This window comes from Calidris pugnax, unplaced genomic scaffold (genome assembly GCF_001431845.1).
Source record: "Calidris pugnax isolate Ruff unplaced genomic scaffold, ASM143184v1 scaffold25, whole genome shotgun sequence".
NCBI classification, from domain to species: Eukaryota; Metazoa; Chordata; class Aves; order Charadriiformes; family Scolopacidae; genus Calidris; species Calidris pugnax.
In genome coordinates, this window is record NW_015090805.1 from 3,547,940 (window position 1) to 3,692,118 (window position 144,179).

The following is a 144,179-nucleotide window of genomic DNA, read 5'->3' on the forward strand; positions in this document are numbered from 1 at the left end:
ATCAACATACATATTATTTTCAGGTGATACATCAAACAAACCACCAGTGGCACATGAAACTTTCCTTTACTACTAGGAAGTTAATAGCAGCTTTGCACCCAGTCTCCAACTAAGAAGACTATTCCAGTACTTTTTGGCAATGGGCTGGTACTTTGAAGAAGCATTTTACTAGTTCCAGGGGGGTTGGAACTAGATGATCTTTAAGGTGCCTTCCAACCCAAACCATTCTATGATAAAATACAAAAAATCCCTGACTTAGATCACATTTTTCTTCTCTCTTTCTGTTGTTCCCCTTCCCTATTTATTGGAACAACAGTTGTAACCACTCTCAATTTTGTCATGTCTTTTTGTACGTGACATTAATACTTCTCTATCTATACTGGAAATACTCACATAATGCTATTTGAGAGGAATGTGATCAGTCAGTTTAAACAGATCTGCCTTCAGATCTATTTAACATCGAAGAACATAATCAGTCATTCTTTTCAGGTTAGATATATTCTGTATAATGGGTGGGATTCATCTCTAATTTTAGCTGCCTAGAAAATTGGTGTCTAAGCTAGTCATGCAGACTCTTTTTCAGTCAGTGGAGAGAAATGGGCGTCCCCAAAAGAAAATTCAATCTTTCCTTCTTGAATATGTACCTTGATTTGGGGTGGATTCTGGATCCACCTAACTTGGAATCTCCATGGCCAGCGTTATAGAGACAGATACCACCAAAGCTGTGTTCTCATGCCACTTTTGTCTTCGACTGACATTTCCAGGAATAACACAAGAGGTTTTGCGTGTTTATTTTATGTGAGATTTTATCAATATGTTTATGTCTGGGTGCTCAGATGTCCCTCTTCTGAGATCCAAAGGCAAGAAATTCAGGAGCAATACACCAACCTATTTCTGACCAGTTTTAGCTGCAATTCATTTCTATGGCTACTCTCTATTGTACTTGTGGGAATCAGTAGGGTGTGCAGCGCTCACTTTGATGCAAAGTGGTTATTTTTCTGAGCATTTTGGCTCAAGAAAGATGAGGGGGATAACACTGGAAAGAAGTAATAGCGCGATGGATTAGTTCAGCTCTGCAAGAGATGGTGGTCCATTAGTCTATATCTAAGTAACCCTCAGTTGCCATAGCTAGCTGATCCCAAGACTAGCTAGGAGGGAGCAAGAAAACACATCATCAGTCTTCCTGCGTGAACAAATAGAGTTATTTTGTGAGAGACTGAGCATAATTTATATGAACTCACTATTTTCAGTTGATGTCAACATAGCATGCTCACAGTAAATTTACTTTCCCTCAGTTATCATGAGAGGAGAAATAGAAAATTTTTCTGTCACCCATGTATCTTGCTGGAAAAAGGCAAGGGCTCTAGGGAAAAGTTCCCCAACACAGAGGCTGTTTCAGACGTATTTCTGTATTCCTACAGTGCAGCCCCTCTCAAATCATACTGCCCTTGTTATAACCAGACATGTGGATGCATTGCTCAGGCTAATGGCTGGAAATCACAGCTAAGAGCAGCTGGATTTTAGGTATCATGTCTCCCTAGACTGCACCTTCCCAGATTGTAACCTCAGAGTCTGGGCACAAGGGAGCAAGTGGTAGAACTCATGCAGCCACAGCCAGTGGGGAAAACTTCAGCGACACTATCATCGTGAGCAGCTTAGGTGGAGAAAATACTCTAGCAGTCTGATGGAGAGTCTGGAGTCTCACTTCAGAAGGCAACTTGAAAATTAGACGTGGCACCAATCTTCTGAAATCCTTTGCCAGCTTAAGCTCCCTGTGCAGTGCCAAGGGAGAGACTTAAGCACCTGGGAAAGGGATACACAGGCATCAGCAGGAAAAGTTAGGCAGAAGGACGTGCCAAGGAAAGACTCATGCCTGGAGGACTTGGACTTAGTCCCTGAAAGCTTTTTCCAAAGGGGATTCTCAGCCATGGCACCAACTCAGTTTTTGTTTTCTCACCAAAAGCTGCAAACAGCACCTGTCCTGTAAGACCTAATAGCCCTGTGATATTGACCCTAGTGCTGAAAAGCAGATTTCAAATTCAGTCTCTTCTTGGTTTCACGAAAGGTTTTGGATTGGCTCGTGGGGAGAGGACAAGATCTGAGCCACTGAAATCAAGTATTCTGTGGGGGAAGTGTTGGGTGTCTCTCCCCTTGCAGTTGTTCTGCTTTGAAAGTGCTATTAAACACTAACTGGGGAAGGGATGTCAATGCCCCCTCCCCTTCAGTTTCTGTGCGAAGTGAAACAACTTCAGGAAGGTAGGAGTTTTGCCCCAGAATTTACAGCTCTTCTGCAAAGGCTAGAAGTCTCTGACTCACCCCCCTGCTCCAGGTTAGGCAGAGCAGTTACTGTGCTGCCAGAAAAGCACTCTAATTGTCCACATCATAAGGAAAACCATTCCCTTTCCCAACCCTGTCCACTTCAGGTGGTTTTCTACGTGCTTGGCAGCAGAAGTGCAGAAGATTTGGGATTTTAGATTCTTTCTGAGAGATGTGAGACTCACAAAAGAAACTTCAGTTATTCCACATGGCTATGCCACTTGGCACATCTCAAACATAAATTTTATAAATTACATGATCCTCCCTCCACGCTCCCTGCAGAGATATACATTTATTTCCTGTAGCACAGAAATCCCTGGGAGATTCCAAGGAAACAAAAACAGTCTTCTGGAGTCTCAGTCTCACAGAGAAGTTGCATGTTCTGCTTGAGCTCAGGGGAAGAAAGTTACAAAACTCCTCAAAACAGTATAGTCATCAATGAGGCATTGGAAAAGTTGTCCCACTCATTTCTTCCAGTACCCACATGAGACTGTCAGGGGAACAAAGCACCAACACATTTGTATCAGCCACCCAATGGGACGAAATGCAGAAAGGAGCATCCCAGGAGCTGGTGAGCTTAGTACAGGCTTGTTTGCTTGTTACATGTACTTGGTAGTGCTTTTGTCCAAAATTATGTCTAGAAAAAAGAAACAAGTGTGATGGAATTCTGCAAAAGGTGCCTGGTCACTGGGAAGCCTCCCAAGCAAGCAGAGCTGTAAGGGAGCCAAACTGCAGGCCCTGAACTACACTCCCATTTGTCATGGTTATCAGAGTAGCAGCCTGTCAGTTTGGAGAGATGAGCTCCTTGGAGTCCCTGGCACAGCTAATAGAGGCTTGAGAACCCTGCAAATAATTTGGCACCATCGCAGACCTCACAGCCACAGCATTCGGTAGTGCCTGACTGCCTTGGTGGGTCCACAGGCCTGACATGAAAGCCTTTCACAATATGCCTTTCCTAATTCATATGACTACGAGGTCATACCTGCTAGTCTGGTCCCTCATATGTCACTGGTCCCTTAGTCATGCTCGGTTACCCTCTATGGGAGTCAGTAACGTTCAGCTCTCTTCTGGGCAGGTATTCGGGCTTTATTTGAAGGTACCAAATCAAAGAAGGGCAAAGTTGCCTTTGATGGTTTATTCCACCAGTTAGTAATTTGTTGTAAAATAATGTGTAGAGTATTTATGTGTCTACCCTAGTTTTCAACTATTTGTTTACATGTGTAATTAACCAGGTTAAAAAGCCCATTACGGTTTGGTACTTTTCTCTCCCCCAGTCCCAAGAAGGTGGATACTTAGACAAGTTGCATCCAGTCTTCTTTTTCATAAACTAAACATGCCGAACCCTTTAGGGCTCCGTATAAGGCAGTTTCTCCTGCTATCTAATAATTTGTGGCTCTTTTTATACCTTTTCAGCCTCTTTTTATAGAGCACTTGACGCCAGAACTCCATGTAGCATTCCAGCGTTATCCCACTAATGCCATGTTCAGAGCTAACGTTACCTTACTTCTGCCCTGCTTATGCGCTGTTAATCCAAGCATCCCATTAACCTGTTTTGGCCACAGCGTAACTGTGGGAGCTCATGCTGATTTCCTTAGCCTTCGATTGCCAAATCCTTTTCTGAGCCCATTCCTGCTGGGATACAGCATCCTATTCTGTAGGCATGACCTTCATTCCTTATTCCTAAAAGTGTATCTGTGCAGTCAGCTCCTTAAATATGCTTCTCTTAAGTGGGTCAAGCTTATCAAGAAGTCAAGATCATTGCATGCAACAGTTCTAACCTCTTTGTTTACCATTCTGCATAAGTCACACACCTTAATCAGCAGAGGAGTTATATTTACTTCTGAATCACCGATGCAAATATTTAATCATTTCAGGCCTAACACTATCTCCAGTGGAATCTTAATCAAAACATGCCCATTAGAAGCTTCCCCAGTGATGACTACCTTGAGGTATGTTAGTTTACCAGTTGCTAAATTATTTCTCTTATTTTATAGTATTGTACAGTATTGGATAGATTGTTGTAGGATACAACCTCACAAAAGTGTAACTACATCATATCATAACTGTAGCATATATTTACATAAATCAGGCTGGTACCTGCTCATAGAAAAGAGCTGATCTGGCTAGGGCAGTCAGAAAAGGACAGTCATCTCAGCACATGGCATTACACATCATGTTTGATATTATAGTTCATTATTAAAGCCATTCTATTATTTTGCCTTAAGCTGGTGTCACAGACTCCAACCTAGTCCATCCAGCCATTGCTGCAGGTTTTTCTGAATTCTGGTGCAACATTTTTAGGAACAATGAAGTTTCCCTGGGACTCCAAGTTTTATTCAACGTCATCAAGGTCCTCTGTAGAGGTATTTTTAGGAATCATGACTGTAAACTATCCAGGCCAATCATTTACAGGTTTAGTGCCAGCAAGTGTTATGTAGCAGCATCTTCTATCATAAGGGCCTAAAAAGTAGTTCTTTGTCTTCCTGGATTTGCTCACTCCATGCAGCTCCTTTCCAAATTTTATTAAATTACTCTGCTATTTTCTGCAGTGCTGTGAGTCATGGCAGGTTCATAGTGGGTCTGTCCCATATACAGAGCACTACTGGGACTCTTCTCTTCTTGCCTTGCTTGTAAACAGTCAGACTGGCATCAGTGGTCCCTCAGCAACCACTGGCTTCCAATCCAGTGAGACAGAAAGTACCTAGCTACTCTAGTTTGGATGCAGTGCTTTTAAATGTTACCAAATTGGTACTTTTAAAAATTGCAACTTTGGCTGACTACCAACAGCTGCAGAGTATGTCATGTCTCCCATGTTAGAATCTTTCTGATTTCCACCAAGGTGCACTCTGTGTAGTGCATGGACAGTAAGCATCCCTCTGTTTCCTTTTTCCATTTTGAACCATTCAGATCTACTTTCCAGGTCACCTGTGCATGCACTGTGGACATCTGGACTTTCCAGATGTAGAGCACCCTTGGTGAGAAGCTCCTTGCAACCATGCATGCGTATGCTCATGGTATAACATATGCTCAGTGGCATAAGGGCAAGACAATACACCTGGGCATCCCAAACTAACATAAGAATTCTTCAAACTTGTCTCAGGTAACTTTTCTGAGTAGAAGAGGTCAGGCCTGATGGACATGACAATGTAACCCCACGGTGGATGGAAATGTCTCAGCATCATTTTATTCAAGATACACTTCCAGTTTTATAGCAGTCTTCTAGGGTTGTTTTTTTTTTTGGAAAGAAAGGTGACGAGGAGAAGAGGGTTTGGGGAAAAAAAAAGCCTTCAGGCAAGTTGTGGATGGAAGTTTTCACCACTCAGATCCCCTCCAGCCTCACTGGCACGGTGGGTTGAAGGCCAAGACCTGCAGCCTCCCCAGCCAGAGACTGAATGAGCTGACAGGAAAACAAGCAGGTTCCTGCAGAGCTGTTTGACTTTGGCAGTTTTCCAGTGTAATGCTTTTGATCTGAAAAAATGGTGACCATTTTTTACCATGTGTACTCTGAGTCTGTGTCAGAGGTAATTCCAAAATTGAATAGCCATTGCACTCTCTTTTAAGCCTCTCAACTCTTTTGAGAGCTGAGTAGTCAACTAAAAAAATAAATAAATCACTAAATGTGATGCTTGTAACCTTAATGAAAGAATGATTAACGAAAGTCATCATGAAATAATTACAAACCGCACTGTACAACGTAGAGAAAGAAAAGGGAGACTGTTCCCAGCTACCCATGGAGAGATCATTTAATAAAAGAGAATGAGGCAGAGACAATCACAATACAAGCTGTAGGACAAAGCAGGAAACTCCATTTCTTCATATGTAAGATATCACTTCTGACATTGCACAAGTGGAATAAAATCAGATTACCCTTTACAGTGACCTGAGAATTTCCTTTGCTAGGTTTTTTTTTGGCAGTGACAGCTTAGACCATATTTTCCTCTAAGTGAACTGTAAATACACGTTGCATACGTTTGCACCATCGTGTTGCAAAAGGGCACTAAGGACAACCCAGCAAATGCAGGGCTGTTACAGAGAAGCAGGAGCCAGTTACTAACATGAGACTGAACGACTCAAGGAAAAGGGAGTTCTCAAGTGTGGTGTAAACTGCAAATTCACTCTCTCTTCTAATGAAATATTTGAGCGCTTTTTGCTAGAATCGAGGAAATTATTCACAGAGGAGTGTGACCACACTCATTTTTAGTAACAGGCTTCGTGCCCATACAAAATCTAAAAGAAGAGGAGGGGGGGGCTTGAGGCAGGCAAATTTGCTGGCCGGGAGAATCAGAACAGGCGTTTCCTGTCAGGCTTGCAGGGTAATAACACATCCCTGCTTCCTCGCTGCTCTGGGGACCACGTGCATTAGGAGCAATGAGTTTGCAAGGCTGGGTGGGCAGTGATCTGTCCTGAAGGAGCAAAGCAGTCACAACTCTCCTCAACTAGTTACCTTAGCTCTATCAGTATACACTGACAAGTTAGCATTTAAGGAATTTTCAGCTTGTCTTCGCTTTAGTCCTTTTTTTCTGTCTTCCTCACTCCTCCTATGTAATCTGCATAAACACATACCTTCGTTAGGTTCTGGGTTGCCCAGTCTGTGCTGATACACATGTTCAAAACCAGGTCGGATGGGGCTTTTTTAATTTTTTGCCCAGGGCAAGGTGGTTGGAACTAGATGATCTCTAAGGTCCTTTCCAGCTCTAACCAGGCTATGATTCTATGATCTGGCTGCAGCTCTACATGCAAGCTGCATATCAGCACTGCAATGGAGGCATGGGCAGGTGCAATAGTGCTCTGGTGCCACTGCACATCTTCTCCAATGTGTGCATGTCGGGGTCAAGATGTGTTTTGGCAGGCATGGTGAGAGAGATATGGGATGGAAAGACATGAGGGATGTATACCCTATCCCACAGGTCTTTCTCCAAGGCTAAAGTCATGTTAGTGAGAATTACATCCCAGTTACAGTTCAAGGGAAGAGGGGAGGAAAGACAACAGTCATGAAAGACACTCTGGTAAGTAGACCCTATGGGAAAAGAGAGAAAAATTCTTGTGCCAGCTGTGTGCCTGTAGAGCCACAGGCTCCCAGTTAGGTGCTGCTGCTGCAGAACTCCCCGTGCTTGCAAAAATTGCTGTTCTTTCTCCATGACCCAATATAATGCCCTGCCCAGGTCTATAGTGCCCCAGATCTGCTGACCCACCTCACCAGGTGTTGACATGATTGGATGATGCTGGCACTTTCTTCCAAGGCATGAAAGTTATGAGAGGTTTTCTTCTGAGCATCTACAGCTGTCTTATAGTGTAGGTGTCTAGGAGTTAATGTTGCTCTAGGTTCCTTTCAGAGTCAGTGGAGAGTAACTGGCATTTCTGGGTGGTTTCATCTCATCTGAAGTAGACACCTAAAACAGGGCAGATGAATCATGTCCTGAAAGTGCTCATTTTTCTCTGTTGACAACAAAGACCAGCTCAAGGAAAGACAAATGGCTCCATCCCTCTCACAACGTCACACAGCAAATACAGCTGCATCTCTGGGAAGGGATAAAATCATGGTCCTGCAGGGCGGTCTCTCTCCTCCCAGGCAGCCCTACTAAGTGGCAGCCTCCAGTCCCCACCCCTGGCCAAGGGTGAGCTGCTCTTCCTAAGTCCACTTCTTCTGGAAAGACATAAAGGAAAGCCAAGAGACAAACTGGAGGCAAGCAGATAACCTCCTGTGGCCGTGTATTACCAATCATGCGTTCTTATTTCCTTCTTCCAGGGGTGACTTCAGTGAGTACCAGTCACGGATTTAGGCACCGTTCAGTAGAAGTGAAGGAGAAAGATCACTAATTAGGATTTAAAAACTAATGGCACAATATTCAGGCTGTGATACTCAAGAGCAAGCGAGCTCACTGCTAGCTGGCACTCTGCAGCTGCCCGTTTCCTTTGACAAGGGGAACGATGGGACATGTGACACCATCTCAGTGGCAGTTAAGGAAAATGACAGTTGGAATATCACATTTTTTAATTAGCTGAGAGCTAATATTTAGTTAAGCTTTGATTCATAGTGTGCTTTTACACAGATAATTTGGCCTTGCTCGTAAAATTTTTTTTTTTTTGATATTCATCTACTTAAGTTGCAGATGCGGTGCATCCAGTGTAAAATCTCCATGAGGAACAGCTGGAAAGATGAAGAGTCCATACGCTACATAAGCCTTCTGAATGTGAGAAGAGAAATTAAATTAAGATTTTGAGTGTACTTTATGTCCAGTTAACCTTTTGTATCAGAAGAATAGCATGTTTATGGTTGCAATGAGACAAATAAAATTTGGGAGCTGCTGTCAATGCCGGACCTTGTCAGTGACAAGGAGTTTGTGATTTGCATTGCCACAGCAGCAGTGGCAAAGTCCAGCAAACACATCAGTCCCTTGCCTCAGGCTGCAAGTGACTGCTCCTTGCTCCCTGACCGCTGCGCTGGCTTCATGTGTTCCTGGTATGCCACCCTCCATTACCACTTCACCTTGCACCAGCCCAGAGGACACAAAAGCAAGCAGAAGAGGAATGCGTGGAGGAAACAAGTCCCCCCCTTTTTCTCCGAGTGTTTGCACAGAGTTCAGGGCTGTGCTTTAAGCTGGTATTTAGGTGCTCAAAGAGACAGGTAGGATCACACTGAGATGGCCACAGACACCCTTATCCTTTTTGGACTGTAATTCCCCCAGGAGCTTAACTGCATGTGGAACTAGAGACCTGCATGGCTCTTCGTGCCTGTGACAGCACGGCCACAGAGTCTGCTGCCAGGGCACAGCCAAGGTCACCTGCAGACAGCAGAAGCTCCCGTTGCCTGTCCAGCATCTCTTTGCTCCATGTCACACCTTCAGAGTGATGAAATTTATTCATTTTCCAACTCTTATGCCATCTCACGTGCCAGAAAAGAAGACACTTGTGTGGTCTTAAGACAGAACTCGAGTGCACTTCGGAATTGCAAAGGCCATTGAGAGGGAGGTGGGTTTCCAGGCTTCACTGTCTGGCAGGCTGAGACAAAAATTCAGGAATTATTGAAGATTTTAGTGCAATTAGGGCTTGGAGAAGCTGATACAAATACCGGGAGCGCCATCTTGTGGCTGCTTCTGCACAGTGCAGCGTTTTCTTGGTCTGACACGTGCTTAGTGATGGGGTTTTTTTAACAGAGTTAGGTTGGTGGTTGGACTAGACGTTCTTAAAGGTCCCTTCAAACCTAGACAATTCTATGATTCTACCATTCTATGAACAGAGAGTTTTCCATTCATGTCCAATCAAGGTATCAACAAGATTTTTGGAAGCTCAGATGTAGCGTTACACGCATTCAGTCTCATCATTAAAACATACCCTTTATTGATGAAGTTGGAATTGTAGGAGAAGGAATAATTGCCACTAAAGTAGCTTTGAAGTCTTCCCACACACACCTACCCTTTAGTAATTAACCCATTAGGTGTTTTTGTTTGACTGTACACATCTGTTGTGGGATCACACACTGCACTGGCACACTGCAACAACTCAAGCCAAACTGGAAGAGCACAAGAACTGCAGAAAAGCAAGCTGAACTTGTCTTCGGTGACTTGATGCTCATGTAGGCAATGTCTTCAATCCCTGGAAGCATCCCAAGTTGTTTATCAGCCTGCCTGACCTGCACTAACATTGCTGCCAGCACAGGATCACAGCAAGCTTGGAAAAGAGCATTTACAACACCAGTAACAAAAGCTTATATTTCTCTGAATTAAAACACCTATTATTGCTATAATTTCTAGCACAATTTCACATGTATTTGACTGCCAAAAGATCAGGTGTCCCCCAGGCAGCCAAGAGTAATTGAAGAGAGATGCGACCTGCAAAAGAGCTTCACTTGCTCAGGGCAAACTTTTAACTGGGGCCATGAGACAGACAAGTGGATGTGAGCTGGCCACATCCCAGTTTCTCTCTGCAAGCTTTCTAACCACAACTTGAGCCCTAAATTTCTGGAACGTTTGGAAACTGAGTCCTTAACAGAACCAGTTACCACCGGAAAGAACTGGCCGATAGGCATGTTTATACAGCAAAAATGTTTAAACCCACCCCCTTTTCAGCAGCAGGGCTGCTCTTAAGGTGGAAACTGGGTTTCCAGCAGGGAGATGCACCAGCTTGATCTAGTTAATGGTAGCTAAAGAGGTATATTATTGATTTGGGTCTCCAGAATCCAATGTTCTGGGACAATGAAGCTCTCATAAAGATGAGTAGAAGTAGTGCAGGTCTGCTTGGATCACCACTGGTAGTATTCCTATTGCTAGATCATTTCCACACTGTTACACTTTAAAGCAGATGTCAGCAGGTTTCTTATTGCAGAGTCAATCGTAAGGACTAGCCGCCATCCTTAGTCAAGGCAGGCAGTGTTGTGTGCAGGTAGTGTGCACCTGAGGGACTGGCTTGTCTGATGTCTCGTGCATGTCTTGTGCAGGCTTCCTGGCACCAGCTGCCAAGGTCCTACCCACACCCAAATCCTGCAGTGCATTTTCCCAGGCCATGCAAGCATGCACTCCTTAGTCTATAGGTCAATACATACCTAGGATATCCTGAGGAACTATGGCATTTTCTTGCTGTTTGGGAACAGGTAAGCGAGCGTGTCAACTTGGGTGAGGCACATTGCTATCCTATTGCCTTAGATCATCTGCAGCTTTGACCCCTCTTGTTTCTATTTTATCTAACTTGAGTGCCTTCAGATCCTTCAGTGTCTCACTTCAGTGTCTGTTTCAGCACAAATTAGAGCCCCTGCAGAGGGAACTTCTGGCCTGGTGGCTTGCTTCCCTGTGTTCATCAGCCTGTTCCTCCTGTTCCTCTGGCACCCGGATCACAGGCTGGAGGAGAGGAATGACATTCCTGGTGTTTCCCAGGCCTCTGCAGTTCAGTCCAAGAGCATGTCTCTTTTTGCTTCTCCCTCCTAAAGAAGGTGTAGTTCCCACTCTCACTGATGGGTCTACAATTATAAGAGCTCTAAGGGAAATTCCTGGCATAGCCCACATAATCCCGGTTGGATAGAAGATGGTGACTGCACAAACTGCTCTCACACGGCATGGCTAGATCCAATCCTGAACTGCCTGTGACCATAGCAATGCAATGCACCAGTCCTGGTTTCACAGCACCATCATTTTCATCACAACGTCTAATAACTTACTCATGAAGTTGGAGAAAAGCTTTTGGTTATTGACAGCAACTGGAATAATAAATTGTGGAAAAGGAAGGTTATTTAAAAGTCCTCGGAAGGCTTGAGTCTCACCTCATCAGTTCCAGGGCCATCACAGGACACGACAGAGGCCAGAGGTTGGCTGGGACCTCAGTCTCACCAGGAAGTCAGCTGGCAGATTGCTATCGGTATCGACAAGAACAGAACACGATATTTCCTAAGACCTTGGCCTTGATCACAACATGCATGGAGGGAACAGGAGCTTAAGTGACCAGCGCTTAGAAGCCAGCTGAAAACTTGACCAGCACACCATAGGATGACACCCACAGAGAGATTGCCTGTTATCCAAAACCTGTTGGAGCTGCAATACTGGGTTGATGGGTCTTGTCTTCAGAGCCAACGTAGCAATTCTCTACATAGCAAGTGGAAACATTTCTCTAGATACTTATACTACTGACACTCATGGGAAGAACAGCACATCATGAGCCCCTCCAGAGGCAGGAAGGCTAACGCTTCCAAGAAAGGGAACCTCCAGATCTTGGAACTGTTGCAAAACAGGGTAGAGGTTTAATAGATGGGGTGAACCTTATCTGATACTCTCATTTGAATGCCAGCTCAAAGACTCGGAGGGCACATCTTGCAGAGGTTCACATAAGCAAAACTTATTATCTGGCCACATTCCTCCTGTCTGTACAAAAAATGGGTGATATATTAAGCTACGGTTGGTGTGCCCCAGTCAGTGTGCTACTTTCAGACTAACATGTTTCACGCTGTTCTACAACATATGCTTTCTGACATTTTTAAATTCTCACTTATTGCTTAGTTTATTATCTCTCACCTTTGTGAACTTAAGCAATTTACCTCTAATTTTTGCTGCTTTGTAGAGAATCCCCCTGGGCTGGAAATTCCATCAGTCTCACAGGTGAGCTGTCCCAGAACCTTCCTCCCCTCTGCACCAGCATCTGCAGAATTTTTTCTGAAAACACTTTTCTGTCTGCCTGTGTGATGTACCATATAACTGATGAGAGACTCTGACCACCTATATCAAAGTGAGGTGATAAAACCTATCTATATAAAGGGCTGAGGTGCTTACATCAGGCTTTAGTAAAACACGAGGCAGGAGAGCTCCAGGTTGCTTCTCAGATGGGAAACAACGATAGCACCCAAGGGCCAAGTATGGTGCTACATCCCCCAGAGGATGATGGCCCCAGTAACCCTTGTTGGCTCGGTTCCTCTCACAACCAGGCTGCCCAGCGGGCTCTACAGCAGCCCTGCTGCCGATCTCATGAGAGATCCCCGGCGTGGGAGATGGGTTTGCAAACTTTGGGGCCACTGTGTAACTCCCAAACTAATGTTTAGCAAGTTATTATTTAGTTTATGCATCTAAGGAGACAAGACTTGGGTGACTGAGCTGACAATCAGTCTACCAGCCTATCTGTCTATTCAGCTGTTGACCTGCCAAAAAAAACTTTTGTAAATGTTGGCCAATTGGAACTAAACTTGAAAAGATGCAGATGCCTCCAACAAGGTTTCAAATGGACTGAGGTCACTGGAATATGGTGAAAATCAGAGGCTTTTAGTACTACATGCACTAAGGAAAAGCTCGACCATTACCCAGACTTATATGGCTGAGTATAATTCTTGTATATTTTATATTGATGTTGGGATCAATATTGCTTCTTTAGTATTATTAATGGTAATTATTTAGTATTATTCTATTGAATCTGTTTATATTTCAACTTGTTTCCTTGTTCCCCCTGCCCCTTCGCCCCCAATTCCCTTTCCCAAGTGGGGAGGGGTCATTGGGTGGTAGAATAATTGTCTAAAGGACAACAAATTGTTGTGGGTTCTTCAAACCATAACAGGGATTTGTGTGAACCTGTCTGAATGCTTCTTGGAAGCAAGGAAGCGATCCTCCATGGAAAGGGGAGATCTGGCTAATCCTGCTTTAATTTTCAGAGTTCTCTCAAGTGTCTAGACACTACAGTATGGCAGTAAGGGGATTTTTTTTTGGAGTAGAGGAAAAAAATAAGGCTAGATCCATTAGATCTAGCTTCTCTTATTTAAGCTAGCTAAAGACATCATGCCTCTATCTAATCGTATACACAAGGTTAGCTCTGTTGTTTACCATACTGGCCACTCTCCCCTCCTGCAGGTAGAAGAGGCTCCAAATTACATGACAAAATAAGAAGAGCAGATGCCTTCAGAATGCAAAATTGTAAAAATAGATATTTTATTTGTAAAGCATTTTTTGAGAAACTCATCTAAAATACCACTTTTTCTTTTCTTTCAGAGAGTTTAAATATATTTTACATGAACAAGTCCCAGGATTCCATAGTACAAGCCTGCTGTACATGGTCTTTATTTCAACATTATTTGCAAGGACATCAGAAAGGTTTTACTAACAATGTGTTTGATATTCAAAGTAGACCCACCCCAAAAAAAAGAAGGAAAACAGAATTAACATAAGCAAGAGCGCACATTCGTGTTTTCAACACATAGCTCACTGGAGAAGTTGCATTTGCTGACAGAATATATTATCAAGTGAGGGCTCAGTGAATAGAGGAGCTAGCTATGTTTAAAACCCACATAAAATAAGTTTAACAAATATTAATCACACTGACTTTCCATCAGTGAGGTGAGCTGTAACTCCATAACCCAAACCTGAGCAGAAGGACAGCCAAGCTGATACTACATGGAAGAAAAGGGAGAGCAAGTCATGTTCAAGACCCTTCTTTCATAGGTCCCTGCAAAAAAATATAAATATTCCAGACAGAAAACATAAACCACCAACACAACTTTGTGTGCGAAGATGCCCTAGGTACTCACACAGCTTTCCCTGCTCAACCAGCACAGAGCATTGGCCTCACACAGTGACACTGCTGCCAGGCCAAGGACAAAGGAGCAAGGCTGGATGTGACTTCCCTCATCAGGGTGGTGATACAACCTGAACTAAATCAGCCTTTCTGCAGTAATGCCAGCACATAAGATGTCTTCACCCTTCTGCTTAACCAGGGTCTTTGGCAGGATTCCTCCAGGACCCACACTGTAGTGCAGGAAAGGAGGTATAAAAAGGACAAGAGAGTTGTTTGTGCACCACCGCTCTTCTGAGGTCCTTTGTCTCCTGGTGTCCCACACCATGCTACAGTTCTGGACACCTCCTTACTCTACCCCGTGCCAACTAACCATAACATAATCCACAAAGACAAAGGGCCTGAACGGTTTGCAGGGAGGGAGTGGGGTGTGTGAGCCAGGGCATCAACGTCACAGGATATTCAGTGCCTCAACATGAATGCTGAGCATAGGCATACAGACAAAATACATAGACACAGGGAGAACTGGTTTGAGATTAAATACATAAATCCTACTAAAAATATGTACAGCAATATACTGCCCTTTATCATTTGTTCAACAACGTGTTCCAAGCAGAATAAATACACCACAGGAGAAACAGACTGTGACTTCACCAGGACTGCAGCTAGGAGCCATGAAAGCCATTTCTTTTCATTGCTTTAAAGCAAAGGTCTGGTCAATGCCACAGGATTCTTCAGGCTGCTTTCATCAGACTCTACTTTGTGATTACCAAAGGCAAAATGGCACTATATGACACGCCCTTGCTCAACCAACTGTTTTTGACAAGCATACATAGATGAGTAAAATACTTCAGGCCAAATAAACCTTTTGTCTGTGCTAAAACACTAATTGCCCTGGGCTCATTCTGCAGTCACTGGAGAGAAAGAGGCATCTTCATATGGCGATAAAAATCTCAGGTGAGGTGAACCACTCTTGGCCAAGTGCATAAAGCCCAAAAGGGTGACTCTGGGCTGAGCTGTCCATACAGGTGACCTGCTACCTATAGCAGTCACTCCATTTACTGTGTCAACTAAATATAAAAGAGTACTGCGTAGCTCAGATGCTGTCTCTCTTTATAGTCAAGAGTTAGAAACCATCACAATACCTACAGAGGATAGTTGGAACAGAAGTTTCTCAGTGCCTCACTCTACCACATGTACAATGGGAAAAAATTCCTACTCCACCCCTGAGAGCAATGTTAAAAGGATGATTCATCAGAGGTTGCCAGGAGCTCAGGAATTTTGTGGTGGACATTAGAGTAGAGTTATCTGAAGTTAACCTAAACAATTTACATAGAATTTTAAGACATATATATTAATTTTTCTCCTTACCTAAAATACGTAAATGAAACCAATAGCCTGTATTATAATTGCTTGTAAAAGAAATTTCCCAGGAGTCCTTTGGTTACAACCAAATATTTACCTGATCTTTTCTTCATGTAGATGTAAACCAATGATACCAGAAGAATCAGCACTAATGCAACTCCAAGTAAAACTCCGAGGACAATCACTGCCACTTTCCAGGCGGAACTATTTTCAGTTGATGACTGAGCAGTCAGAGCTAGAAATTTAAAACACACTTTAGAAACGTGAACTAGAAACAGTAAAAAGAAAGCATGGTGCCCTAAGTCACAGCAGCATTTTACTGTTTGGAAGCTTCAAAACCTCTGAATAATATTAACAAATTTTTTGTATGTAGTAAAGGTTTGTTAACTAGAAAATTTTATGGACCCCTCTCTCTCAGAAGGTCCTTGTGGTCTATTGGTGACATCCATAATCAGTAGCTCTGAGGATTTGCTCTGTGGAAAGTATCTGGAAGGCTCTAGGAGGAGAGAACTCTGGCCTGTAGCTCAACAAAGAGTCATTCTAAGGTGTGAAAAAAGGCCATGAAATGGAGCTGTACATAATTTAACCTTCACAGTCCTCCTCATACTTGCACAACCAACTTTGTGAAATTAAACAGGACCCAGTCTGCCAGCTCTACTCACACCTACCCCTGCCTTGCTCCATAAGACGGTCCACTGAAACCAGACTCTCTAAACTGATAGACCAAAACCAGAAAGCTCCCTGATTGACAGATAAAGTCAATAAAAGGCTTGTAGCACATGAAAGCATACCTCATCTCTGTGGTAAAGATGCATGTAGTAATGGTGGAAAGGCACACAGACTAAATGATAGTGCTAGCCAGCACCCACAAAGAGAGGGTATTAATACATATTTTGGATTAATATCCTTCTGCACAATTTCTACTTTTCCTCTCAGCCTCTCCACATTTCTGCAGTACTTTGGGTTGCTAAATGCCCACCGCCTCTGTCCAGGGAAGCAGGGACCAAAGGTTTTTGAGGGTTGTCCAACAGAAGAGGTAAACCCTTCCATCACATCTGTCCATAGAGAAGTACTGCAGATACCACTACAGAATAAGTCACCTCATCCCCTTCTCCAGTGAAAGCCAATCTTTTAGGATCAAGGTGGCAGGTACAAAGGTGAGGCATGCTGCAACAAGAAGATCATCTAGCCCTCCTTCTCTGAAGGGAATCCATCCTTTGAGTTTGGAGCTGGGTATGTGTAATGGCTCCTTAAATAGATCCATAATCTAGGTGATATCTGGACTATGTGTTTTGTGAATGTTTAAATGGGTTATCTGAAATACTTGAATCTCTTACAGGAAAGAAGCTAATTTATCAGCTTCTGTGAAAAGCAGGAGATCTGACGCTTTAATCCCCATGCCATGACAGAGAAGCTGTTTCGACATTACTTACATTTCACAGTTACTTCAGTTTGGTCACCAAACTTGCTCCTCAATACTTGATTTAAATGTGCCTGAAAAATATTCACATCAATAGGCTCTTGGTTTTGCAGTAGAGAAATAAAATAAGCGATCACACTCCCAGGTCTGAATCCAAGCACAATGATATCGAAGTGGTCATCTTCCAGTTTAATGCGCATTTCTCTAACAACCTGTGTAAATTGAAATTGATATTCCATGTGTCAGTCAACTGAGGCAGAGCAGGAATGCACACATCATACACACATCAGCATAAACACATCAGGATATTAATTTTCTGCACTTATTTTTTCAGGGTAATCATTTTGAAATAACAAATAAATAAATAATGACCGTAATTTTTGTCTATACCACTAAAAAACTTACTGAAGGAGGATTCCAGAACAATGCGTGGTCTGTGACTGAAAATATGAAATCAAAGCTTGACTTCCAAAGCAGTAATCTGTTTAGCTAGTTATCAATGAATAATGCATTGAAACCAGTTATCCTCATCCACAGGCTACAAACTCATATGGGACCCCATATGGGGCTGTACAAAATTTGGAATCTACAAAGTGCACCTCACAGTTCTAAAGTTATCTTCAACGTCTTCTAGCTTTTTTAACATGTATAACTAAACTTCAAGTATGGTCACACACACTCTACCAGCACAGCACTTGACCTTGGAGGTTTAGAACAGATAAAATGTTTCTATCATGATATTATCAAAATCATGATTTTACAGAATACCTGTGCAAAGAAAGACAATTACCTGGTTTGTCTCTCAATCATTCTGGCATAAATTAAATGTAATCCCCTTACAACAATTGGAATGATTTTAGCTTTACATAGGTGTCTCCAACCTAGAGCCTTGCCCAGTGCTTTCACGTGGATATATGGCAAGAACAAGCAGTCCTCCCTTCTAAGCAAGACTGGTTGAAACATTTCTGTCAAGACTAATCGTTACAGAAAATTAGGTGTTTGATTCAACCCACTAAGAAAAAGGCATCTTCTTGCTGTGGCTAACATGATATTTTACCAGCAAAGTCTGAAAGAATACTATTTTTCATAGATAATAACAAACCTTGTTCTGAATCACTGCTCAATTGTCTATTTCCATCTTTCTCTATGGAACAACGCCCCCCCTCCCCCAAAAAACAACATGTTGCATTAAGTTCTCTGTCCAGAGACTCCAAAACCACTTTTGCTCACCACAATCATCAGTGGTGGAAACCTGGTCTATGCAGGGGGAAATGTAAAATTTCAAAACTACAACCACAGTGTAGTAGTACTGTAGAATTTAAAATAAATAGCTCAATATTCAATTTGTATTAAAAAAATCCAACACAGAAATTGAATACATTTTCAGTCATGTTTGTACAAACTCTTTTTGGTTTTGCCTTTTTTTAAAGAAAAGTGTGGTAACAGTCATGCTGGAATGTTGCACAAGTCCTGAGTGAAAGCTTATTAAAAGACAGTAATGGGGTTCCTGTTGCATTCAGTTGGGTTGGAGCCTTTTAAATTCACTCCAGTAAACTTTCTATCCATGAAATGGAGATGGTAGCAGTCATAAGACAAGGTTACCTCTGAGTTGGCGTTGCGAGAACAAATTAATTACTGCTTATGAAATCTGTGGAGCTTCCTAGCGAAAAGGTATGATAATCACACTAAAAATAATTTTCTATGTCATTTAAAAGTGTCCTACCCCAATCTTACAATAGTTTTACACTTCCAACAGGCCTATATATATCAGGATTCCTGAGAGGTGTGTAAATTACTAGTCTTTTTCTTAACATCCTGATAAAGACAGCTGAGTGGCAGACTGCTGCTTCCGCATGCCAGCTTTACTAGGCTCACCCACTCTCTCTAAGCTTCCACTTTTTCTCCTCAGTTCCTCCCTGATATGGACCCCTTGATACTTTCTGCACTCCTGCAACTGCTACCGTGCTTGTAAAAAGAGAATTTTGAAGTGCCTTTCACTAAATATCTTACATTTGAGGAAGAGTTAGGAAAAATACCCCTTCTCACTGGACAACTTGCTTTCTGTCCTCCAGTCAAGACAGCTCTGTGCTTCACAGAACCATAGAATCATATGGGGTTGGAAGGGACCTCTGGAGAACATCTCGTCTAACCCCCCTGCCGGAGCAGGTCTACCTACAGCACATTGCACAGGAACTTGTCCAGGCAGATTTTGAATGTCTCCAGAGAAGGAGATTCCACCACCTCTCTGGGCAGCCTGTTCCAGCGCTCTACCACTCTCAGAGTAAAGAAGTTCCTCCTCATGTTTAGGTGGAATTTCTTATACTCAAGTTTGTGCCCATTTCCTCTTGTCCTGTCACTGGGCACCACTGAAAAAAGACCAGCACCGTCTCCTGACACCCTCCCTTTAAGTATTTGTACACATTAATTAGATCTCCACTAAACCTTCTCTTCTCAAGACTAAAAAGACCCAAGTCCCTCAGCCTCTCCTTGTAGGAGAGATGCTCCAGGCCCTTAATCATCTTTGTGGCCCTTTGCTGTACCCTCTCCAGCAGTTCCCTGTCCTTCTTGGACTGGGGAGCCCAGAACTGGACACAGTATTCCAGATGGGGCCTAACCAGGGCAGAGTAGAGGGGTAGGATGACCTCCCTTGACCTGCTGGCCACACTCTTCTTGATGCATCCCAGGATGCCATTTGCGTTCTTGACCACAAGGGCACATTGCTGGCTCATGGGCATCCTGTTGTCCACAAGAACTCGCGGGTCTTTTTCCTCAGAGCTGTCCTCCAGCAGGTCAGCCCCCAACCTGTACTGCTGCAGGGGGTTATTGCTCCCCAGGTGCAGCACCCTACACTTGCCCTTGTTATATTTCATTAGGTTTCTCTCTGCCCAACTCTCCAGCCTGTCCAGGTCTCGCTGTATGGCAGCACAGCCTTCTGGGGTGTCAGCCACCCCTCCTAGTTTTGTGTCATCAGTAAACTTGCTGAGGGTACATTCCATCTCTTCATCCAGGTCATTGATGAATATATTGAAGAGGACTGGACCCAGTACTGACCCCTGGGGAACACCACTTGTTACAGACTTCCAGCTGGATTCTCTGCTCCTGATCACAACCCTCTGGGTTCTGTCTTTCAGCCAGTTTTCAATCCACTTAACTGTCCATTCATCTAACCCATACTTCCTAAGCTTAGCTATGAGGATGCTGTGGGAGATGGTGTCAAAAGCCTTGCTGAAGTCAAGGTAGACAACATGCACCGCCCTCTTCCCATCTATCCAACCAGTCATGACATCATAGATAGCTATCAGGTTAGTCTGACATGACTCCCCCTTGGTGAATCCATGTTGACTACTTCTGATAGCTTTCTTTTCCTCCATATGCTCTGAGATGACAGCCAGGATGAGGTGTTCCAGGGATGGAGGTGAGGCTGACCGGTCTGTAGTTCCCCAGGTGCTCCTTCTTGCCCTTTTTGAAAACTGAAGAGACATCGGCTTTCCTCCAGCCCTTGGGCACCTCACCTGTTCTCCAGGACTTTTCAAAGACATTGGAGAGGGGCCCAGCAATGACTTCTGCCAGGTCTCTCAGCACTTGTGGGTGCATCCCATCAGGATCCATGCACTTGCAGATATCCAGTTTACTTAACTGCTCTCTGACTTGATCTTCCTTCACCAAGGGGAAGTCTTCCTTCATCCAGACTGTCTCTCTTACCTCCAAAGTCTGGGACTCCTGAAGGCTGACCTGAGCAGTAAAGAGTGACTTGTGGATGTCTAGCCTTCTTAACTGATCTCTAACTTGGTCCTCCTCCACCAAGGGAAGATCTTCCTTAGTCCAGACTTTCTCTGATTCATCCAAAGTCCATGGCTCCCAGGGGTTGGCCTGAGCAGTAAAGACTGAGGCAAAGAAGGCATTCAGCAACTAACACTGATTCCTATACTGTTTTATCAATGAGGAATTATCATTTTCTCCTGTCACAATCTTCATTTTACAATGAATCTAGGAGACTGATGTTGCTAATTACAAAAGTTGTCTTAGTTCATTCATGATGACAAAGAAGATTGTAGCAACTTACTTCAGTTTTGATACTTTCAGACATTTTTTTGTAGCCTTCACTATCAGAGTTATAAAGAGCATGATTAAATGTCTGGTTTTTTAACAAAACACTGCAGGCAAATGCTTGGTAATCTGGAAAAAAAAAAAAGGTGAAACAATTAAGCAAATCCCAGGATGTCACTCCACAATTGCTTTTTGGACTTTTTTATCTCATGTATTTAAAAAACTAATTGATAAAAAGAGAAACTAATAAAATAATAAGAAAGTGTATAATCTGTCTCACGCAGTAGCTTCTGAACCTTCACAGTTGAACCTCTTCCTCTTCAAATCTGTCAGCCATCACAATCTTCACAACATGTTAATCATACCTACATTATTCAGGGTGCATCCCACTCCCTAATGCAACAGCCACTCTCTCATTGATTTCAGCAGAAGCAAGATCAGCCTGCTAGATTTTGCAAGGCACTGAGTACGTTTAAATCCTCCTGAGTAGGTGGCTGAGCCCTGAGCCAAAAGAAGTATGCTTTACATAGAAAACTCCAGATGAAAAATAGAGCTGGAAGCTGACACTGAAGTTTGAGGAAGGCAGCTTCCTTACCAAAGAAGCATAAACTTCAGATGCTTTGTGAATTGACATAACAAAGCTGATGGCAAAATACTTATGAAAGACACTATATTGTAAAATAATACCCCATACATACGAATAAACAAATTTTAAGATTCTATAAAACTTACATGAGCATACAGTGTATTTTAAGTCAGAACAGCCAGTGTTTTGTGGTAAGCAAAACTCAGTTCTGTTGAGGCAGGAAACAGGATCTGCAAAATAAATAAAAAATCAAGATGATTGCCTCTGTGCATGTGTGTTTGTTTCTAGAAAATTATGAAATAGGTGAAAGCATTTAATCATGGCCAAGGAATCAACTAAGCAGCAGTTCCTTTTGCCTGGTGAGAAATTAGAACTGCAGATTATAAAAATGAAGCATGTCAAACCAACCCCCACCAAGGCAGGTGGTGGGTAGGGAAGTAGTATTTGAGAACTTTACTGAAATTATATTGAGAACTCTAATTTCTTATGAGAGTTAAAGATACAGGTTGTACTGTTACGTGGTTGTCCAAGTCAGCTAAACTAGACAGAGTTTTCAGAGGTAAAAGTAACCTGCAATTTCATTTGAAAGAAATACGCATTATGGAGTCTGAAAATCTTAGTGTCTTTGTCTGGACTGGCTAACCTGAATTATTTATAATGGGTCAAAACAGTAGTAAAGGGTGGTACTGCAGTTTTTATATAGTTAGTTCATTGGGTATAGCTCTAGTTCTCCTCACAGAATTGAACATGATCTTTAATTCCATATAAAATCCAGATAACTTGGAATTTATTGCTCTTTTTAATTAGCTCACAAACACTATTTTGGTAAGGCAAATGGTTTCAGGTTACAAAAGGAAACAAATTTTTATATTTTTTTTAAATGTGGAAACTAATACATGAAAACTAGTGGACTAAAGTATTGAAAGTTTTGAATGGAAATTATGATGAGAATTCCTTGGCTCTGTGGTCATAAAGCCTAAGAGAGACGGTAAATCCGTAAGAAGGAACCCCGCATTTAACTGCTAGAATAATTGCCCTAGAAGGGCAATTGAGAATAATCAGACAGTTGCCTAGAAAAGTGAAAAAAGGATTGCAAGAAAGACAGTTATATTTTAGAGGCCATGAAATGCTGGAAGAAAGTAATAATTGACAAAAGGCAAATTAGATCTTTCAAAGGATATTAAAAGAAATCATTAAAATTTTCTCAGACACTGAGAAAGTATGATAAAGTGCAATACAGCTTTTTTAAAAGCAAATCATGCTAAAATGACCTAGTAGATTCCTTTAACAAATTGACTTTCAGATCTCTTTCAATGACAGAAAACAGTATTATAGAGTGCCAAATGGTAAATTTATAGTGGGAAAAGATTTGTCTAAAGGAATTGGCTAATGGGGAGATGGCAATGGGTAGCTTGAAAAGAAGAAACCTTGCTTTAGAGGGATATTACATGTGGTGTTCCTTTAGAATCAGTCTGGATGCAGAACTTGTTCAATGTTTCCATTTTAGATCTTGCCAGAAAATGCAGGAGTTTGCTCATAAAATATGTTGCTAGCATGAAGTTAACAAGTGTCATTAACACAGAGGAGAATCGAGATACCTTCCAGAAAGAACTGGATGAAGCTAAGGCTGAAGCAATTAGCACTGGGATGACATTGCCTGGAAGCTGTGCATTTGGGGATCAATAATAAAAATGTCTTCTCTAACCTGGCAGTACAAGCATTGAAGGACTTCAGTGCCTGAGCTGATCACAGCTGTGATGCAGCTACGAAAAAAGCATGTGTTGTCATATGACACATAGTTCAATACATTCCCAGTAGACCTGAGAATACTAATGCTATGATAAGCACACTGGTACAACCTTGACTGGATGGCTGTGTATAATCCCAGTTACACACATTCAAGAAGGGTGACTTCTATCAGAGAAGAGTGATGGGGGCCTCCAAGGCAGAGGAGAATTCTTCTTAGGAAAAGAAACTACAAAAGAATGGCTTGTCTAGTCTAGCAAAGAAAGGGAGAGAGCACTGTCTGTAGAAAAGTTTATAATTATATGAGGGGGAGAGAGCAAAATATGAGAAAAGGAAGAAAGGAGAGTATTTAAACTAGAAGTCAATGTTAGCACAAAAGCCAACTTTTAGGCTGGCTATTTGATAAATGTTTTCAGAACATCAGAGCATTGCAATTCTGAAACCGCTTTTCATTTGGAATAATGGAGGGAAAATGCCTAAGACCTCTCAAGATGCCTTATGAATTGAGTTGATAAGAACCCTCTGTAGTTTTTACCTTATAGCTACATAGCTATACTTAACAGACCACTGGTTGTAAACCTTGTTAAGAGGCAGGCATGGATCCCCAGCTCAGCACTGCTCTAAGGGCTTTTGTGTGGGTAGAGGTAGGCAGAAGATTTTTCAAGAAAAGTAAGTTCCTGTCCACTTGCAACATTTTTTGCAGATGTACCCATGACATGATGACTATAAGTGCACAGACATTTCAACTAAGAAGGTCCTGTTGAGTGCAATGGATGCTAAAATATTGGATCCAGGTTATATGTGCAGTCCCTACATGGCCTGTAAAGAAGACAATGTCACCTGGGAGGCATGATATGAAAAATTTAGTCCAAAGCATTTGGCTGAGGGAAAGGATGTAAGTGCCCAGGAGCTTATATGTTTGCCAAAATATACTTTCCAGGTTTATCTGAAATTTTGAGAAAAAATAAAACATGTGTTCTACTTTTTATGCATTAGTACAGTGACACAATTAAGCAGCATGTCTTCGTGTTTATATGCTAGGATGAAATTAAGAAGTTAACAATGACAATTAAGGACTGCTTGCTTTCACAAAAGCATGTACAACCTAAATGTCAAGTTACCAGTATATTTCCTGTTAAATTTACAACCAAAATATCCTGACTTTCATACAGAAATATCTGGATCAACAATACAGCATGGTCAGAAAATTTATAGAATATGCACTTATTCTTGCAAGCTCCTGTTTAATCCAAGTAGTTCCATCCAAGTAAGGAGAGGAGTCAGATAAATAAAGACAACTTACAGGAAAAATAGTCTATGAAATCAAATTCAAATTATATTGTAAAAAGATATTCTGAGAGTATATTAATTGAAAATAAATGACAACATGATCAAGTAAATACCTGTTCGGACACGAAATGAAGTCCAGCTGTTCTCAGCACAAGATGATACTGCCACAAACACTGTGTATAGATGACCGGGAAGTAAACGTTTAAATACAGCTTTTGTCTCTTTTGTAGTTGTTCTATTTATCTCCTTGTTTCCATCCACAAGGGAGATAGTGTAGAGGCTTCCCCTCCTGTCACTGGTCCAGCTGAATTGTATTTCTTCCCCAGTCACATTCTGAACTTTGATGGACACTGGCACTGCAAAATGAAAAGTGTCATACAGCTAAGGGCGGTTCATTTCACTTTTGCAATCCTATACATTTTATATAAAAGTAAAAAAAAAAATACAAATTAAACCAATATAAATTTTTTTGAGTTTCCTTAGAGTTGATTTCAGCCTTCCACCTCATTCTTCCCCAAGAGCAGAAATAAACTGTTGGGTCTATAGATGTAAATCATACATTAATGTACTTCATTTGATGGCTCCAAAACACAAATGAGTGACATTCTACTTGCTTCTAGTTTTTCTCACCACAGGCAAGGCAACTGCTCCAAAGAGTGGTCTGAGATGGGCTCCTATTTGACTCATACTCATATGATCAGGAGAATAGATCACTAAAATGCCACCAGGAAACCCTAAATTCAGAGCAGTAGATAGGCCTTTAATAAATGTACTTCATAATAATATTAAGAAAAATCACCTATCACAGTGGTTTATCACTGGAGGCAGGCACCCAGTGGAACCTTACTGGGTCCAGGAGGTCTTTACCAAGGTGTAGAAACTGCCTTGACTGATATTTGTGTAATTATGTAGTGGTTCTGTGTGGCGGTGTGCTCTCCCTGTTTTGTTCCCAACCCCCTCCCGGCTCCTTTCCGGCCTTGGCCACCACGGCCATCACAACAGCAGCTGTGATAACTTGCACCCGGTCTCTGGGGGATGGCTGGCAGCATAGTCACAATACTGTCTGGAGTGGGGACCTAGAAATTTTGTTGCCATGAAAATATGACTATAGGTCAATTATCTTACTGTATAAAGAGTGGACAGCCCAAGAGCCCCTTTGAGCTCTCCTGTATGGCAGCGGGCTGCACGCTAGGATCTCCCCTTTTCTGAGGACGCTCGCTTAAGGTTCTACTCCTCGAGGCTGAGAGATTCCTTACCACAACAGATTCTCAGTAAGTGACTAATAGCATGCTAAACTTTGAAATCTTAGCTAAGTAGTGTAAAGGATTGATGGCACATATATGATCCTTTAGACATAAACCGTTGACGAAGTCTGGGACTAGGACTGGATCCAGCTGCACCCAGACTCCTCTCTGAGAAGGAGTTTAGAAAGCAAGGGGGTCCATTCTGAATCTCGTGACTCAACGGGAGGGTCTCCCTGACAGTTTGTCTGACCCTGTTCTCTGTGCAGTAAATAATAGAGTGTACCTTGACATCGAATTTTGTAAAACACTACCGCATTTACTACTGGTTTTGTTAAATCACTGTTTCACCTTAATAAATATTTCACTGCTTCACTCTAACTAGTGAAGTTAATCACTCCGTCTGCGACATTCTCTCAGGCTTCCCTTTCTGAAATTATATCCAGAGAGTTTACTTCACAGCTGATATGACTGATGCACAAGAATATTGTATCTGATTTTAATATGTCATCATGGATAATTTTTATTCTAGTATTCAATATCAAATATTTACTTACTGCAAGGTGCTGGTGAAAATGTGGTAGTAAAACCAGAATTAGCTGTGGATCTTGTAAATATAGCTGTAGCATTTTTTGGAAGGACTGTAGTCATTTGTTCTGTAAAATCTCTCAGGCTTCCCTTTCTGAAATTATATCCAGAGAGTTTACTTCACAGCTGATATGACTGATGCACAAGAATATTGTATCTGATTTTAATATGTCATCATGGATAATTTTTATTCTAGTATTCAATATCAAATATTTACTTACTGCAAGGTGCTGGTGAAAATGTGGTAGGAAGGACTGTAGTCATTTGTTCTGTAAAATAGCAATCTGAGGTCAGTGAATAGAATTTATTTTAAAGTTTCACCAAGTCTGTGCTATTTATTTTCATAAACAGTTTTGAAAAAACAAGCCCAGAAAATATGCTTCAGTTGAATACTATGGTTAACTATTTAGGAAAACATTCTCAACCATAAAAGGCCAATGTAAGTAATTATAATGAACTATTAGCTGAGGGAGGGTCAGGAGAGAGAAAAGACCTTATATGCAAATTTTTAAGGCTTTTTTTCTTTTAAAGAAAAAAAAACAAAACAAAGCAAAACTAAAACCAACTTTTAAAGAAAAAAACAAAACAAAGCAAAACTAAAACCAAAAAGCAGTTACCTGAAGGTAGATTCTGCTTACGCTGACAAACTCTCCCTGGAACCTGGGGACTATTGTCTGTGAATCCTTTGTTGCATTGACAGGAATAAGTGGCTCCTTCAGCTGTGCAGGTAGCATTTTGGGAACAGTCATTTAATCCTGGCTGACAACTGTTCCTTGCTACAGTGAAGTTAAACAAAACAGAAAAGGAACAAGGGTGTAGGTCAGCATTGGAAAAAGAGATATGCAGAATGCTATTTGCAATTGCCTTTCCCCACCTTAATCCCATTTCACTGGATGTTACCATCAGTGAAATATACACTACTGCTTGAATTCACAGTGATGAACAAATTCATACCTTGTATAACAGTCTTTCTAAGATCAGCTTGTAATACAGTACTCATATTAAGGGCGCCTGTAAAAGCATCTGAAATCTCTGTTTTTGTTATATTTTCTCCTATATCCATAACAATGTTGAAGATCACAATCACACTGCCATTCTTGAGGCTATTAATTTCAATATGCATTTTTGTCCCGTTTATTAATTCTTGGATCTTCTGTGGTAGATGTTTTTTGATCTGCAAGGTAAAAGGTAAAAGTTATCTATTTTTCTCCTTCAACATCAAGAGTTGTTAGGGCAATATGATGGCCATAATTCATTTGGAAGCATCTCTCATGGTAAAGGAACAAGGTGTAATTTAAACCGGGGCCTCAGAGGACCACAATATAAATGAGAAGTAAGGCCTAAATAAATACTGTTTTGTTTCTAACCATCACAATCTTTCCTCGCCACATTTAAGATTATTCATACCCATATCCTCATGATTATTTAGATTATGAAGAACACAACAGAATATAAATTTTGGTTAGAATTCCAAAACAAAATACCTCGTTAATGAACTTAGTTTCAAATTCCTTAAATGCTGCACTTGATTTGTTCTGATATTCAGGTATGAAATCTTTATTGGTAATCCTAGTGGTTCCGTTGAAGACTTCAGCAGCTGTGGAGATATTAAAGACAGAGTAACCAACCAAAGCATAAGTATTGTTTAAAAATGATTCCTCGGCTAAGTACCTCTAAGGATAAGAGCAGATCAGGTGAATGATCAGCACCTACAAATTTAGCAAGACCAAATGCTGGCCACAATATATCTCATAAATACTCTGTATCACTACTGACCACTGCATTCATCACCTTTTCTTGATGTGCCTCTGAAGGAAGAGGACAAGCTGCTACATGATGTGGATGGGAAGGACCACTGTAACCTTGGGCTACGTGCCTCACAGCAAAGCAGCTTCAAACATCAGTCCCTGCAAGAGACCTGTCCTTGACCTGCAGTACATTGATGCTGCTCCTTCCAACATGTGACTTCATGTACCAGACACAGTTGCTCCCAAAATCACAGATACTGTCCCATGGGAGGATAAAGCGAAACTCCAGATAATAGAATAGGTATTTCACTTGTGAATTTAGCTACACTGGTATATTCCACTGTAAGCATTTGCCATACTGCAGCTGCTTCTTCTACTGACAAAGAAGCTGGAATTTGCAAAGTGAACAAGCAGTAAAAAGTGCAGAACTCTGAGCTTTCCTAGGGTAAGCATCTACAGGAAGACTATGGCTTTAAACCTACTGGCTGCTATGTGACTGGGAACCCAAAAGTGGGCACAACTTGTGTGTGAAGATGCAGGAGCAGGCTTGGAAGTCAAAAGTATGGAGCTGGGAGAGACTGGCATGTTGAATCACTGTGGTTTTAGTTCAGTAAAGTTTTGAATTTGACAGGAGGACAAGGGAGGCTTTGGATCTCAGCCCCAAGAAAAATTTGAGGCCTGGCTTTAAATGAAAGTCTGGCCTCCCTTTGCCTATTTTTTTCAGTATATAGCTTATTCACGTCTAGGTAGGTGCTCAACGAAAAAGGCTCCATCTTCAGGCCATGCATGTGTTAGTCTGCTAATGGAAAAAAGGAAAGGTTCCTGAGGAAATACCTGTCCGAACTGTCAAGGAGGTACTGATATTCTTAGAGCAAGTTGTAACATCCACGGATATTTGATACTCATTATCAGAAAGTAGATTTTTAAAGGCAGTGCTTGTTTCATTTAGGCTTCCATTCCACATCTCTCTAGAGCCTCCCCACAGACGCACTCTGTAAGGACCATCTCTTGTGCCACCTTCAGGTTTCCAGCGGAACTGTATCATAGTGCTGGTCACCTTTTCCAGCTGTATGGAGACAGTCACAGGAACTAAAAAGCAAAAAGGAAATTCCTGTCAGGCATACAGTTACAGCTTCTGTGTCTTTCAGGTATAAAGTAATAATGCAAAACTGTCTGCCTGTGTAAAATTTGAAGTCTCTGCAATGTTTTTATAAAGGTGTGAAAGACCAAGTTATACCTTTTCATGCATGTGCATATCTCCTATTGAATTCCATGAGAGCACTACAACTCCAAATCGGTGTAGAATTAACCCCTCAGATTTGAATTAAAAGAAGAAGAATACAATTATGCTCTAAAAATTGAAAGCATATCCTCAGTTGGGTTTTTTTTTGGTGCAGAACTGAAAATGGTTGCATTATTCTCCTTTTGTCTTTTCTCTACTTTATTATGCATCAAAAAATCATTAAAACTCACTACTGCATATTCCTTGAAATCAGCAGATAGCCACTTGAGAAAAAATAAAGATACACTAGAAGATAATTATAATTGAAAAACTGAAACAATCAAAGACTGAGTTAGAATAAATAAATTTGAAAGAATTCTCCAAATGAAGGAACAGTGACCACTATTTCATAATATCGAATAAAAAAAAAATCAAATAAACAAAATGAAAAAATTAAAGTTCACAATAAGATAACTACATGTGTGCAACATAACTTCACATCATATAACTACTGCAGAAAATCGCACTGCCATTTCAAATACAACTGCAGATTAGACAGGCAGATTTTGAGAAATGTATTTAGAGGCAGTGAATCACATTCCTGGAAAAATTCCAAATTAGAAGTCATGCAGTAAAGAGTCAAAATTCCAACAGGAAAAAAAAAGAAAAAATGTAAATAAAAGTCAATTCTCCTAAAGATAATAAAAATAAATGTAGTAGCATGTACTAAAATACTCACCGCAACTTGACCCTTCAGCGAGGCCGGTCGTGGCATGGCTAGCCACGGAGTCCGGCGCTGTGGCAGAAGAGGAGCTCTCTGTGGAAGATGAAGTAGTCCTTCCCTCCACCGTGCCCTGACCCTGCGTGAGGGCTGTGGAGGACCAAAGGTTGGCCTGGGTGGCATCTGAGGCCAGGGACGTGCCAGAGGTGGAAGCCAATGGCTTGGGGCTAGGCGTACTGGGAGATGGGCTGTGCTCCGTGGTTGCTACCGTCACAGCACCTGGCCCAACGCTCATACTGTCATGAGTGGAGGATGGAGTGGAGGACACAAGTACCGTGGAGGGGTGGGATGTGGCAGTCAAGTCTTGCTCAGTGGTGCCGCTGGTGCTGCTTGGCTGCAGGCTGGCAGTGGCAGCTGAGGAGCCCACAGGAGACGAGGAGAAGTGGCTGGTCACTGCCAAGCTGGGCCCAGGAGACATGGAGGCAGCACTGCCATTCGCTGTGCCCATAACGGTGGACATGGCATCGGGCTTCCACGTGGGGACGGTGGGGCTGGTCACCTCTCTCTGGGCCGACACCCCGTTTGAGCTCCCTTCCCAAGTTGACACAGTAGCCGCAGTCTCTGTCTGCCCCTCTCCAGTTGCCATTGTTGTTGCAGATGGGGTCACCATAGATGTGGCAGGGAGGGAAAGGGACGTCTTGGCATTGGGCTCTGTCCTCGGGCTGCTCCCCTTCATGGTGGTGGGACTCTCCCCTTCAGCGAGGCCGGTCGTGGCATGGCTAGCCACGGAGTCCGGCGCCGTGGCAGAAGAGGAGCTCTCTGTGGAAGATGAAGTGGTCCTTCCCTCTACCGTGCCCTGACCCTGTGTGAGGGCTGTGGAGGACCAAAGGTTGGCCTGGGTGGCATCTGAGGCCAGGGACGTGCCAGAGGTGGAAGCCAATGGCTTGGGGCTAGGCGTACTGGGAGATGGGCTGTGCTCCGTGGTTGCTACCGTCACAGCACCTGACCCAACGCTCATACTGTCATGAGTGGAGGATGGAGCAGAGGACACAAGTACCGTGGAGGGGTGGGATGTGGCAGTCAAGTCTTGCTCAGTGGTGCCGCTGGTGCTGCTTGGCTGCAGGCTGGCAGTGGCAGCTGAGGAGCCTACAGGAGACGAGGAGAAGTGGCTGGTCACTGCCAAGCTGGGCCCAGGAGACATGGAGACAGCACTGCCATTTGATGTGCCCATACCGGTGGACATGGCATCAGGCTTCCCCGTGGGGACGGTGGGGCTGGTCACCTCGCTCTTGGCCGACACCCTGTTTGAGCTCCCTTCCCAAGTTGACACGGTGGCCGCAGTCTCTGTCTGCCCCTCTCCAGTTGCCATTGTTGTTGCAGATGGGGTCACCATAGATGTGGCAGGGAGGGAAAGGGACGTCTTGGCATTGGGCTCTGTCCTCGGGCTGCTCCCCTTCATGGTGGTGGGACTCTCCCCTTCAGCGAGGCCGGTCGTGGCATGGCTAGCCACGGAGTCCGGCGCCGTGGCAGAAGAGGAGCTCTCTGTGGAAGATGAAGTAGTCCTTCCCTCCACCGTGCCCTGACCCTGTGTGAGGGCTGTGGAGGACCAAAGGTTGGCCTGGGTGGCATCTGAGGCCAGGGACGTGCCAGAGGTGGAAGCCAATGGCTTGGGGCTGGGCGTGCTGGGAGATGGGCTGTGCTCCGTGGTTGCTACCGTCACAGCACCTGACCCAACGCTCATACTGTCATGAGTGGAGGATGGAGCAGAGGACATGAGTACCACGGAGGGGTGGGATGTGGTAGCCAAGGCTTGCTCAGTGATGCTGCTTGTACTGCTTGGCTGCAGGCTGTCAGTGGCAGCTGAGGAGCCCACAGGAGATGAGGAGAAGTGGCTGGTCGCTGCCAAGCTGGGCCCAGGAGACATGGAGACAGCACTGCCATTTGATGTGCCCATACCGGTGGACATGGCATCGGGCTTCCATGTGGGGACGGTGGGGCTGGTCACCTCTCTCTGGGCCGACACCCCGTTTGAGCTCCCTTCCCAAGTTGACACGGTGGCCGCAGTCTCTGTCTGCCCCTCTCCAGTTGCCATTGTTGTTGCAGATGGGGTCACCATAGATGTGGCAGGGAGGGAAAGGGACGTCTTGGCATTGGGCTCTGTCCTCGGGCTACTCCCCTTCATGGTGGTGGGACTCTCCCCTTCAGCGAGGCTGGTCGTGGCATGGCTAGCCACAGAGGCCGGCACCATGGCAGGAGAGGAGCTCTCTGTGGAAGATGAAGTGGTTCTTCCCTCCACAGTGCCCTGACCCTGTGTGAGGGTTGTGGAGGACCAAAGGTTGGCCTGGGTGGCATCTGAGGCCAGGAACGTGCCTGAGGTGGAAGCCATGCCCTGACCCTGCATAAGGGCTGTGGAGGACCAAAGGTTGGCCTGGGTGGCATCTGAGGCCAGGAACGTGCCTGAGGTGGAAGCCACCTCGCTCTGGACCGCCACCCCGTTTGAGCTCCCTTCCGTCCCTTCAGTCGGTGTTGTTTTTGTGAGGTTACCAGTTTGCATTTCAATACTTGCGTTTGTCGTTACTTGCCCTGTAATTATATTAAGTATGTCAATACGGTATCAGATTTTTTTTTCTTTAATTAATATTTCATTTATCTTTCTCATATTCATTTTTTTCCTTTCCATCGTTTTTCACTTTTACATACTTTCTTTGATATTTCTTAACTAACACAGAGATTTCTATGCTGTTTCCCCCTTTCATTTGCATAGGTTGAAGTGGGTCTTTACCTCACTGATTTCCTTGTCATAATCTTTTTCTATGTCATATTTACATTATTATATGCTTTGCTGTTTCTATTCCACTGTCTTTGATTTTTTATGATTTTTTCTTCCTCTATAATTTCTTGCAGACTTAGGGACATGTTTTAGTTCTGGGCTTGGCAGTGTTGGGTTTACTGTTGGACTCAACGATCTTAAAGGTCTTTTCCAACCTAAATGATTCTATGATTCTATGATCTGTCTAAACTGACACGTCTAGAATATTAACAAGGAAAATCAATAATGAACTGAATGCATTTTTTTCTGCATCATTGTCTCCTCAGCTTTTTGTGTATATTTTATTATTTCCTTTTCTTTATTTTGCAAGGCAATTATGTCTTTTATTTACTGGCTGTCAGTCAGGAGAGCAAGCTTTTCTATGCATATCTTTATATCACAAATCATAGTATACATGGGAGAAAAGTCATTGTTTTCCTATGTTTACCTGTATCTCTATGAATAAATCATAGCTACTTTAGTTCATAAGTATGACAATGGTAACATGTCTAACAATCCCAGTATTTCTTTAAAGAGAAAATCAAATCCTTTTTCCAGTGTGATTTAATACTCAGGCTAATTCAGGCTTGTTTCGTTTACGTGCTCAAGTAATTTAACCTTGCTTTTGAGGAGTGGTTTTGCTCCTACTGAAAACACAGACATAGTCTTCTGTCTCATGTTAATATTACTCTTGAGCAACCCTTAGTTATTATCCTGGGTCCTTGGTTTTGGCTGTATAAAACTTGAAGGATTCTCAGAGAGGGTATACTGGAGTAGCTCTATCAAATTTTTAAGAACCACATTAATTAACTTCTTTTGACTCTATTTACCTGTAAAACCAAAGTGGTATTTTCACATCATTTGGTGTATACATAAAAGCCTGTAAAATATGTAGCAATGTATATTTTGCAAAATTCTTCCTACCAACTGATACATTTTCTGCATCCCAGTGCAGCTTGAATTGTAAAACCCTGTGCTTGTATCCTTTGGATTAATAAGAGCAAATACTGATCACTCAAGAAACTAATACTTGTCTGCATTGAATGGCATTAAAGTGGACACTAAGAAATAATGCAGCCCTCCGAATTTCTAAATGTTATTTCAAAAAACTCTTGCAGTACAGTAAGAACACAGCACAATTAATACCACCTAGTCCATGCTTTCTTATGAGTCTTCCTAAAAAGTCTCTCAGGGGAGGAAAACAGGCAAAATAGATCATTCATTGGTCTCATAACCAAGCCCAAGGCTATGAGAGTCATAAAATCTGTTCAGAGACTGCATGTTTCATCTTTTAGATAAAAGTTTTCCAAATACTTTGCTCTTATTCATTTTATCTACTTACAGCTTTATATTACAACTAAAATAACTGCTGAAAAGCTACACGTTCAAGAGAAATTAAAAAAAAAAAAAATTAACCATAAATATTACATGCTATTGCATTTTATATTGATTTTTAGCCATCCAGCCCTTCCTCAGATTATCATTTCAAATTCCTCTCAAGGATATCCTCTAAATATATAGCAATGGTAAAGAATCAAATAGATTTTAACTTACACAGAATAAACGAGAAAATAAATTGCCAAAGGTAATTCCAAGTCCCCATGTTGAGTTTTCAGCTCCTCACAGCACTCTTTCCATTTGTGAAACTGACATTTTGAATGGGAGACTTCATTAATTTAAACAGGGGTGAGGCTGAACTGTTACGTCTCAGCCTCAGCTAATCCCTCACACCAGTGGGCTCACAGCCAATGCAATGAAATTCTCACACCTGACCTGTACTACAATGAATTCCAAAGTTTTCTGTTGAAGTATGCTTGCTTTTCTTTGATGGAACAAAATCTGAATGTGAAAGGCTGGTTAGTCGAAAGGAAGGGCAGACAGAATTCAGTGAGCAATGCGTCTCACCTCAATGTCTTTTTTGTTGAGGGTATTCAATAAAAAGAATATTTTAACAGCCTTGGCCTCGGGCAATGCATGACTAAGATACAGAACTGAGGAGCTTTGAGTCCAAAGGAGTCCCTAATTAGGAGATACAACTTTTTTTTCTCCCCATTTTGCTGTATTTTTAATTATTTAGCAGTAAATATTTAAGTGTTCAGTTCTAACTTGTATTTTTATTTTATTAGAATGGCAAATAGCTAGAAATGCACCAAACAGACATCAGGCTTTGGTTGTCCAATACTGTAAGAAGGCTGAAGTAGTTATAAATCTCTGCTACTTCACCTCTTTGAACTAGGTGGAAAATACTGGATTCCTAGCTGAGTTTTCCACATTTCTTTAGCAGGTAAGGTCTTCCTAACTACAGGCAGTTAATACAGGCAATCACTCCTGGTTGCCTGCTTTGAGTCACAGCTTTAGCCCTATGATACCACACTTACCTTCCTTCTCTTCAGTGACAATTCATTATAGAAACCCCAACCTCTAGTGTGCCTGTGGGCTCATCAATGACTTAAACATTTACAATATGTCATGTTTTTAATACCCTCATCTGCCTGAGGTTTAAGCTGATAAAAGCCTTCATTAAATCATTGTCAGTGAGATAATTTTTTTTCAGCCACGCTGTGAGTAGAGGAATGCTGCTGAACACACACAACTCTTGCCATCCTTTGCAAAGGGAAAGGGCTCCTTCTTACTCTGCAGCGCACCAAGAGCTAATACCTGCCTCTCTGAGGGATGCTACCAGTGCTTGGCATAGCAAGAGTAGGGAATGTACTTAAATCTCCTGCCTTCCCCACCTGGAGTGGAGTGGGGTGGTGTGGAGTGAGCAGAGTAAGGACTGAAGAAGGAGGACCATTATTTATCTGAACGTTTTTCAAGTTTTTTATAGATTTGCTAAGAGCTGGTGTATCTATAACTACATGATTTCTAGATTTTGCTTCAGCAGTTACATTTTCTAAAATTAGTTTCGTTTTAGTTTTACTTTGACAAGGAAGTAAGATGAAGGCAAATAGTCCTTGAAATGAACCCAAGAAGGGGTATTGTTCTCTGGTGTGAGGTAGCAGATTTCAACTTTGTGCCTTGTTTGATGTACAAACTCCTGACGCAGTCAGATGTTTTCTTAGCAATCACTTGTTTACAACTGTAACTGACATGCTTGAAGAATGCCTATGAGCTATTTCCTTTTGCATAAATAATTGGAAATACTATCTTCCTTTTACTCATGAAGCCAATATTTTTAGGTTCCCCTCTCTCTCAACTCCCATTAGTCTAACACCAGTCTGTAACTCACACTCAGTTTGGGCACTTATAGTGCTACCACTCCTCACGAGGGTAGTGTTTGGACCTAATCCCCTCCCATGACCTCTACAAGTCCCTATTCACCTGCGAACAACATATGAGCATTGATGCTCTTGTAAACTAGAGCCTTCTGTCCCTATCAATGAAAGGGCAGGATTTGCCAACTAGGTCCTTCTGTCCCTACCAATGAAGGCACAGGATATGCCACTCCCTACCTCTCTTAACAAGATCATCTTCTATGAAATGAGAGCCATAGAAAATTGGCTGCAAAATCTATTAAGTCAGGTCTTTAACTACTTTAGAAGAAACGCCATTGTTTTTTAGCGTATAGTGACATTTAACTCATTTGAAAGAAGATCTTTTTGAACCAAAAGGACAAAACAAGTTCAGATTTAGTAGTATAAGCTCATTTTTACTAACATACAGCAAATGATATATTAATTAAAAAAATAACAACTTCTCTTTTTTTTTATGGGGAATAGATACAGTAGGTTGGCTGGTGTTTCATTACAGATCTGAGGTTCAGGTAATCCTCTGTGTTAGGCAGACGATTCCACAGCTTCTCTTCTTACACCTGCAACAATTTATGCCCCAAAAGCAAACTAACTTCTAATTCATCTTGCCATATATTTTATTGTAAGAGTTGCTTCCTGACAAATGTAGAACAAGTTTTACCACATGCCTTAAAGATATGAGAGTTCCCAGTATGAAACTGGTGACACTTCTCAAAATTTTTAAATGCCTTTTGACTAATCTCACCAACCCATAAACTCAAGATTTGACTGGCCACCTACTTCTTACATGTATCTTTCAAAGCTTACGAGGAAACTCATGTTACATCTAGAAGTAGGAGGTGAAGATACACAAGGAAATAATAAGATTGATATCCCATATAGTTCACTTTCAAAACTTTGGCATTCCTTTGGGGTGCTCAAAGACTCTGGACTTTACATAGAAAAACACCCCTTAAGATATTAATTTCATCTGCTTAAGAATGTGTTATTAAAAGCCCATGTTTACAAAGGCCTTAACTTCTCAAAAAAAGATGTAGCTAAAAAAATACAGAAGACAGCTGAACTGGTAAAGGCAGTATCTTTTCTTAAGGAATACAATGGGGAGAAAAATAAAGCTCTTGTGGGTATGTAAGAGCCTGAACCAACTTGAATCACAAGCAGCAAATATTGAGAAATGCTAGTTATTTCACAGCTGAAAGATAAACAACCCTTTTCAAGGTACTCTGTTTTCTAATGCTCCCTTCTAATGCCAGACACCACCAAACACTTCCAGACTCTCACTTGCCCATCTATTAGTCAAAGATGGAATTTCTTGGGGAAATACTGGTCAACAGAAGACGTACCAGATGACTGGAGGGTGGCCAATGTGTCGCCCATCTACAAGAAGGGCTGAAAGGAGGATCCGGGAAACTATAGGCCTGTCCGCCTGACCTCAGTACTGGGAAAGATCATGGAGAGGATCATTTTGGGAGAGCTCTCATGGCAAGTGCATGGCAGGTAAGGGATCAGGGCCACCCAGCATGGGTTTATGAAAGGGAGGTCCTGCTTAACCAACTTGATCTCTTTCTATGACCATGTGACCCGCTTTCTCGATGAGAAGAAGGCTGTGGACATTGTCTACCTGGACTTTGGTAAGGCCTTTTACACCGTCCACCACATCGTTCTCCTGGAGAAACTGGTGAATCATGGTATAGACAAGTGTACCCTTCACTGGATAAAAAAACTGGCTGGCTGGCCGTGCCCAGTGAGTTGTGATTAATGGGGCGAAATCCGGTTGGCGACCGGTCACCAGTGGTGTCCCTCAGGGCTCAGTTTTGGGGTCAGTCTTGTTTAATATCTTTATCGATGATCTAGATAAGGGGATTGAGTGCACCCTCAGTAAGTTCACAGATGACACCAAACTAGGTGGGAGTGGTGCTCTGCTTGAGGGTCGGAAGGCTCTAAAGCGGGATTTGGCCAGACTGGATCAATGGGCCAAGGCCAATGGGATGAGGTTTAATAAGGCCAAGTGCCGGGTCCTGCATTTCGGTCACAACAACCTCAGGCAACGCTACACGCTACAGGCTCAGGGAAGAGTGGCTGGAAAGCGGCCCAGCAGAAAAAGACCTAGGAGGGTAGGAGAGCCAGCAGTGTGCCCAGGGGGCCAAGAAGGCCAAGGGCATCCTGGCCTGTATCAGGAATAGTGTGGCCAGCAGGAGTAGGGAAGGCATCATGCCTCTGTACTGGGCACTGGTGAGGCCTCCCCTCGAGTACTGTGTTCAGTTCTGGGCCCCTCACTACAGGAAGGACATTGAAGTGCTGGAGCGTGTCCAGAGGAGAGCCACCAAGCTGATGAGGGGTCGCGAGAACAAGTCATACGAGGAGAGGCTGAGGGAACTGGGCATGTTTAGTTTGAAGAAGAGGAAGCTGAGGGAAGACCTCATTGCCCTCTACAACTACCTGAAAGGAGGTTGTAGAGAGGGGGGTGTTGGCCTCTTCTCCCAAGTGAATAATGACAGAACCAGAGGAAATGGTCTGAAGTTGTGGCAGGGGAGGGTTAGATTAGATATTAGGAAGAATTATTTTACTGAGATGGTGGTCAGGCACTGGAACAGCCTGCCCAGGGAGGTGGTGGAGTCACCATCCCTGGAGGTATTTAAGAAATGTGTAGACGTGGCTCTTCAGGGCATGCTCTCGTGCCCAAGATTATTGGTTTGTGGGTGGGTGTGATGTGGTGGGGTGTTGTGTTTTGTGAGGTTTGGTTGTTGTGGAGTTTTTTTGGGGTTTTGTTTGGTTTTTTTTAAGGTTGAACTCAGTGATCTCAGAGGTCCCTTCCAACCATGGTGATTCTGTGATTCTGTGAAATTACAATTCAGAGGAAGAGGACAATATTACTTTTACTATTTTATTGTCTTGTAGTACCAAACTAGCATACCCAAGAAACCCCAAAAACATATCAGTACTGTCAGTGAGAATGTGTATTGCTCCGTGGGCGTTGCAAGTGAAAGAAAAAGGGGTTTTAGGCAGGAACTGTACTTTCCACATGTATAAGAATGTCTGTCAGGCCATGTAACTGTCATCATTGTTAGAAATAAAAAACTTTTCCAGATTACTTAGAGAAACACAGAAGATCTGTAATGCCTGTAATTGAAACAGCCTTAGTTAGAAGCAAGATGTACCTGCACTGTCACAAAGTATGGCCCCAATATGGATTTCAGACATTCAGACCCTTCTGCCTTCTACATTCACTCAAGAGGTTTTTGCTGGAGAGATAGATTGTTATTATTCTTTTTTTTAATACTAGCTGTGGGTCAGTGACATTTCCAGCTGACATTCTGTACCATTTACAACTACACTTGTATAAGAAGTGCCCTACCACTGAATTTTCTCTTCAATTATTTAATCTGTGAACCTCATTTCAGAGAGTTCAGCCCATCTGGACAATGTAAAGCTGCATTATGCAGTAGAAAAAATTGGGTTTGTTCCAATACCAGCCTATTATATATTAACTCAGGACTGTCTCCTAGGTTTTTATTTTATGTTTGCCTTCTCATTAATCATGAAGGGAAGTGAGGTTCCTGCTTGTCCCAAACTGCTTCCAGAAGAATTGCCTTTTCATGTTATAATTTCGGTGTCAGAGAGAGTGTTGGGTTTTTTCAACAGCTTTCGTACTTGCAATCAAAGCTTGCATTTCTAATTCAATGTGATTCCAAATAGCACAGATATGATACGTATTTTCTACTGGTCACAGAAGTCCAAAAGCATTCAAAACGTATAGGTTTAAATGGGCACTCAAAACTTATTGGCCATGAGGCTTTAAAGTGTTCCAGATTAAAAATAAAGCTAAGGAGTATTAAAAGTTAAACAGATATAAGGAAATTAGATGGTATTAGCACTCGGCATTCAGCGAGTATGAGCTGTCTTGGCCAGAGACCTAAACAGCACACCGTGTTCCACCAGGGTCCCTGCTCCCACATCATCCATACTGAAGACCTGGTTGAAACAAGCTGGATTTCCCCCTTGCCTCTTTAAATTGCGTGAGAAAGCAATCTGAGGGAGGTACAGGAGTACTTCTGTCTCTCACCCCAATAGGAAATCAGTGTACAGGGGGCATTTCTTGGAATATGGGAGCCATGTAGCTTCCCCACAATATATATCGTACATATATATATATATATCTCAGGTACTGAGATAACTCTGAGAAGCTATTTGCTTTTAGCATACCATGTGAGCTATGTGTTGTGAAACCTCTCTTATACAAACTGAGGGCTGAGGACATTTATTTACTCACAGCATGATTGAGATAAAAATTTCCTAACTGGCAGGCCCCCGAACAATCCAGCTGATAAGAAGGAAGGAAATTTTCCCCTTGTGCTAGACAGGACTTCCAGATACTTTAGAAAGTTCCTATTCACTAAGACTCACCTATACTTCACTAAAGACATGCCTGGGCCTGCTGTCCTCCTGCTCACATGTGGAGGAACTATGGAAAACAAAGTCATTTATGAGTTCTCAGGCCATAAACCTGAGATAGGACCCATCAAGGTGGCTCTAGAACCAAAATCAAGAAAGCCCAAGTAATCTTGATGTTTGACTACAGATTATTAGTCCTGAAAAAAAAAGGTAGCACTATAATACTAACAAGACTATGCTGCTTCTGTGACTTCATTAGCAACCTTTCATGACTTTCTTCTGTGCTGTACAGATGCATCAGCCTAGTTATAGCTATATCAGGGAATTTCTAACACAGCATTACATAAAACTGTGTAGAAAAATTATCCCCATAAATCTGGACAGGTAAAGGAAGAGAAAATTACTCCAAACAGGAAAGTCCAGCTCTACACCAAGCAGTATCATTGACACTGCATCTGCTTCAGAAACACATTCAAATAGTCCACTGCCAGAGAACAATTATCCATGGTAACCATAAACTACAGATTAGAATTAAGAAATTAGTTGTGGGTTCTAGGGCAGAATTCAAAAGACAACACTCAGCCAGGGATTATTGCCAACAATAACAGTATAAATTCATTAAGTAGAGCAGGCATCCAAAGCTAGAACAGTGACTCCCAATGAAGATCCTCCTGTCTTGGAGGCTTGCTGCATGGGATCTAATGTCTTTCTTGCAAACTAACAGAAATATGATGGTAGACACAGAGATCAGGCTGCTGTCAATGTGAGTACTGGCACCCACCCCCCTGATGGCTCTGTTTCCCTCTTCAAAAATTTTGAAATATTTTTTTTCTCTCCAAAATAGGACTTCCTAGCATCACTAAGACATTTCACATGTGTAGAAGATATTCTACATTCTGTGGCATAACAGTTGTAATTCTATGTAGCATGTCAAACCTCCTACAGATGCAGAGACATAGCTGTCATGGAGAACCTCAGAACTTCTTGATTAAAATATCAAACTGGGCTGCTGTCAAATTAGCTCATTTTCCAGGTCTGCTACAACCATCATTTGAGACCCTGAACGTATGGTCTCATCCTCTATCTGCAAAATGAAGATTTACTTTCTTTATATGGGCTATTCAAACTGCTATTCTTTGGGCTATTCTTTGAAGAAGGGGTAGCTGCTGGTACTACTGCTTCCATGTATGAAAATGTATACATTCTAAGCTTGTGGCTCATTGAGGGGCAGTTGACTTATGCTGCTAAGATTAGCAAACAGAGAGGAAATTTCTTACATTCAGTATGTTGTTCAATAACATAGCAAAGCTGGAACTGCTGCTGAAAGGGGCTGTATGGTCTCCTTCTGCCTAGTTTTGCATTGGTTGAATAAAGCAACCGCAAGAGAGAGTTGACCAAGTTAGTTGATCTATCAGAAAGCTCTTTTCAACAATTTTTCATCTTTTTTGAAGGATCCATTTCAGTAGGATCTGACAGGTTAACTGGCTCTCCATGAGGCCACAGAATCATGGAATTTGAAAGAACTGCTGAGCACGTAAGTCATACAGCTAGAGAAGAGGTGGGACACCCCTTCTTGGCAGCTGCCAGGTATTAGATTGGCACAGCTGTGATGTCATGTTGTAGCTTCAGTGTCTTCCAAGAAGCAAATCCTGGTGCAAAACCATGAACTGTGCAGAAAACTTTTGAGCTAGCTCTAATTGCTCCATGAACATAGTCCAAAATCAGAACTCTGCTACTCTGTATCTACTCCCGTGATCAATTCTTTTATTTCACCTGCTGCATATTGGAACAAAGAACTCTTTCAATAAGTACCTTTTTACTACTGCTAGTGTTTCATGATGTTTTTAAGAAGGGTATTTAATACTCACTTTCTCTTCTTGCCAGTCTTAGTCCAGAGAAGTCAACCACACAATTTTGAAAATTCTTTGGGCTCAGCATTTCCAAAAGTGCAGGCAGGTATGAGAGTCACAGGAATCTTTGTTGTTTTGAGACTTTGAACTTTTCCTTCATATTGGCTCAGGACTCAATATGCTGTCTCTCTCCAAAGAATTTCTGATACAAAATGTTCTAAAAAATAAATATCTGTCTTATGGAAACTTTTGACAGCAGTAAGGCTGAATGGTCTTGTTTTGAGTCTTGTCTGAGCTTAAACACTTTGGTTTCCCAAATGTATTGCATTGTAAAGTTATCTAAAATGCAAAATTTTAAAAGCAAAATAAAACCTGTTTGACAGTATTTTGGAAAGTTTTTTTCACATAATTGGTTTTTTTTCAACAGTCCTGCTTTCAAGCCAGCAAAAAAAAAAAAAAAAAAAAAAAAAAGATAAAAAACCTTAAAAGTCTTTGGTGGCCATAAAGCCAAAGAGGACGTTGACAGCAGGCCTGGGCTTTAAAGTTTGATTTACTAAAAAAAAAAAAAAAAAAAAAAAAGGTTAAAGACCTTTCAATGGAGTAGTATTTTTTCTGGGGACTCCTCTATGTTGATCATTTTTTTTTACCTGACTTAGTTAATGACCATGCAAGAAAACCTTTCTGCATTTCAGGTTACCCTTTTTCCTACCTACACACCTTTTATTAGAAAGCATCCTTCCAATATCTGAAGGGAGCCTACAGGAGAGCTGACGAGGGACTCTTTGTCAGGAAGTGTAGTCACAACACAAGGGATAATGGTTTTAAATTAGAAGAGGGGAGATTTAGATTAGATACCAGAAAGAAATTCTTTACTGTGAGGGTGGTGAGGCACTGGAACAGGGTGCCCGGGGAAGGTATGAATTCACCATCCCTGGAGGTGTTCAAGGCCAGGCTGGATGGGGCTTTGAGCAACCTGGTCTGGTGGCAGGTGTCCCTGCCCATGGCAGGGGGGTTGGAACTTGATGATCTTTAAGGTCCCTTCCAACTCTAACCATTCTGCGATTCTATGATTATCTGTGCTACAAAACAATACAGAGAATACCACTGCAGCCAGGATCAGGATTCCAGCTTTCCATCACTTTTTTCCTAAAGAGCTGTGATTAACTTCAGGTAGCTGCACAGAAGGCACAAGGTCAGGGTTTTACAGAAGAGTCTGTTTTTCTATAAACAGGACATGAAAAAGAAAAGGAGGTGCCAAAAGGTCATCATCAACACAAATATTGCTAGATAGAAGAGAGTTATGAACTGCTTCGGGACCCCAAGGCCAGAGACGACAGCTGGCTCAAACTTACAGTGCTTAGAGCTCATCCCTCTAAAAAAGGTTTAACTTGGAGAGAACCAGGGAGTGAGCTAACAGTTAAGTACTGTGAAAGATCTGAGGTTTAGAGAGTCAACTCTCTCCCTGCCCCACTTTTATTTAGAAGCTGTGGAGGAGAAGGCACTGGAGTGTTCAAGTAAGGAGGAAAGGCCAGAAGCCCATGTCTACAGTCAAGCAGGTATCACGGGATTACAGTTTGTCAACACAGAGCGGAGTCAGAAAAAGAGTTCAAGTGTAGAGAGCACATGATAACAAGAGTATCTATGATTACTAGGAAATAAAACAATATTAAATGCATTAAAATGCATTAACAATTAACGGAGCAAAACTCAAGCCCTCAAAGCTAGTGCTGTCATTGGCAAAGTCATTTGACTTCAATGCCTCAGGATTGGGAAACACAACCTTAAAGTTTGCATCTCTATAGCACCTGCCATTTGAGATTTTCAGAAAGTTACAACCAAGGTTTGGCTACATTTATAATGCGTCTACCCCAAAGGTTTCTCTAAGCTTCATTTCCCTGATTTTATTTGCAAAGAAAGTGAGTGGTTAGATATCTGGCTCAAAGTACTTACACCAAAGAGTTCCTGAAGACTATGAATACCATTGCTTAGAGGCTAGAAATCTGCACACTTGCCTTAAGGATAGCTTAGGAGGAAGGAGTGTAACAGAGCAATTGGTACTACAAGAGGTGGAGGACTTGCATGTTGAAATTTCAAACACTTGGAAAATTTTCTATTTCCTTGAAAAAAGCTTAAAATCCAAATAAATTTAACTGATTAAACAATGTGAGGATATGTATACTGTTTATTTACTACTACAATAGGAATGCAAGTTGGGGAGAGCTGTCGGTAGAAATTCTTATTATGTGGTAGGTGAACAGGAAGAGAGAAGCTTTAGAAATAATGCTATATTCCTACATTAAGAAAATCCCCTGTTTGTTTTTGAGAAGAAAGCTGCAACACTTCCTTATGATTTATGTGTTACAGTTGCAGTGTGAAACCAGCCATTCCACTGAATGAATTCATGTTTTGGACATTCCACGAAATGACTGACAACACAGAAATTGTGTTACTGTATATACTACAACCTGTTTCTCTCAGGCAGCTTATGTAAGATGAGGTTGACCTTCCTGTTAGTCCAGGTACGAGCCTTGGCTCTACAGGCATCCTGCTGCACTAACAATGGACAGAGGAGTTCTTTACAGGACATTGCCTGATATACAAATTTCACTCGAGACTCCACAATTTCTATCTGATCAGATATAGGCCCCTAGACTCACATTGTCAGATTGCAATGGATGATGCCACCAGTATGTGGGCTCTGCCCCTGTGCAATAAAACTGATCACTGAAATGTCTGACATCAGTTCACTCTCAGCAAAGTCTTCCCAAAGGATAATGGTAAGGTGGGATTAAAATGAGAGCTCCTAGCTTTCAGAGAACACTTAGCCACTCTTGGATTTTTTTTTTTTTTTTTCTCTTCATGAAGCAGCTTTTTTGGCATTTATTTCTCCAGCAAGGAAAGCAGGGAAAATCCAGATATGGATAGCAGATCCCTCTAATGGTCATCTTTCAAGACAAGGTTTCCTTGAGGATCCCCTTCAAGTTCCAAAATTTGCACAGGAGCCAGACAGTTCACTGGTTTGTGCATCAGGAGCCAGGGTATCGCTGCAGGGGGGAAGTTAGAAGAGCACTGTCCTGTGGTCACACAACAGAAACCCACTTGAGAATCTTCATGGCTGTTGGTGTCCATGCTGATACTAACCTATATATTCAGAATGTCAAACTGGATGATCAACTCACTAGCTAGGAAATCACTAAGCTGGATCAATAATCAGCAATCATGGCACATTGCAGAAGAGGTCAGGATACTTCTGTGGCCTGTAGAAGCTTACAACCATGTACAAGTGTAGCACAGATGTTCAGACTTTCAGTTCATCTTACCCAGTAGTGCTCCTTCACAGAGCTGTATCAATGTGACAACATTTGATAGTAAGTTCTTGCAATTGCCTTTCACTACAGACTCTGAAAAGCACCCCTCCTCTCCAGATGGATTAAAAAGGGAGTGCTGAACCTATAGTGTCAACGAATCATAAATGGTCCCTCAAGAAAGGGAGAAAAGGTTACTTATTGATAACTAGAGTATTCCCAGGCACATTGTCCATATAGACATTCATTATTCGTTCTCCAGTGTCTCTCTGATCAACAGATTTCTGCAGGTGAACAGAAACCACAGTGTGCAAAGTAGATTGGGTAGAGGCTGGTATATTCCACTTCGTGTGGAACATAAAGGGAGGTGAGCCCAGAGGCTGCTGAAATAAAAAAGCTTCAGTGCTAAGGTCTTTATGGCATACGTGTATTTACAGTATACAAGAACATAGAAAACATATAAATGCATGCACATACGAAATATAAACCACAAAGAACTCTAACTGTTGATAAGGAACTTCCGTTTCTACAGACACATATTACGGTATGTGAACTAAAAAATAAACACAAATCATTTTTACATCATCAACTGGGCATTTCATATAATACTTATTTCTTCCGTTGTCACTTTTTACACTGCAACCTCTCTGGAGAAGGGACTGTTCATGTCCTACAAAGTGTCAGCACCAAGCACAGTGACTCCACAGCCAATCTGGCCTCCCTGCTCTACTGTAACAAAAATTACTAAAAGTATTTGTTTAGCATTTCTATCAACCTTTTCTTCTGGCTGCTGTTGAAGACACAAAAGGAACTGTGAACTCAGTCTCAAGAAGTGGCAACTGGCTTCCCAAACCAGATGATTCTGAATTAGTCTTGCAAGAAGCTGCTGACAGTTCTCTGTTCAGCTCTGCTAAGTAACAGGGGTGGGGAAAATTACACTGGTGGGTGAGGTGAAAATGAAACAGGGAGACAAGCCAAGGAAGGAGCCTCTCCTTCATTGTACAATCCTGAGCACACACCTCACTCTGCAGTGCTAACAGTCAGATGAAAACTGCCTTCTAACCTCTGTATATCCTGTTGGTGACTCGAACAGCATGTGAAAAAAGTTTATGGGGAAAGATTTATATAAAAGTGTCAAAAAAAAATTACACACCCAGGATATTTAAAGAAATACAATAATACAAGCACTCTGGAAGCATACTTCTTTACAGGTTTCTTGCCTAACTGCAGAATTTGTTGGCTAAGTGAAAGTATTTTTATAAATCTGACTGATTTTCACTGTAGGGGCTGTCCAAATAAGCACCAGTACCTGAAAGCAGTGGATTTACTGATCACAAACTGTGCCTGACCAGCCTGAATGCCTTCTATGATGAAACATCTGGGTCTGTGGACAGGGAGGGAAGAGCAGATATCACTAACCTGGGCCTTAGCAAGGCTTTTGACAATTTCTCCCACAGCAACCTTGTATCTGGGGGATATAGGGACTAGGTGGGTTGAGATAAAAAACTGTTTCCTTATAATTGGAAGTTGTGAGGCTACAATAGGAGTCTTTTGTTCAGTTTTGGAACTGCCCAGTGCAAAAGAGATATTACGAGACAGAAGCTAGTCCAGCAAAGGGTTAGCAAGACAGCTCAAAGACTGTGTGCATGATATTTTGGGGTGTGAAAGTGTCCCTGATCAAGAGGCTCAAAAAAGAGTCCTCTCAACAGTCTGCCAATAAGTTAGTTCTGAGTATAATATGTTCACGGTGCTTTCCCCACAGCTCTGTAGACAGTGCTTTGGTTTGGGTGTTTCAGGCAAGGAAAGGAAGATGGAAACTGTGTCGTCCTGTCCTGCAGGAAGACATTGGCCTGGTCTGTGTTTTGTTCTTGCACTGGCAAATCATGCCATCCTAAGGTGTCCCTTTTTTAACCAGGAGAGGTGTACTTGGTTAGCCTACAACACAAGTGTGGTTAGACAAATATGGAGGTGCCTTAAGCTAGAAAAGCTTCTGCCCTTTCTCACTCAGCTCACTAATTCCAGTCTGAGTGCACCCTGGACAGGGGGCTTCTCCTTTCACTACTCCAACACAAAGAAAGATGACAATACTAGTATACAGAAAAGGGGCATTTTTGTGTTTAGGGAAGGCAGGGAGCCTTAATTATTGTCTTCACTAAGACCATAAAAAGTTCTGGAGAAAAGAGTGATTGCTATTCAGAAAAAACTAGGTGACCTTTGCTGTTTCTCAGACATCATTGCTCTCCAACTGGACATTTTTGTGAAATCCACTCCCCCTTCCTTCCTCCCTATTCCCCAATGTTTACCTGTGACCAACATCCGACTGAAAGTCATGCCTACTCACACAAAGTGCATGAAAAGAGATATCAACAGCACAAAAATTAGGTATGACCCAGCAAAAAAAAATGTTAATTTTTCTGGCTCAGTCAGTGCATGCAGGAATTGAACTTATAAGTATGTACTTACATTTCTTCTTTTTTGTTCAGAAACTGTCTATTTGATTTGGTGTGTTAGAACAGATAGCTTAATCCACACTGGCACTGCCTAGTCCATGCCAATTTATGTTCCTGTTTGCATATAAATTTACTCTTTACAGGACGATTAGCTGTCTGCATCTCTAGATGGGCTTCTGGTTTTGCTTGTTTCCTGTGTACTAGCACAGGGGAGCAACACTTGCCTAAACTATATTTGACTCATGTCACTTAGAATTAATTGTTATTAGTATTGCTGCCAACCCAGAAATAGAAGGGGGCAGGGGGAGGCAGGGGGTTGTTTTCTGACTGGAAAATCAGGTTTTCTTTGTTAGGCCAGTCTTCTCTCTGCTCAGTTATTCATTCAAAGATATCCTCTTGTAGAATCCCAGAAAGGACCCACCCTTACACCATGAAACCAAAGATCTGACTCATTTGAGTTGAACCCCCAAATTCTCTTAACTTCCTACAGCTCTTCCCCCTTTCTCCAAATAAGTAAAGTCTTTGCTTCTCCAACCTTCTCTCTGCAGGTGAGAGAATGAAATCATGGAAGGTTCTGGTGATATTTACCACCCAAACTGCTGTCTCTTGCCTCCACAGGTGGGTTCATTTGGTTGGTGTAGTGAATTTATCTGCTACACTCCAGCCTTGCCAGAAGCTCAGTATTCTAGATTTTCAAAGTATTTTCAAACAAACTGCTGTTGGGTGAAGAGGGAGAGGAGTCTATCCACTCCAAGAGAAAGGGGGGAAGAGAGGAAAGGGGAGAGCTTTGAATTAGGAATGAAAAAACAGTTTTAAACAGTGATACAATCACACAGCAAGATACCTCAAAAAGGTAGAATTCTAAGTGCATTCCAGTTTTAATTAAGAAAGATCCTGCTCATCTTATAGCTGGTCAGAGCTATTAAAAAATGAACAGGTGCAGGACAGAACTAATAACACACCTGATCTTGATGTTGGCTCCTTCATACCCCTCCTTGGCTTGTTTTCCTAACCTGGTGAAATTCCCTGTAACAAGGTGAGTAGTCAGTTTACAGCTTTGCCAGATGGTTATCAACAGAGAAATGGAACTACAAAATGCATCGTTTTGTCATCTCGAAAGGTCAGTGATGAATAAATATTATATTGCATATAAACATAGGATCATACAAAATACGTGCCCATCCACATAGGTGGATGCAGTCATTAGAAGAGCTAAAATATTGCATATATGCATCAGGCCTGAAACCCTCTTTTAGGCCATGGGATGCTTTCCAGAGAGGTCATGAGCAGAGGAGCAGAAAAGAGCCCGAGGCAAAGCTACATGAAGGAAGGCTCACACTATGCCCGCCCTCCAAAATTTGGGCCTCCGCTTCTACCAGGAGTCATACTGTGTACTACAGAGGGCTGCATTTCCTCTTTGACTTCAACCCATAGGACCATAAATTCTCAAATTGTGCCACTGTCTGCAGTAAGAGAAGAGTTATTTGGGTGAATTAAAGCTATAGAACAGGATCTATGTTAAGGAAGCTATTTCCATTTGAAGAAGCGTAGAAATGACTCAGTATCCGGTTCTGTAGAAGTGATGTGGCATTTGATCTGTATGGCATTGTTTAGCATGTGTCATTTACCGCAGGACAAAAAAAGACAAAGCCATAATAGCATTGCGTATTTATCAGATGAAAGTATGCAGCAAACAGCAACAATAAATTGTGGTATCTGTTGCTATTTTAAAGGGACAGATCGAGAAAGGTGTGGAGGAATGAGTGAGAAAATTCTTTCCTGATGTCAGAACCACCAACACGGATCTAAAAGGTAGTTGCAGATGAAGCAGCTAGGGAAAAAGCTCTTTGCATGTTCTGTGCGTTACCTACGTATCACACATGGATTATCAATAATGAGTTTCTTGTGCATGGCTCCCCAAATCCCTTAGACAACTAAAACTACACATTGAGAATGTACATATATCTGTGGTACAAAAGAATATGACATATATTATGCAGTAATAAATTCACTCTGTCAAGACATGACAAGTCATTAAGCTTTAAAGTCTGCCAGAAAATATAATGCCTTAAATTGTTTGTATTGGAAATATTAAACACGTTCACAATAGTAAATAATTTTTTTGTTTACTTGTAAAGAATGTTGTAACCTGTGGTATTCTTAGTACCTATATCTAGCACCTACTCTGCAATACAGGAATATGTATGCAGGAGCTAAGCACTCCCTGGGATCCAAGGTAGTGGACAGCTTGTGAGAATACTCACAGTTTCCCTGTCAGCAATTACCAAGTGAGCTTTAGAGTCTTCTTCCATGTCTTTTAAGATTAATTAGCAAACATCTCATTCAGAGTGCACCCCATTTTTCCAGACCATACAAAGACAGAGCAGATTGTCCCTTTCTAATTAGTATACATAGTATACTAATTAGATAAATACATAGTAGATAGAGCTTTTAGTAGGTGTGCAGCTTTCACTCAAGTACAAGAATTGTTCCATACTCAGCCTCGGTGGCTGTTAAGGGCAATACAAACAGTGACTTGGTTAGAAATGGGAAGATCAGCTTCTCCAACAAAGGTCTGCTTTGCTTAGTATTAAATGTTACAATATTTATATTAATTCATTTATCCACCAGCCATATCCTAAATTCAGGACATAACATGTAAAAATGCATTGATTGATACATTTGGGGCATGATTTCAAACTACTTTGAACAGTTAGTTATATGTCTTCTTCTGCTTAGCACATAAACAGGAATAATACAGAAATCACTAGAATGTTCTCACTACAGAATGAAATACAGTAGTAAGAATGAGACAACACTTTCATTTCAGATACTGAACAGCTTCCACCTTCTGCTGGGAAGGAAAATACGTCAGTGAAAAACCACACAGCAAGGAAGTAATTGACAACAGCGCTTTCTCCAGGAATAACTCATCACAGGCTTACCTTAGCATGTGTAGTACAGTTGTCTCCCACTGGTTTTGTAATTATGAAATCTGGAAAAGAAAAAGAGGCAACCAACTTTGCAGTGTTACACAGTAGGGCAAGAATTAAACATAAAAGATAAGCTTTAGGGCTTGTTTATGCTCCAGGTGATATGAAGAGGAAATGTAAATGCTTTCCGTGCCAGAGTTTCTCAGCTGAAGACTAATGCAAGGTTGCTACTTTAATAGCCTCACCAATCTTTAACTACAACTTTGGATCAATGCAGCCTCAGAGATGTCCCCTTGATAAATTTTTTTAAACATGCTTATTAGGGTATCCTACAAGTGGGATTTGTCACAGTGATTAGAACCATCATCACTATCTCCTCCTCCTTGTCTGGCCACTTTCTATGAAAAACAGCACAATCAGACCAGAGGTGCCCAGCCTCAATTAGAGACTCCAGGGTCTGCATGGTGAGTGGACAGAGGATCCTCTCTGTGCTAACACAGATAACCAAGCTGCAGAGAAGGGCAGGAGCTCATACCAGTTTTTTCATATTACTTGGCTGCAGGCTCTAGGCCATGCTCAGCATATCAACTTCTTGTGTTTTCCTCTGAAGGGACTGCAGAGGTGTTTAAGACTGCCAGAGGTGGTATGGTGCAATTTGTCTTGCCAGTGATGCATATATATATTTTAGGACCTGTGACAGTGCCAAACACTGGTGAAATCTGTCCCTGGAATGAAGAAGTTGATATCAAAGTAAGGAGATGTAAAATACAAATTCCCACACAGAATCCCATACTGAAAACATCATGTTTCCGTGGACACAGCCCTGACAGGGTGGAACAGGAGGCTGAAAAGAGAAACCCCAGAGTCCAGCAGGAACTTCACAGACCTCCACAGCTCTGCCTATGCCCTGCCTGAGGTCTCGGGTCTCTCCCCAGCTCTGCTTCTCAGTGAGGCCAGCAATTCCTGACACAGAACCCTCCCTACACTTCTCCTCCATTGGTCCTGCCTCCTGCAAGGGGGGAAGTCCTCAAAAACGTCTCTCAGGTCCTCAGAGGGGAGACACAAAAGACTGTTTCATGCCTGTCCTGCCCCAGGCCAGCAGCCCCTCACATATCATAATCCTGGCCACCACAGGCAGGTCCCATCCACCTCCCCACCCTAGGAAGCAGTGAGCAGACATCCTCCAAGCAGTATGGCAGAGCCACCTGGCCAAGCCTCGGCCTCCCCAGCACCTCACCCACCTTCTCTGCCTGCCATGGGTGCTCCCCCACCACTGGCACCAGCACATGGCAAAGCGATGGCAGGACTCAGACAAAAAACCAAGCAACTCAACACTGCTGACGGGAGGAAAAACAACATCCATGTGAGAAAGCAGAGGAGGGGTTGCCTTGTCCCTTCAGCCCGAGGAGCCTCTCACTGCCAGCTGAGTGTGGGCAGGGGTCAGGGTCTGAACCCTCAACTGTGGGATCTCCAGGAGGCTGGAGCAGCCCCCGAGTCCAGAGCTGGGGAGGAGCATGGTCCCAGCCCCTGCAGTGGGCCCTATGGCTGGTTGCTGCAGGAACAGCCCAAGGGCAGAGCTCAGCAGGGATGGTGACCCCTGCTGCCATCATGAGGGCCCCTTGGTCAGAGTGAGGTGCCTCCCGCACCCTGAGGAGAATGGGCCACTCCAGGCCCAGGTCTGGACCCCAAGGCCATCATCAACCACCAGCACCCAGGGCAGGGCTGGAAGGTAAGTGTGGGCTGAGTAGGCAGGAGGACAGCTGTGCCATGGCCGAGATTGGCCTTTGGGATGGGCAACAGGTTGGGGTCAGGCCACTGGCAAGGACACCAGTGTGGTGTGAGTCATCTACCAGTGCCAGCCCCCAGCTTTCATTCAGACATGGCAGCGAGGAGGAGCCAGGGTATGACCCCACATCAGGCAAGCTCCTGTCAGCCAGTCTCCTTGTCCTTCTGCTATGTGCCTGCTGATTGGCACCACACTCAGCTTGTCAGGCAAGGTGCTGCTCTGTAAAGCAGATTGGGGGTTTCTCCCTTTGTTTTCAGAGCAAGATGTTGTATCAGCTGCTAGACTCCCGGTTTATGCCTGTTCAAATCCCTCTGTGTATCTTGTGCTCAAAACAGGTGCATGTAACTGTAGAGCTGTGAGGAGCTGCTTCTGACTCCATGAAATTGTCTCCTAGTAAAGCAGAGGCCAAAGGCATTCACCGTGTGTCCCCGGGAGAGTGCACAGAGAAGGGCGAAACAGGTACAAAATATTAACTCACACAGTTAGTAATACCCTGATTGCATTAGTCAATGCTGCATTTGCAGGAAAACACAATAAAACTTCCCATGAAATTTTGCTGAGATATATTATTAATATAAGGTTGGTTTTCAAGGGCACTACAAAGCATATTTTAACTACAGCAGTTATAATCTTAGTTTTTGTGTATAGCTATGTACATGGCAAGTAACTAAACCTGTGTCACTAAATGTGTGGAACTTGGCTAAGTAACTGTCAGAAGTAGGTTAGTAGGGTCCATCTTCCTCCCTGAGGAAACTCTCTAAAAGAAAAGGCAGTTCTGTTTGTATCTTTATGGGGACTAGGGGAGAAAACGACCTTCTAGAAAGTGTGCTTAAAGCACAGATAGATTTTGCTCAGCTGACAGTTGCTGACACACGTTCCTTAACAAAGGAAAAATAAGCCATACAATCACAGAAAAATGTAAGGGCTTGTTCCATCCTTTATCAGATCTCCTGCTTCATCCATCACATGCCAAATGCAGCAGGAACTCCAGTAAGAAGCTGACATGCAGACTTACCTCAAATATCAAGAACTTGCACACAGGGAGATTGCAGTGGTTGTGTTTTTACTCAGCATCTCACTTTCAAAGACCCCAGGCACCAGTTGAAATAAGTTCAACTGTATTTCTTACCCTTAATTTCAAATTTCATTTGCCCCCATGAAATAACTGAGCATAGGCCTGAATGAGGCCTCTGTGGGGTAATGTACATTTCATTTTACTCTCAGTGACAAATGGCTGAGGTAGTCACAGCAGTTGCATGAATACAAATGGCACTGGTGCTTTTCTGGGGAATCAAAAACAGTAAAAACAATGATGCGCTACATCAAGACATGCTACAAATACCAGTTGCTCATATCAGTGGAAAGACACTACCATTTGTAGTTACACCAAAGGAAGACAGTAAGTCAATAGCATAGGTCTTCTCAGGTGTTCCTTTCTCTGATGTGTGTGGCTTCACTCCATGAAAATATCAATATCAGTTTAAGAAACAAATGTTGGGGGAAGCACTAGAAATAACAAACCTGGAAGTTCCAGGGAGACAATGCAGCCACCAAAGGTCTGCATTAGGGAGTACCAGAAAGTGGATAGTATGCTATCATTGGTAGTACTGTCTCATAAGAGAAGTCCAGGCTATAGGACATTCAGATTATAAGACAAGGAGCACAGCCAGGACATCCTGGCATACAGACTTTGGCTTTCACAGAAGTCAGGTGAGAGCTAGATGTCATTTCACCAAACTTTACAAGGTGGTGGTTTCCATAAACCTGTAAGACAACAGAGATGCCTTCCTTTTGTTTAAGAATAAGATGTCACAGCTGTAGCCAAACAAATGAAAGGGAGGAGAACAGGTAGTCAAACAAATGCTGAGAAACTCATTAAAGTGGCAGCAGTATCTAGTATCTCCTGAGAATAAGTCAGCTGACTTTAAAATGTCCTGCATAATGTAGCCTCAGAATACATATCAGCTGAAAATCTTTCTGGGGCACAGAATTACTTTACTGAGAGAGTGGTCAGGCACTGGAACAGCCTGCCCAGGGAGGTGGTGGAGTCACCATTCCTGGAGGTATTTACGAAACGTGTAGACATGGCTCTTCAGGGCATGCTCTAGTGCCCAAGATTGTTAGTTTGTGTCTGTTTGTAGGGTTTTGGTTTTGGTTTTGTTTGTGTTTGTGCTTGTATTGTTTTTTGGTTTTTGGTTGGTTTTTCTTTAAGGTTGGACTTGATGATTTCAAAGGTCCCTTCCAACCATGAAGATTCTGTGATTCTGTGATAGACAAAACACATCCAGAAGCCAATAGCATCTTGTTCAACTGTTACTTCTGTTTTTTGCCTTACTGCCACAGAGAAGAGCTATGGAGTTTGGTTTGGTCCTGTGCTCTGCAAAAGCTGTTCTGTAAAATTAAAGTTGGGTTCAAGAAACATCCCATTTCAAATTCCAATTCAGCCATATTTCCTCATTCTTTGCTGACTAACTCAAGGACAACATTATGTTCTTACTGAGCAGGTAGGATACAGTGCACAATTAAATATACTAGACTAAGCTTAAGAAATCCATTCAAATGTAACACAGTAATTATTCTCTCAAGGTTGGCACTAGAACAAACACAAGAGCCTTCTATTCCATGTACTAGCAATAGCCATACTTGTTCAAAATATTGATGTAAAGCACTTCCCTCATCCTTTCAAATTGCACGATGCCAAAGGCAGCTAATAAATGGGAGCATTATTTCTGGCTGGCATTTCGTATCAAAGCTCTAGGCAGTACAAAAGGCAAAGCCAGACATATCCTGAGTGGATTTGAAAAGTTTAAGTGTTACTGAACATAAGGCATTAAGAACCCACACTCTCAATAGTGTTAATAGCTGCCAGCACATTCCCAAGGAAATAGTGACATTATTTGCTGGAAAGATTTTACCTAAATGAAACTTTTACCCCACTATTTCTGTCAGAAAGGCAGTCTCTTCTTGTAATTCAGTGTTACCTTCACAATCCTAGAGTGAGTGAGGTTTCTGCGGACTATGGGATGGATTTGCCTCAGCCTGAGAGAATACTGCTATCTCATAAATTACTGCACCATGCCTGATCCACTTCCAAATATCAGTGAAAGTAGCTCCATAATGCCACCACACTTGGAGTTCCCCTACATTTCTCAATGCTTTTATCAAGCTTTCCTTTTTTTCCCTTGGATTTTTCCAAAGGCTCCATCCAGTTGAGGAAAATGTCCCATGTAGCAAGTTGCCAAGTATTCACTGCACCATCAATAAACTAAATGGGGTATATTTTCTCTTCTCATTGTAAGGTTCTGATCCTTCTCAGAGTTATCTGTGTCAAAAGCAGACACTAAATAGACAAAGAAAAGCAACTGTCAAGAGACTGTATTCTTTACAGGACTAAACAGAAAGATCGTGGAAGAAAAATGCAACTTTTCTTTCTAAATGGACTACTTGCATAGTAAAGGGGGAAAAGGGGAAAATTACTCTTTAAATAAAGATTTATAACTTCATCTGTCCTACAAATACTTGCAATTTTCCAGAAGCTGTCAAATATTTTTATATGTGAAAAACTTGTGTAGGAAAAAAAACTTCTACAAAGAACTTTCTATGAAAGGACAAACAGAGAAAAAGGGAGAAAAGTGGGATCAAATCAAGGTCTTTGCGCTGTATAATTGCAGTGTTCCTAAACATGCTGAATTTTGTTTAACACATACCCAAACACACACAAAGGTAGGCTCATAAAACTGCTGTATTTTTTCAGTCCTTACGGTCATAATGTCAACAAGTCCAGTTTCTAGCCAGCAACGTGCATTTACCCTAACCATCCCAATACTTTTATAGCCTTCATGATAGGCAAGGCTGGGCATCAGCTGATGTAAAGAGAATAATGTGAGCAGACATTTTGGGATCCACTGCAAGCACTACACCAGTGATTTATTACTGACACCTCAGCATTTGAACCTCATTGTTTTGGTCCTTTACTGCTCCTTTCCTTGCCATCATCAAATGTTCTGGCTTTTCTCGATTCCTCTATTATACTGGTGTTATGATTGTTTTTAGTGTACAAGTCTCTGTATCTGTGTTAAGCCTCTGAAACTCTTCTTTCTCTGGATGTCAGAGGAAAAATCTCTGTTTTGGGAAAGAAGGGCAGGAGAGGCAGAGAGCACTTTCAGGGGAATTTGCTGTATGCGGAAAGGTGTTGCTTTGACAATTCTCCTGTGTTACGCCCTGGCAGACAGCATCACATCCAGACTAAGTACCCAAGAGTGTCTTTAACACCAGTTGGTAGCTGTCCACATAGCCAGAGGGATGTGAGTTGAATAAACAGGCAGAGATTCCCTGAAAACTGTGGCCTGAAGTACTGTCCCCAGTGGGCCTGCTGGGATTAGGAAAGTGCAAGGAGAGAAGAGAAATATGGGGGGGGGGAAAGAAAAAAAAAGAAGAAGAAAAAAAAAGAAAAAAAGAAAAAAAAGAAGAAAAAAAGGTCTTGAAGAAAGGTTGTATCTCTACAGACAGGATACTACTCAGTTATAGGTTTGCCACAAGCCTTGCAGGACAGAACCCCAGGCAGAGTAGATGTTATGGAGCAAATCGCAGAAGCCGTTAGGCGGCTCTGTGCTCTAGGCTTTCTACTAGATTGTAGCCAACATCGTGTTTTTAAATTAATTGCAGTCAAAAATTTTCAGTTCCTTTAACTTGTTTCCTTCCGCAACCTACAAGAAAACTTTCCAAACAGGCATTAAAAAGTCAGCTCCTTTACATTTTAATGAAAAAGGAAATTTTCCAATTATCTCAGCTTTTTCCCAACCCTGCTGGGACCAGAGTTTGGCAGCCTTATAATATGAGAGAAAGGAATAACGATGAATGTTTTGCATCAGGTGTCAGCAGTGTTGTGTTCTCAGTGAACAATAGGGACATTAGGCACGCATATCGCTGGTTTAAAGTGCCTCTTAGGAAACGATGTAAGAGGTCAAAACTAAATCCTAGTATTTTATTTCTACCCATTTTTCAGCCATTGTCTCAAATAATTATCTAGAGCCAATGCTTCATTAGCAGAAAGGTGGGCAGCACCAGACTGGAAAGGGTAGATGGTCAGTGCTGCTCCTCCTGATTTCTGCTTGGTCTCAGAACCATTTTTTTGGTGAAATATTGCTCGATCATTGTTGTGGGGAACTGACTACAGCAGTCTAAAATGAGCCCTCCAAAGCCACCAAACCTTCTCTGAGAAGCAGTGGACAGGACTCCATGTGAAACAGCAGGGAGAGAGGCATCCTCAGCAACTCATACGTTTCCTCTTTCACAGGAAACACCTGTGAAATGCTGAAAAGGAATTAGGGTGTGTTCTTCTAAAAAGGTGACCTGATCAATAGCCCAACTTTTGTGCCCCTATACCAACGCACACAGCATGCATAACAAACAGGAGGAGTTGGAAGCCACTGCACAGATAACAAACTATGATCTAATCATCACCACTGAAACATGGTGGAATGAATTGCAAGACTGGAGCACTGCAATCAATAGCTTAAAAATGGTCAGAAGGGGCTGGCAAGGAAGGAGAGTTGAGGGGGTTGCCCTCTCTTAAAAAAATTCATTGACTGCAGAGAGTTGCCTTTGAAAAACAGTGTTGAACAGGTCGAGAGCTCATTGGTAAAAATTAGCACCCAAGCCAACAAAGGAAACATTGTGGCTGGTGTTTACTACAGGCCATCTGACCAAGAGGAGTCTATTGACAGGATGTTCTTACTTCACACTTGCAGGCTCTGATCCTGCTTGGAGACTTCAGTCACCCTGATATCTGCTGGAGAAGCAGCACAGCAAGCTGTAAGCAATCCAGGACACTCTTGGAGTGTACCAAGGATAATTAGTTCAGGTGGTAGACAGCCCAACCAGAGGAGAAGCACTACTAGACCTGTTGCTTACCAACATGGACAGACTAAACAGAGATGTCAAGATTGGCAGCAGACTGGGTTGCAGTGATCATGCCCTGGTGGAATTCAAAATCTTGAGGCATGTGGTCCAGGTGAAGAGTAGAGTTCAGGATACCAAACTTCAGGAGCTCAAACTTTCAGTTGTTTAAGGAATTAGTGGACAGGACTCCATGGGAAACTACCCTCATCGATAAAGGAACAGAACAGCATTGGCAGCTCGTTAGGGGAAATTTCTTATAGCACAAGAGCTCTCTATCTTCATGTATAAGAAATCAGGGAAGGAAGGCAGGAGACCAGCTGAGTAAAGCCAGCATTCCTGATCAAACTAAAGTGTAAGAAGGAAATGCACAGGCAGTGGAACGAGGGATGTGTATCCTACAAAGAATAAGGGTTGCTGCCTGGATGTGTAGAGATGGGATAAGGAAAGCTAAGGCACAGTTGGAGCTGAATTTGGCAAGGGATCCAAAGACTAATAATAAGGGCTTCTATAGGCATGTTGGTCAGAAAACGAAGATTAAAGAAAAAGTGCTCCCGCTCAGAAGGCAGGAGAACTAGTGACAACAATCATGAAGGAGGTTGAGGTACTCAATGATATTTTGCCTTAATTTTCAATATAAATCTGTCTTCCCACATCTGTCAAGCTCCTGAACCTTTAGGCAGGAGCTGCGAGAATGAACTCCCTCCCGTCGAAAGTGAAGATCAGGTTAAAGGCCACCTGAGGAACCTGAATATACATAAGTCCATAGGACGCAACAAGATGCATCCCAGAGTCCTGAGGGAACTGGCTGATGTAGTTGCCAAGGCACTCTTCATCATATTTGAAAAAAACATGGCAGTCAGGCAAAGTTCTCAGTGACTGGAGAAAGAGAAACATCACACCCATTTTTAAAAAAGGTGAGAAAAAAGGACCCTAGGAACTACTGACCAGTCAGCCTCAGTTCTATGCCCAGTAAGATCATGAAATAGATTCTACAGGAAGATATGTCAAAATGTAGGGAAGACAGAGAGGTGATTAGAGACAACCAACGTGGCTTCACTAAAGGCAAATTGCACCTGACTAATCTAGTGGCCTTCTACAGTGGAGTGGCTGTATCAGTGAACAAGGGAAGAGCTAAGGATGTCATCTACCTGGACTTATGTAAGGCCTTTGATACGGTCCCCCACAATATTCTTGCCACTAAATTGGAGAGACATGGGTTTGATAGATAGACTGTTAGACAGATAAGAAATTGGCTGGATGGTTGTATCCAATGAGTTACATTCAATAGCTCAGTGTCTGAGTGGAAGCCAGTAACAACTGATGTCATGTCTCTCAAGAGTCAGTACTGGGATCAATACAATTTAATTTCTTCATCATTGACATAGATAGTGGGATTGAGGGCACCCTCAGGGAGTTTGTAGATGACACCAAGCTGAGTGGTGCAGCTGATTCACTCGAGGGAAGAAATGCCATCTTGAGAGACCTTGATAGGCTTGAGGAGTGGGCCCGTGTGAACATCATGAAGTCCAACAAGGCCAAGTGGGTCAGGACAATCCCCAATATCAATAAAGATGTGGGTATGAGTGAATAGAAAGCAGCCTTGCAGAAGACTTGGGGATACTGATGGATGAAAATTTGGATATGAGCCAGCAATGTGAGCTTGCAGCCCAGAAAGCCAATTGTATCCTGGTATGTAAAACGAGTGTGGCCAGCAGGTCAAGGGAAGTGATTCTCCCCCTCTACTGTGCTCTCATGAGCCCCCACCTGGAGTACTGCATCCAGCTCTGGAGTCCTCAGCACAGGAAAGACATGGACCTATTGGAGTGGGTCCAGAAGAAGGCCACAAAAATGATCGGTGACCTGGAACATTTTTCCTGTGAAGAAAGGTTGAGAGATGGGGTTTTTCAGCCTGGAGAAAAGAAAGCTCTGGGGAGACCTTATTGTAGCCTTCCAATATATAAAGGGGCTTATAAGAAAGATGGAGGGAGACTTATTACTAAGGCCTGCAGTGACAGGACAAGGCACAATGGTTTTAAATTGAAAGAGGCTTGATTTAGATTGGATATAAAGTAGGTGGCGATGGTGAAATAGCAGAATAGAGAAGTTGTGGATGTCCAGTCATTGGAAGTGTTAAGGCCACTTAATTTGAATAAAGTTTGGATGGGACTGTGAGCAACCTAATCTAGTGAAAGATGTCCCTACCCGTGGCAGAGAGGTTGGATTAAATGATCTTTAAAGATCCCTTCCAACACAAACCATTCTGTGCTTTTATGATACCTCAACTAAACAATTTGTTCTATGCCTCAGCATGAAGAGGGGATAAAAAGGGACGCAGTGCTGAGCAAACAGCAATTGCTAGCCATGGAAACATAGAACAGAAAAAAAAGGACAAATAAAAAAAAGGGGTGACAGCTGTGCAACACTTCTGCACAGGGATGAGAAAGGAAGCATTTGGAGCAAGTGCTGGTGCTCTTCCCTGCTTTTCACACTCGGGTCCAGTCAAGTCCACTAATGCCCCCAGGGTAAGCTTCATGAGGATAAGCTCTGAATATGCTGCTCTTGGAGCAGCTGCCAGAACTGCACAAATTGAATGCCCTGGGAGGCTGCTGTGACACTAGTTTCAGCCGGGATCACCACGTTGCTGCACTACCATTATTGGACTGGGAATGTCGAATACTCTTGGTTGTCTTTTCTGCAAAGCATGCAACTGAAAACACGTTTGCCTTCTGTAATGTTGAAGAAAGTGACCCTTAGCAAGCGTATGTACATGGTTGTTGGTAATTGCAGTCCACTGCTGTTTGGATAAGGTCATGCATTGTGTTCTGAGTGATGTTTGAACATTACACTGATACTTGAACAGTTCTTCAGAGGCTGCCACATCCACACAATGCACATCTTAATATGTGTGACTGAATCATAAAAGGAAAATATAACAGTACAAAAGTCAACAATAGGTTTCAAGAGTGCTTTTATTAAGACACCAAAAACCCACTAAACAGACTCAGACAGTCACAACAACATTTTCCTCTGAGCATGCAAGGTATCAAATACAAGCTACTGCTTTGCATTTCATCCTGAAGACTGATGCTCAGCCTTTGTAAGTGGCTTAGCTCCACTGAAATCAATAGGCAAATCTCTACTGTGTGACTTTCAAGCAGTTCAGGATGGTAAGTACTAAAAACTAGAAAAATAGTTATAGTAAAATAGCTTATCCTTTCACTGTGTGAGAAGGTAAACACATTATATATTTGAGAGTAAACTAAGCAAAAGTGAAGAGAATCCTACATAATAAAAAGGTAACGGTTAATGTTCATCAGATTGCAAAGGTAACTCACCGTTTCACTAATGAATTACTACCAAATGTATCTGTTCTTATATCAGAATCTGGTAACTGATATTTCAGCAAGCAAAAGACAAGTCAAAGATTTTTACTTTTTATAAATTCACTTGAACCAAAAGCAGAATGCAAATGATTGTTCTGAAATATGTTGGTGTACTTAAAGGGTTTGTATATAACCTCTAAGATCAATCAGTATGACCTTTTGCAAAACGCAGAAGTCCTTCACCCAGTAATCCTATTACCTACCAGAAATTGGACTAGAGGGGTAGAAAAGCAGCTTTACAATGCTGTTCTGTACCAAAACATCAGTACCTAATTACTATGGCTACTCAGACTATTTGTGCGTTCAAGCTAATGACCAATTTCCACTGAAGAGTTGTTTATAATGACATCCATTGATCTTAAAGAGGAATTAGCTTGTTCACTATAAATTACTGAATTACATGTAACCCAGACACAGCAGACGCTATCACTGTGTAGGGGAGTGCATGCAGCAATCAGAACCAAGGGCTGGTGGGGACAAGTTACCAACTGCTTTACCCTCTGCCTTCTAACACGATCACTGAAGCAGAGGTTTGGGGCAGCAGAGTGAAGAATGCCTCTCAAGAGTCCTGCAGGAGGTGCTTACTGTGTGGAAAAGATTTTTGTTCCAGTTTATCCATCTGAACAGACTGTTGCTGTATCCAATGAAGCATCTAAGCTAAACCTGCTGCATTAATGCTAGGGTCTTGCAGCCAGGCAAAATTCAGCTCAAATTTATAACTACTCTGTTGAAATTGAAGTGCTCTTACTTAGGTGAGCAGCACACTCTGTGGCTCCACTGCACAATCATTGTGGTCTAATTCAACAAAACACATAGGTACCAATTGACTTATCTGAAAAACATGGGCTGCCAGTAGCAAAAATAGCTTCTTTTTTTGTTTGTTTGTTTGTTTGTTTTTTTCACCAAGTCCATATCGATTAAATAATTTACTATCAAATCTCAAAACGCATGCTGAAGAACACTCTGAGTAGGTTAAGCTGCAGATTCATGGTACTTTTTCTTTATTTGGTGGCAAATCCAATCCTTATTCTCCAGCTTTTGTATACTTAAGGCGTTGCACTACTAGGTCTTCAACATTGCTGCAACTCAAAGTTTCAACCTCACCTTAAGTAAATAGTGAATTACAAACTGAAAAGGAGATCTCTCTAAGGGTTTGCTGATTTACTTCCTGGAATATTTATAGAAACATGCAGCTTGTCAAAAGTAATGGCATAGGTGATGTAAAACGGGCACATAGCAACGTGACACAGTGGGAGAGTCAAATCTTGGAACTTGAATATAGAACCATGAAGAAGTCTTTCTTTTTTCCCTTCTATTTTATTCATGAAAAAGCTGCCAAAATTCACTTCAATCTGGAGCTGCAGTGGCAAATGGTTCTTAGGACACCGTGATACAGAAACTTTTCATACCCGACATTAATTTGGAAGAGTCAGTGTTGCAACCAGTCCTGACCACCATCATGAAGAATAATGAAAGCCAAATGCTGAGTGAAGACAAGCTTCAGTTCCCCATGTGATGAGATGTAATCCAACTAGAAAAAAAAAAACCACAAACTAATAACGATTGAGAAAGTTAATCAACTGTAAAAGAAAGTAAATATATAGGAAAGAAGAGCTGAGCTCCAGCATCTAAAAGGAGCCATTAGCTGGGACTCTAACATGCTGATTATGTATCAGTGTTCTGAGCCTGAGAACATCCTTTATGCTACAACCCCATTGCACAACTCCAGAATTCCCATTACTATCAAATGTTGCAATCACCCATGGCCATTCATGAGAGCAGAATGATGAATGAAGATAAGCCATTCTTCTCTCAGTGCAGAGACTCAGGGTCTTCATATAGAGGTTTTAATTTAATGGACCTAGATATTCCCTTTACGCTGGATTGTGGCTCCCTAGTGGGACCTGTATCATGATGGAACTGTACAGCTGCTGGAGCTGTACCAAGGACCCCCAGGTCCCTTCCATTTGGGCTCCCATCAGGCAGCCCTGCCAGCCTTTGGGAAGCAATCAGAACATCACCCTTGCCTCCAGTGATCTCCTAGGAGCTGCCCACAGAGGACTACAGAGAGTGGTCTCTGCAATGTGAGACTAGGGGAACTATAGGCAATAGTCACTATTCAAGAATTTACAAGCAGGTTTACAGCCTCCCCTGACCTTTCTCTGTGATATATGTTAAGTGTTATCGTACTCAGTGAAGCAAACTACATTATCTGCAAATACCATCACGATGAGTCTAGTAAATTTACTGTGGTCATGGCAGCTGCCTTGTCATGTATGAGGCCTCCATCAGGAAAGAGTTACTGACTAACTCTGGTAACAATGTCAAATCAGCCCGTTCCCAGGTGCAGAATTCATCAGATCTGCAGTAAACATCCTTGAGTTGTGAGGCAATGTTAGGTGTTCTTTTTCAGCAAGCCAGCTTTCTCACCTATCTCTTCTCCTCTTAAAGGGACAAATGGCGGTGGAGCAGCTGGAACACACTCATTTTAGAGAAAAAGTGCTGAATCCTGTGGCATTTGGGAAAAGTGTTAGATTCCCAAGTTGCAGAGGCAGAATGTGTTGCAGCGGTTAACACTCCTCAGAGCTGGCTTTTCAGACTCTCTGCAAGCACTTGTAAGCACTGCTTATGCATTATCAATATTTCAAGCTCTTTATGTCTAACATACCACTATTTTCTTGAAAAACAACCCCTCAAAAAAAAATTAAGCTGAAGTTTTTGCAGAAAAGAATGGCTTCTGAAGCAAGTTAGCTTCTGAAGCAGATCTATAAAGAGAGTGGTAAAGTTTCTCTCCTTTATTGTATTAATCCGTGATCCAAAATCAAAAGTGATATGCTTTTTGTGGAAATGTTTATTGGTGTTCTAAAACGGTGTGTCATTTACTCTGACTGAGACTGAAGCCATGAAGGAAGATGAAGAGAAGGCTGCCTTCCTCCTCGGTAGTCTTCAGCATTTGAAAACAGGCAAGAATAGTAGGGCTTTCGTTCTTACTTCTATGACCTTCACCCACAGCAAACAGGACAGCAGGTTTAAATACCTTTAAACAGAGGATGTTCATCTGCAAGTATTTAACCATTTCAGGAAGAGATAAACAGTTTAAAAAAAGTAACTGATCATGATGCAGTACTTACATCCGGTAACCTGGAAATCACTAATCATAGAACACTTGGTAGCTGAAGTTGTCAGACTTGATTCTGAAGTTGTACCTTCCCATCTTTCGCTGGTACTGGAAAATGAGAAGGCTCACAACTCCCACCACAAAACCAAACACAGCAAAAACAATGAGAATGATGTATCCAACTCCCATCCCAGCCTCCTTCTCCCTCTTCAAATCAGATGCTAAAAAAGACAAGAGGTGAAAGAAAATAACATTGAAATTCCTAAATCTTTTCCTGGGTTAAGAAGCCATCTTTGCCTACAAATTAGCCAGCATGCACACTGAAGAACTGATACAGAAAGGAATCAGCCTTTTGAGGAGGGTGATTCTCCTGGAAAGGTCTGTGAGCCACAGTCCAAGTTGGCTTTTTACATACAGGTGTAGAGTCCCTGCAGACATGAGTGTGATGTGTCCTTGGAATTTGACTCCACAATTTTCTGTTGAAATAAGAATTAAAGGACCAGCACTGGTGACTTTTTGAAGTGTTGCCTTAGTTTCAGAATGATCCTAGAGGTGAAGCATTCTCCTATCTCAATCCTGCCCCCATTAATCTATGCTTATTAAAAATCTCTTGATTTGCTTTTCTCTTGTATGTAACACTTCTTTAAACACAAAGTATTTGGGGAAAGATTCTTATGTGCACTGGGTCTCTAAGTGCCCATTCTAGTCAGCAGACATCTGGCTGGGGCAGTCAGTGGAAGTAGGTAAGTGACTCACACTGAAATGGTCACTGTGGGCTCAACTCTGTAGCCTGACCATAGGCATCTAGTGCCACCTAAGAAGCCCAAGAGTCTGGCAGACATGGCATGGGACCTGCAGGAGACCTGCAGTCTTTTGGAATAGCACGCAGACACTGAGGTGAAGGAAAGAATGGGGTACCATGGGTCATGAGCAATAAATGCCTATGTGTGGGCAAGAGTCAACTCCCTTGTTGCCAGCTATCTCCCTGGGCTCCGCTGACCACTGACAGAATGTGTTCGCCTCATTCACATGTGGACAACTCCATGTATTTTTTACAAATCTGCAAGCAGAATCCCCTCTCCCTTTAACATTATGCCTCTATTCCTGTTTGTACAGGTACTTTTGTAGGGAATACTTTTGTACTCCTGTTTGTACAGGTACTCTTGCCCACTTCCAATTCATTCTTGTAAATGCCTGCTGCACCTACAAACACATTTATTTGTTTGCGTACATTTTCAGGACAGCACTTATTTAACCAAACACTTGTGCAGTACTTGAGGTGCACAGAAGACAAGTACTAATGCGTGCCTGACTGTAATTAGAGACGGGATCTTTGGCCAAAGGGCATTGTTGGCAGCCACAGAGGTATGCAATAGTGATGTCCAAGCTGTATAACCTCCAGGGCATCATTCCAAGGCAGGTCAAAGCAGTGTTGCACAACAGATTTAGTCTTATTTCTGAATTTCAGTGTCAAACAAAGGAATACAAGAGATGCACAGCAGAAATGGCAGCCTGTAGCCAGACACAGACAGAACAGGCCTTCCTGAGGACATGTATCAGTGGCTTTTGCTATAGCATGTGGCCAAGTAGTATAGGCACAGCAGTTAAAGCTTTTTTCATGTTTCACTGCAGCAGCTTACCTGACACAGAATCACAGAATCACAGAATCGTAGTGGTTGGAAGGGACCTCAGAGATCATCGAGTCCAACCACAAAAAAAAAACAAAACAAAAAAACCAAACCAAAACAAAAAAAAACCCACCCACCACCTAAACACACAACAACAACAACAACCAAACCAAAACCATCACCCACCCACACAGCACCCCACCACAAACCAATAATCTTGGGCACTAGAGCATGCCCTGAAGAGCCATGTCTACACGTTTCTTAAATACCTCCAGGGATGGTGACTCCACCACCTCCCTGGGCAGTCCATTCCAATGCCTGACAACCCTTTCAGTAAAGAAATGTTTCCTAATATCCAACCTGAACTTCCCCTGGCGCAACTTGAAGCCGTTACCCCTTGTCCTATCATCTGTAACTTGGGAGAAGAGACCGACCCCCGTCTCTCTACACCCTCCTTTCAGGTACTTGTACAGAGCGATAAGGTCTCCCCTCAGTCTCCTCTTCCCCAGACTGAACAACCCCAGCTCCCTCAGCCTCTCCTCGTAAGACTTGTGCTCCAGACCCCTCACCAGCTTCGTTGCCCTTCTCTGGACCCATAAACATAATTCATGTTGTCTTTTTCCACACAGAGATGTGTGTCGCTGTCTAGGTCTAGCCTCGCACTTAAAACACAATGTGAGTATCCAACTGGGAAATAGGAGACAATATCTTGTAGTGCCACCTTTGCCTAGGAATTGACGTAGCACAACTCAAATAAAGCTCCCCTCATCAGAGTTCCTTTTATGTTATGAGTATTTTTCAATATTACAAATGTGTCAGGATCTCCAGTGAAAATGGAAGTGAGATCTACTTGATATAAGTAAGTGCTGTACGAAGAAAGATGTATTAATTGCTAAGTTTTAAAAAAGAACTAATTCAGAAATGAGCACCGAAGGCCTATTCTAGCAGACTAATACTTGCATAAAATAGAAGAAAAATACAATATGCTAAGTCAGAGCCTGTTTCAAGTTCTGAAAGAACATCATGACCATCACAGCAGAGGAGATAAAATACCCTGAATCCTTTAACAGTCCAGAGTTAACTTATCCTCACAGCCAAAACAGCATTAAGTGACTGGGAAAACAAGCAACTAGCAGGAAGAAAGGGGGTGACTTCTGTCTATTCATAGTAGCCATGTGTTAAAACTTCGATGTTGCTGTGTACAAACACTCTCAATAGGCGTTTGACAGTAATAAGATACGAGGAGGCTGGAGGAGGCCAAATGACTGAAAATGTTGGAGGCCACAGTTGTCCTTGAAACCATTACTCAGGGTAAATACAGAAGAGGCAGATACATAACATATTACAACTTGTTTGTACACAGTGTTGGTGTTCACTCTCCAGTAACCTGACTGTACCACTCCACTGGATTAACCACAGAGCAGAGCAGCAGCGAGGCTCTGCCACCTTCCCTCATGGCAGTAACAAAATCAACAGAAGGGAGTCTAAGGACGCACGACAACGCAATCTCTTATCTCCTCTGATTTTGGACTTCAGAGCTCAATATAATTGCGGTCTAACAACAGTGTAAACACTTGAAAAACTGATTGCAATCCAAAAGATCCAAGCTGCTTTCACACTTTATAATTGTAATAACTTTGATTTTGTGGCTGTTGTACTTGCTGCCCTGTGCAAATAGCTACACGAAGCACTTTATACACCTCTCCCTTTCTACATTCCCTTGGCAATCTGATGGTCACTTCACCAAGGAGGCCACGTGCTTTCCCACACTGCCGCATGGCTTCAGTAAGAACACCTGCTTCTCAGAAAAATATGCAGAGGGGCCTGCAAACCTTGTATCACAGGTCTTCAGGTTCCTTTGTCGGTGAAAAAGAATCTCAAAATGGTGGTTACTCTGTGTCCCCTTTTGGTAAGCCTCTATTCATAACTCACCAGCTGATCTACACAGGGGTCCCCAGGAGGTTCTGTGCATAGCGATGGTTTCACCAGTCTTCAGGGATCGAACTGCGTGGCATCTCTGCAACAATCAATTCAAACTCCAACAAGTCATATGGCTTAGTGATTAAAAATACAAAGCTTTCTGATGAGTATGTGAAAACCCAGTGCTCACTCATAAGGGTTTTCACTTCTTAATGTTATGGTTTGTTAAACTGAAATCAGCAGGAAGTGCAAAAGAAATGGCATTAGGGAAACATCAGTATAAAATCTGCAATTAGTCACACTGGAAAACAATGCTGTGAGAAGGCATTTCACACAGACGATGTCTTTCCTTTCATTAAGGTTCTGTTTGTTTTGGAGAAACCTTATGGGAGAATAAACTTCTCGTTATTTCCACATGCCGGGGTTGTGCAACCATTTTCGTTTGGCTGTTTCTGCTGCCCGTGGCAGGCACAGCAGATACTACAACCAGCACCAGCACAAGCAGTGGCCACTTTTTCCCCCTGCCAAGCTGTGTGTGTCATTTTGAAGCAGCGCACAACGCTTCAGTGACGTGTCAACTACCAATCTGGGAACTACTAGTCTGAAAGCCCAAGCCCTGCCCCGCAAAATGCTGGGGATTAGCTGCTTTAGCTTTGCCTGAGTAGCACTTGCAGAATACACAAGCACACCCATCTTCTGCACACTCCCTCGGGAGGATGGTTCCGTTTGTTTGCTACCTTTTTGTTTGCTACCACCTCTTTCATCAGGTCTCTGATGGGAACCGCGGCCTGCTGAGGTTATTCAAAAGATACTGGGGCTTTCCTTGAATTGCACATCAAAACAAGGAAACCGCAGCACAATACTATAATCAGCAGAAGAAAGCAGGGAAGTGCCAGGGTGTCTTACCAGCTTGTCTACACAAGTAAACAGCTTGGTTACGCTGAAAAACCTCTACAAGCTACTGTCAGCAACAGTGTCTTCTGCCTGGTCAGCCCCCAGAAAAATACATGGGGAGCTGCAACTGTGGCCTACCCTTGAATAGTTCTCCCAGCTAGGTGGATCTGTTAGAGGATATGGTTACATAGCTGCTCCCTGATGTCAAATTTTTGGTTCCATGTGGCTGTGGAGCTGCCACATTCCACCAAACATGTGCATGGTGGTGGCGTATTGCTCCTCTTCCCATTCAAAATCATGTTTCTTACTCATTTCTTACTACACTGCTCCCCGGCCTATTTTTTCTGCTCCAAACTTTAGAGCACCTTACTCTCTTCTGCCAAGAACACAATGAATAAAAAGGCTGGGGAAGAAAAAATAATACAAGATATAAGAATCAATTTGGTGAGAAAAGTGCTGAAGCAAATCTGCCCTGGAGCAAGTCAGTATTCTCCAGAGTAACAGACAGATCAGAGAATCAGATCCCAGACCCTGGGCACTTTCCCAGACATCCTATATTATTTCCAAGTATACTCTGTTCTTGCTCCAGTTTTCCTTGATCTTTGCACCTCCTGCAGCTCCCCTTCCCTTCTTTGTAAAATCCACTGTCATCCTTTGTAGATGTGCCTAGTACTTGTCTTCTCCACAAAACATTTTAATCGCAATCTAAGGTACTGAATTCACTAACTTTTCATAGGGGGTAAATTTTGCATAGGAGAAAGAACAATAAATCTCATACATATATATGAATATATATAAAATATATGAAAGAAGGGGGCCTCACTGATTAACCCTGCTGTGCCTTGTTTACTGCAGATGTCAATCTCAATCAAACCTCAATGTGAGCTGTCAGAATTACCCCCTCCCAGACCCCTGTAACATAGATAAAAGCCAGTCCTTTAGGTAACCATGTCCCTACACTCTAATCCATAGAGCTAAAGCCCGCTCTAACAGCAAACCCAGCAGCTCATAGCAAAGCAACTGATTCCTTGCAGCAGCCACACCAGCCCACGCGGTCCCTGTCCTGCTCATACCTCTTATTCCCCTGCCTTGCACCCACCAACATGTCCCTCCTTAGCTGTGCAGAACACACAGTGGACTTGTGGAGGGCATCACCTCCTCCAAAGGATGGCATAAGCTCGGGGCTGCTGAAGCACTGATTTTTAACACGCATATTCAGCTGTGAAAACTGGAGCCATCTTTCCATCTGTCAGTTGTGTTTCCTGTCTCTACCTTTTTCTTTTTTTTTTTAATCTGGAGGAAGCTTTATACTTGAGAAAGGAAACAAAGATCTTCTGCTAGCCATTTTTAATCTTTTAGGAAGAGATCATTTGCTTTATAATGGGCTTAAACTGAGTTATTTAGAGCTAGAGGAAAGTGTTAAACAATGGAGCAACACCAAACTGCTAATGAAAACATCCTTGATAGAAAAAGAGCCAGGAAGGTTGGCAGAGGGACAGAATTCCTGTGTGTCTGCTAATAACGAGGAAAAAAAAAAGCCATCAGCAAAACCTATTTTTTCTTATTTCTATGGTGACAACTCAGATGAAGCAGTGTGTATCACTTACTTCGAAGTAAAAAGAAACACAGTAATGCTTTGGAACAGAGACAGTTAGAGACTGAAGTTGTTATCAGAACATTGCTTGGTTTATCACTTTAAAAAGCATTAGGGTTTTTTAAAGCCGAATAAACTCTGATAGAGTCACAGCCCTAGAAACTTCATGCCATCGAGCTTCCTTTGCTGGCACCTAAACTTTCATCTGGAGAAGCAAATCTCAAGGGGAAAAAAAAGGACAGAAAAACATCCCAAATCAATTCACTCAGACTTTCCTGCTGACGCTGCCAATACAGGTGCTCACTTTTCTGTGACATGTTCATCTGAACTGACAGGTTTCCAAACAGCCTGTCTCATGGTTGTGACTTCACCTTCTCGCTGCCCCCATGCAGAGGTGAAAGGTTTAGGTCTCAGGTTCCCCAGCTTTGATTTCCCTGTTTCTGTGCAAGCTCTGTGCTTTTAACTGTGAGGATGAGGGACAGGAAGAAAGGTAGACGCTTCCATATGGCTGTAGTTCTTCCCCCACTCCTCTTTGCTCTCAGCAGAGAATGAAGGAAAACTTCAAGAGCTATTTTAAACCATGTTTGGTTTAAAATATGTTCAATTCCCCAGCAGGATTGCATATGGCATGTTGGGGAAAAAAAAGCATATCGAAGCAAAACACTTACTGTCCTGCAGGTGCTTCCTGGTGTCTCCATACAAATACGTATTTTGCAATGTAGGTAAACCACAGAATTGTTGACAAAGGAAAAAATTTTCATCTTAAACTGCGCTTTGCTTGAATTCCCATTCTCTAGCAGTGTGGTGAATGTATTCGGGATGGGACAGCTGTAAAGGAAGAAAAAAAACCCATACATAGCAGCTAGAGCTATAGAAGGTATGTTGTGGTTACAGCACGTAGCTCAGCTTGTAAGGCTCCCTTAGAAAGCCATAGCCAGTCCCACCGTGAAGCAGCTCTCCAGCAGTGCAGGGGTGATAAGGGGCTATTTGCTGCTTTATTCTCACAGGATCCAAATAGAACAGGATTTTTGAGAAGTGGTTGGAAAGTTGGAAAAGGAGAGAGAGAGAAACAGAAAGAACGGGTTAAACTTGGCTTCACCAACTACAAAGTGAAAGAAATCATATTAAAAGGAATAGCTTTTGCTACTGAGCAAAAGGACAATCCCTTATTTTAAGGTGACAGGTGAGCCCACAGAATACGACATCAGGGCGAGATCAGGGATCCAGACAGGAACAAACTCCTCTTTTACCAGAGGCTGAATTAATATTGTTGGTGAGTCACAAAACATAGGAATTAACTAACCTACACCTTCATCAATGAAAGTCAAATAAGTTCTTGGTAATATCTGAGCCACAGATAAAAAGCACACGCTTTTCAATGTTCTTTCACTACTGACTGACAAAACCACCTATTTCCCCACTATTCCTTTGCAACACTATGGTGGAGGCATCAGGTCAAAATACTATTCCTTTGCAACACTATGGTGGAGGCAATCAAACTCAAACAACTACTTTGTTAACCTTTGAAAACATTTTCTTTTCATACCTACCTTCCTTGTTCAAGAACGGTGTAACCGGTCCAGAATGTTACCAGAATGTTACCAGTTACCAGAATGGTAAGAAACAGTGTAACTGGTCCAGAATGTTACCAGTTACCAGAATGGTAAGGGACAGTGTATATGAATGATGAGAACACACAAAAAAGGCATTTAAAATATAACACATTAGTACTTAGCACCACCGGAAGACCTAAGGTATGGCACATGCTATTTGCAAGTGGCATTGCTGTACCTGTTGCTGATAAAAGAGAATGAGAGAGGATCCACTGAATTGTTAGTTGGAGTCGCCCAGCAGTCAGTGAGGACCACCTTGAGCTTGCTGTCTGCTCTCTGGATCCCCACTTCAATTAGTACATCATCACTGGCAGAGACACTGAAATTTTGTGGTATTGGGGAGTTACCAATAAACAACTGCATTTCTGTTCTGAAGTGTCCAGATCCATGCAAATCCTCAAAGATGGTGTAAAGTCTGAAACAACAATTAACGTCCTTTAAAGACCACAAATTTGACTGCATGTTTCTATAAATCAGTGCCTATTTCTCCACCTCTTGCACACCTAAGTCATGAAGAGTTATCTGTAGCCCAGGACATTGGAACACCATTCAAGAGGAAAGAGAAAAAATATATCCTATTTTTCATTGGGAAGGGAGGATGGAAATACAAGTGCAAAAAGCCAAAGGGTAGAATGTCTTGGCAATACGAATAGAGCAGAGATTGGTATTTGAGTGGACCTGAAGGAGAACAAGACTATGAGTTGTCTTAAAGTTAAATATAAGGAGACTAAAAGTTTAGTGAAGAGCAGAGCCAAAAAAATTAAGGAAGGACAAACCTGAACAGTAAGTGAGGGACATGTGAAAACCATAGGGCTCAGAGAGCAGGAGCTGAACACAGACTTTGCAGGGAGATAGAATGGAAAATATAATGTCTGGGGGATTGGAAAGCAGAAAGTGGATTTGATGATGATAGCTTAAGCATGCTGTTAGGCGAGAGAGAGGAGGTGCACTTGTACGAAGGAAAAACATTCACCATCAGAGCAAAGCTTGTGCTGCCACCTTTTCAGTGAGCATGGGTTTGATGTGAACAGTAGGAAGCAGGAAAACAGTGTTATTGCTACATGTGGTTGCCCAGGAAGGCAAAGAGGGGTCAGGAATTCTGTCTCTCAGACCTGCACCAGTAGCTCCCAAATGTTTATTTCCATCTGTGGTTTAGCCAGGCAATGGCCAATCTTGTTGGCTGTGAGATCTATTGACACATTACATGGAGCAGGAGAGAATGCCACAGCAGGGATCACCTGAGCACAGGACTCGCAGGACGGCAGACTACGTGGCAGAGCGAGTACTGTTGCTGGATACAGCTAAGGGCCCCGGGGAATTTCTGGGATGCAGCAGCACTCAGCCACACAACAGCATTTCAAAGCAGAGAGAGCTACGTACCCTTCTGCAGTGTATCCAGAGGAAGTCAAGAGATCGTTTTGAAACACACAGTGAATGGGACTGGCAACTTTTAAGTGGTGGATTACTCCCTGAGCAGAAACGTCATTCCGAAGGATGGTTTTCACTACGGTGTTAGTCATGTTCTGGGACACAGAAAGAAGAAAGCACAACTTGTGAACATCAGTGTATCTAGGGATATAACAGACTACATACTTACCAGTTTAGGAATTCTCCATTCTCCTGGATGCGAAAATCAAACAGATTGAACCTCTAGTATTTTATTTGTTGTAGAGTGAGACAATGAAAATCCATCCGACTTCCTCCTCTTCCTCAGTCTGCTCCACAAGGGAATTTCTGTACTTTGCCATGACCTGAGCATAGTGTAGGGATCCAAAGAGATAGTTATTGCTCTTTGTCCCCATTACTAGTACCAATTTGGGTATTTGTCTGTAGATGATGATGATGAAATTGCTTTTAAGAAAAGAGAAGCTTCTAATAGCTGCAGAGGGAGCTTAGAGAGACATGGGAAGTGACTCTCAGTTTGGAGAAGCCCTTGAGTTTTCCTGTCTGACCGCAAAAATTCCCCTTCTCTTTTTTGCTTGCCCTCCTTCCCAAACAATGAGGTAGCTTTCCACTCGCAGGAAGGGGTTTTCTTTCTCCGAATAAATTTCTTTGTCCAACATTTCAGAAACTAATAGACTATGTCTAGTAGGGATCTGCCATTGCCCCTCCTCACCTCACCCCCAAGACCAAACCAAAATTCTTAGGGGCATTCAAGGGACTTACAGTCTCAACTTCAGTGCCGCAGTCACTCCAGCCTGCCTGCAGCACAATGTGAGTGCTGTTGCTGATGCTCACGTTGCAGCGAGGCTCCCCCAGGTACAGGGAGGTTTCGGGGATAGACTCCTGCTGTAAAAAGCTCTTCTGGACAGCAAGGACGATCTTCTCAATTTCACAGAACACTCTCACCGCATCTTTAATGGAAACCTCCTGGGCAGGTTTAACGAGTGGGACAGGAGATGCTTGAGGAGAAACATCGGGAGTTGACACAGGATCCGTGGGAAGAGGAGAGAGCCCCACGCTGGACAATGTGCTGTTCTCCAATGCTTTGTGCTCCACAGTAGAGAAGTCCAACGAAGCAGGGGAGGAAACATGAGTTGAGGTTTGCAAAGATGTCACAGGTAAAACTGTGTTGTGTACAGGTTTCTTATCCATCGGTGTTGCCTCTTGGCTCATAGGAAATGCTGAAGAAATACCAAAAATAAAGGTACTGTTGTAATTTACAGATTAAAAATTATTTTATAAGGTAAGAGCAAACCCTTAGGAAGAAAATCTCAGTTCCTGGCAGGAAACCAGCTGCTTTTGTTTTTTCAATCTGCTCTACTTGCTGCCAAGCTGTGGCTTTTTTTTGAGAAAGAGCAAGAGATACATAAAGTGCCTGTGAGTAAAGCTTATTTCCTGAGAGTGGCAATAATTAATGTGGTCAAGTAAAACACATATATATAGCTTTTGGAAGATCAATGTTTGCAAGAGATCCCCAGTTGTAAGTTACCAGAAAGTGTTCATATTTTTTTTGCCTAGTACTGTAGGAAATTGCATGCTTCTGAATGTGGGGTAAAAACAGGAGCAGAGCTTATTAAAAACCCTGGCCCCATTTGTGACCTGTTGGTACCCAAAAGATATGACCCTGAGCATTCTGGAAAACCCATTTTGGGGGAAGTGCAGGACAAACCTCATGTAGCAATTTGCATATCCATGTCCTGAGAGACACAGTGGGGAGCTGAACAAACATGTTAGTTGCAATTTTTAATGGTTTCAGGAAGAAAGCAAGTGAGGTAAAAGGGAAAGCACAGGTTGAATGTGTGTATGTCAAACACCCAGCATCCAGCACGGGCTCTGGGGTTACCCGATGGCTCTTTGCTGGTAGAAATCCACCACTGACCTAAAGAGCACCAAGATTATAAACTTCCATTTGTAGTGAAACACAATGGATGTGTCTCATCACATAAAAAATTATCTTAAACAATTTTAATGGGGTGTACATACAAATAGCACCTATTTCCCATATACAAAATCTGTACATATATATATATCTCCTTCTGGAACACCCCGTCTTTTGGATATGCCCCAAATTGAAAAGGTGCTGATTTGAATGTTGAGGAAGAAAAAAAAAAGTCTGAGCTCTTTCATAGCTGAATCTCCCAAAAGCTCATTATGCTAAACATCTTGGTTAAACAAAACTGAGCAAAGGTTGGTATCAATTGACAAATCCTTGTGACTTCAGCCAAAGAGTAGCTTATCACTGTGGTTACAAAAACAAATATAAACGGCTGAAGAAGCCTAAAAGAATTTAGGAGCTTAAAGACCCATAGTACATCAGCTAATGAATGATTTAAGGAAATAGAGAAGCTAGATGAATTGACTCATGCAAAAAAGTAGTTTGAATACCAATACTTCAAGCCCTTTGCCATACAGAGGTCAAACCATGTACCTAGTGCTTTCTGTTATCTTCTCTATTATCTCTGCTGTCACCTCTGATACTGCTAATGAAAATAACTGACAATCTTCACAGTCCTATCTAATTTTAATGGTAAATATGAGGAAACAGAATTCTTAAAAGAATCTCACAAAGGGAACATTAAATATTAATACAGTAAACTCTCATAGCAGGGTATTACAGTCAGAAATACTTAAAGTCCACTGGAAGACTTTTCCCATTAGGATCCAGCTGAAAACAATGAACCAAATTCATCCCTGGCAAAATTTCAAGACCTGTGGCAAGTGTGACCATGATCCAGTCACTAAGCATGCAGTTAGCCATTTGATTAGAAAAATATATTTTTGCCTTCACAGCTTCTTCCAGGCCTTTCTGGATGCACATCAGCAAATCCTTCATTGCAGCTGCACTGGTAAAACCCAAGTGTGTTATGGCATGATGCATCTGGGGAGCAGTCGTCTTCTTCGCTTTTGCACTCATCGTAATCTGTTGGGTATATTTAAGCAAAAGACAAAGGTGGAGAGCATCTAAATGAAAATATGATGGTTCTGAAACCGGAGCACGGTCCTATCACCATGATATCATGGTGGGATTACACCTCTTAGGTGTGATACTCTACTGTATGTGTCAGGCAGCTTCTGGGTCTAGAAGAGGTGGGATACTGGAAGGATGGCCTTGATGGCTAATTGCAAGGCATTGACAAAACCCTCCAGGAGCTGTGCTACCAACAATGCTCAGCAGATACTCACTGAAATGTAAGCAACCTGCTTCAGAGCTCCTGTCCTCCTAAACTGATCAATAGGTCAAGGGGACACTTCTAATCCCAAGGATTTTCTCAGCTGCCTCCCCCATTCCACATTCCTGAGGAGACGGTTAGTAAATGCCCAGCATGTGTGAAGCAGGAGGGTTGTGTGACTGGTCCAATTTGCAGTCTAGTTGCTTTGTTACTTTTTAGGTGGCCAAAATTTTCACTTTTGAAATGAAAAATAAATTTTACATCCCTTTCTCTTCTCCAGATCTAATTGCAACTGTGCGAATAAGGGTGTACCACCGTAAGTAGGACTCAGAAAGCAGCACTAACCACCTGCTGTATGGGGACTTGTTCCTGAACCAAACCATTTGTTTTAGCACAGGCTCGAGGGGGGCAGGCACTCTACAAAGCACTATCACAAGATAGGCATGATCTTAATAATTATCAGGATATGTAACTTTCCAGATTCACAGCTGTGAGGGGAAGAGGCAAAGAGAACGCACAGGGCAGCCCGAATACATGTGTCTGAAGTCATTTTGCGTGAGATTCTAACTGACAGCTTATCATAATATTCTTTGAACAAATGTATTATGTTAAGGATATAGAATTTGGTATTTTTTTCAGAGATGACACATGAACTTGTGAAACAGAACTCAACAGCTGTTAGTCAGGAGACTAGCGTTTCTTGTTACTGACTTACTTAAATTACATATAAGGGAAAAAAAGCTGTACAATCAGCCATTGTGCTGGCCTTGGTAAAGTGTGGACTTTCATCTGAACTCGTGACCCACAGATTGGTGAGGAAAGCACATACTCCCAGTGAAGAAGAATTCACATGTTCATTTATTTGTTTCTTGAGGTTTCTATCTCATGCAAAATTATCAGTGCAAAGCAGAGGGTAACATGTTTCAAACTTATTTTAGACAGAGCTAGTTATGACTGTGTACAGGGACCTGTTTCCACTGGTGGCTTATAAAATCCTCAATTTGTGACCACTGTTTCTAACATCTCCGTATCTTCTTCTCCATAACATTAATGCTAGCTATAGACAAAAAGACCGGTTGGTTTTTTCCTTTTGGATCAGGAGTCTGAGAATGGCTTTTCATCCATCTGTTTTACAGATACTTTCACCTCAAAAAATACAGATTAAAATCAGGCTTTATCATCTTTCTAGTTCTGAAGAACTATTGAGATATATCTGCTCCTTACCATTTATGGAGAGACTGCTCTTGTCAACCGTGAAATAGGAGCTGTGTTCAAAGGCATCACGAAAAGTGGTGATGATGTAGTAGATATCCACATCTTCTGCAATCAGTAAATTGAAACTTACCACCGTGCTCCCATTAGTAATACCCGTTACCAACACTTTAATCAGACCAGCATCTATCTGCTGAAGAACCTCAAGGGGCAGAGATTTATGTACCTGGAATAAAAACAAAATGCATGTGGAGGTGGACAGATAGAAGCAATTACATTTTAGGCTTTGTACTTTGTCCAGAAGAGAGCAGTATGCATTACAATTGTGCTTCATACTCTGGAGGGAAGTAGCAGAAAGAAGACCATTTGCTTTATAACGCTTTGACTCTACAGCAGCTGAAGGATATGATATATATTTAACCATGAATAATAAACAAGCTAAGCGATTAAGACGCCTCGCCTGTCATTTGGCACAGGTCCTTGCCTCTGGTAACAGCAAGGGAGGAGACTGCAGGGAAGCTCCCATGTTCTGCCTCTCAAAATGCCTCCAGGGAGAGGGGGCATTGCAATCTGAGGAGGAGCTGCCAACGGAAGTTGAGATGTGTCCTAACTCTCCACACTGCATATATGTTTCAGAGCAAAGGGCTCCCTCAGCTCAGGTAGGGTACAGCTTAGAGCAGGTCACCCTCAAGCCTTTCTTCACAGGTTATTTCTCACCAGAGCCAAGCAAATAACACCTCTTTTTAAAGGCCTGGACCAGGGTGAAGAAAAGAGAAAGATATTTCATTTAATCAGCACTGCCACGTAGTTCAACCTTCCATCAAGCTAGTCGTCCATTTGATTTCAGAAATATTTCAATAAAGTCATCCCTGAGAACTATCATACTATTTCTGCAAATTCTGACTCTCATCAGGGCACACAGCCTCAGTTCATGGTCCTCCTCGAGAGTCCAAGAGCCAGGCTAGGAAATAGCTCTGCACTATTTTGAACAGGAACAGTCATCCTCAAAGTATTGCAGCACCAAATCACAGCTGAACATAGGTCAGTCTAGAGAAATCAATAGAATAAACATTCACAGTCTGCACATAGTAACTTTGAACTTCACTATCTGTCTGAGAAAGAAAATGCCACCTTTTTCAAGGCACACTGGGACTTAGTCATGATAGCCCCGGAAGCTGCCTCCTTTACCACGTGGGAGAGCAGGATGGTCTGCTCTCTGTGGGATGGGAAAATACAACCCTACGTGAGGCTTTGCATCAGCTGAGCTGTTAAGCTTCTCCACTGTCAGCTAAGATGGAGGCACCAACCCCTCTCAAAGAGATAAATGGACTGGAGCTGTATGTTCAACCTCTTCCCATTCCACCCTCCAAGGCTGGGCACTTCTGGAGGGTGGCCACCTGTGGGAACATCTCCTCCCACAGGAGAGCAGTCCATGGGGCAGGGCATATGCAGGAGCTCTAGGGGGATGTACAACAGTGTTTGTATTTCCAGCACCATTCCCCTTCATCTCCAGGCCCAGCATCAGCCACAGGAGGAGCAGATACAGGTCAGATGGCATCATCTCATGGGACCAACCCCAGACAAGACACAAGGCTAATATTAATTCAGCTTTAAAGGACATGTTGAGAAAACATTATACACAGGAGTACGGCTTATTTCTGAGAAACTGTTCCACCCTCCAAGGCTGGGTACCTCTGGAGGGCCACCACCTGTGGGAACATCTCCTCCCACAGGAGAGCAGTCCATGGGGCAGGGCATATGCAGGAGCTCTAGGGGGATGTACAACAGTGTTTGTATTTCCAGCACCATTCCCCTTCATCTCCAGGCCCAGCATCAGCCACAGGAGGAGCAGATACAGGTCAGATGGCATCATCTCATGGGACCAACCCCAGACAAGACACAAGGCTAATATTAATTCAGCTTTAAAGGACATGTTGAGAAAACATTATACACAGGAGTACGGCTTATTTCTGAGAAAATCACTACAAAGACAAACTGGTAAAAATCCACAAGTTCTCCCCTCAGTCCTTTTCCTCTATCAGCCCAGATAAGGGGCCCAATAAGATTCTGCACTGGATTCCTTGCCTACCTGCATGTCCCAAATGAAAGCAGGGCACACGCATGCACGCACACACACACACACTGAGGTTTACATGCCAGGTCTTGCCCCAACATCTAACCCCAGTGCAGGCAGAACGCATACCTAAAGACCAGATACCAGGATAAGCCTAGGCTATGTGATACCATCCATCAATGTCCTGAAATTTTCCCATTAGAATCATATATTTTCTTCTCTCGCTTTCTCCAGGAGGTGCTCACAGATCCTCAATGTTTCTTAATATCTCTCACGTGTGTCTGGGAAATCTTTTTACATTCTTCCACGCTTAGGAATAGAAAGTGCAGCAACAGAAAGCGTGGGACTCACCACAAAGACAAACTGCTAAACATCCACAAGTTCTCCCCTCAGTCCTTTTCCTCTATTGGCCCAGATAAGGGGCCAAATAAGATTCTGCACTGGATTCCTTGCCTACCTGCATGTCCCAAATGAAAGCAGGGCACACGCATGCACGCACACACACACACACACTGAGGTTTACATGCCAGGTCTTGCCCCAACATCTAACCCTGGTGCAGGCAGAACGCATACCTGAAGACCAGATACCAGGATAAGCCTAGGCTATGTGATACCATCCATCAATGTCCTGAAATTTTCCCATTAGAATCATATATTTTCTTCTCTCGCTTTCTCCAGGAGGTGCTCACAGATCCTCTATGTTTCTTAATATCTCTCACATGTGTCTGGGAAATCTCTTTACATTCTTCCACACTTAGGAATAGAAAGTGCAGCAACAGAAAGCGTGGGACATAACTTTCAAGCCTGCATCAGGAAGGTAGCACAGGCTGCTCCCAGCTATTGATATTAAAATTGCCCTTAAAAGCTGCCACAGACAGTGCAACTGGAGACTGTCCACAGTAAGAGAGCAGCTCCCAACAGCTTGTGAAGGACAAAACCCATGCTGTCCCTGTTAACCCTCCTGAGCCTGGGATACGCACATCTTCCTTGTACATAGCAGCCACTAGTTTCAATGCAGGCCACGGAGAGGTGGAAACAGCCACAGAAATACCTGAATTTTTGTGATTGTTCAGCATACTCGCCCTTTGCCTTCGCCCTCCTGTGGTTGTCAGGCTCCCAGCAGATGCCAGCAGAGAGGCAGGCACAAAAGAGGCAAGCAACTGCACTCTAAGGGCCAGATGAGCAGCACTTGGCCCAGGTGAGAGCTGTCACATCGCTGCCCTGAGCAGGAGAGTGGCACCTCTTGTCTTTCCCAGCACCTGGCTTTGCTGTAGGCCCTCTCTTTAGGGTACATCACTCGCTTCCTTCCCCAGTTCCACTTCCCAGAGAATTAAGGGAGCAGGCAAGGACTACACAGTGGTCACCTCCAATGGCGAGGTGGAGATGACACATCTTCTGCAGGAAATACCTGGAGCAGCTGGAATTTAGCCGTGAATTTAAGGCAGAGCTTAATGTCAGTGGTGTAAAGCAATGCTCAGGGGTGCAGGCAGTGACTCCTAACAGGGGGAGCCCAGGGAAGAGGCAAGGCAGGGGTCAGTGGTGGGAGTCGAGAGGAGAAGCAGTTTCATTTCTGTTGTACCCGTGCACAGAGCTGGTGCATCTTGTGCTGGATTCACCCAGGTGACCACAGCTCTTACACACCTACATTTCAAGCCTGATTTACTTGCCTGCTGTGTGCTATCCGGTCCCAAATTACTTGCCCACTATGCGTTATCCAGCCCTGCAGACAGGCCCAGGTTTTGCAGGTATCCTGCAGCCCCTTCCTGAATTGTCAGAGCTGATGGGCATTGCATGCATTCATGGAAAGGTAACACGCACGGAGCAAACCCCTTGCGTGCACCTGGAAAGGGCTCCCATATGCCTGGAAGCCCCAAACAGCAAACCTTACAGTGCCTCACGGAGCATGAAGTCAGAGTTGGAAGGATGGATAGAGCTTATGTCCCTACAAAAGCATGGGCAGACCATAGACTGTCCTTGTCAGCCCCAAAATCTCCCATTTCACCAAGCCAAGGGTGCTCTCGGGTCCCTCCTCCTCTCTCTTTCTGCTGTTTCACAAGCATGAACTGAAAATTTTTAGGTCAGCAGTAATTTTTCATCATTCACAGCTTTTGTCTGAACTTCTAGACATTAAATATTCACGCCTGTGACATCCTCTTAGCTCATCCCTGACTTCACACATATTCCCTTTCTCATCTGTCTTCTGAAGATTTTATTTTATTGGTGCTTCTTTTTATCTAAGGTTGTTTGCTTGTTTGTTTTGTTTCTGTCCTTATTCCTATTTTTCCTCACCAAGTAGGGACCAGGAGCTTGAGAAGTGCCGGGGGGACATTCACGGTACTTGTATTTAGCCACTAGGTGGCACTACAGAACCCTTTATCCAGGAGGCTACATGATTCCACAGCAGGTACCACACCCCAGGCTATCAAAATAACGGTTGATGGAGTGGGGCTAGAACAAAAAAAATATAGGAAGAGAGAACTTTTTAGAAGGAAATATTCAATATATAATACCCTTGAGTATGAGGTTTTCCTACTAGACAAAAAAAAATTATCTTGAGGAGCAGATACAGGTCAGATGGCATCATCTCATGGGACCAACCCCAGACAAGGCACAAGGCTAATATTAATTCAGCTTTAAAGGACATGTTGAGAAAACATTATACACAGGAGTACGGCTTATTTCTGAGAAACTCACCACAAAGACAAACTGCTAAACATCCACAAGTTCTCCCCTCAGTCCTTTTCCTCTATTGGCCCAGATAAGGGGCCAAATAAGATTCTGCACTGGATTCCTTGCCTACCTGCATGTCCCAAATGAAAGCAGGGCACACGCATGCACGCACACACACACACACACTGAGGTTTACATGCCAGGTCTTGCCCCAACATCTAACCCTGGTGCAGGCAGAACGCATACCTGAAGACCAGATACCAGGATAAGCCTAGGCTATGTGATACCATCCATCAATGTCCTGAAATTTTCCCATTAGAATCATATATTTTCTTCTCTCGCTTTCTCCAGGAGGTGCTCACAGATCCTCTATGTTTCTTAATATCTCTCACATGTGTCTGGGAAATCTCTTTACATTCTTCCACACTTAGGAATAGAAAGTGCAGCAACAGAAAGCGTGGGACATAACTTTCAAGCCTGCATCAGGAAGGTAGCACAGGCTGCTCCCAGCTATTGATATTAAAATTGCCCTTAAAAGCTGCCACAGACAGTGCAACTGGAGACTGTCCACAGTAAGAGAGCAAGCTCCCAACAGCCATGCTGTCTCTGTTAACCCTCCTGAGCCTGGGATACACATACCTTCCTTGTAATTAGCAGCCACTAGTTTCAATGCAGGCCACGGAGAGGTGGAAACAGCCACAGAAATACCTGAATTTTTGTGATTGTTCAGCATACTCGCCCTTTGCCTTCACCCTCCTGTGGTTGTCAGGCTCCCAGCAGATGCCAGCAGAGAGGCAGGCACAAAAGAGGCAAGCAACTGCACTCTAAGGGCCAGATGAGCAGCACTTGGCCCAGGTGAGAGCTGTCACATCGCTGCCCTGAGCAGGAGAGTGGCACCTCTTGTCTTTCCCAGCACCTGGCTTTGCTGTAGGCCCTCTCTTTAGGGTACATCACTCGCTTCCTTCCCCAGTTCCACTTCCCAGAGAATTAAGGGAGCAGGCAAGGACTACACAGTGGTCACCTCCAATGGCGAGGTGGAGATGACACATCTTCTGCAGGAAATACCTGGAGCAGCTGGAATTTAGCCGTGAATTTAAGGCAGAGCTTAATGTCAGTGGTGTAAAGCAATGCTCAGGGGTGCAGGCAGTGACTCCTAACAGGGGGAGCCCAGGGAAGAGGCAAGGCAGGGGTCAGTGGTGGGAGTCGAGAGGAGAAGCAGTTTCATTTCTCTTGTACCCGTGCACAGAGCTGGTGCATCTTGTGCTGGATTCACCCAGGTGACCACAGCTCTTACACACCTACATTTCAAGCCTGATTTACTTGCCTGCTGTGTGCTATCCGGTCCCAAATTACTTGCCCACTATGCGTTATCCAGCCCTGCAGACAGGCCCAGGTTTTGCAGGTATCCTGCAGCCCCTTCCTGAATTGTCAGAGCTGATGGGCATTGCATGCATTCATGGAAAGGTAACACGCACGGAGCAAACCCCTTGCGTGCACCTGGAAAGGGCTCCCATATGCCTGGAAGTCCCAAACAGCAAACCTTACAGTGCCTCACGGAGCATGAAGTCAGAGTTGGAAGGATGGATAGAGCTAACGTCCCTACAAAAGCATGGGCAGACCATAGGCTGTCCTTGTCAGCCCCAAAATCTCCCATTTCACCAAGCCAGGGGGGCTCTCGGGTCCCTCCTCCTCTCTCTTTCTGCTGTTTCACAACCATGTACTGAAAATTTTGAGATCAGCAGTAAGTTTTCATCATTCACAGCTTTTGTCTGAACTTCTAGACATTAAATATTCACACTTGTGACATCCTCTTAGCTCATCCCCGACTTCACACCCATTCCCTTCTCATCTGTCTTCTGCAGGTTTTATTTTATTGGTGCTTCCTTTTATCTAAGGTTGTTTGCTTGTTTGTTTTGCCTGTGACATCCTCTTAGCTCATCCCTGACTTCACACATATTCCCTTTCTCATCTGTCTTCTGAAGATTTTATTTTATTGGTGCTTCTTTTTATCTAAGGTTGTTTGCTTGTTTGTTTTGTTTCTGTCCTTATTCCTATTTTTCCTCACCAAGTAGGGACCAGGAGCTTGAGAAGTGCCAGGGGGACATCCACGGTACTTGTATTTAGCCACTAGGTGGCACTACAGAACCCTTTATCCAGAAGGCTACATGATTGCACAGCAGGTACCACACCCCAGGCTATCAAAATAACGGTTGATGGAGTGGGGCTAGAACAAAAAAAATATAGGAAGAGAGAACTTTTTAGAAGGAAATATTCAATATATAATACCCTTGAGTATGAGGTTTTCCTACTAGACAAAAAAAAATTATCTTGGGATCCACCGTTGTATATACAACTTCTGTAGCACACAAAGGAAACACTAGCGATGCCAGACCACGAGAAATCACTCTGCCAGAAGAAGAGCCACAAGAAAGGGAGAGAACATGAGCAAAACCAACACCAACATCAAGGGAAAGGTATGTCCTGTGCTCAGGCAAGAAAAACAGGAGGCAGATAAAGTCTAAGTTGAGGGCCAGATGGAAGCCGCACTAAACTGATTAACGGGATGGGAGAGGCCAGTAGGTTTTTTAAGCAAAAGGGAAGTGGCAGGCTCAGCCAGCCAGGCTCACCCCATGGGTGTCTGTGGGATGGCTGGGGGGTTTTCTGGGACCACCCATCCACAGGTCCCCAGAAAAACGTCAGCAGCTCATTGGAGCTATTGTGGGTAGTTGCACAGGAGCCTGCGTGGCCAGCAGAGCAGGGAACACGCTGGCAGTCTGGAAACTGGAAATAAATAAAAGGTGCACTAATTTAAGTTGAACCCTGCACAAATCCTGTTTTTTCACTCAAATTGAAAAAAAAAAACCAAACAACTCTCTTCACTGTTTGTGCTTTGGCTGCACCTTCAGAGAGAAGGTACTAGAGCACACATCTGCCCAGCCACCATCACCAGCAGCTTTAACGATGACCTGAATTGCAGATAAATTCAAATTAATAAAAGGGATGAAATTACACTGGAATAATGAAACTGCCTTAATCCCTGTATCAACACTCATTCCACATTCATAGAGCTTTAGCTGCAATCACTTAAAGCGCATTAAGCTACACCAAACAAAGGCTGTGTCAATTCCAAATGAGGGGGTCACTGAGATAAAGTAACATAATTTATTAGTTTCACACTGTTTTGTCAATCAGTTATGTTTAAGACAACCAAATTCAAACCAAAATTTTCCACTCAGGAATTTAATGCACCTCATTAATGGGTTTTTAATTCAAAACTTGTTTTCTGATTCTTTGTCTTGAGGACAAGCCCTACCTGCCATGATATTCTTCTTGGCAGTTGCAAAAGAGTGATTATGCAAAACCCAAGAAGACTAAAATACTCTCTTGCATTTATTAGTTTCACACTTTTTTGTCGATCTGTTATGTTTAAGACAACCAAATTCAAACCAAAATTTTCCACTCAGGAATTTAATGCACCTCATTAATGGGTTTTTAATTCAAAACTTGTTTTCTGATTCTTTGTCTTGAGGACAAGCCCTACCTGCCATGATATTCTTCTTGGCAGTTGCAAAAGAGTGATTATGCAAAACCCAAGAAGACTAAAATACTCTCTTGCCTTTAGTCATGTTGTTTTTCAGCACAGTGCAAGGAGGATGGTGAAACTGGCCTGGACAATGACAGTGCAAGTTGTTACATCAAGTTTTTGTCTCATTCTCATGTACCTATTATTTAAAGGACAGTATTTCCATTTGCTGTGCTGCCAATTTAACCACATGGCACTTAAGTGCTGGGGCATCTCTAAGCTAAATAACATTATATGCATTAGGAGTTATAAATCCTCCAAATTGTAGGTGATGACTCCAAAAAGGTTTAAAAAAAAAAATCTCTGGCAAAATTAATTTAACTGGAACCTGATAATGCTTTTAAAGCTAAAAAAAATCTCTGGCAAAATTCATTTAACTGGAACCTGATAATGCTTTTAAAGCCCATGAAACTTTCCTCACTTACTTTAAAGGATTGATTTCTGGCCCTTATAACCTGAAAAGAAAATGTCCACATCTTCCTGTTTTCCTGAACTTTCTTTTCTTTGGCATCTAGAAACACAATGTTTTTACTAAAACACCCGCAACATATTTTGCCACATACTGTAGCTATGCAACTATAGCCTATATACAGTGGCTCAGAGGTAGATGGAATCAGCACTAACGCATCTCGCCAGCTGATCCACAAAACCACTGTGCTGGAAAAAGGAATTAGTCCCTTATAATCACAAGAGATCATTTTCTGACTGAAACTTTGAGAACCTGGTAAAACCGACACAAAACTTACTTTAGTTCCTTTATGCAATCATTTTAGAAATTTTCCAAATATATTTCTATCCATGATTTCCTGGATTAATGTATCTGACTGAATGAAGAAACCGACACAAAACTTACTTTAGTTCCTTTATGCAATCATTTTAGAAACTTTCCAAATATATTTCTATCCGTGATTTTCTGGATTAATGTATCTGACTGAATGAAGAAAATATATTCATTTTAGTCCATTTTAATACTGTGCTGTTCCAAAACAGCCTCAGGCAGGGAGTGATGCTGAATGAGAGTGAGGTCAGTGGAGACTTGCTCCCTTTTCACTTTGCTAATCACGTCACTCTCATTTTGTGACTGTTTTTCTGATGTGACAGCTTGGGGCCAAAACAGCTCGGGGAAAGCTGCGCTCCGCTAATACAGCCAGAAAGGTGCAAACGGGTAGCGACCAGTGGGAAACTCGTTTGATAGCCAAGAAAATACCATGTGTAGCTAAACGGATCACACTTTTCCTTCCTCGCAGTCGTCTCTAGCCCCACGCCGGCCTGACCTCTGCCCGAACACACGCTGCTGCCAGTGCACCCACCGCGGGCAGCTGTAATTCAGTGACAGGTTGTGACTCTGTACACAGTGGGAGTTTCTGCAGAATTTGAAAATTCATACCATCACCAGTGATGGATTTATCAGCACAGTTATCAAGGCCTCTAAAAAAACCAGACAGTTAAGGGAAGATAAGGCAGGCAATAAGAAGCCCAGCGTAACTAGTGGCTTTCCAAGCACAGGCGTGCTTGAGTAAACACCAGCAGGAACCAAATTCTGATAAATTCACTAAGAAATCAGAGAGTGATACTGTCAAAGGCAATGCCTGAGAATTATGTGAGCATTAAAGGTACAGCCGATATGGCAATGTGCTTCGATATCCTGCACTCTAATTGGAAGTGAGGACAGAGACGACCAGTGGGAAACTTGTTTGATATCCAAGAAAATACCATGTGTAGCTAAACAGATCACACTTTTCCTTCCTCGCAGTCGTCTCTAGCCCCACGCCGGCCTGACCTCTGCCCGAACACACGCTGCTGCCAGTGCACCCACCGCGGGCAGCTGTAATTCAGTGACAGGTTGTGACTCTGTACACAGTGGGAGTTTCTGCAGAATTTGAAAATTCATACCATCACCAGTGATGGATTTATCAGCACAGTTATCAAGGCCTCTAAAAAAACCAGACAGTTAAGGGAAGATAAGGCAGGCAATAAGAAGCCCAGCGTAACTAGTGGCTTTCCAAGCACAGGCGTGCTTGAGTAAACACCAGCAGGAACCAAATTCTGATAAATTCACTAAGAAATCAGAGAGTGATACTGTCAAAGGCAATGCCTGAGAATTATGTGAGCATTAAAGGTACAGCCGATATGGCAATGTGCTTCGATATCCTGCACTCTAATTGGAAGTGAGGACAGAGGTGACTTATCAAGAAACCACTCCCTTTCCACATACAGGACTACAAAAACAAGGGTGATTATAAGAAATGTCAGTCTCAAGGTACTGTGAGAAACGGTAATAACAATCACACAGTTTATTAATATACTGCTGTGCAGGGTAAGGATATCAGAGCACTTTGCAATATCCATTAACTTTTCACCACACCCCTGAAGTGAGGACAGAGGTGACTTACCAAGAAACCACTCCCTTTCCACATACGGGACTACAAAAACAAGGGTGATTATAAGAAATGTCAGTCTCAAGGTACTGTGAGAAACAGTAATAACAATCACACAGTTTATTAATATACTGCTGTGCAGGGTAAGGATATCAGAGCACTTTGCAATATCCATTAACTTTTCACCACACCCCTGGAGGCAATCAATAAACCAGTATAACCGGGTATGAGAAACAGAGGAAATGGAGTCACCAGAGAATCCCCAAATCCCGATCTCACTCTAAAACACAGCTGCACACTCATCCCACAGTCTCAGACAGAACTCAGGGAGTTCTGAGGGGAACTCAGACCTTACAGCTGGGCCAAGGGACGCGCACGTGGCATGCAGCCTTCATGGGAAAAAGGTTGTACAGATGGTTTCATTGAGACTGGTAACAGGTCAGGTCCTTCTGAGCCACTTACTTCATCAACAAAGAGCTGTGCAAAGGTTTGGTACTCCTCACTGCTTGTATTGCTAAAGCCTGGAGAGTATTCCACGTTTGTTATCCGTACCGTGCCACTAAGCTTCCGGACAGCTGCAAAGTAAGAAAAAGACAATTTAAATACATGTCCCATGGGCTGTGTAGTCCATGGACAAGTGTGTGACAGTCACTGGCACGCCTGGCCACGTGAGGTACGCATCAGCTCATAACAGCAGAAGGCCAGCCCTCTGAAACGCAGCCAAAACCACAAACACCTGAACATAGGCGTCCATCACATTAGTCTGCCCTCTCTGACTCTCAAGAAAGGCACCGACCTCCTGTAGGGCTTATATCTGCCAGCTCTGTCTTGGATGCTCTGGGGCATCTGAAATGCTGCTCTGTGGCTACGCGCCGGCACCTGGATTGCTCTCCTAGGCTCAGCTAGCTGTCCCAGCTCACTCTACGTGCAACGGGGCGACACCAGTCCCTCCAGAGGGCAAATCATTGCAGCACCAACGTCCTCCCTCCAGCCTCAGAGGAAGGCCAGACGGCTGCCTGAGATTAGACATCTAATTTTAGACAGCTATGGTAAGGTAAGATGAACCCCAACAGGGTGTACGCTTCCTCCCTGAAGTTGTATCTGCTGAATCACGTTAAGTCAGTTTCAAATGTTTTAGGTTCTTTCTCGGTATCACTGGTCTTGGCATTGTTCCTACAGACACTGAAGGTGATCACAAGGAGAGAAAGGGCTTCTCAAGACATGACTCATACCCCTAGCATCCTTTTAGTGGCTAGCCAGGCAAGCTTACTGCCATCACCCAATACTGTGACCATTGCCAGCCAATTGTCTTCACGCTGCCTGCCAGCTGCTAACAGACCATCACTCCTAGCATACCAAGATCTAACGTTTCAATATCTTATATGAATATAAGATAGTCTTCACCAAAGACTTCAAGAACTCTATCATCTGGCTAAGGATTTGGTTTGAAATTGTTTGTGAATCAAGTGACCGGTCTTTACTTCCTGGCGTACCAACTTGCTTTCCTCCCTGCACACTTCTGTCCTGATTTCAACAGTATAGAAAGCACCAGGTTCCAGCTCTGAGACTGTCAGACTCCTATACCCAGTTTTAGTCTTCCATTTTAGCTGCTTTTCCTGAAGCAAGAAGAACTGAAAACTAAGACTCTGCATAAACTCTGTGGATCGTGTTATATCAAAGCTGGTTCTAGTCACATTGGGGACAATAATCCTTTGAATTGGAACAGGTACTAGAGGAAAAGAAACGGTCATCAAGCAAAGCTTTACAGGGGAGAGGAGAAAGTCGTGCCTGCTTAAAGCAATCCACAGAAGGAGGTTTCCTTTATCCTAGCATACTTCTGATCCCAAGGAAACCCTCACCACCACCGCTCAGATGAAATGATTTGGCTTGCTTTTTGCTATGCCTTGTCTGTCAGATGAACATGTGTATTTAGGTGATAAACCACATTGTTATCTGATGGTGAGAGGGGGAAAATGTTCAGAACAACTTTTGAGTGAAAAATGAATAATCAGTAATTAAAAGAGATGACAGACTTCATTATGAAGACTCAGCTGAAGTTGACCCTCCGGGTCAGAGATGTTGCCACAAGGAGGAGCTATATATTAAACTTCACCAAACATGGATTTTTTTGCCCTCGAAATTTCCTGCCCCGGGCTAGTGAGATACCACTACGGTGGCTCTTCTTCTTGTTACTTTGGCATAATCCCTACACAAGCTACTTTCCCAGCAGAAGCACTTGGGTGAATATCCTCTTGTTCCCTTAGGGCATAATCCCTACACAAGCTGCTTTCCCAGCAGAAGCACTTGGGTGAATATCTAATTCATCAGGAAAAGAAAACAAGTTTTTAGCAACTGAACTTATTCGTGTAGAATTCTTCAATTTGTTTCCCAGCTGGAAGAAAATTACCTGCACATTTTTTTCAGTTAAAATTAGCTTTTTTGGTTTTGTTTTTTTTTTTTTTTAAGGGCATAATCCCTACACAAGCTACTTTCCCAGCAGAAGCACTTGGGTGAATATCTAATTCATCAGGAAAAGAAAACAAGTTTTTAGCAACTGAACTTATTCGTGTAGAATTCTTCAATTTGTTTCCCAGCTGGAAGAAAATTACCTGCACATTTTTTCAGTTAAAATTAGCTTTTTTGTTTGTTTTTTTTTTTTTTAAGAAATGAACATTTTTGCATTTTCATTTAAAAAAAAAATCCACATTGTTTTACTGCTTCCTACAATGAAAGAGGGTAGAAGGAACACAAAGCAAAGCAGTAAATGAAGCTTTTCAGTTCAGGTCAAAATGTTCTTTGGTCCAAAATTATTTGTTTCCTCCATTTGGTCACCAAGGTCCCAAATCAGTTGTTTCTAATTTGCTCTGCCAGGCAGAGCAAAGGATACAACATGAAGAAGAGAGAAGACAAAAGCTGAACAGGGGTATCAACATGACTGCCCAGAGCTTAGCAGGACTGGAAAAGTGGACACTGTGGCACTGGTGATTGGAACTGGTGGTACAATAGAGGCTGGAGAAGCAGCAGAGCTGGCCTTACACAGCTGAAAAAAGAGGTTTTACAGGGAGAAAGGAATGAGGGAGAACCAGAAGTGCAGCTGAATCAGTGGAGACCCCCAGAACAGGAGATCGTATAGGAGGGGAAGAGAAAAGAGCAGAGAGGAGTGTGGTTTGGGATCAGAGAGATGTGGAGGGCATGAGAGCCAGAATAAAGGCAAGCAGAAACACAACTGAAATACTTCAAACCGGGATAGTATCACTTACTAATACACTAAAGAAAAAATACATTTATCAATGGGCAGAGACAGCAGCATTCCTATCCCAAACAAAACTGTAATTTAAAGACCAAATTTAACTTTAACCTCAAAATATGATTCAGCTCTAAACTACAGAAAAATCCCCTAATTAGCTGCAATACATCTGCCCAAACCCAAACAGATTAATCACCCCGCCACCAGCCTAGTTACTGTCAATTGCAGCTCTTGAAAATGTGGTTCCCAGGTTTCCACGCAGCTCCTGCCCCACAGAGAATTTGTGGGGCTCTGCCTCACCCATCCTCACTCAGAGAAATAGGGAGGAAGGTCATTTGCTTTCCCAGGTAACTCTCCTGCTCCTGTAAGTACCCTGGTGCTCCGTGGAGCATGCAGGAGAAGACAAGGTGTGTGGCAAAAGGACAAGCAGCATGTTTCGATGAGCCACGCTCAGTGCACTGTATGATTTCCTTCATCTGCTTTGAGAAGAAGAAATGTAACATCAATAAAACTGACTGCCAAATTACCAGAAAGAGAAATTATTCTGACAGGCTGAATTAGGAAAAAAGTGCTGATTCCTGCAAGAAAACGGTTTTGACATAGAAAAGCTAGTTTCAGACACCTTCATCCCAGGTCACAGATTCCAGCTGTGTGTCTTTCCAAACTCTGAGTTTTTGCTTCTCATGTAGCCAAATTACCATGTGTGTAGGCCCCTGCTGAACATATACTCACTGTGGTCCACGGCTGACCCTGGCATTGGGCTGGGAGGTGGAGAGGTGCCTGGCAAAGCTGGTGACCCCAGGGCTCCAGCATGTTTCTCAGACCAAGAGCTGTTCTCTCTTCCCATCTCTACATGTGCTCTGAGAGTGGCGTTGAAGGTGGGAAGGCCAGCATGCCCTGTGACCAGCAGAGCTGTACCAGGACCACCTTGAGAGTCGGCTTGAGGCACACCAAAAGCTGTGTGACTTCTGGTGGTAGCAGAGGCTGTTTGATTTGGAAACACCAGCAATGGTGGACTGAGTGGCTCTTCCCTGGTGGTGCCCGTGGGTGCATCTGTGGGAGCAGCCCCTCGCTGCGATGCGCTGGGGGAAGCCTCTGCCACAGAGCTTTGCTGCCATGGACTTACGGCCACCTGCTGCCCGGCGTTCGTGGTCAGTTCCTTGCTGGCTGCCACCCCCATGGTCGTGGGGCTGTTGTCCCTGCTGGAGCCCATCTGTGGTGCCAGGCTTTTTTTCCAAGGGGCTGGAGGAGTGCTGGTGGGAGAAGAACTGTGGGGTGCTTGCTTGTCACCCAGGGGCAGGGCAACAGGTTGCTGTACGGCGGTGCTTGTCTTGGAGCCCACAGCAGCCACCATCTCGGTGGTGGCAGGGGAAGCAGGGCCTGCAGAGCTCACTTCTTCAGGAGCTAACTCTGTGCTGTTGGTTACTTCAGGAGCCATCGTTTCAGTGAGAGGGTCCACAATCTCACCTGCAACACAGCAAATGCATGTTGAAATGGGACCTCAGATTGGATGAGGAGGCACCAGGGGCTGATCTGAAAATGGGATTGAGACCATTCAGCCACGTAAAATAGCTTACAGAAAGAGGTCTTGAATGTTTCATTCAGGGCAATGCAGCTGGTGAGGGGCCTGGAGAGTAAGTCTCATGAGGAAAGGCTGAGGGAGCTGGGATTGGTTCAGCCTGGAGAAAAGGAGGCTGAGGGGAGACCTTATTGCTCTCTACAACTACCTGAAAGGAGGGTGTAGAGAGGCGGGGGTTGGTCTCTTCTCCCAAGTAACAGGCAATAGGGCAAGAGGAAATGGCCTCAAGTTGTGCCAGGGGAGGTTCAGGCTGGATATTAGGGAAAAAAAATTACACTGAAAGGGTTATTAAGCATTGGAATGGGCTTCCCAGGGAAGTGATTGAGGCATCATCCCTGGAGGTATTCAAAAGATGGATTCACATAGTGCTTAGTGACATGGTTTAGTGGTGGTTTCTTATCAGAGTTAGGTTGATGGTTGGACTAGATGATCTTAAAGGTCCCTTCCAACCTAGATGATTCTATGATTCTCATACATTGTAGTGTACGTGAATGTTATGGTGTTGAATCTGGTTTGTGCCTATACAAAGAAGCCCATTTGATTCCCGGGAGTCATCTTCTGGTTGGCAGGCCATGGACCATTATAGTGCAAGGAAATTAGCCACAGACATACCAAAAGAGGAAATAGTATGCCCCATGTTGCTCAGCAGTGAGTTATTAGGCTACTCAAGAAGGATCTCAGAGGGATTTCATCTGAAGATATATATAAGGTTCACCTTCACGCTCAGACACAGATCATATATACTTGTTCAGCCACAGACTGCAAAGGTGCATCTATACACATTTTCTGCTATATAAACACAGAGGTAAAAAAACACAACTTACTCCAATCTTTCATGCCAAAGGGAAACTACATGCCAGTCTTTTGCTCACCCTCACAGTTTCTTCCAGGTCGGGATGGATTGGTATCCATGGTTGTCTTGCATCTGCACAAGTACGAGCCCATCAAATTGATACACTCTGCGAACACACAGCAGTCATTCTCGGTGTGAGAAGCACATTCATCCCAGTCTGTAAGACCAAAACAGAACATCGGTCAGTCAGCCTCCCTTCTGGCTTCATTAAGCTAGAAATAATCATAAAGTAGTCCTGTCTTCAGGTTTGGAATTTATGAACGTTGCAGATTTGTACTACAGCTATATCAAAAGCATACGTTATACCAAGTTCTGTGCACAGTGCCTCCAGATACATCAGGTAATGAATAGATCTGTTACCACTAGCTACCAGTAGATAGAATATTAAATAGATACTTAATCCAAATAATCCTCTGCTTCAAATAAAAGGTAAATGCAAGTAACTCCCAGGAGAAGCACTCTTCAGTTCTTCACAGAGGAAGTGCTAAGGGCAAAAACTCTTCATAATAGAGTTCTTCTCAAAGGTAATACTGTAAAACTGTGACTCTCTCTCTGGTAGTTTCAGAAAAGAGATTCTGGTTCATCAGTGCATGAATATACTTAAAGATTCTTCCTTATGTCTAATTTCAGCTGCTCTGAATCAGTTGAGATGCTTCTTTCATGGTGTTATAGACCTATTCTATTGCCGTGTGTCTTCACTCTTGAGGGATTTACATCTGAAGTCTTGTATTACCATTTGCACTCTGTTCCAGTAATATGCAAAGACTGAGTTAATGCTTTGGACAAGAATAACCTCATGTGAACCTCCCTGTGTGCACTCCCTTGTGCACACACCTTCACTGCCTCAGGGCCATAAGTGAGGGAGGGCAAAAAACCATACTGAAGGCTGTGTCTTGGGACAAATAATTCTGAAAGTTGTTTTGAAAAATGCACTATTGTAAGTGCTTGTTCTGCAAACATGCAGAGATTAATCACTGTGACCATTTCTCCGAAACAAAGGAAAGTCCCATTCTAGAAACAGAAAGTGCAGAGCCGGTGTGTGCATGCACATACATGCATCCGTCTTTCTGCTTGCAAACAGCACTTCCCTTTTGCTTCTTCCCAGCTAATATTGCAATTCTTTTTCCTTTCTTCCTCATTAGATAATTGTTGCATCTGTGATTGTTTCCATTAGACAATTTCATGTGCCTATGGCCAGCTTATGCCTATTAACGTTATAGCCTAAGCCACTTAGAAGGAATACATTGCAGTATTGACTAAAGCACCAGCAATGAAAGCACTCTCACTAATGCCTTACTATGCTGTGAGGTAATTGTGACTCCTGATGGCTTCAAACCCCATCTGAGAGATGCTTCCGTGCTAATTGCTGAATAACTTGCGTTCACTGGCTCCATTGCCTCTGAGGATTTCCTTTCTCAGCACTTAGCATGGCTTTTTAAGCAAATTCCTTCACCTCTGGCGATCACATTCAATCACACATTGGGCCAAAACATTTACATTCTCTTCTCAGTGCTCACTGACACTAGTCCATTACTCACGCACACACAAACACACACACGGCACCTTTTTCCTCTCTAACCCTTACATCTCAGCCAAGGTGTGCTCTGTGCTCTCTGTCTGCACTCTTGGCCCCTCTCTGGCCTTTCACACTTGGCGGGTGCCTTCACTCTCTCTCTCATCCTCCCCCTTCCCCACTCCTCCACCTTCAGCCAACAGTCTCACTCCAAGAATTATAAAAAATAACCACCTTTTGTGTTCACTATGATTATACCTGCAAGAGGTACATGCAATGGTTAAAAATCTAGGAAACTCCTTGCCTAATGATGTTGCAGATGCTAAAGGCTTGCATGATTTCATGCAGGGATACCCGTGGAGGAGAAACCCAAAGAAATCACTTTGGATTCAGGGAGTCTTGGAACAGAAAACCATTTGTGGTTAAGAGAGTATTAGTGAGAAGCATCATCTACACTTGCCATATGCTTATGCTTCTCCAGGAATTGACTTCTGGCTGCTACTGAGGACGTGATATTGTGCTAGATGGATCTTGGGCCTGACTCACCACATATTGCTTTCTCTTTCCTTACCATGCCTCACACAACAGACAATTTTAATATCTCTATTAATCATGGCTGTAAACTTAATAATTTATGAGTCTTCAAAGAGAGATGCAACTGCTCCATCCCCTCAGTTGTGCTGTCCCTTCTGACTTCTCATCCTTGCTGCTCCAAAGTTGAATTCCCTGCTCTGCCACTGTCATGAAACCAAGTGCATAGCCTTTGGTGGCCAGGCTCCACAGAGGATCCAGGTGCCATTGCTCCGCTTCTGGAAGAGGAGCTGTGCGGGCTTATTGCCAAAGGGCATGTCTTAGGGCTTTCAGGGGTCAGGAAGCAAAACAGCCCATTATAAAAATCTTTCCTTCATGTGTTACACTCCTTTGCCTTATTTTCCACATTTGACTCAGCCCATTACACAAATCTTTCCTTCATGAGTTGCACTCCTTTGCCTTATTTTCCACATTTGACTTCAGGAAATTCATGTCAAACGAATCCTTGTTTGAGAAGAGGTAAGAAATAGACCCCTTTTCTCTGCCCCTAAGGAGGAGTGGAGGAGTTGGCTGTGCTCCTGGTTAAGAGTGGTGCTACTGGAAGCCACCTGGCTTTCTGCAACTAAATTAACAATCCAGACCTATTGCCTTCTTCCCCCTGGCTCCAGGATCAGCAATGTTTGTACAGTATTTTGGCACACATCACCATCTTGCAATTGAGTATCTGCTACCACCTTGGTATTTGTAGGCTTCAGGTGCAATTTGTCTCTCCTGCTTTTTTTCCTCTCCTGTTCCCCCTAACCTCCGTGTGCTCTGCAACTCCAAAGGGAGTTTTCTCTGTTCACAGTAAATAAACTTTTAAGGACTCAGTACACCAGGGGAGAAGAATAAGCCATTCTGTTGGCTTTGGCAGCTCTCTGAACTCTGGCTGTCTCTGCCAGCTGGGAAACCTGAAGCCCGAACTTAGCCCTTTGAAGATAAAAAAGGTGATTACTGAAGATCAAACAAAGGCCTAGTTTAACATAAATTCCATACATGTTTCTTTAGTCCTGTTCACTGAGAGGACATTTGGGAATTCCTCTGAGTGGATTTCTATAGCGAAATATATATATATATGTGTTCATCTATAATGAAGATGTTAGATTTCTTTCCTTAAACCCTCACCCAAATACAGCACCACAGCCTTGAAGCACAAAATTGTCTAGAGGGTATCTGTATCTAAAGGCTACAAATATTCCACAGTAATCCTATCTGCAGTTCAGTGTGAGAAAGATATGGCAAACTTCCAACTGCTCACAAAGAGGAGAGGGAGGAAAATTAATAGGGAAACCAAGAGCTCTGCTCCTCCTTGAACATAGTGGAGTAGTGCCAGCAGGTACATGGGGACAGCCAATGCTCCATCGTCTGACCTCTTCTGGGCTAATGGATAAAAGCCCATGAGGAGTTATCATGGAATCACGGAATTGTCAGAGTTGGAAGGGACCTCTAGAGATCCTCTGGTCCAACTCCCCTGCCAGAGCAGGATTGCCCAGAGCACATCACTCAGAACAGCATCCAGGTAGGTTCTCATGTGATGAATTTCTCTCCAACAAACCACATACTTTGTCTCTCCATGAAGAAGTATTCCATGAAGAATGCTGGTGATACTGTGCATGATCAAAGTACAAACCCTGTCTTCTTGTTTGAAAAAAAAATAAAAAATAAAAAAATACCTTCTACTGCAGCGTTTTGCTGATCCACCAAAAGCGCAGAGCCATTGTGCAGGTAAGAAAGCACTGGGGCAAATGTGGAGGCATCGACTGGAAACTCAGGGTCCTCCACAGTGATTCTGAGCCTCACTATGATGCTTCCAGCTTGCAAGGATTCAGTCTGCACTTTCAGCTTCCCAGATTTGTATAAAGCAGAAATGTTGGGTGGAAATGAATTTTCAAGCTAAGTAAAGGGGGAAAAGCATTGATAATTAGGAAGCCAACACGAACAGGTCCTTTTAAAACTGAACAATGGTGGTACTGTTTCAAAGACTACGCACAACACAGAAAATGTTGTAAAAAGAAAAGTTTCAAAATATTTCAGAAATCTTACTTTTCAGAGATTACTGAGGCATGGAGAAGTGTGAGTCTCCTTGGTGCCCCTAGGTGCTCTTGAAAATGGTACCCATCTGACCACTGGTCTTACAAACCAAATTTCATTTTGGCTCAAGGGAGCAGAATTCCTTTCTCCCCTGTTTGTCCGCATCACAGCTGCACCCAGTAAGTCTTCATGCATCAGACCCTTGCTGTTAGCTCTGGATGTCACCTAAGTCTTTTGTCCCAAGCCTCCTATATAGATTCACCTCTGCACTACCATACACTGGAACTTGGTCATCTCCACTGTCGCTGGAGCAGACTCTGGCTTGATTTTGACTACCAACTAGCTGTGCCCCAGGCAGTACCCAGGCAGACTTAGCATCAACCAGAGGCCAGACCCAACAGGCAATCACAATGTGACTGCATGCTTTGGATGACCAAACTGCACGGGTACAGGGTAGTTTGTGCCAGTTGGTGTCAGTGCCAGAGAATGGTTAAGGCAATGCTTCATTTATGAGTATGACAATAGCTCCAGCTCCCAGCGATTATTTGAAACTCACCAGACCAAGTCCAGCCTGCAGCCCAGTCCAATGACAAAGAAATCTCAGAATGACCTTATAACAGCCTTCCAGAACCTGAAGGGAGCCTACAGGAGAGATGGGGAGGGACTCTTTGTCAGGGAGTGTAGTGATAAGATGAGGGGTAATGGTTTTAAACTGAAAGATTTAGATCAGATATTAGGAAGAAATTCTTTGAGGGTGGTGAGACACTGGAACAGGTTGCCCAGGGAAGCTGTGGATGCCCCATCCCTGGAAGTATTCATGGCCAGGCTGGATGGGGCTTTGCACAACCTGGTCTCGTGGGAGGTGTCCCTGCCCATGGCAGGGGGTTGGAACTCTGTGATCTTTAAGGTCCCTTCCAACCCAAACCATTCTGTGATTCTGTGATTCTATGAGGCCAAAAAAATGGGGGTGGATTACTTCAAGAAAATGTGTTTGAGGCAGCTCAGCTTCAAGGCAATATCATAATTACACTGTGTTTGATTATCAATCCAGTAAGTAGACACATCAGTTGAACAAAGGATGTTACTTTGGAATATTAAAACTGGCATACTGCTCTCAGCATTTGAGAAGTGCAGGAGTTTGCAGTTTTGCCTTATATCTCTAGAAGTCATCTCCATGCTGAAGCCTTTTTTTTCCTACATACACCTCAAAGGATGCTTTTGAGCATGCAATGCAGTACAATAAATCAACACGGCTTTGCTCCCATTCAGCCAGAGTTTGCTCCAAAATATTCCTACAAACAAGCTGTTTAACTGGTCTAAGTTCAGATCAGGGTGGGAAGGCAAGAAAAAGAGAGGAGAAACGAAGCAAGAGCCCAAGCACCTGAGAAGGCAGGAGCAACAGAGATGGGCAACGCTCCTTTTCCTTCCCAACCTCATGATGCCAGCTAGGTCTGCAGTAGTCTCAGGGGAGGTTCGCTGACAAAAATACTCCTGAACAACATAAGTAAACAATTTGCATCTACGGGAAATAAAACCATGTCAGAAGGTTCAACATGGAATTTCCCATGAGCAAATGCCTCTTCTCTCCTGCCTTCTAAAGTATATCCCCATTACTTTTTTTTCCTTCAGATATATATTCACATATGTTTATGAGCCCCCCTTTGTTTTGGGAAAGTCAAGTTTTGGATGGAGACACCAGTTCCTCTGTATGGGCTCTGTTCTTTACAATAAAACTGTAAGAGATTGCTGTGTCTGAGATGTCCCCCCTGTTTGGGGAGCTGGTAACAGACTTCATGACTCAAATTTTGTTTATGGCTGCTTACACCTGAGCATGGACAGTGGCTACATATGTGCATACGATGAATGGGGCTGAAGAAAAAAGCCTCATCTGGTCACTTTTCCTTAAGGAGAAAAAGCTTTGAGAGCAGTCAGACATTGATAATACATCACTGAAATGAATGCCAGCAATGTAATTTCAATAATCCATTAAGAAGCCTCAAGTCAATTCATTCAGTGTGAGTTTATTGCCAAACTAAAGATCCAAGGAAAGGGGTCCCTGTTGCATGCCTGCATTTTTAATCCCTTTACTCTTCTGTAGGTGAAAATTCTCATTGGCTCCATTGCTAATAAGGCCAAGGGCTTGATCTGTTTGGTCAGTCGGATTTTGTTTTAATTATAAAGAAAGGTCACAGGAAACAATACGATGATTTTCAAGGGATATTTCAGCCAGGCATAAAGACCTCTACTAGATGAATAAATTCTAAATTGAAAAAAAATATATTACCCACAGATATTTTAGCATTACCTCTGTAAGCAGCAGTCTTGAAAATTCTTCATATGCTGAGCTGCTGGTGTTATGGAAATCGTCAGTGAAGTTATAGTTGAGAATCCTCATAGTAATACCAAATATCTTGGCATCTGTAGGGCACAATATTTAAAGAAACACTGACAAAGCAGAAGAGGAAAGGATCCAGTCAGACTAATGTACCCAGACCAAAATCCCAGATTTTGGAGGGGGAAAGAAGGGAGAAGGTTGAGGCAGTTTGGTATTAAACCAAGAAAATAAAGCCAATATTCTGCTACAAGTCTCCCATACATTGAGGAGATGCACTTACATGAGATCCATAAAGATATTTAGGGACCTAATTCCAGCTGCGTGAGAGCTAGGTATACACAAATCCTTGTAGACCTGGCCCTACATAACTCCTGCATTTGAGTTACATCCAGGGCTGAATTGCCTGTGAGCTCAGCTCTGGTCCACCTGTCACAATTATTATTTTTTTCTCAATTTTGGTAGTGTTTATAGTAAATATATTCTTAAACTGAAAATAGTAACAAAAAACAGTGCATGCCACTTCTCTGCCTGGTAAGCCCTGATGGATAATGTACAGAGCACATGAGCTGAAACCAAGAGCCAAGGAATCTATTAACCACTTTAACCTGTATAAACAGTCTGAGGCTGTTACTCAGTGGACTGTTCTTTGGAAAACTTTCCTCAGGGACTCCAACTTCATACCCTGAAGGTCAACCCTTTGTTTCCGTAACCGCTAGACCTCCTACTTTCCCACTACAAAGGCAGTAATTTCCTTCTGACCCAGACTGGAGTCATCTCTTGTTTGATCAAAGGGAAGGCTTTTATAGATAAACATAAACAGTAGCATTCTCACTCTGGCCACTATTAAATAGTTCGCTGCCAGCTTTTTGAAGAAAATGTGGAGAGATCTATTTCTTGGTTTGCATGAAGGCTTAGGAAAAAATTTAAGAATAAAGGAAAAACAAAATTGGGTTTGATCAACACAATAGGGTCTCAGAGAGCTAGCATCACTAGCTAATTGAACAAAATTATGGAGGTATCCTGCAAGCTTTCTTACACAGCCCTTGTTAATCCTTTTAATCCTGGTCACTAACAAATATCCAGCTGAATGTGGCATTCCTCTGGGCACTCTTATTAGCTTAGCTGAGCCCTTGACAAACCAGTTGACTGCATTTCTCACTGGCCACAGCCGCCAACCAGGAAAAATGGGGCCTGATGGGAGCTGGGTGGCAGCACAGGCACACCAAAAAAAAAAAAAAACAACAAACCAAAACCAACCAAAAACTAACAACAAAAAAGGTATTCTATCTTAGCCTGATATCTGTAATAGTCTGAGCCAGTTCCAACACTGCTTTATCAACTAAGGCCAAAGCTCTGCTGCCTGATAGTCGGGGTCGCATAAATGCTGGGGTAGAGGAGAGAAAAAGTGCTGAAGGAGGAGGGAAACACAGTTCAGGGAGGATTAAATGGATCATTGCTGAACTGCAAGTAAGTGGGAGAAGAGAAAGAAGGGGAGGGAAAAATTATATATATTTTTTAAAGTAGCTCTTTACCTGTTTTAACATTTTGATGGAAGATGCTGGTTTTTCCACAGGTTTCATAGCTGATCTCTACTGAATACATCACACCTGCTTCCAGTCCAGACACATCCAGTTTCATTTCGTCTGTTGTTAGGTTTTTTATAATCTCTTTGCCCTTGAACACTTGGACTTGGAAAGTATGGTTCAGGGCAGAAGTGATGTGCCAGGACATTTCAAAACTGTTGCTGGTAACGCTGAAGGTTTGGTGGTTTCTAACTGCAGAGGGATCTATTGCAGTCCCAGGAAGAATCATCACAAAAATAGCAACATTTCACCTTTAAAGCATTGTGTTATTGTAAATCCATTAGAGATAAGCACTTCGACAATCAGTAGGGGAAACTCCCTTTTACATTACATCAGGATAAATTCTGCCCTTCTCCCATTCCATTAGAGGGATTGGGTGCTTACTCTTTCTCTTTTTGTTTCTTTTTACTATACCTATTTGTGTTGAATCTCTCATAGCACTAATAATCAGCCAGTGAGCTACACGTTCAAGCAACAGAAGTGAGTTTGGAGTAGTGGATCTGTGTACTCTACATACATTGACACCTTCTTTTCCTCTTGTCACTTTAATCATCAAAATGCACCTCTTCAGGCAAAGTCTGCCTTGGTTTATCCCTGGAAAAGACCCACAGACCCCAGCTTTTACAGGCTGGGGGCAGAGTGGTAGACAGTGTTTCACCTATTTATGCCATTCTAGTCCAGTGCAATCATTGTCATGTCAATGGAAAAAGACAGGATCCTTCAGAGATTATTCCCCTCCTCAGAGGAGGAGGAGGAAGTGTCTAAATTGGGTAGGATGAATAGCCCTCCAGCAGAGCCTGTCTGTCTCCACTAACTGGAGAGAGCCCGAAAGGTGAGCACAGTCTAGACACCTCTCCTGCAGACAGCTGGGGTCAGGTGAAATGAATATCATGCCCTACACTAACCAAGAGATCATGGCTTGCTGCTGCCCCAACTTCAATTATTTCATGCTAATAGATAACCTGAGAAAAAGGGTTGTTTTCTTAAATTATTTCAATAGGACACAATTGTTTCCACACCTCTGAATCCTATGGCTGCCCGATGCCCCCAAAGACATACTGCCTCTGCTCTAGAGAGACCTCAGTTTAATTCCTCTAGCTTCAGTTTGGATCAGAAATTGTGGATGAAGATCAAGAATATCCAGCGTGTCTCTCTGACCTAAGCAAAGACCCTTTAACATCTTCACGGATTCAAAAGCAACTGGCTTGCATCCTGGTGGCTGTGGCCAGGAGGAACTCCTGTGGTTGGTAGCAGATCCTCCCATGCCTTGCTCCAAGACAAGCCTGGGACATGCAGTGAGCTGTGTCCAGGGTGAGTGAGTGGTGCTGGCCTTGCAGAGCGCTCACTGGCACGCTTCTCATACTGAAGAACCATCCAGCACAAGCCCTGTGATGAGACCTGCACTTGAATGGTTCCCCAGGCACAAACGGCTCAAGAAGCCAGTATGGCCACCTCCACTTCCAGGAGGCCAGCTCCTTTCAGTAGCCATGGGAATTACAGTGAGGCTTCTCCAGTGGTCACAACACTACGGACTCTGATCTGAATTTCACTGAATTTCTAGAGTTGGAAGGGACCATAGAGATCATCTAGTCCAACTCCCCTGCTGAAGCAGGATTGCCTAGAGCTAGAGCATGTTACTCAGGACTGCATCCAGGCGGGTTTTGAAAATCTCCAAAGAAGGGGACTCCACAACCTCCCTGGGCAGCCTGTTCCAGGGTTCCGTCACCCTCACCGTGAAGAAGTTTCTCCTCATATTTGAGTGGAACCTCTTATGTTCCAACTTGTGCCCGTTGCCCCTCGTCCTCTCGGTGGGAACCACTGAAAAGAGTCTGGCTCCCTCCTCCTTCAACCCTCCCTTGAGATACTTGTAGGCGTTGATAAGGTCTCCCCTCAGCCTTCTCTTCTCCAGACTAAAGAGTCCCAGCTCTCTCAGTCTCTCCTCATAATGTCCTGTTTGGGGAGCCTCTCTTTTTCCATTTCCACAGGTGGAGTTTTATTCCAAAACTATTACCATCTTCTGTAACTCAACCAGCCCCAGGACAAAGGGATCAAAGAGTGTCTGAATTAAAAGCAAGACAATATTCATTCAAATCCGAGGTTACTTACAGCACTCAGCATCTGTAGATTGGTTAGTCATGGACAAGAGGCTTGAATTACTTATAGACAGAGAGCTATCGCTAGTGTTAATGAGATCCAATGCTGAACTTGGAGTAGATGCTGCTGTGCCTAGGGGAAAAACAGTATTATCAAAGAGTTAAAGCATTCCTAACAAAGTAAATCCAAAATAATACCATTCATGTTTTCCACAGATGAAAAGCAGCAATAGAAGTAGTATAAATAGAAATGAAAATAAACGTATTATCATATCACAAAAGCATACAGTAATACATTATCTTAATTTTGGAGATTAAAGGATTGTAAAATTGTTTTCTAACTAAAGCATTGAATCTGCAAGCACTTATTTATCTCCTTATCTTTAAGCCTATTAGCAGGCCCATTGGTGTCTGTGGGCTGTAAGTAAATGCCTCTGTATTTTGCTGAACTGGTACAAAGTATTATTTCACCCACGGCCAAGCTCTGTCTGCCTCCAGCAGAGGACCCTGTGTAATCCAGGGTGGGATTATACAACCACCGAGTCCCGGCTGCAGTCACGCAGTCAACATGGGAAGGAGAGTTCATGTACAAATAATGTCATTCATCATCTCCCAGGAGGCTGGGGAGGTGTACGACAGTGAGTGACTTGCTCTGAGAAGCAGTCAGGGTCTGAAGGCAGAGGGTTTGGCAGGTGAGTGAGGACAGGTGAGGGTGAGATAGGAGAAACAGCCAGGTACTGTGAATTCTATAGCCTGTATTTCAATCAGAAGTATCTATAACAACTGGCTTATGTGGCACCTTCTCCCAACAGGAGGAGAAGGGGCACTGTGTGCTCCAGAATTCTCTGCTTTGCAGGTGGCTCCTGCCATGGACCACAGAGTCCTGTAGAAGTGTTCTCCCAAGGCGAGACTGACATTTCTTACCTTCCTTTCTTGGGCTCAGCTGGTGAGGGTTGACATCTGCACGTTCATGCTGAGGGTCACAGCTGTAATAACCCTCCAGGTTTACACAGGTGTTTTTCTCAGGACAAGTGTTGAATACAAGATGGGAACATTCATTGACATCTAAGAAGAAGAACACACCTTGCACAGATACTGGTAGCAGTGTCAAGACTGAATTGCAATGTGTGTAGACCAGGCTCTGGATATGATAAAATCAGTGTAAATCTGCAGTAACTCTGCTGAAACAGTTCTGGGTGTATATGGGTGCAATGAAATCAGAATGCTGCCCTTCCCCAAATCTAGCCCCCATTCAGTTATAACCCTATCACTTTTTAGTCCAACTCTTTGAAACAAGAGGACAGAGAGTGGCAGGTCCTGCTTACAGTTGCGGGGTGTCCTCCAAACCTAAGAAACTTCAGCAGCAAGGGGAAGGAGATCTACCCAGTGATTTCACTGGAAGTTGGACTGAGTTTTCAAAAGTAAACACAGAATAAGAAGTGATGACAACGGTGCTTATGGATGCATTTCAGAAGTGAAAATGTTCAGGTAACTATGCAGCAATAAGTACATTTAAAAAAACCTCGAATATATTCAAATATGTACCTAACATTTAAAAAGTATAGCAATATACTATAGTAACTATCAAAATATAAATACTCCTTGCTTCAGGCAAGCTATTGGAAGTAATACATATCTATAAAAACAGACTATATCTGCTTCCCAAGAATACTTTAAACACTTTTTTAAAGAGCCTGCTTAATACAAGTAATGATTGTGCTACATGTTTTGAACACCTTTCGTTTTTTCGTATGAGGATGGTCTGTGTTATGCTATTAGGAGAAAATAGAAAATTGAGGAAGCAGGAATATTCCCCTCCAAACTATTCATTCCAAAATAATTACTAACTAATTACAACCCTCTCCATCCTATAATGTATAGCTTAAGGCCATATTTGCAAAATTTACAAGATTCATGACGCTGTTTTTGAAAGCAAATTGATAGTCATACAGACGAAATGTCAAGTGAAGATAGACAAAGCCCCCTGAAAAAGCTTCCCCCCCTGTGACAGGATTATAATAATTAACCTTGCACTTGTGTGTCAATCACTTCATACACACGCCTCACTATGTCCTTCAAGGAATTAGACACTTCTGCTAGTGGAGATGGCTGATGCAGTCCAATAAGAACATGGGAGGCCACTGTCCCAGCATATATTTCTGCACGGTGACTCTGGATATGGTACACAGAGGCGTTCAAGGGCTGTAATGCACCAGTAATCTAGAAAACAGGAGAACAAACACTTTGGTACCTCATTTCTTTATCAGCACAGCCGTATGCCAATAAGGCATAACCTATGCAGTGATTATCATCATAATCTGAGTGTAGAAAGCACCTATCCAGAAACCATATCAAAGTGGCAACATTTAGATCTGTATTTATGCAAGGTGATCGTTTCTCATTATCACATTTCACAGCAGATTTACAGGACAGTACTGCCAAGCTAAGGGAGGTGTGGAGCTGCATGTCAGATCTCAAATGCTTAGGTGTCCTGGCAGGAGGATGCAACCCAGGAAGATAAAAAAGGCTCTTTGGCTTGTAATGTTTAAACATCAACATCTCAATAGACAGAATATACTTTAGACACGCTGTTACAATTCATCTGTAATAAAGCTGTCCAACACTTCTTACTTTAAGCAACTAAAAAGACTGCTGGCAAAGGGAATAGAAAGAAAAAGAATAGCAATGGGCTGAGCAAGAAGGCTGGGACTGAGAGCCACAGAGAGACCCCAGGACTGACCGAGTCATCAAACCGTGGGTCAGGGATCAGAGAAGGGACATGGTGGGGGGCTGAGCATTAGGAATCTGTGGAGCAGACAGGGCCTGGAAGACATTCCTCTGTGCAATAGTTCATTGCAAAGCTTCAGTTTATATTTCCTATATTTTGAGTGTTTCTCTTTGCCTTAGCTTGCTTTAGACCAAGATATGAAAGTCTTGGCAAATCATTGCCCTCTATTCCTTACTCTACAGTGACAGGACCAGAGTTTCCTGCTTTTTATGGGTATGAGAAGGGTGAATTTGGGTAGGAGGATCAAGTAAATTCATGCAACATCCCCACACTACTTCTACCTTCTGTTCTGCCTGCCAGTGCTAGTTGATGATGGGAGCCCACTCCTACCTGGAAAATGAGGAGTAGAAATAAAAATGAATGGAAATAGGCAACTGCCATCTTGGGTACCTTTCAAAGGATACATACAAGCCTGGCTTTCTCCATGGCATGGTGATATGTATTAGGGAAATGCTTTGGGTTTACCACCTGGAGAGTCTTTGTCCTAGCTCATCAATCCATTCCTTAAATACCACTTCTAGGACAGCCCAAGCTCACTTGTGTAAGCGCAGCTTTAGTTTGTAGCCTGGTTCTTCCTGAAGGCCCTCCTTTCTGGAGGCCTGCCTCACTCCTCTGGTAGGGCTGTGTTTTTCTTGGTTGCCTTGGACTCTTTCTACCTGCGTGTGCTGGGGACAGGGACCGGCACACTGTGCTGCTACCGCATGGCCATGCACATGTTGTTGCTAATGCCACTGTTAATCCATGCACGAGGCAAAGCCTTGGTCTTACAGCAAAGGCAACACCCTGCTGTCTCCCCCAGCACTGTTCCTGTGGGAAGAATGACAACAAAATGCCCTCGACCCAGCCACAGTCCCCTGCCACAACCCTGGGGTTTCACAGTGAAACTTCTGGTGCTGCTGAGTCCGTCTGCCATGTAGGTCCCAGTGCCATAGATTAGGTTTGTCTTTCACAGAATCACAGAATCTTCTAGGTTGGAAGGGACCTTAAAGATCATCTTGTCCAACCGTCAACCTAACTGACAAAAATAGACACCCGCACAACAAACAAGAAGCAACACCATCACTAAACCATACCTCCCAGCACTACATCAACCTGTCTTTTGAACACCTCCAGGGATGGTGCCTCAACCACCTCCCTGGGCGCCCATTCCAATGTCTGGTTTAACTCAAAACTCCTTATCAGAAAACATCACACTTTGCGGGTCTTGAAATCCAGACCCTGTTGGTCATAGACCCAAAATCAAACTGAGACAGAGCTGGAGAAAACATCACTTAAACAGGAAAAAAACCCTATATTTCTGAATGTCTTTACCCTCGGAAGAGACCTGAAATATTAACTAAAGGAGCTGATAGATCAAATATCTGGTGGAACAAAAGGGGAGCAACTAGCTGGCAAGATTATGTCCAGCACAGAGGACAATGAGATCCCTCCTGGGCTGGAGCAAGTGGTGGCCACTGACTAACAGAACCAGGGACACAACGAGCAGCACACAGCAGTGTTTGTGTTTGTACATACCATGGAGTGCAAAAGGCGTGAATGATTCAGAAGGTAGGAATCCACTCTGATTAATTCATTAAAATCCATTTTCACAAGCACTGTCACGTTGTACCAGAATGTTCTTCCTGAAGCGTACGAAAAAAAACCAGCCAAGTCATCTGAGGTCTGATGCTATAGAAAGCGACAGAGCTATAGAAAGGCTCTGAGAAATTGAAGCAAGCTTTAACTTTGAAATGATGAAGGACCCATGCACAACCATCAGCTACAGCCTCCTTTGCCATATACCGCAGGCAGTGGCGCTGGAGAAGGAGAAGAAGCCAAGGAAGGTCCACTGGACCCACAGCACCCACGCACTGTTCAATGCTCCCGGGTGCAAGTCCTGAAGCTGAATATCCTGGAGCTGATCCAAAGCAGATTCCCGTATTTGTTTTATGCAGAGCTATGGTAACAGTTTTCCTGCCCACTCCCATCCTCAGAAGGAAAAACTAAGCATATTTCTATTAGAAGCAGTCTTGAATTTATCAGTAACATACCCTCTGGCATTGGATCCACACAGCCTGCTCCTTTGGATGAGTTGCAGCATTTTTTAAGCCCTGGACATTCGGTGTCGAACGTGCAAGGATAATCAGATGTTTCCATATTCTCCGTTGGACAAATACCAGGTCTTGAGGAAAATACACTGGATCTATTGAGTGCTAAGTAACAAAAACATTTCTGAGAGCAAAAATATCGAAAATTGTTTCCATAAAATTGTGCTATTTAATTTACAACAAACACCTCCTCCTCATTTCAGAAGTGTGTCTGCTCTAAGGTTTTCATGCGAAGAAAATAGCAGCCTAAATTACCATTACTTCATTTCAAGAGTGTAAATGTTCTCAGATTTTTCTCTCCTTCATGACATTTCCGTGACAGAAATTTTGAATTGATAATTTTCCATTAATTATTATGGATGGATGGATGGATGGATGGAGGAAGGGATAGATAGATAGATGCATAGATAGTTAGCTTCAAAATGTGGAGACATTAAAGCACTACAAAACAGAAAATGGGCCTGATGTCAGCTATGACTAATCCAAATAATATGTAATGATCAAAGGAAATAGGTCACGTCTAAGCTAGAAATCGTGAGTTTTCATTTAACCTCTTGTTGGGACAAAGCTAACCTTTAGTTATAGTAATTGAAGACGTTACGTGAGAGCAGAGACAAGATGCTATTCTCAGGGTCAGTTAAGTGGGTTACACGGAGGGGCAGGAGAGCAGAACTGAGCCTGTGGCCAGCAGCCCGGCAGCAGCCGCTCCGTATCAGCCAGCTAGCCATTGTGGGAGGTTGGTAGCCCACACCAGACAGCCCTGCAGAGAGAGCAGCTAAGGCAGATGGTTACTGCTTCCCAAGCCAAGGGCAGACAGCAGCCCTGGCTCACTGCCAGCACATACTCTTCTCCAGATGAAAAAAAAAAAAGAAAATATTTTTAAGCTCTACGACTTTGCTTTCACCCACACTCTCAAACACAGCTCCAAGTAATGCTCAGCTCTGGTCTTCCCAATCAGCCTAAAAGATTTCTCTTTTCCATTGATTTCATGCCTACAGGTTTTTGGTCCTACAAACTCTTGATCCATTTTTGGGCTATTAAAGTCATCCACTAGCCATGCAGTCCTATTTCCATAAAGAAATAGGCTATTGAGACCAACGGTTTTAAGACTATGGTCTGTGTCTTTTGGGGGGCCCAAAGTAGGTTTGTCAAAGGTCTCTGAAAGGTGATTAAGAAAAGTAGCCATAGCTTAATGATGGGGTCCACACCTCTGCTGAAAAACCTGCCTAAACCCACAAGCTGGAGAACAGAGAAGCCACCAAGTTGAGACCTCTCAGCAGCCTGCAAGTTACTTGCAGGAGTAATTTCAAAAATTTGCATGGAGAATACATGGGACAGCACTTCCCCACAGTCTTTTGTACTGCATTTGGTGCACTGTGTGTGTGTCCTTTGTGTGCACACTGTCAACGACCACGTGCTTTAACAGGGCTGTGAGTGTCTTTCAAGTAGAGTTGGTGTTAGACCTACAAGAGCTCCGGGTAGCAAATTAGGAAACTCTACCCTCGACTGGAAAAGGGCAAGAAAGAAACCCTCTGCCTGCTCTTTCTGGGAGGTTCTCCCATCCTGCCAGCCTCTCTCACCAGGAGCTTGCACAGACACAAGCACCAAGGAATTTCCCTGTGTTGGTATCAGCAGTACTCCTTACTATTCCAACCAGGTGGGCCTTGGTAACCTTGACAGAAACATCTAAATCCTTCCAGTTTTGCAGTTCAAGTGCTGTTCAAACAGTTTTGAGGTTCAAAGCAGCTTTTTCCACTAGAGTCTTTTTTTGGCATGTTTTACTGTGGTGTAAAAGATTTAATGAGTCACATGCAATCTCAGAAAACACTATTGAATCCTGGCTGAATGCCACACTAGCCATTTATCTAAAATCAAAAGGTCATCATTTTCGGATCAGCGGAAACAGAGATGGATTCACATCACATTTCTGCCTAATTGTACCAGATGCACTTTGAAAATTCAATTTATGCTCTCCACTTCAATCATCTTGGGGACAGTCACCTACCAAGCAACGCTGCCAGCACTGGGGAGCAAGCCAGGCAACTCCTCTGTCAGCTGGATGAAGTAGAGGCTTTTCTCCTCCATTATTTGCATAAACCTACAGAAGCAGAAACGCAGCACCCAGTGCTTAGCAACAAAAGCTCAGTTACCAGCCTGCCTGCACTGAGAGCTGTCGGGTGGGCTGTGACTGCAGGATGGGGGGATCTCCCAGGAGATAGATGCTGAGGGATACCATTAGCTCATCCCTAACCCCCTTCCTCTCCCTTCTTCCACCTGGAGTGGCCGGGTTTCACCCAGAGGGTGCAGCAGAACCAGGAACCAAAGCCCTGCATTCGTCTCAGACATCAGAAGGTGGAGACAAATCTATGAGATTATAGAGAGAGCTCGTGGCAAAGCCTGTTAGAAAGGCAGACTGGCAGTTTTCATCACAAGACCCTGTTTTCGGGGTCTTTGAGCACTGCTAGACTTTTCCTGCTCAGATGGAGGTTTTCCATCCTGATTGACTGTCCAGGGGCTAATCAGGATGGAGGGCAGCACTGGGATGTGCTAGTTCAGCCTCTGACAAATATTTAACAGTCTTCCTCATGAAAAGCCATATCAAGCACTAGAACACAGTCAGGAGCCTTGGGCTGAAATTCAGTGAGGATGCAGCTGTCGGACAACAGGGGAGCATGGCCTTCAAAGCCCAAGAACAGTCTCTTCATGCTCAGAATAAACTTAAGGACATTTAGCCACTCCTCCTTCCGATGGGTTCATCCCACTGGCAGCACTGCTACATGGCCATGTTCTGCCCCATTGGCACTCACACCAGCAATGGGTGGTGAGCTGGCAGGGACCTGTGGTGACTCCTCATCTTGGAGGCAACTCTGGGTACCCCTGCTCCCTCTGGGCTTAATGCAGTTGGGAAAGACATGGGGTGAACAACCTGAACAGAGTAGAAAACCTGCAACGACAGACTACTAAAAAGGCTGGGAGGTTTTGCTGTGGAGAGGAGAAGGCTGAGAGGAATGTGATCAAGGTTGACAATATCCCAGAAGCTGAGGGTAAGATGAAAATGGAGCTGGTATTCACCATGAGCCCACAGTAATGAAATGGGTATGCACTTCTTTACCAAAGGGGGAAGTGAACTTCTGCAGTTTTTCAACACAGGAGGGTGCGGAGCTCTACTGCCTTAGTGGGCTCAGAAAGAGAGAAGACAATTCCTGCACAGAAGGCCTGTAAGCAGACACCACGGGGAACAGGAAGGGACATACCCTCTGACACCTGTAATCCTATTTCTGTGGCTGCTGGGGGCACACAAGGGAGCAGACTGTAGGAGCCAGAAACATCTGCTTTTGGGTGAGATGCCCCTCTTCCCACTCCAGGGGGATGCTGCAATGCTGCACGCATGTCCCCAGTGACAGAGCTTTCCCATGGATTTTTGGTGACAACCCAAGCAGGGGGGACAACTGTGTTGCAGCTCCCCACTGCTCTGGTCAGACCCAGCATGCAAATCTCTGCATGGAGGCTCTGAAAGGTCCTAGCCCCACTGAGGAGCTACCTGGGCACCTAAAGGGAATGGGGTTTAACTTTACAGTTGGGGTTTTTTTTGAAAACCTTAGGAAGTTGAGCACACAAAGCATGCTCTGATTGAAGTGTGGCCTTAACATTGCAAATCAAGAGCTCTCAAGTTACGAAACTCCAGGATTAAGGTTTTGTGGGCTTTCTTATTTCAATGCATTTTTGTATACGTGTGCTTTAAAAACCAGCCCTCATGACATGTTGATGCATCCTTTTGGCCTTTGGCTGGGGATCCAGCAGGGTTAGATGGCAGATAAGGAAGGAACCTCCTGCCTGTATCTCTCTGGTTGCATCTTAGACAGTAAGGTGGAAGGTGGGCAGCAAACCAGCTACCAGGAGAAGCAGCCGTGCCGCCGATTCAAGTAGCTGGAAACCAGCCTGGAGAATTGGACCCTTTCTCTACCTCAAAAAAAAATGCTGCAAGATGCTGGGAAAGTTTCATACAGCAAATCCGAAACAACCTGTCAGAGAGACGGGTTTCACAGGTCCAAGAACCTGATCTGCAGCCCTGGGACCTGCTTAGCAATGGGGGGACTGCTCATAGTCACCATCGAGGACAGAAGGCTCTGTGCTCCGATGACGCAAGTTGTTAAAAGCAGCACTAGCCTCTCTGAAAATCAAAATAAATAAATAAAAATTTAAAAAAAAAAAATTCAAACCACACCCTAGGTGTCTGAGAATGGGCATACCAAATGGTTTGATCCCAATCTCTTTGCAGCTCTGTTGCCCACCTGTGAAAGGCAGAGAACCTCCCTCCCTTCCCACAGGCTTCTTGGACACAAATTGCTGTCTGTGAGTCGCCCCAGCATCCACCTCAGGAGGTGATAAATAATTCTCTATTCAGAGAGAACTCGGCAGAGCACTGCACCACGCACCGAAGATGGAGGCCAGGATGACATGCTGCTGGGAAGCTCCTCAGAGGGGCTCCATTATCCCTGAGCACCACAGGGAAACGTGGTCCTCGGGGCAAGGCAGCGCCAGATCAGGTAATTAAAAGAGTTTACTAATATGCATGCATAAGCATAAAGAGAGGAAACAACAACTGGTTTTATTTAATTCTACCTTTAGAATTCATTATAGCACTTCCTAACTTTTAGATGCTTAACTTTGCAATTTTTATTTTAAAAAAGTAGTTTTTGTGTGCAATACTACCCTACCGGATTGACAGGCAACTAGTGAGAACAACTGGCGTGACTTGACTAATGATCTAGATGGTTTTTACCCCACAGTAAAGAAATGAGAAAATGAGGACCTGCTCTATCCCAGGTAGGAGTAAATGTCTCCTTCTAGGAAGAAAAGGTGGGGAGTGGCCAGGAGCAGGTTACTGCGAAAGGTCACGCAGACCTTTCCACTCCTAGTAGGATGGAGAGCACGCCAGCATGGATAACGTCAAGAAGAGAATAACAGTATTTCGGCAGCATGCTCTGCAGTAGTTTCAGCAGTTCCAGTTTCTCTTTTCATTATTTATTTAAGACTGTGTCTAGACAGTGCATTACCATTCACAGAATTTATGACTAACGCCCTGAAAAGCAAAGATACCGGAATAATGTAAATACAGAAATCACCTAGAAGCCATACAAATCCTTTTATGGTTTAAAATATTCCCAAATTAACTTTGACAGGAAAAAGAGGCAAGGCGACCACAGCATTTTATGGGCAAACCTGCCCAGAGTGCCCATCAATACGTGGCAAGAGCAGAGCGGAAATTCTGCAGCTAAGCTTTACAAGAGATTTACAGATTTGCTAATGTTAGCTGAAGTAAACTCATCAACAGCTCTCAAGCCTAAAATATCCCTAGAGATGCTTTTAAAAGGCATAGAATTCTACTGGGAAAAAAATATTTAAAGTGTTACCAGTATGCCTTTTTTTCCACCCACAAAGACGGTCTTGATTTTCAGAGGTTCTGAAACACCTTGAAAATCCTGATCACTCATAGAGTTTCTTGTGCAAATAGAGGCAACCATAACGAGCTAGTGACTCTTCAACATTTAGTTGAGACAGCTATTTCCTACTACTACAGAACTGAAAAGCAATTTTCTCAGGTTGCTTCTCAGCCTTGTCATTTGATACTTAGGTGCACGCATGTATGCACGTGCGTGTATATCAAAAAGACCTTACTAGAGTGACTATTCTACACCAATTAGATCTACGGGAGGTTTTCCCCAGCATGGAACTGCTGCTTGTAAAATGCATATGATCAACAGCAGGTCTGATGCCAGTCTGAGAAGAATTCCTGGACACTCTGTGGCCTCCAGGTCAAATTTTGCCCTGGCTGACACTCCACAACAGCCACAGAGCCAAACAATTGGAGGACATAATAAATGAGGGATGATGTATATCTATTTCTGCTTTCATTCCTCTTCTCTAGCAAATCATTTTAAGAACAAGTAAAAGACAATGGCCACTTCTGTGTTCCCATCTTTCTGTTAAAGGAATTTTCCTGCTAGACACAGTATTCTACTAGGAACTGTTGCGAAAATAACTTGCAAAAATTGTTTGGAGATTCATTTTCCAATGCTCTGAAGCAACTTAAAAGTGGGATGAACACATTGTTCTTTACAGATCCCATGACAAGACATATGGCTCATACCCTCTCATGTCACGTTACATGATCCGATGGAGGAGCAGGTTCGGGGACATTCCCACAGAACTGAGTCACCCAGGTCTTATGACCCAAAGCAAGCGCCTGGGCTGCAATAGGACGTTTCCTTTCTGATCTCTCCTTACAGTGTTGAGGCTTTGTAAATTCCCAGGAGGATAACTTGAAAAGGGGAAATGGAGAAAATGCAATGTCATACTGAAAATAGGGGACAAAATTATGCCCTGCAGAACTTTTGTGGATGCCGGAATAGTTCAGTGCTGGCCTAGCTAATCCAATATGCCTGTTCAACTTAAAACCATGTGGCTTCATTCATTAAAAAATAAAATAAAATAAAAATTTTCCTTTTCCCTAAGGAACCCCTTCCACCTATGACTTGACTTCTTCTAAAAATTAGCAATTTCTTGTCGATGAGTGGTAGCCCTGATATGGGAAGGGGAAAAAGCTTCCATCTTGAGTCAAAGATGTTTAAGTCTTCCCAAGTAGAGTCTTGTTAAAACTCAGAAGTTAGATCAGATCCACCAAAAGGTTCATCAGTTTCCAATACTCCAACGTAGCCCTGGGTAACCAAGGAACCCCTAAGAAAATGGGCCCTAATGTAGTTTTGATTGGAAAGCACTTGGTACCAACTTGTCCTGAGGCCACAGGTTGTTTTAAATTAATACCAAAACTGGGTTTGCATCCTGGGAACTGACGCTGCTTCAAATAAAAGGAGCACAGAGCCACATGTGCATCCTGAATTACTTTTGAGAAGAAAGGTCCTACTGTAAATGCAAGCACGCTCAGAGCACACACAGCACCAGGCATAGCTACGTGAGTTATTGCGCTTGGCCACAGACATTGGCTGAATCAGGACAAGGGGTGAGCCCTTGTAGGGGTAACAAACAGGTGCCTTCTTCATGCTCACCTGGAACTTTAGTGAATTTGTTACTTAGGGGTAGGAAAGAGAAGAATCAGGAGCATTAGCCTTTCATGTCTACTCCTTACCATGTTGGACCAAGTTTACTGTAGATTTTTGCAGACTCATCAATGTCAGTGAACAGGAAAAAATTGCCCAGAACTGAATTAAGCCTTTACATATGTCAGTTTAAGTGAATCCTCTTCCATAAGACATTTATTTCAACTATTAATCTGACTAAAACTTACCTAAAGAACAGTAGAGTCCAACTTGTTCGTATCCTTCACAGCAATCTGTTAGAGTGATGGTTTCAGGGACTTCAACAGTACGATACTGCGTTTTATAGTACGTCCGGGGACACACCATCCACGGTATCCATCCTCCACAGGAAGTGCTTTTCTCATAGGACTTTTGGTAGGCAACCGTTTTAAACACATTTTTGGTCAGGCTATAGTTGCACAGATGGTACCCTAGCAAAGAAAGGCCTTTTTCTAGGGAGAAATAAAGAAAAAAAAAAAAAGAAATAATAAAAATAACACAACCAAACAGGAAAGAAAGGGATCAGCACTAACTTGTCGCCCAGAGCATAAGTTCCCTGCAGTATCCAGTTTTAAAATAGCTTTATGAGAAAGCAGTGACAGAACCAACTCAGATGAATGATTTCCAGGAAGGCTGATGTTAGGAAGAACATCACTTCAGAAAATGGACAGAAGAAAGAATTAGTAGTGACTGCTTGTCATATGCATCACTTCAGTCATAAAAGGATGCAGATTGGCAGAAAATTCAAAGAGCTCTCAGCGCCTTCAGGTGCAAAGGAGATAAAAGGCAATTTAACTCAAGTAAGTATAAAAGAAATTAATATATGTTAATAGAAATTAACAGGAGAACAAAATATGCACTTCCAGGGAGAGTAATCCAAGTACTTTAGATGTCCACTCCAGGCTTACGCTGCCAAATTGTTCATTTTTCTCTGCTGACTATAAAGGGAATGAAGGGCGAGGAGCTCATGGGCAGATGAGTCACAGTAGATGTCTGGAATAAGACATCCTTCAGACATCTCCTTAGGCTAAAACTGGGTACTCATGCATCATTGGGAAGGTATCTGACACAAAAGGTATTCCTTTCCTGGAGCTCCTATGTTGCCTGCATTTGTAGCAGACGGTATTAGACCAGGCCCTTTGAGAGCTGCTGTAGTTCAGTTGACTTCAGTATAAATGAAGTCAGTAATAAGTTCATTAACTGCATAATTTCATGCAGGTCTGGGAATGGGAGTCAGTTTCTGAAGTTCTGAAACCAGTCATGACAAGGAGTGACTTGTTACATGCTTTACTTTAAACTGAAATGAGCAGGAACAGGGCAAAAATAGAAAACCACCACAAACCCAACAACAACAGCAACAAAACCAGATGGAGTTTAAGAATTAGCAGCAAGCAATCATGTCACAGACATCAGGCTGTCTCCTAATGAGATGTCATAGAAGCCAGAGGGGCTGAGTCACCCTGCGTCCCATTTGGGAAATAAATGGGATAGAATTAAAATGCCTATATCATCCTTTAGATGAAGCAAAAGAAACTTCAATAAGGATAAATATGAATTAGCTGCAGGGATTCAAGTATGGCAGGATTGTTATTTCTGAGAGCTCTGAAGGGACCGGGGCCAGTCAACAGCCAGACTGGAGCTAACATAGTATACACAAGAAGGATACAATTAAATTATTTACAGCTTGTCTTATTTATACAGTTTATCTCCTGCATGAAAAGATGAAACGTAAAAAAAGAAAAGAAAAAAAAAAGTGGGTTTTGCTCAAATAAGAACAGCCTGAAAGATATCCCTACCTTAGATATTCAAAAGGCCATGAAGAAAAATGGATTTGCTTGGTGCAGTTCCAAACGGAGGCACAAACACCTCCCTGCAGACAAGGGCACTTTGGAAGAACAGACGAAAGGAGAAGGTAGCTGGGACTGACCATGGACCAGCCTCAGCCTCAGCCTTCCTTCTCAACTCATGTCTGACCAGGCCCAGGGAGAGCATCAGGCCTTGGGAGTCCAGCCCTGCTCTGCCTAACCCATCTGTGCCTTCACCCTAAGGCAGAGTTTGATGCCTACAGAGGGTGCCTGAGAAAGCAAGAGACCTCCCAGCAGGCTCCAGCAAGCCCTGTGCTGCTGCTTAGAGCAGGTCAGCAGGAAAACATCAAGAATAAGAGCATATCTGGAAATCCCACTCCCTGCTTTCTCCTCCTCCCCAGCCTCAAGCAGGGTATGTCTGTGTTCAGTCCCTGAAGACAGAGACAGCAGCTGAAAGGCCTTCACGTCCCTAAAAAGCACCAGGGTTGTCCTCTGTCTTTAAGAAGAGAGTGAAAGGAGGTGGTCATGAGGAACAGGAAGGAAGACACCAGCCTGTCTCAAGCTGAGGGGCTGAAACCCACACCCTGCCTGACCCAGGAGAGGACCCCAATGGCCAGGATGGACATCTGACCAGGGCCAGGAAAGCCCATACCCAGCCGTGGGGGGCAGGTGGCTGCGCAGGAGGGAACTGAAGGTGAAGTAAGCCAGACAAGGGAAGGTGGCCTCCCTCCCCTGGTTAACTTTAGGACATCCTTCTGGGAGAGGGGAAAAGAGAACACATGTGGGTTCTGGAGCAGAAATTGGAGATCGAGGGCTGCTTTTTTATCCAGTGCATTTGATCAATTACAACTTGTGCCTTACAAGAAACAAGTAGCTGTCACTGCATTTTGTAAAGCATTCCCTTGTCACATGTTAACAGTGCTCCAAGAAAGCCAACCCCAGAAAATGCTTCTAGACATGTAGGCATGGGGGAAAAAAAATATCTTGTTTTAGCTTTTTTTTTTTCCTTTTTTCCCCGTTAGTTTGGGACCTGAATGGCTAAATACCCGAAGTGGAATGGAAAGAGTATCTAAAAAATTTTGGATCTAGCCACTATCTGGAGAAAGTGCAAACGTCTGTTGGTGATCAGAGAAAGTGGGAGGAGCAGGACAAATTTTGGAAACGAGAAAAAGAAACTGTTGTATTAAGGAATCATCCTGTTAAAGTATAAAATGATGTTAGACGGGGTAGGGCAGGTAAGGAAGAAGAATTCAGCCTGGCTCCTCATCGCTACGATCCCCCCACTTCTCCAGAGCTCACGTATTAGCATGGCTAGAGCAAAACAGGCATGGGAAGAGAACAACTGAGTCCAGAGAGCACTGAAGATTCGTGATGTCCGTGCAGAGCTGCGGCTGCAGCAAGGACATAGCACTGGAAAGCTAAAAATTCCAGAGCCAGCTGAGCTGGCTTAGGCTCTACAGCAATGTGCAACATAAATGCAGGTATGAAACCAAGAATAAAATGGTATAGAATTAGATACAGTTTATAATTAGAAGCTACAGCTGTCAGAGCAGATATGAAATCATATTTCATACTTAAACATTGATACTAGGTATAGAATGGGGCTGCCAAAGCCAAAAGAGAAGGTCTGAGATATGGCTATGGTGGTACAAAAAGATACCCTCACTTGAAGGGGTTAGCCTAAAGGTGACAGGGAAAGGTGCAGCACTGCCAACCTTGCCATCATCCATCACTCTATCCAGTTTAAAACAAGCTTTGACACTCACAGCGTTCAATTATTTGCTGACAGCAGTTTCCTGCTGAGCAATGTGGCTTAAATCAATTTAGGCTCTTTAGTAAATTGGCTTTCTGTTCTCATTACCCCCATCTATGGGATTATGGCACTATCAAACGGAATTAAAATGCATGGGCTGTTGTTTCCAGCAACACAAAGCTGAAGTCAATTGCAAAGCAGGGCAAGGCAGTCATTCACCTGACATTAGTAGGGCTACGTTACACCTAATATCTCTGGACTTTTGGCTTTTATCTTAGTAACCACCAGCTTTCAGCGCTGTCAGGGAAAGTATACATTTTACTCTGTTAAGCAAGAGCAGAAACAATTAAAGCAATAGAAACAGATTAATAGAAACAAACAGTGAGAGCAAAGGCTGAAAGGGAACCCTGCATTAGGAGCAGGCTGCTTTGAATTTGCAGTCAAACCCAGATCAGATCAGAGAGCACGATTAAAAAATCATCAATAACAAAAAATGCTTGATCACATTCATACCACAGACTTCACTGCAATTCTGGAAACTTCCCTGCCCAAGTGCCAGAAACACCACTGTCAGCTGCCATCTGCAAGACCTTTTTCTTGCTGGAGAACAGCAAGAGCTAAAGACAAGCCCTTCTTGTCTTGACATAACCTTAAAAGTAATCTGTTGGAACGGGTTCACAGAGGGCAGATTCAAACTCAGCTTTAAAATGCAAAGGCTCTAAAACATGATGAAAAGTAGATTAAGGGCTTAATTTTTTCTGGGTATTCCAAATCCTTTTTAAAGTCAACACCATTGACTTAAATGGTACTAGAATGGGTGTCCTGCTGAACCCCAGTCTGTAGCAGCTTCTTTTTTCAAGATGACTTTGACAGAATAACTGTAAAGTCTGTAAGGCTTTAAAAAATATGATTTGTATTTTAACCCAGACTTGCAAAACCACTTAAGTTAAAAAATGCAACAAAAAGCAGCCACAAATCACAATCTTTTCTCATCTAAATAAATCAAAGCAGAATTAAGAGCAAATTAGGATTTAATTCGGCAGTTACAATCTAGCAATTGGGTTAGGATTTTCCAAATTACAGCCCATACCATAGACGGAAGCTAAACATGTCTTCTACAGCCTCATTTTATGCATGCCTAGGAATTTGCCAGGTACATTACTACATAATTTCCTCCAGAAGTTTATTTTAAAGACAATTTTCAGAAAAATTTGCACATTACTGAACACAAAGCAGGAATCCGACTCATTCTTTCTGGGCACAAAGGAAATGACAAGGCTTATGCCTGAGGATGAAGAGCTGGGGACAAAGGTTGTATTTTGGTTTGGTTAGATTTTCTTTGTTTAACTATCAACAGATGATTTTTAAATGGTTGCTGAGACATTGCCAGTCTGGAGAGTGGCCACCTTGGCCGGCTTATTTCGAATAAAAAGATATCCCACACCCAAACTAAGCTGTCCTACACAACAGTCATGGTTCTCTGACCAGGTTTGCATCACTCACCTGTAATTTCATTTCCCCTTCCCTGCCGTGTGGCTGCCCAGAGGATGAGAACAGAAATAAGAGTGACCCTGGCCATTTTATCACCCATCCTGGATAAGCCCTTCATGACGCTTCGTTTCCAAGGCTGTAGAGCTCAATTGTCTTTACATGCAGGCTTTTGGATTAGGGGAAAAGGCGCTCTGGTTTTTTTACCTTTTGCAAGTGGGTGATAACTACTGGCAACAGAAACAAAGAGGCTCCGGTGGGAATTTTGCCGGTTCTCTCTCCTTGGAGCTCTCCCTGGGGAACCTTCCTCTTCTACCTGCTCAGCTCAACTCGGCTCCCCAGCCCCCTGCCTGACTTGGAGAAAAAGGCATTTCAAAATTGCTGGTTTTGTCCACATTTATCCTTCTGAGTGCTCATTCCCTTTCACACCTGACAGCTAGGAGCCAGGTCTACATACCTCGAATGTCAGGTATATGCATCTTGGATTTCATTTCTGTCCACACATCAAGCAATACTATTCTTTAGGTCTTTAATTGTACACTTTGAAAACAAATTAAGAGTAAAAGCAAATGTCTATGTCAAAGGCTTTTCCTGAATTTAAGCTGTTTCACTAGCTGCTCTCCCTGTGCTTCTCCTTTCATTTCCATGTCAGCATCACATAAACCAGAGCAATGCCAGGCAAACAAGAACCTTATTAGACAGGGCATGAATCAGGAGATTTGAGAAACCAAAATCCCTTTCTTTTCATTGTGTAAATCAGGAACAAGTTTTCCCAAAATAGATGTGCCTGCAGCTTTACAATGCAGGACAGTAACTTCACTGCAACATCACTTGGCTCATGGAAAAAAAAAAAAAGGAGTAAACACAATATGATATTTTATGAGGAGCTGACACTGAACTATGGAAAAATCACAGGTACAGTTCTTGGAGCCGAGGCAATATGTTCAGAACAGCATTTAAATACTTATTACAGTATTATAGACAATTTCATGTGGATGAAAGAGCCAGATGCACAAACTCTCTCATTTGGGTATGTTCAGAATATCAGTAATATCACTTCTGTAAAACACTGTTGGGCAATCACCCTGTCAGTGCTCACAAGGAAGGAGAGCTGGGGCCCTGGAGAGCAGGGCCAACAGGGGAGATGCAGGATGGTTCAGATCCTCTGGCAGGGCTCTGTGTAGTGTGGAGACACTTGTGAGCTGTTCTTCTGGTTTGGAAGATAAAATATCAAGCTAATCGGGGAAAAAAACACAACAACAACAAAAACAAAGAAACAAACAAAAAAAGGAAAATTAAGGATTACCCAAACTTCAGTTGAACACTGTTTTTGGAGAAAATGGGTAGAGGAGAGCATTTCAACCACAAAACCAAAAAAAAAAAACCAAAATATTTTTTTGTTTGGAAACATTACTGCTATGCCTAAGGATAATGTGTACCTTAACACCCTTCTGAATGCAACAGGATGTGTGGTCAGGCCGTATCCCCCCAGGTGCACCATCTACATCTCCTGTCAGCACAGTGAGGCAACATGGAGACCCTGGCTGTAGGCTGCACAGAGGATACAATCCGACTCAAAACCACCACTAATAAGAAAAAGATAACTTGAGTATGTGAAGTTCGTTTTTCAAATAGAAATATTTATTTACGGTCTTTTACATTTGTACTTTTTTTAACAAACTATCCAAATTTTCTAGAAAAAAAAAAAGTCTTGATTGAAATTTTTTCAGCTAGCACTAACAAAAAAAATCTATAGACTTTAGGAATGATATGGCACCTTCTGCAAGAAGTGTATGTCCTGGCAAAATTCAAATATAGGTAATTCCAGATTGGCATCCAGGGTCTCCCACGTTCAATCCTAAATTGCTGGATAGGTTTGTCATAAGTCTTAAATAGTTGCTGCTTTCCAGAGTAAAGCTATAAAACAGACGTCATCATCTTCACCACTGAGGACTTCTATGACTGAAGTATGATCCTCCAAATTGCAGTAAAGAACTAACATCCCCATTCTAAAAGCCTCAAGTAAACTTGCTCATTTTTAGGACCATTAAAAAACATGGATACGACTTTGCATATTTACAGCTCAGTCTTGTGGCTGGCAGCCGTAACGGGTTTATGTTCAGGGTGAGGCAACTAACAGTGAGTTGCAACTTGACTGCAGTAGTGAATGAAACCGTTCCGAAATACAGAATACAAAGAACTTCCTTTTCAAGCAAAACTGTACATAAAGTCAGTGGCTCTTTAATTTAAACAAGAAATGGATACAGAAGTCATGTGTTTTTCAGGATTTACCTTGTAATTTGCAAATCCTTTGAGGTTCTGATTCTCATCTGCATTACTTCCTCTGTTACAATCATTTAGGCACACAACAACTTACTTGCAGATACTGGAAGAGACCACTCAGGCAACTAAGCCCGCGTGCTAGGTCCTGTACAACCACTTTCACATCTTCCAGACACATTCCTGCACTGCGTTACCTGCAGCAAGTGTAAGATGAGGCCCTGTGTCCCAGGCAGTGGCACGTGCTCTTCGTATCACTGCAGTTGCTGGAAAGAGTTGCACTTACTCAGCAGTAAGTCAGTAGAGAGTCTCCTGCAGGGAAATTAGAGGGATTCATTGATCATTTTGGAAAACTGTCCACCTGTACATGCACAGCTGATTTCATGTAAATATATTTTTAGTAACCACTGGTGTACTTCAGTGACAATTTTTTTGTCTTTTTTCGCTTATTCCTTTCAACTACGTGTTATATTAGGACCCTAGTAGAAAATTTGCTCACTCTTGCTTTGGTGATGAGGAAGGGCAACGGAGAGAGGAAGAGAGAAGGAGATATTTAGGGGAATAAAAGCCCTGGCTGTGCGGTGCTGGTAGTGAGCTGGGCTCCACTCTGGAAGGAGCTCATCACGGTCCTCCCAGCCCACTCATCTGGAGCTGATCAGTTCGCCTGGCTCTGTTGTTTATATTTCCTGCAGCTGCATTTGTAATGTCAGAACTAATCTAAAGTATGCAATTTATACAAAGAAGGGCGGTGCCAATAAAAGCCATGTCAAAATCCATTCACGGATAACTTCATAAGATCAAGAAGCAGGCTTTTAGAGATGGGGTTTGACTCCTCTCCTAGACCGTACTGTCAGTAATTGGAATATTGTGGCTGACAGCAGGCTTTCTCGTCATACTTTTTAGGCATTTATTTCTTCTGATTTAATTAGTCACATAGAAGATCCTGATCTTCTTTAGGCTAGGAGTTTGACACAGAAAGGTGAAGTCGCTGGAACATTTCCTTTTGCTTTGCATTATTTTCTCTATGAAGTAATCATTATTTCAGATGCCCAGAATGGTCATGACGTTTCAAGACAGACAGGTTTGCATGCAGGAAACAGGACTGTGCATTCGGGCTCCATGGGAATATAACAAAAACTGTTCTGTGCTCCAGAAGCCAGCACGCCTTCCCATAGATGTATAGGACATAAAGCTTGAGAACCATTAAATCATTTAACCTGACCTCTCAAAATCAGCTGTCAGCAAATTTCTCCCAGATATCTCTTCCAGGCTCCAACCATTTCAATCTGATTAGAGCCTGTCAGGCTGAGAAAGCCCAGACTATTGCCATAGCAGACGGTGGGAATGAATGGAGGTGCCACCACTCCTGAGGATCTCACAGTGAAAATAGACTGATCCAGGTCAGGAATGCAAAGGCAAAAACGTGCTGCTAGCTTCCAATGAAGATGAAAAGAAGTTCAGGTGAGACTTGATTTCCATCTGATTGTGCTCCCTGGTGCCTGTGCCTCCCGTTGAGACAAACTCACCATCAGGGCTGACGTAAACACTGCCCTTGCTGTGACATTTCAGATGTCTGGTAAGGGTTGAGCTCAAACCACAGTCTTTCCCTTAGTGGGGCATTGCTAAGGTTTCTTTCCTCTTCACACCTGATCTTTGGGAAGCCTGCAGGAACTTAATTGCCTTTTAGTCTGCAGCTGATTTGTCAAAACTGGCTTAAATTGGTCATCAAGGCCAAAGGGTATTAGAAGAGAGGAACAGGCTAAGACAGAAGTAACCTTTTTGCAGCTAAAGACAAAACAAAATAAATCACTCCTGCCATCAGGATACAAACTTATTCCAGCTGCTGAAAATCAATACATATAATGGACACCTTAATGTCTGCTTCCTACACAGGATGGAACTTCTCATAAACTACTCACCTGTGTGTTAAAACTCTGGTCCATGATTTCATGGACTTGAATTCCCTGCCCCTGTCACAAACCCTTTGCAGCCATGAGCAAGTCACACAGGTTAAATTTGCCACTGCAGTGAAGTCAGGGGGATGGTGGGGTGGAAAGCCCAGTATTTCAGACCTTGTGAAAGCCATGGCTACCATACCATAAACATGCTTTTGCTTATGTTACCTGAGAAAATAAAAAATAGAATAGAAAAAGCACTGTTTTGCCAGCATATGTTAGGCCTATGTTAGGATGGACAACAGTTAAACTGGCAATTTTTTGAAGGGCTCCTTGTGTTCCTAAGCTTCAGATGCATATCCAAAAAGCAGAGTAGTAACACTTGCTTATTTCGCTGATGTGTTTCAGAGAAAAATGCATTAAAAATGAAGAGACATGCACAAATGACAGTAAAAAACCCATTCACTTAAAGCTCTAAGAGTTAATTAGCTCAACTGTGCAGGCAGAACAGTCCCTGACTGTATTCAGTGATTTGTTCTGTCTCATAGACAAACTGTTCCTCAGGAAAATCTTCAGGTTTTGTTTTTTCCCTGAACATGCACAAACTGTCTTAAAGTGACTCATGAGGAAAAAGTTCTTATTGGTAACAGGAGGAAAAAATATGAGTCAGGCGGAGGTCATGCTGAACCTCTGCCTGGCCTTGCTCCTCCGACTGAGCGCCACTTGTGCAATCTCAACACAGAGAAGCTCTTGTTTGCCCCAGTGCTTTGATGGCATAGTCCAATTCCTAAAGCTGAGTTTGGTACCAGATGAGACTGTTGATCATACCTCATATATGATTTAGCAGTGCTGCAGAGAATTAAGCCCCATCTGAGGCACTTCATGGTATGCTTCTTGTTTATAACTCTAAGAAAACAAGTATTTTTGAAAGAAAGCAGTCTGATTGGTGGGTGTTGCCCTTTGCTATGAAGGCTTACTTGGAAGAAAAGTCTCCCACTAAGCATCGCCCCATGGGGTACAAGGGCCAAGTCCACCTGAAGGTCCTGTTCAGCAAAGAGCATGCTGCCTGGCCTGTATCAGCACTTGGTGATGGGACTGGAGCCCCTCTTTGCTCTGTCTCACACCAGGAATACAGCACCAACTCCCATTTCACATCTCCTTGCTGACCCAATGCCACAGGGCTCAAGAACAGCAACATCTTGCAAACACCAGTGACCAGCCCACGGATGGGGCAGGGCTTCCCTGGTTTGTGCCAGTGCCACTGCCTGTAACCCATTTTTGACTGAAGGCACCTGCTGCTTCTCTTAGAAGAAGGATGAGTTCCTGTTTCTTACCCCTCCTAAACCCATCCAGTGTACAGCCAGGATAAGGTTGGGAAGGACAAAGGACTGTGCATGCAACTGCCACTTCCCCTCATGAATCCATCTCTCGCACACACACGCAAAACCTGCCTCTGTTAAACAGATTTGAAGCACAAAATAAACCAACCAAAAATATACAATCTGCTTTTCACTGTTAATCAACAGAAGATTTGGCCCTTACTTCCAGCTAAGAGACAGACAGATACACACAGACCCAAGTGCCCGTTTCTGATGAGAGATTTTTCTAAATTGATGCAGAAGCTAATCTACAGTCCAAACCCCAGAAAACGTTTCGCGATTTGTGTGAGATCTTTTATTGATGCATTAGATTTAAATGCTTATAGGAAGCTTCTACTTTGAAGGACCTAAAGGAAAATTGTTTCCATGGGCTCCTGAACCAGCTCAATTAAAGGCAGAGAAGCTCATGAAGGAAGAGGAGCCCTTCAAAGCAGAAACACTGGACTAAACAAACCTACTATATAGACAAGGCAAGTGATGGCACCCAGCTCCTACTGTGTGAATGATGAGTAAGGAGTTCAGGAAAGGTTTGCAAAAAACCAGCATATTACAACCTGGTTGGAAGATACAAACACTTGAATAGATTTGTTTAGGAGAAGCAATGCAGTAAGTTTTTCTGGGGAGGTGTATTGTTTCTTTTTTTCTCCCCGTTAATACCTGCAATTGGGACCAACCCAGACAAACACTGGATTACTTAAGTACAAAGGAGGCAGGGAGCTTTTTAAGTGGGAAAAAAACCACCAAATGACTAAAACATCAAATGATTAAAACCAATATGGAGTGGAAGTTTGAGGTAAAGGGAAGCTTAGGCTGCAAGAAAAAGAAAAAGAGTTTTAATCTTTCTGCCAAAATGTAATGACCAGACAAATTAGGAACCCAAATCTGTGTCTCTCAGGGAATCTGAACAAACAGTAAATTCACCAGTACTTTCAGAGATCTCACTGTATACAGTGAGGAAATGCTTTGCTTCTTTCTTCTTTTTTTTTTTTTTTTTTTTTAAGGAAAATCCTGGCCTGCTGTCAAGTGTAACTGTTGTTTTGAAATTATTTCTCTTTTGAGATTGATACTAAATCATCAATGTGATTAAAATCAAAGGATCTAAGGGGTTTCCACGCCCTTGCTCATACCCTTCTCCCAAGTGAAGATTACAAACTACCTGTAAGAACCTCTGCACCAGGTGTCCATCAGAACAAAGCCAAGTCTGAACAAATACTCAGATTTGCCCAGAAGGCACTACCGTGCTAAACCACCCTCTGAGTTACTCAGCAGGAGGCTATTAGCATCCTGCTCTGACTCTGCATTTTGACACGTATACATTCGCCATGGTTTCACCCACCAAGTGACTTCTGTCATCTGGAGCATCTCTTGAGTTCAAGCTTCTGCTTAAACAGAGGAGAGCAAAGCTCCAGCCTGCACAGTGTTTTCCAGCATGCCAGCAGGATTTATTTCATCAGTACCTATGAATTAAGTAATGGAAGAGTGGAAGTCTAATATTAGTCCACAGGTCTCTCGCAAGGGGGGCACTTTGCAGAACTGTGCAGCCAGAAGGAAGCCTCCATCCTCAGAGTGTGAGTTTTACATTATACTGGGGAAGAACCATGCTCCGTCTTCAGCAGAATTTCTCAGCACTGATATTTCCACTTCTGACACCATGAAAACTGCTGCTCTTTCTACACCCTTCCCTACATGCAGCCCCTGCCTCTGTTAGACAGCACCATCTGCTTCTCCAGGTACTCAGGAAAATAAAATCATTCCCACCTCCTATCAGCATCAACTGCTGACACAAACACTGGCAGTTTCTCTACAATACTGTTGTGCTGAAAGGGGAAGTAGAAATCTAAATGTTTGATTGGGACTAAAGATTATATTGCATCACTGTCTTGGTAATCCATAAAAGACACAATCAATCACATTCGCAAACCTAATCAGGAAAAAGGAGAAAGACCTGGCAAGGAGGTTCGATGTTTGGAGCCAAAGGGACTTCACACCAGGTTTTGGCAGGTGAAGAGAAATATTTGGTCATGCACTGTAAAATAGGAGGAAAATTATATACTTAATTTTCCTCTCCTTCCAGTTTTCAGACCACAAAAACCCCAACTAAAATTATTTCACTCTATTTTAACTAAAAAAAAAAAAAAAAGCCACATTTTGCCAGATATTGAGAGTTGATATTTAAAGCTCAAGACGAGATGCTTTTCAAAATGTTTATTGGCTTGTGAAAACAGTGGGTTATTTACTGAATCTGTCCTGCACCCTTAATTAGCACAAATGCCAGTAGGGAAACTTCCTGCGTGCTTTCTCCCATGCTGACCTTCTGCATGAGAAAAATTCCCTAGTGAAAATAGATTTTAATTCCCTCCTTGAAACCAAACATCTGGCTTTGGTTAAGGAGGCACATAACCCTGTCCTTCGTGATATTTGGATTGCAAGTGCTCTGGGGCAGGGAGCATTTTCTTTGTTATTTGCTGCTGAAAATGATAGGGCCTTGAGTTTACAGCTATAATGATAATGCTACCACTGAAAGATGATGAGAACATGATTGTTGTCATGATTAACATTCATTTAGCATTCAAATGCCAAGTATAAATATCAGCAGGCATATTCCATCACTCTTCATCTTTGCAATTAATTTCTATCATAGTCTAAAAACTACCGAATACTGTCCTACTCGAGAGACAGAGCTCTGAATCTGAACTGATCAAATGCCTCAAATTCTCATTGAAAGTCGAGATTCAAGAGTGTCTCAGTCTTCCCCAAGAGGTAGCACGGCTGAGATAATTACGTGCATCAGTTACATCAGTGTAGCGAGAGATAAGAGAATATGTGTGCACTTCTTAAAAACTGAGAGGCAAATGAAATAGGATTGCATCTAGCACATTTTCATTTATTTCACTGTTCTTTCCTTCTCAGAGATCTGAAGGGGCAGATGGATCAGGACTCACTGGCAAAGTCAGAATAGACTTTAGGACAGTCTACAAAACTTCCATGCTTTAGCTGCAACAGATTCAAGAAATCAAAAGCTTAGCTAATGACAAGAGACGAATGCTTTGCCTACATGCCCCTGACTGATTCTAAGTGATCACGCAGCTAAGAGGCAAAACATTAAAGGGCAACATTGTCCCCTGCTTGTAAAAGATCTGGTTTTGATAGACCTTGTACTTCCAGAAGCAAGAGGGACAATAATACTTAACACAACTTTAGACACTGGAGAAGTTCACATGATGAGCCTCAAGGGCTTATAAACAGCAGCAGATGGATAGACCCTTAATCATCAGTCTGAGAAAATCACCCTGACGGCAGTGCCGGAATTCGATGCTTCCTCCAGGATCTGGTGAGCGTGTTTCCTTACCAGCAAGATGGAAACCTCATGCTGTGGAAGGACACAGAAAAGTATCTTTATGGTAACAAGTATATATTTATGATAACAAGGCTCCAGTAAGAAAACACTTATCTTATGGTCCATAACTAAACCAGTATTTCCGTGTCAAAAATGGCATGGCTGAGGCTCTGAAGAGCTGCAGTGAGTGACAGAAAGCAGTCAAAAACTCAGCAAATTACCCGGAGTTTCATTTGGCACAAAGGTGATGTATACATGGAAAAATGAGCTCTCTGTAATTCTCTGGTCCTTGGGGCAGAGAAAAGGAGGAATAGACAGGACATTTTTGCCTTTAAAATGCTGCTGAAACACCCTTCGAGGGAGATAAGATCAAACGGAGGCAAAGGCAAATTCCAACAATACTGGTATTCCCTTTCCTTTTGCTGTGCCAAGTACAAAAAATGGGAGGTCTAGTTCTTTTTTTTAAAAGCAAACATCTGAATTTTGAAGAGTCATGTGCCTACATTATGCAACTACCTAGTCCCTAAAAAACGGGCTGATTTTCAATCTAGAGTTGTCTAAAAATAAATTTGGGAGGACTGTTTTCCCAAAAGGGTAAGAGTTATGCACATAACGTCCACTTACGAAAATCTTTTCTGCATTCCTACAAACAGCACTAATGATTATCGAAGCAGAAAGGTCTTTTTATTCTAATTTACTTTTAGGTCTTCTTCTGTCTTTCCCCTTTTACATTACTGTCAGCCTGAATAGTAAATGCAGATGAATGTTTTCCTTTTTTTTTTTTTTCCTTTCACATCTCTGCCATTATATACATTATTTTTGTATACATAAATGTTTATATTCACGCACAAACAGATACCTATAGGTACTTGCATACATATATACATGTATATAATACACAGACATGCAAAGATACAACTATTGCAAGAGGAACTCTAATTGATTCGAGACTGTTAATATTTATATTAAAAATGATGGAACTATATTGGCCTGTTGAAACTTTATCTTACAAAATTCATTTTTCACCCATGATTATTATACTCTTCAAGCATCACAATTTATACAGAAAGCAATCGTGACGAGGAAGGATCAGTTCTGGCACAGGTTCTGGCACAGACAAAGGATTAAAATAAGAAATAGAAACAGTGGCTTGCATGACATTCTCTGGCAACTGTGTGCAATCAGTGAGGAGGGAAATGGTTCCCTGCCCATCAGATGCTTGAGCTGGATGTTGTAAACACCCTCTAGAAGCTTTTATCTATCAGTTTAGTTTAGTTGAACCCTCTACCCTTAACAAGTCTTTACATGTGCACCATAAAGGCAAGTCCCATAGCACCTTATTAACTTGTTTATTCTTTCAAGCTCCCTGCATTCAAGCTAAATCACATTATGCAATTAGCTGCTACGAAAACAAAGGAAACTTATTTTGGTTTTGCGTGTTTAAGGATCAGTTCAAAATCTGTTGTCTTCAAAAAATATTTGTCGAACTGACCTTAGATCATTTTGATGTCTGGATTATTTTCCTGTACTAGGAAAAGAAGCTGCTGCTGAGATTATCTTTAAAACCATTGAGATAGTGAAAAAAAATCTGTGATCTGAACAGTGAATTTTGAAGATTTGGAAAACTTCATCACCTTTCCTATAGGAACAAAAGAATTCATTATTTTTAGGAGGTAGGTGTGACAGGATGGTCTTGACATGCCACAAAGTTAATCCTGTAGCATATATCAGTATTTTTTCCATTGAAAAGTCTTCCCTTTAAATTTCAGTGTTCAAGTGATTCAATTATTAGCAACTTCTCCTGGCAAATAAAAGGCAGCACATCTCAGCTATGCTACATGACATTTATTTGTAAGGGAAAAGGAAAGAGACAGTTACCATGTAAACAAAAGAAAAACAAGAACAAAATCTCACTTGCTCAGTTGAGCTCATCACCAGCTAAGCATAATTTTGATTAGCTCTCCCATCAGCAGCAGGATCCGCTCTAACAGAATTTACCATAAAAGGAAATTGGAGGGTTAACTGTTATCAGAAGCATTGACCAAATGTTAAAATACCAGTGGCAAGAAGAAACTTAAACTATTTGAAACTGCTGATTTTAGCATGTTGGTTTTTTTTTTTTCCTAAATGTGTAACAGGTCCACCGTGGCTGTCACTGCATTGGCTCTGCATGATTTATTTCATGACCGTCTTCATGGAGTCAGTTCATGCAAGCCTATTTCCAGTGTTAATGTATTCCCAAAAAAATGCAGACTGAAGGCATACACTGGGTGTATCCCAGGTCATAGGAAAAACTTATTCCAGCCCAAGAAGCCATAAAGGTTTTTGTCCTCCTCTTATCAATATATTGTAGGAGAACAAACACTCAACCGTCCTTTCTTCTTGCTGAGTGCTGAATTCAGTCACAAAAACATCCCAATCCTACAAGTGATGGTAAATACTGTTGTTCAGGGAGGTATGCAGCAGCTTACTTCCCTAAAACATACTATGAAATTAGGATCTTCACATTCTTCTATCAAGCACAGAACACAGTGGGTGTATGAGGTTCCCTTTAAACCAAATAATGTATACTGCATGGGTAATAAAATGAGATCTACAGATACTTTTGAAAAACTCTTAGTCTTCCTTAAAGAAAAGAAAAAAGATTTTAGCATGGCATGTGAAGACAGGATTGTTGAAAAAGAGTACTTAAAAATAAACTAAAATTTAAATTATGTTATAATAAGCTATTTAGAATAAATTCAAGCTAATTCCCACTGAAAATGAGTGGGATGAATTTGAGAAAATGCAAGGGTGTCTTTCAGTAAACACTGATGGAAATGTAGAAAGAGGAACAGAAACTTGGTCATAAATTTGCCGAGATGAATAGAAGGTGTCATTAACGTTTGCTCTCTCTGTATGAGCCATGGGTTCTTCCTCTTGGGGGAATCACAGTGGAAAACTGTAAACAAATTTTTCAGCACAGCATCATAAAATAAATTCCCAGTTCTGTATTCAGTGCTGGAGATATTGCCAGGCAACAGGAAATGATTGCTATATCTTGAGAGAATGCCTTGAATTTATTATTTTTAGGTCATCCATTAGTGATACAATCCAAAGTTTCGCCTAGGTTTTACTCCAATGAGCCCATACTTAAAGCTAAACAGATGTCCAGAAATTTCAGCAGATTGAAAAACAAAAATTAATCTCTTTAGTTCACTAAAATCTGTAGCTGTCAAGTGACAATAATCAGTATGCATTTTAGTGGGAATTAAGAGTTTGGCTATGCCCACTCAACATCACCCTTCAAGGTGTCCCATTCAGAGCTTCAAGAAGACCTGAGGGCCAGTTCCCTGCTGAAGCTTTCCCACAGGCTCCAGACACTGGACACCTGTAGGAATGTGATGGGCACATGCACCCTCTGTGGCACAACCTCCAGATGGGAACCTGGACTTGATGACAGGAAAGCCACCATAACTCTCAGCAAATTTTTCCAGTGGTTAATAATCCTCCTTGTTAAAATAACTCTGCCTTTTTTGTTCTTGAAGTTACAGCTGCCAGTCCTGGAAATTTGTTAGATTTTTTACTATAACATTAATTGCCTTTTTTGCTTAAAACATGTTCAGAGGAAATGCTCCTTCCTTCCATTGTTTTTATTTAATTAGAAAGGAGATGATTTTGAAAGGTTCAAGTCTTTCAAGCAAGCAGAAAAAGTAAAGCTCTACCAGAAGCTATAAATTCAGTGCAGTGTTAATTAAGGGCTTTGTGGACTATTTACATGCAGAGACATATTACATGATTGTAATAGTCCTTTTTAACTTCAGAATTTTAAAATCCCAAGCAGACAGTTCTGTGTAAGTAGTAATGACAAATGACTTCACTTAAAAATGCTTCCTTTAAAATGTAAAAGTATACATCATCTTTGAAAACAAGTCCACTAACAATTTGGCATCACGGATGACATTTTTAAATATTAAACACTTTGATGCTCACTCATTTTTAGTGGTTGTTTTTTCTGCCATTGGCTAAAAGCACATTTCCAGCCAGATTCTTCAGCTCAGGTGGGAGGCAGTAATCTGTTAAACTATGGTAAACTACAACACTTGCAACTGCCTCTCCATACCCACCAACTGCACCCAGCTGACATATGGGGATGCAATTAGGGTGAGTCCAGTTTTTAATCACTGCACACAGAAGCAACTGCTGGCCCTGTTGGCACACGCATGGGCGGAGGGCTGTTCTTGGTGTCTGAAGGCACACCTTGGTGGGAAATGGTCAAAGCAGGAAGAAAAGCAACCATGTCACCCTCCGTGCACTGAGACCTGCTGCTAAAAAATGAGTAGCAATAACTGCTGACAAAGGATCTGAAGTACTCAGCAAACATACTGGTTCAGGACATCTCATGACAACCTCTGCCTACAAGGGTTTTTGCAGATACGTGGCTGTAACTTAAAACAGCATGAAAAGTCATGAGGACTTTCCTCTGAGCTAACTCATGGGTAAAGAAAACAAGTCACATTTTAGCACCAGAGTGAAACCCTCTAGCTCACTCCCTGAAAAGCTGTAGTGCAGTAGAGACAAGAAAAAAGAAACCACATGGGACTGAGGAAGGTAAGGAGGGGGAATGAGGGAAAGCAGGAGAGGAGGGGAGAGGAGAGGAGGGAAGGGAGAAAGGAGAAGGCAAGAGAGGGGACAAATCTGTATGTTGTTAGAAATAGCATTTGTCAATTCCATATAGACTGTAACAACTCCAAAAGACCCAATTAAGGCAATGGAAATGCAGAAGCAGTAATGCAGAGATGAATCATCTGACCTAAAATAGAGGGAATGATGAAACATATAAGGGAAGAAAATGTGTCATTTTAGCTTTAACAGCAAAATAATTCCAGATATAATCTTCCAAAAAAGTTTGGCCAACAGAAACCACAAGACCGTGTTGGTTACTACAGCATTGTCCAGGTAGAGTGGAGAATTTATCTAGTATGAGCTTTAGTTTAAAATGGACAAGTCTGCCCTTCTGCAGGTCTTGTACACAAAAGATAGGCAACACCCGAAGTAACACACATGCCAGCCAGTCTCCAAGACTGATGCTGCCAATTAAGGAAACAAAATGTACTAAAGATCAATTTATGAGATTTTTAAAATAGGATGTCAAATATGTAATGAATTGCAGAATCCCCTCTCACTTTCTCTCTTCCAGGTCAGCGTTGTACTGATAAATAAAATGAAACTGCAGACTAGCTCTCGTTGCAATGCAGGTCTGCAGCAGTTGAGAAGCGATGGAGAAAAAGTTTCCAACACAGAGAGCCTGCACATATTTCCAGAACTTTTACAGCCCTAATTTAAATGAAAAAATGTCCAGCTGAAGCAGAGGGGAAACCATATCCAGGCAGCTGAGCAGCCTGCCAGAAAGAAGAGGACAGAATTTCTGTTCCACATCACACGTTTCTGCAGATTCCTGGGAACAAATATGCCCCTTCAGTAACTCCAGAGTCCATTGACAAGACTGCAGGGGTCAGATTCCTCAGCCATTGAGGTCAGGATTTAAGACTAGCTCTAAATCACTCAAACCTACCCTCTCCTCTTGCCTGGAAAACGCTAATCTCTCCTGCCAGCATGTCAGGTTCCATTTGGGAATTTGCCCATATACCATCCTGGCAGCATGGCACCTGTCTTTTCCCACTTAACTACCTCCATCATCTACTTACAGAGGGAAATTTGTATTTTCACCAGGTTCTCTTCAACAGAGAACTTCCCTTTTTTATTTAAAGACAACTTTAATATTACTTTGTGCTTAGTTGAAGGAGACCTTAAGAGCAGAAAGAATGGCCATGTACACTGAAACACAATAGTTAGGTCCTTCTATGCCTCTCTGAGAATCTCAGTATTTTCTGTTCTTTAATTAGCTGTCTGATAAGTACCAACATCTTCTAATCCAGTGTCAAAATATACCTGCATAACCTTAAAGCCAATTTCAACCTACAGGCCAATGTCAAGCTCCAGTCCTGAGCCATCAGATGTCATAGCTAGTGAAATGCCTCCTCATATCTGCAGTACAAACAATAATGCTCCAGGCATACAAACATCACAAAGTAAAAAAATAAAAAAACAGTTTAAAGCATGGCTTTTTCTGCATCTCTTCATCCTTTTTGTAATGATTCTGTTCAGCTTCATAATTTGCTGAAAAACATCAGATACTTAGCATCTTGTGGCAATGCATGTCACATGTACTATAATGCTGAGTCTTCACTGCAGTCTGCCCAAAAGGACATTAATTGTGGGCTGAAAGTCCACAGCTGCAACAAAATTGATGCTTAGATATACGAAGCACTGAGAGAAGTGCAATCCACATGCATTTGCACCATACAACCCTAGCTCAGAATGAAGAACTGAGGGACCCTGCCTGAGGTCCTCCTCTCTACCATTTCCCTCTCACCGACCCCAACTCTTTCTAACTTTGATGCCAAGTGAGGATTCTTGGTCAGAGACCGGCTGCTTAGCTAGCTGCATAGGGACCTCCATTAAGTCTTCAAATTTTGCTTAGAATTCTACATGGTCTGGCCACTAAAAAACCTTGTTTTAAAAAAGTGCTGTTTTGTTTTGGTTTTTCCCCAAGAAGTCCCCTGACAACACCAAGGAAGATGCTGTAAGAAGTCATCAGACTGTGAAGAGTCTGGCAACCAAAGCAAGGCAGCTCATGTGTGCAATTTTACCACTGGAGTTGTTTTCAACCAGAAACACTTATCCTGTGGTTCTCCGGTAAGTATTCCAGTTGTACTGGTCATGTGCAGTCTGGAGCTACGATATCTGCCGACGTAACTAAGAGAATGACATTGGAGAGAGTTATGTTTGTATATTTGAAGGAGGGGAAGGCAACTGTGTAGTGGCATGGCCAAATTTTGCCACTCCACATTCAGCATTCAAAATGATGCGTATACATAGCGCTGTGTAAACACACCTACCTACCAAGTGCCTAGAATATAACACATGACAGCCAGGTAGGCCTCAAGCAAGATGCCTGTACTGCAGAGGCAAGCAGCCCCTCTGTTGTCCGTATATAATTGGCTCATATATAATGAACTGCCACAGGGAACTGGGGGGAAAGAGCATCAAATTGACAGAGAAGCAGGTCAGGCAAAAAGGCCTCTTCCAGAGCACTGTTTCTGTACTTCAGAAAATGTAAATGTAAAGCAACATTTACTAAATAAATCCCCATTCTGTTTTGGGTCTGAACTCATCATGCAAAGAATGTAAATAGACAAAATTGACAATAATAAATTCAGCCAGCAGCATAAACATAAAGACATCAATAATTCCGTATCTTGGTTATTTTTGTTATGCCACTTGAACTTTCTACTCAGTACAGAATAAATCAGTATGGAGATGACATCAGTAAGCCTGCACAGGCCATAGAAATGCAAAAGTCGACGCACAGTTGTTACAGGGCAGTATTTCTGTATTCACTGCCTGAAAGTAAGTTTCAGTTCCCCATCTCAATTAATGGGCTTGTCTTAATAGTACACAGAATGACACGAGAATTGGTTTAAAGTTCTTATATATTGCAGCCTCTCCTCAGAATATGCACTTTGTAGTCTTAGGACCAGCATGTTAACATCATATATGAAATGACTTAGTGATACAAGAGCACCCTTGGGTACAGTACATGCACAAACTGAAATAACCATCTAGAAATAACACTTCTGGCAGCATTTGATGAAGCAAAGAAACGTAGACACCATTTTTCAGCAAGCCAATAGGCTTACTTCCTAACTTTTGTGGTTTTTTACTTGATGAGAACTTACCACAAATCACCTCTAACATTTGGATACAATCTTCTGAAAAAGAAAAATAATCTAGTCAACATACTCCACATTTTTTCAGCATCTTAGCAATGCACAAACACAAATGCACTTGCTGCAACTCTGAAAAATGCTGTCCGTCTCTGTGTAGTCTCTAACCCCAGAAGATTGCTGTTTGGGTCCGAACTGTGTGACTGATAATGAGGAATTAAAGCATCAAGCTCACTTTTAAAATATACCATAGCACTAGGAATTCTTTGTTGCTGTCTCTGATTCACTTATATAAACCTTCTAGGGAACTGAGGCTACAGTCACAGTGATTTCTGCCAAGAAACTTAATCCCTAAAGCCACATTTACAGGAAAACAGGAGGATAAATATAATCATTGTACTAATGCAAAATTTTGCACTATCATTCCATTTATTCTTCCTGAAAATAAACTTTGCTAAACATGAACAAAAGCACAAGCCTTCCTTTTTTTTTTTTTTCCTAACAAGCACAAGACACTTAATTTTTCTTTGCTTTTCCTTGCTTGGAGCTAGCTTATGGACAGAATTATACAATATGTTTGCCATATCATCCATCTTTCCATTTGCTTTTTCCTGGATTTCTTTACACACTGTTTGTCTAAAATAAAGAGCCAGGATGCACGCACTTGTAACCAGGAAATCAAAGCCACTTTTTAATATTGTCTTACACACTTCCACTGTAATCAGAATACTCTGGATTTTATTTTTAGAAGGCTCAGACACCAAGCTCCAGCTGAAGTTAATCAGAGCTGTGAAAACTGATAACATGAAATTGCTCTCTATCTGCTGCACCGTGACAGATTTTGTATTTCAGTAGCTCCTGCAGCTTTTTATCGAGCTGTTTTTCAAAGTATCCACAAATAGCTTAGTAGTTGCAAATGAAGATACGTTATTCTTTTAAAAAACAATCATAGTACCATGTCCGTCTGCCCGTTTATAGAACACATGCCTTAATACTTGCATTTTTCTCTGAATCATTGACCAACCCACAGACCTATAACCTTTTTAAGTAGATATGTTTGTTACTACTTAGCCGTTTTCTAGGGTAATATTACTATGTAGCTTGTCCTTGTCTGGGAGCATTTATTTGAGACTGTCCGAGCTGCTAGCCATGTGGATTCTGAGTGGAAAATATTAACTAGATTGTGCTATTTGCAGAAGACACGGAGTGACAGCTAAAAAAGCTCAAAACTTGGCACTCAGAAACATCAATACCGGGAATGAAGACAGTTTTACATTATGCTCTATTATAGTTATTTTCCTGCTAAGAAATTCAAATCTTCAGAAAGAGTCTTGTCTGCACACCTTGCTTCAGAGCAGTTATGGAAACACTGCGATTTTGTAATATTCTCATTGTGTATCTTACTGCCCTGTCGTCTCTCTGAATACTGATAAGTGTCTGTACTTTTGTGACAAGATTAGTGACAGGTTTTTACCAGAAAAAGTAATATTTCTTTTTACCAGCAGGCATTTGTTATTTCATGCACACATATTAGAACAAGAAAAAAAATAATCCAGGAACCCTTTTCCATGCACAGCTGTCAATAATGAGAAACTGGTAGAAAATTCTGTGTCTGTATTTTGGCAAGTCATTAAGTTACCTGTGTTTTGGCAGAATATTTAGAATCAATAAAGCCAGACCTCTAGTGTTTCCAGAGACATTTGCAGCATTCAGCAGTGGCTGAAAGGAACTGGTTCATTCAAGTATTTTCTGTGATCACAAGTAACAGCCCTTCACTTTCCAGAAGTTCTGAGATGATAGAAGCTGGTATCTGAAGGAACAGGAAGGGGTGCGGCAGCAGTATATACTCCTAAAGCTATCAAAGTACAGAAGGGACCTCTCTATACAACACAAGACAGAAAAAATAACTTACCAAGATAAAAGATTTTAGCATCTATACCTAGTCAAGGTTCCATGACTGAAATGAAGTAAAAGTAGACTGCATGGCATGTGTTCTTCTTTCTTCAACCTCTCTCCTTCTCTTCCCCCAAACCAAGCTTTTCCCTGCAAAATTCTCTCTCAGCTGCAAGTATAGGAGTGCCTAAGGGTACCCAAAATACACCTAAAGCTCTCTAAAAGAAAATAACCTGATGTCATTAGTTTTAAATTAATTGCACAAGGTCCAACCCTCCAGTAAAAAAAATTAGGGGGTCTATAAATCAAAAATGGCTGAAACTACACATCTAGAAAAAGACAGCCTACCTCCAGGATACTACTTTATTCCAAATACTATTATACTGAAAATAAAACAAATGTTAGCATTAAAAAAAACCCAAACTATTTGTACATACACAACTTGGACCTATTGTGCAATATTTGCATCACAAAAATTAGTAACTTCTCATATTTACATAAAACCAATGCAAGTTTTTTTAGGTTTTACATGCAAATTTTCTCACAGAGTCCATATATAATTATCCATATTTTAAAAATAGTTTGCTTTACAGTCTATGTTTTGCAGGGGTTCAGTTTTTAACAAAATTCCAGTGATTAAGCTCGCTGGCAAGTATGATCAAAAGTTAATCTGAGCAGCTATTGGATACTCTGAATGGAAAACAAACCTTATACTCAATGAACATGCATCTGGCAATAACAGCTGCAACCACACACATATAGATGAAAAATTTATCTATCTAAGTGCTCCATCAAAGCATTTAAAATTAGAAACATTTGAAAAAAATGTTCATAAATAAGCTATTGTTGAAGAATGAGAAAGTATCCAAATAATTGTGAATGTTATATTTGACAAAATTAACCTACTCAGAGACAACTTAAATCCCAAATAATTCTACAGCATTAAATCCTTGCCTAGATTTCATTAGAATCAAGAAAAATCTGATTTACAGGGAATTAAGGCATCCATACAACTTTAATAACATCAAGTTAACCAGACTCAATGATGAAATACAGTCAAACTGAGTCTTATGTCCCTTCAAACCACAAAACCTTTGAGAATTATGTTCAAATTTTTCTCAAAACATCTGTCTAAGGTAAGAACTACAGAGAGTAACTGCTGTCTGAAGCCAGTATTATACAAGCCGCCATGTGGCCTCTACTCTAATGGCTGCACTTTCACAAGGGAAACTTGACAAATTAAAAATACTGATAATAAATACCTGCACAATGAGACATAATTATACGTGTGTGTGTGTGCATGTCTGTGTTAAAGAACACAATTTTTTCAGCAGGATAATTCCAGCATGGAGGTTCTTCATCTGTGACTCAGGCCCTTTTGGAGAACTATGAACAAGAAAATAATTACACAACACCAGGTTGTTTCTATTTGGCTGAGAAAGAACCAAGTACATGTGAAAAAATGTTACCAGGGCCTTGCCAGATTTACGAGCTCAGGTTAGTTTCACAAATGCTCACCGGCAGCAAGAGCCAGTGTCACTGCATAAACTGGTTTATGTGAACAGATGCAACTGCTTCCCTAGTTGTTTGTCCCCATTACCACAGCAGGCCCTATTGTGCCAGAGTCTGTGTACCAGCACAACAAACCAGATCAGGAAACTCTTCCAGATGAAAACGTGCAGCTCTTTTGGTCTTCATGACGGCTCATCACACAGCCACACTCATGTCAGGACGGACGCAGCAGTGGCACCAGTGAAGGAAAAAAATCCCACCCCTTTCACAGGTAGCTTAGCAACTTTGCAAAATGACCAAAAGAGCCAACAGTGGCAAAAAATGTACCTGGAGAGGTGAGAGAGGAACTGGACCCAGTGAGGTACATCGCCATTTTTTCTTACATGGGGTTTAGCCCATTTGCAACAAATCCTTGGCAAAAAGGTTTAAAGGCAGCACTAAACACATTACAGAGACTCTAATAGCTGCTTAGAGTATTTGTGACTTACGTGGAATATCTAAAAGCACTATTGGAAAACTTGTACGCGGATTAGATGTTAATCTCTACAATTCGAGCTGTCCTTAATGCAAAGATAATGGGCCAGATTAGCTCTCAACAAAAACAAGAGAAATCTTGTAATTCTATTTTAATACTTGGTTTTGACATATAAAAGCCCTATTCAGGTATTTAATTCAAAGTGGATAATTTCAACGAGAAGCAAGCCTAACACAATGATAATGTCCATTATAATTTTTTCAAATCACATCAAGATGAATGAGTACAGCAGTTACAAAGGGTCCACCAGCGCCGGGGCATGTGCCTCCCTGCCACCACAGGGGACCAGCGGGCCCGCTTGCAAGGACACCACGTGCATCACACTACAAGTCGAGCTTCTTCGCAAGCTGCGCTGGGCCTTCCCCCCTACACTGTAGAAAAGACATGGATCAAATTTAAAAAAAAAAAAAAAAGAAAAAGCCCACAATAAATCAGGCTATTACATTAGGAAAACTGTGAATTAATGCTGCCTGCAGTGGTTCTTCCCACAGACCACCTGCCCGCGGGGCCCGAGCCAAGGAGGGGGTGGGGGTTACCACAGTGTCACCCTCACCAAATCCTAACCCCACTGTCACTGGCCCATCAGTGACACCGAGCCAGGCAGGGGGTGGGGGTTACCACACCGGCACCCTCATCAAATCCTAATGCCGCTGTCACCAGCCCGTCGGTGACAAAGGGCCAGGCAGGGGGTGCAGGTTACCACACCATTACCCTCATCAAATCCTAACGCCACTGTCACCGGCCCGTCCGTGACACCGGGCTAGGCAGGGGGTGCAGGTTACCACACCGGCACCCTCATCAGACCCTAACGCCACTGTCACCAGCCCACCAGTGCCACCATCCTAATGGCGCTGTCACCAGCCCATCCGTGACACCGGGCCAGGCAGGGGGTGGAGGTTACCACACTGGCACCCTCATCAAATCCTAACGCCGCTGTCACCAGCCCACCAGTGCCACCCGGCAGGGAGGAGGTGCAGGTTACCACACCGCCCACCCTCACCGAATCCTAACCCTACCGTAACCAGCCCGGCCGTGACACCGGCCCCAAACCGGTGACACCGGGGAGGGGGGGGGGAGAAACGGGACACACACGGACAACGGGAACCTACCCCCCTTCTCCCCCGCGACTACCTCAGTTTC

The 144,179-nt window shown here is 42.7% G+C and overlaps 2 protein-coding genes across 4 annotated transcripts; both read right to left on the reverse strand.

The window, feature by feature from the left end:
- Window positions 1-7,637: 7,637 nt before the first annotated feature.
- On the reverse strand, window positions 7,638-30,786 carry LOC106885638 (cell wall protein DAN4-like). Of its 3 annotated transcripts, none has more exons than XM_014937993.1 (12): window positions 30,279-30,786; window positions 29,152-29,406; window positions 28,054-28,166; window positions 27,524-27,743; window positions 27,187-27,345; window positions 26,539-26,637; window positions 24,854-25,096; window positions 21,851-21,934; window positions 21,135-21,247; window positions 17,085-17,283; window positions 15,749-15,886; window positions 7,638-7,706 (listed from the first exon to the last, which is right to left on the reverse strand). In XM_014937993.1, the coding sequence occupies exons 1-12, from the start codon at window positions 30,778-30,780 to the stop codon at window positions 7,690-7,692; spliced, it is 2,142 nt and encodes a 713-aa protein (XP_014793479.1). In that variant the 5' UTR covers window positions 30,781-30,786; the 3' UTR covers window positions 7,638-7,689. The 3 variants fall into 3 exon arrangements, with proteins under 3 accessions (XP_014793479.1, XP_014793478.1, XP_014793477.1); XM_014937992.1 differs by lacking the exon at window positions 7,638-7,706 and adding an exon at window positions 13,752-14,220; XM_014937991.1 differs by lacking the exon at window positions 7,638-7,706 and having other exon boundaries at window positions 13,752-15,886.
- A 31,182-nt stretch (window positions 30,787-61,968) lies between these two features.
- UMODL1 (uromodulin like 1) lies at window positions 61,969-117,779 on the reverse strand. Its single transcript, XM_014938021.1, has 20 exons — window positions 117,603-117,779; window positions 110,240-110,401; window positions 109,725-109,831; window positions 107,449-107,641; window positions 106,346-106,486; window positions 105,435-105,554; window positions 103,278-103,532; window positions 101,716-101,828; window positions 99,053-99,272; window positions 95,316-95,453; window positions 93,597-94,331; window positions 90,080-90,192; window positions 78,925-79,138; window positions 77,313-77,450; window positions 75,254-75,711; window positions 74,468-74,610; window positions 72,143-72,302; window positions 68,999-69,083; window positions 65,452-65,659; window positions 61,969-63,851 (listed from the first exon to the last, which is right to left on the reverse strand). The coding sequence occupies exons 1-19, from the start codon at window positions 117,718-117,720 to the stop codon at window positions 65,472-65,474; spliced, it is 3,801 nt and encodes a 1,266-aa protein (XP_014793507.1). The 5' UTR covers window positions 117,721-117,779; the 3' UTR covers window positions 61,969-63,851; window positions 65,452-65,471.
- Window positions 117,780-144,179: the final 26,400 nt, after the last annotated feature.

What these genes read in the sequence shown, in the direction of transcription:
- LOC106885638 (XM_014937991.1), bottom strand. Translation starts at nt 30,780, where the DNA reads ATGTCCACCGTTATGGGCACAGCGAATGGCAGTGCTGCCTCCATGTCT. An exon ending in TAAGCAGAATCTACCTTCAG is followed by an intron (nt 26,638 to 27,186) that starts GTAACTGCTTTT and finishes GAGATTTTACAG; the next exon opens with AACAAATGACTACAGTCCTT. An exon ending in ATTTTCACCAGCACCTTGCA is followed by an intron (nt 25,097 to 26,538) that starts GTAAGTAAATAT and finishes TTCATTTTGCAG; the next exon opens with TGCCAGTGTCCATCAAAGTT.
- UMODL1 (XM_014938021.1), bottom strand. Translation starts at nt 117,720, where the DNA reads ATGGTGTGTCCCCGGACGTACTATAAAACGCAGTATCGTACTGTTGAA. An exon ending in GCAAAACGCTGCAGTAGAAG is followed by an intron (nt 95,454 to 99,052) that starts GTATTTTTTTAT and finishes TTGGTCTTACAG; the next exon opens with ACTGGGATGAATGTGCTTCT. An exon ending in GCCTGGAAGAAGCTGTGAAG is followed by an intron (nt 75,712 to 77,312) that starts GCAAAAATATAT and finishes GTATTTCTTCAG; the next exon opens with CATTTCCTATGAGCCAAGAG.